This window comes from Pristis pectinata, chromosome 22 (genome assembly GCF_009764475.1).
Source record: "Pristis pectinata isolate sPriPec2 chromosome 22, sPriPec2.1.pri, whole genome shotgun sequence".
Taxonomy (NCBI): Eukaryota; Metazoa; Chordata; class Chondrichthyes; order Rhinopristiformes; family Pristidae; genus Pristis; species Pristis pectinata.
Window position 1 is genome coordinate 33695586 of NC_067426.1, and position 144179 is coordinate 33839764.

The window sequence follows — 144179 nt, forward strand, 5'->3', positions numbered from 1 at the left end:
GTCAGCCTGACACCAGCTGTGGGGGAATAATTGGAAGAAATTCTGACATTAGACAGCAAAAATCACCAGTTAGAGAGGCACAAGTTTTGTTACCAGATTTGTTAAGGGGAGGTTGTGCTTGTCTAACTTGATGGCCTTTTTTTAGGTGAGGTAACAAGGAGAATTGATGAGGGAAGAAACATTTGATGTAGTCTACACATGGACATTGTTTGGCAACTTATCAGGAAAGTGAAAGGCCAGGGAATCTAAAAGGAAGCAGCAACTGGGAGTGCACGTGGCTCAGTCGTACTCAGTAACGGTCAATGAAGTGAAGGTGACTGCAGTGTGGTGCTGGTCTCCAGGTCCCACCACTTACTGTGATATTTATTAATGATGGACTTGAATGTTGAAGGCTCATTTAAGATGCTTGTTGTTCCTACAAAGGTTGGCGTATGGTTGATAGGGAGGAATAAGTTCTTGTACATAGACACGAAAGTGGCAAACGGGATTTGTTCTGAAGACATGTGAGGTAATGTATTCAGGGAGGGTGAAAAGGGACAAGGAACACACAGTATGGTAATAAGAAACATGGAAAAAGAGAAGGATCTTGGAGAACGTGTCCGCACTTTCCTAAAGGCAGTAGGGCAGATAGTCAAGGTGGTTAAGAGGTCATAAGGGATATCCCCTCTTATATTCCATTGTTTTCAGCCTTGATGGTAAACCTATGATGAAGGTTCATATACCTTACATCAACTGCAATTCCCTCATTGACCCTCCCATTACCTCATCAAAGAGCTCTATTGTTAATTAGACATAATTTGCTTCTAACACGCCTATACTGAATTTCCTTGGTCAATCCAAGTTGTCCAAGTGACAGTAATTCTGTCGCTGATTGTTGTTTCTTGAATTTAAGCCACCACAAAGTTTAAACTAACTGCTCTGTACTTACTCCTGTGAAGAAAGGTGGAACATTGAGAATTCACTGATCCTCAGGCACCAGCCATGAACCTATTGGTATTTGGAAGATTATGGACACGGCCTCTGCAATTTCCCCTCACAGCAGCCAAGGGTGTATCCCACTGCACCACTTTAAGTACAACTAACATCTCAGGAACCTTCTCTTTATTAATCTTTAGGCCATCAGAATTTTAAACTTATTTTCCTTTGCTTAGACTCTGCTGGAATCAGCTTCCTCAGTGAAGACATGTATCCCACACATCCCCTCTCTCCATGAGTAGGTTTCCTATACAGACCCTGATGAGCCCAACTCTCCCCTCACTACTTGTTCATTGTTCACAAGCCAATAAAAGCCTCCTGGATTCTGCTGGCCCTTTCTCTTCTTCTCAATCCTCCTCCTAGTTTGCTTTGCCCTTCCTTTCTGACCTTTCTATGATCACTCTGAAATTCATTTTTGTCATCAATCTGATATCTACCATGTGCCCTTTCCTCCGGGTTTATTTTACTATCCAGAGGGCTCTGCCTTCAACCGCCCTTCCTAGACTGTACCTGCACCATCTCCACCTTAAAGGTCCACCAATCAGAGGGATCCCTTGATTGCAATCTCATTCCACTGCAGCTGACCTCCTCCAGTCGACAGTTGTTATCTTGGGGTGGTCCACACAGTTTCCTATATCTATTCTAAGCTATGATCACCTTTCCCCAAATGCACTACCCATTAATATTAGCTCCACTTGTCACGCGCCCCCCCCCCCCCCTCATTCCCTGAACCAAGCCCAACAATGCTGTCTTCCTCCCTGGGCTAGAAACAAACTAATCAAGAAAGTCTCTTGAGATCACTTCAAAAATGTATCCCCCTCTTGGCCCCTTATACCCAGCCTATATTCTTCCTTTCTTTCTTTTTCAATCTTTTTATTAATTTTCAAATTAATACAGATTAATACACATAACATCAGTGATTATACACGTGATACGAAGAAATCAGGAGGATAATCATGGCATATATAGTCATAAAGAATAAAATATATATTCTAGACATCACGGTCTCTTAGTAAGTGAATATAATACAAAAAAAATCAAAATGGGGAAGAAAAAGATTGACTGTATAAAACAGAAAGAACCCCCAAATCAAAAAAAATTATGTAATAAATCGAAACAAACTAAAAAAAGTTTCAAAAGAAAAAGAAACTGGACTGATATTTCTCGATGAACAAAGAGCATTATTCTGTCGGCAACTCCGCTCCTCTAAGTTCAAAGGTAATTGAAAAGGGATCTATATCATATGAAGATATTGAATGAATGGACTCCAAACTTCCTCAAATTTAAGCGAAGGATCAACAGTACCACTCCTAATTTTTTCCAAGTTTAAACATGATATAGTTTGAGAAAACCATTGAAAAGTAGTGGGAGGTATTGGATCCTTCCATTTCAGCAAAATGGATCATTTGGCCATTAATGTGAGAAAGACAATCATATAGAACATAGAACAATTACAGCACAATTCAGGCCCTTCGGCCCACAAAGCTGTGCCGAACATGTCCCTACCCTAGAAATTACTAGGCTTACCTCTATTTTACTGAGTTCCATGTACCTATCTAACAGTCTCTTGAAAGACCCTATCGTATCAGCAGCAGCGGATAAGTGGCCAGATTCCATCACTGGTAGCCCAAAAATTGCAGTGATAGGGTGAGGTTGTAAATCAATATTCAATATAGTTAAAATAATGTTAAAAATGTCTTTCCAATATTTTTCCAAAAGAGGGCAGGACCAAAACTTATGTGTCAGAGAAGCCACCTTTGACTTACATCTGTCACATATAGGATTTATATGGTGATAAAAACGAGCTAACTTATCTTTTGACATTATGGGTCCTGTGAACCACCTTAAACTGTATCAAAGAGTGTCTGGCGCACATTGAAGATGTATTAACTAACTGAAGAATTTTCTTCCATGTCTCTGTGGGTAAAAGTATCTGAAGTTCTCTTTCCCATTCATTCTTAATTTTATCAAGTGTCTCTGGACGTATTTTCATAATTAGATCATAAATTATTGCTATCAAGCCCTTCTGATAAGGATTAAAACCTAAAATTTTTTCTGTAATTTCTATTTTATATGGAGTCGGAAAAGAAGGCATAGTAACTTTTAAAAAATTTCTAATCTGTAAGTATCGAAGCCTATAGTCACGCTGTGGAATCCATCCTATCAGACATCTCCGTGCTACCATTGATACAAGGACTGTATAAAGTAGAGGTGAAGTCACAGTGACACTGCTGAGTGCAGCTCTGTGCTGGAGTTTCCAGCTCTTGTAATGAGGCCTCTGGCCCTGGATCCAGTGAGAGCCTGAACCAGGCCAGGTGGATGCAGCCCATGCCATCATGGTGCAGTGTGCATCAGGGCTGTTAGGCTCAGGTCTGCTAGAAGTCACCCTCTAAGGAATTTCTGTGGATGAGAGGTTAGAGGGGACCGTGAATGAAATGCAGATTGAGATCATCAAGGACATTGAGTCTGAGGAGAGTATGGGAATTTGAAGCAAGGAATATGAAGTGCTTGAAATGGAGGGAAAGCAGGAATCTGTTATTTACATTTTTCTCACTTCTCCTCTCTATCCTTTATCTGCTTTTTTTTCTCCTTCCTTTCTCCTCTATCCTGTCTTCCATGTTCTCCCCCACTCTGGGGTCTCCCTTGCCCTGATCCCTTCTCTTCAATTTCCGCCAGCTTACAGCCACAACCTCAGTCTATTTCTAGCTGAAATCTGTTCCTCGCTGCACTAATCCATGAGCATTTGCATTCCATACCCCTTTATGCACATGTTCTCAGTTCTAATTTATACCAGTCACTATCATAATATTCTCAACATACTAAACATCTGTCACTCAAGACCCTCATCTGTGGTTCCAAGATAACAAATTAGTGTAAATGATCAGCAAGAAATAGAAATTATCGTAATGGTTTACTGACAGTTTTATCTCCAAATGTAAATTGTTACAATCTGAGACAGCAGGCGGCCTGAGTTCTGTACACACACTTAAAACAGTTTTTGTATGATTGGGATTTGGGTTTTTTGCTACAAGTGGAATCTTTTACTGGCTTTTCTTCTAAATCTGTAACATCTTCAAACATTGAGGATGTTGGGAATGTTTTGGACATCTACGTCTCATCTTGTTGACACAATGCATCCATTTTAGGCTAATTGCTCATCTGTTAAGTTTCGCTGCATAAACAAAAGAAAACCATGAAACATTGTGGAAGAAGCCACAGTTCAGATTAGGCTCTCCCCAATTGTCGTATCCAAAGATGTCATCTCTTGGATTGGAAAAATGACCTCTTTTGGTATTTACTGTATCTGTCATGGGGATAAATTATGTTCAAATATAATATTCACTACTTCCCTTTAATTATTAACATTTCAGTGTTTAACTCAGGAAAATCCAGCCCAACAATTCAAATTGCAAGTTCAAACTCTTCCCTAATTTTAGTCCCTCTGATAAAAAGTCCCAGTGTATTGACAGGTTCCAGCTTATTGCTCTGCCCCAGTGCATTAATAAGTCCCAGTCCATTGAGAAGCCCTGGTGCATTAATAGATCACAATCTATGGATAGGTCCCAGTCTATTTGTAATGTGATGATAGAAGCCTGAGATGGACTCCTGACTGGTGTCAGAGGTTTTTAAGCTGCATTTAAATGTTTCTGATGAGAGAGATTTAAAATTGGCCAATATAATGGAAATAATTGAAAAATAGTTATTTGAAAAATGGAAAATAAATGACGTGCTTAACTGACAGAAATCAATTAAAAAGGAGCACGTTTTCTGCCCGGGACCCAGTGCCGACTCCTGCTCCTGATTCCACGTTGTAACAGGTAAGAGCAGAACTTGGTACCTCCTCCCACACCCCCAGCAAACCCTCTGCAGTCCCAGCAGCAGTTGGGCAGTCAGATATGGTCCAGAATTTCAGGCACGATCAGTTGGTAGAATTGTTCAGTGTAGGTAAGGGCACAGGCACTTTCTAGAGAAACCATTGACTCGCTATTCTCAACTTCTCTTTCCCGACACTACCCCTTCCCTCCCCAGTCCCACCTCCCGTCTCACCAGTCCAGTCTCATCGTCAGGAGAAATATCCGTGAATAGAACCTTCCACAATCTCAAAGCCCGCTGTTTCCCTATTCCCTACACCGTGGGTTAATTGCCCGCTGTTTGACGTCGGCCTAACTGAGGCAAGGGAATCCCAAACTGCCCCGTCAGTGGTCAGCAATATCATCTGATCCACACCTTAAGGGACAGTGTCTTTCAAGCTCCGACAATCCAGTGTAATTCCCGTTGGAGGAGGGAACACAATAAATATCCCCTTCCTCCGGGATGCCAGAGGTCAGATTGTAAGCATGAAGGAAAGGTCAAAATATTCACAGCCAGAGTGACCCACCCCACCCTCATCTGGTGCTCCACAACCATACATGCCAGTCCCAGGCCAATTCTAGTCCCTCCACACCAAGGTTTACCCAATGCTCATCTAACCAGTGAAACAAACCAACTGCTTGGGGCAGGGGGGTTGGGGGGGGGGGGGGGGGGGTGCAGAGTGATCAAAGTCCCATTGAAGGCAGGTGATTATAGTTTACTTATTGTAAAATGATAACGTACAACACCAGTACAAATCTGAGAGTCGGCGGGAGGTTTGATTTAGAGGCAGAGCAATAAGCGACAGCTCCAGGTCTCCTCTCAGGAGCGTCCTCCACCGTGTGTGGCTAATAGCCACGAATCAGCCTTGCTGGGTCGTGCGGTTACACAGAGTGCTCTGTGACTGCAGAACCAAAGGGTGATCGATCGCGCTCAAATCGACCAGTTTCAAATGGGCTCCTGCATTCCAGACTCCCTCTCCCATCGATACCTCCCCGCCCTGCCGAACTGTTCAACGACCCCAGTCCTTTGATGGGAGAGCCTGCAGGATTTGAGCTCAGGTACTGTATCATGGAGGGTCGTGGCTGTCACAATGACAGCACTACCCTTACCTGGTCGAAGACACACCACAACCAATTAAGGCTTGGCCCTGCCCCACCCATCAGTGCACGCCTGACCATTGGCCTTTGTGATCAATTAGTCCTTGCTGGCACCGGGCCATTGGCCTTTTTAAATTACTTGGGCTGGACCCCCCCCCCCAGCCCTCTAGCACTATAAAGAGTGCCACATGTGCTCGGCTCTCTCTCTTTTATCTCTGAGGGATGACCCTGCTTCGCTCCAGGCCGAGCACTGTGTAATGGCGCTGGAGAAATCGTTGGTGAGGTGTGGGAGCGTTCTAGTTAGTATCCCTGGTAGCACAGAGCCATGCCTGCACTGAGTCAAGGGGTGGCAGGTATCGTATTGTTTTTCCTTGACTGTCTGTATCTAGTTCGTTGTGTGTGTGTGTGTGTGTGTGTGTGTGTGTGTGTGTGTGTGTGTGTGTGTGTGTGTGTGTGTGTGTGTGTGTGTGTGTGTGTGCGCGTGCGTGCACGCGCGCGCGCGCGTTATTCCCAGTACCCTTTCTCTGCGTTTGCCTTTTGTAAATAAATCATTTATCTCTAAGACTGTGTTCAGAGCCCTTGTCCTCTGAGATCTCGAACTTGTTTCACAACAGGTATCTATTCGGACACAAGTGGCCGAGCACATTTGGTACAAGGAAGGTTTGGGCCCTGTTACTGGCAAAGGGGAAAATGCCCACCATCTCCACCCTGAACCCCCTCCCCCCCACCCCACCAACCCACTGGGGACAATTTGCAGCAGCTAATTAACCTACTGACCTGCCCGTCTTTGGGATGTGGCAGGAAACTGGAGGAAACAGGCAGTGAACACAGGAGCAGCGAGGTTATGCTCTACCTATATAAAACGTTGGCCAGACCTCAGCTGGAGCACCGTGCGCAGTTCTGGTCACCATAGGAAGGATGTGACAGCGCTGGAGAGGGTGCAGAGGAGACACACCAGGACGTTGCCTGGGACGGTGTGTTTCATTTATGAGGAGAGACAACACCCGATTTGTTTCCCTGGAGCAGAGGAGGTTAAGAGGAGACATGATTGAGATAAGTAAACTTATGAGGGGTATAGATAGGGTAGACTGCAGAGAACTTTGCCCCTTCTCCAAGGTAGATAAAACTAGAAAACATAGGTTTAGGGTTAAGGGGGAAGAGATTTAGAGAGGATCTGAAGGGAACCTTTTCACCCAGAGAGTGGTGAGTACCTGGAATACACGGCCTGAGAGAGTGGGGGAAGCAGAGTCACTGACAGCTTGCATGACCTCGGTAAAGAAGTACTGGGAGATGGGACTAATACGAATGGGTGCCCACTGGCTGGTGTCAACATGGCGGGCCGAATGGCCTCTTTCCATGCCGTATGGCTCAATGGTTCGATCCCCTGTGGGGAAACCCACCCAGTCACAGGAAGAACGTGCAGACTCCACACAGATAGTACCAGAGGTTGGGATGGAAGTCTGGTGGCTGGACCAGGGAGGCAGCAGCACTACCTGCTGTGCCATCCTAACATGTATCCTTGAAATATGTCTCCTTGTGTGATAAAAGGAATATTCCTTAATCCAGTCCTATTCAAACCCTGACAACTTCTGGTATATTGATGGCTGTACTGTTGCTGAGCTCTGTGCTCCTGTAGTTCCCAATAGTTTCACCACCTTTGCTGCGAATTTCCACCCACTTTCATGATGCATTCCTTTCCTTTCTTGGTTTCTTCATCCCTTCATTTTGATATTTCAAGTATTTATCTATCTGTCTCCACCTTAAATATATCCAATAATCCGGCCTCCACCACCCTCGGGGGCTGAGAATTCCAGAGATTCACTATTCTCTGAGAGAAGAAGTTTCTACACACCTCAGTTTTAAATGACCGGCCCCTTATTTTGTAGCTATGTCCCATTGTTTGTGACTCTCCCAATGGTGAAAATATTTCAACATCTACCCTGTCAAGCCCCCTTAGGATCTTATATGTTTGAATAAGGTGACCACTCATTCTTCTAAATTCCAAGCAATACAGACCCAAACCATCCAGCCTCCCTTGATAGGACAACTGTCTCATCCCAGGAATGGCTTATTTTCCCAGTCCATCTTTGGCAACTCCACCTTCATACCATTATAATAGCCCTTATTTAAGTTGAAGGCAGTGAGTTTGGTCCTGTGGTGTTCACCCTCAAACTGCATCTGGAATTCTGTCACATTGGAGTTACTACCTCCTAGGGATCTTTAACTACAAGATCTCTTATTAATCCTTCCTCATTACTCATGTGACCAAATCTAAAACAGCCTCTTCCCAGGTAGCTTCTGTTCTATGAAGCAATCCTTCTTCTACAATGTCCTTGCCAGTTTGATCAATTAGTAGATTAAAATCTCCCATGACAATTATTGTTCCCTTCTAACATACCCAAGATATTGCCCCATTTAACTCCACCCCATCAAGAGGCCACATTTTGGGGTCCCATAGACTTCTGCCACCAGTTTTATCCTTCCACTGCTATTCATGATTTCAACCCAAACCAATTCTACATCACTATCCACTGCCTCTATGTCAAGACTCAACACCGCTCTGATACCTTCCTTGATTAACAACAGGACCCTGCCTTCTTTCCCCTTTGACTTGTTCTTTTGGAACATCGCACAACCTGGAATATTGAGCACCCAGTCCTGATTACCTTGCAGCCATGCCTCCATAATACAGCAGGCACAGTAGAGTAGCAGTTAGGGTAACACTATTACAGTGCCAGCTGGTTCAATTCCGGCTGCTGTCTGTAAGGAGTTTGTACACTGTCCCCGTGTCTGCGTGGGTTTCCTCCGGGTGCTCCGGTTTCCTCCCACATTCCAAAGATGTACGGGTTAGGAAGTTGTGGGCATGCTATGTTGGCACCGGAAGCGTGGCGACACTTGCGGGCTGCCCCCAGAACACTCGATGCAAAAGATGTATTTCATTGTGTGCTTTGACGCACGTGACTAGTAAAGATATCTTATCATACTCACAAGTTGCTATCTGTGTTGTTAAGTATCTTATTCCTAATACTACGTGCATTCAAATAAAGACCATTAGGCTCTGATATGTTTGTTTTAGATTATATTATCTCTGGATTTGCTCTGTGCTGCATATTTGTGTTTGTATTTTCTGCCCCAGCCTGTCACACTTTGCTTGTGAATTCCCCCCTCACTATCCTCTGACAGCGCTCTCCCATTTTCTCTTGACTGATGAAACATCCCGTTCCTGGAGACCTTGCCCCCTCCGATTTTGTTTAAAGCCCTGTCTGCAACGCTGTTTACGCAATTCACCAGGACACTGGTCCCAGCATGATTCAGGTGAAGCCCATCCCAACGGATCAGCTCTCTCCTTCCCCAGATCCGGTGCCAGTGTCCCATGAATCGAATCCATTTCTCCCATACCAAGTTTTAAGCCACACGTTTCTCTCTCTAATCCTATTTACCCTTTGCCAGTTCTCATGTTTCGGGCAATAATCCAGAGATTATCACCCCTTTTCAATTTTGCCCTGAGTTCTTCATAATCCCTCATCAGAATCTCTTTCCTAGACCTATGTCATTAGTGCCCACATGAACCTTGCTAACTGGATCTCACTCCAAGTTCTACTCCAGCCCAAATGAGAAGTCCTGAACCCTAGCACAGTTCTTGTTGCAGAGAGCAGTGTCCGTTCCATACCCATGCTATCCCCTGTGAATACTATGTTTCTCTTTCTTCCCCCACACCTGTGCCACGGACTGTTTGTACAAGCTCCCTGTAGCCCCACCCTCATCCAAACAGGGAGCAAGAACATTGTACCTATTAGAAAAGGGCAAGGACTAAAGCTCCTTTGGAACTATCCTCTGGATCACTCTTCCTGCAACCAGTTGTCCTTGGGAAGATGGCCATGAGCCTCCATATTGAACGTCTGCAAATGCTTATGGTGAAAGTACTCCAAGAATCCTATTGAAGACCAAGTTCCAGGATTTAGGCTCAGATGATGAAGATGTGACCAATATACTTCCAGATAAGATAGTGTGTCACTGAGAGAGAACCTAGAGGCGACAGCTTTTCTATGCACCTGTAGTCCTTGCCCTTCTTGAGATATCTTTGGGAAGTGCCATAGAGAGAACAAAACGGCCATAGAGACCGAAGGGCACAAAGGGTGAGTGTCTGCTGAGAGAGGGTGGGGAAGGTTTGTTAATTGCCACCGATCTGTCTGGAGGTGTGAATACAGTAAAACTGTGACAATCCAGTTTGGAAATCCCATGCTCAGTTTAAACGCACTGCAACCCTGTTTCCAGCACTCCCTTATTCACACTGGACCGTGGTTCTCATGCTCCCTTTAAAACTCTTGAGTCCCCATTTCCTGCGTTCCCTTTAAACTCGCCCACTTTACTGGAACATTGATTATGCCTCTGTGTAACATATTAAACAAAAAGTGTATTAATAGCAGTAACATCCAATAGTCCCGGAAAATCTGCTAGTTTGGTATCACTGAAGTCCCGAGGATGCTGGATTATCAGGGTCTTACTGTGGAAGGAGAGGAACGGGAACAGAGAGAGAAAAGGCATGACTGGAACCGTCAGTTCTAGAACTGTAGTTGATGGAGATATAAAAGTGAATGCCAAAAATCCAGCAGGTCAGCACGTCTGTGGAGAGAGAACACAGTTATCATCAGAGGTTGAAATATCAGAACTGGCTGGCTCTGACAATCTAAACAAAGGAAACAAACGTAGGGATGAGGGGAGAGTGGCGGTGGTTGACTGGAAAACACATCGAAAAGCTATGATGGCGGATAGATAAAGGCCAGCATGTAGAGAAATGATGCACAATTTGCAGAAGAAATATATTCCTTCAAGGTACAAAAATCAACATGTGGGGGACAGGAGGAATTAAAGCCAGTATTAAATCCAAGGAAGAGGCTTATGAAGTTGTCAGGAATAGCAGTAGGCCTGAGGATTGGGAGCATTTTTGAACTCAGCAAAGAAAGACCAAGAAATTGTTAAAAGATAGAATGAGACACGACTGCCAGGAAACAAACCATAAATCCTTAAGTTTCCATTGATATGTAAAAGGGGAAAAAACTAGCAAGGACAAATATTGGTTCCTGATAGAGGCAGGAGAAATTACCATGGGGAATAAGGAAACAGCAGAGAAATTAAATAGATACTTTGTGTTCATCTTTATGTAAAAGGCAAACACCTCCCAGAAATATCAATGAACTAAGTATCTAGTGGGAACGAGGAAGAGAAAGAATTAAGTACCTAAATATATTTTAAAATTGGACAAGACCAAAAGCCAATAAATCCCAAGGATCCGATGATCAACATCTACGTTTTGAAAGAAGCAATTGGGAAGGAACAAAACAAACACCGATTATCAACTTCCAAAATTCTACAGATCCTGGGGTTGTCCCTGCACGTCACAGGGTAGCAAGTGTGGCCTCACTAGGAGAGGAGGAAGAGAGAAACTACTGATATGTTAGCCTAACACCAGTAAGAGAGAAAATGCTGGACCCTATTAAGGAAGGATGTTATAACGAAACATCTTGAAAAGGGTACGAAGCAGTATGAAGAGACTGTGAAGCAGTAGAGTATGGAGTGAGTGTGTGCAGTGCAGTGCAGTGTGAAAGAGAGAGAGAGATCCCCAGTTTATTCACTCTTCCATACTTTGCCTTTCCTTCATTTGTTCTCCACCTCTCCCCACATTCTCTGTCCCCTGCCTATAGACACCGGCAGCACTCAACCCGAATACTGTCCCTGGCTCCCATTCCCCCAACATTCTCGCCTTTGCACCTGCACCACTCACCGACTCCCATTACAGACTCTCACTCCCAGCCCATTCTCTCCCTGGACACACAGGGTGTTCCACACCCATGGTGGTCCAGGCAGTGTTCATCACTCAACCTGTACGACCAAAACAGATTATCTGGCTATTGAGGTGTTTCAGTTTTAGCACATTGCTAAGCATAAACTAGCTGCCACATGGTGTCATACAACATGGAGAAAGGCTCTTCGGTCCACTGAATCCACGCCAGCCATCGGGCCCCATTTACACCAATTTCCTTCCATCCTCACATTCCCATTAACTCCCAACCATTCACCCACACGCTCGGGCAATTACAAGTGACCAAGTAATCTACCAATCCACATGCGTTTGGGATGTCGGAGGAAATCAGAGCACCCGGGGGAAATCCATGTACTCATAGGGAGAACATGCAAACTCCACATATACAGCACTGGATGGCAGGATTGAAATCGGGTCACTGGAGCTGGAAGCGATGGCATTACAACAGAGATCGTGACTAGGGTACATAAATACCACTTTTTCTTTTCATTCACCTCTCTGCTTTTGGACAGTAAAGCATTACCCACTCTTTGGGATCGGGAACTGGTGAATCTCCTGATGACTACAAGTGTAGAAGTGTACTTACGAGAGAAGTTGGGGAGGGCCAAAAAAGGACACGAGAGGGATCTGCAGGCAAGGCGAGGCAAGCTCTCAAGAAATTCTGCGGGTATATTAAAAGGGTAGCCAAGGAGAGAATAGGTCCCTTAAAGATCAGCATGGCCAAGTAGTTGGATCCAAATAAAATGGGAGAGCTTTTTAATGAATATTTCTCTTCAGTTTTTACTGTAGAGAAAACGATGGAAGCTAAGGAAATGGGGGAAATGAGTGGTGATGTCTTGGACCACATACGAATTAGCAGGGAGGAGGTATTGGAGGCCTTAAAGTGGATAAATTCCAGGGCCGTGACCTGGTGCATTCACAGACCTTGTGGGAAGCTAGAGAAGAAATTGTGGAGGGCCCTTGCAGAGATTTTTGCTTCATATCTGGCCACAGGACTGGACAGTGGTTAATGTGGTACCATTGTTTAAAAAGTGTGGCAAAAACAAGCCAGGAAACTACAGGCCAGTGGGTATGACCATCAGTGGTGGGTAAATTGCTGGAGGGGATTCTGAGGGACAGGATCTGATTAGGACAGTCACTATGGCTTTGTGCATGGGAAGTCATGCCTGACAAATCTCCTGGAGTTTTTCCAAGGATGTAACCAAGAGGGTAGATGAGGGTAGGGCAGTGGATGTTGTCTATATGGACTTTAGCAAGGCCTTTGACAAGGTCCCTCATGGCAGGCTAGTTTGGAGATTAGATCGCATGGGCTCCCGGGAATATAGCGGATTGGATACATAATTGGCTCAGTGGTAGGAAGCCGAGGGTGAAAGTGGTGTCACAAGTAGATAGGGTGGTGAAGGCGACATTAGCACGCTGGCCTTCCTCAGTCAGGGCATTGAGGAGTTGGGAAGATATGTTGCAGTTATACAAGATGTTGGTGAGGCCACACTTGGAGTATTGTGTACAGTTTTGGTCTCCCTGTTTATAGGAAAGAATGCAGAAGAGATTTACCAGGATGTTGCCTGGACTTGGGGGCCTGAGTTACAAGGAGAGGTTGTGTAGACTAGGACTTCATTCCTGGAACGTAGTAGATTGAGGGGTGACCTGATCGAGGTATGCAAGACCATGAGGGGCATAGACAGGGGTGAAAGCACTGTCTTTTTCCCCAGGAAGGAGGTGCTAAGACAAGAGGGCATAGGTTTAAGATCAAAAGCGAGGGATTTAACAGGGACATCGGGCAGCTTCTTCACACAAAGGGTGGTGCGTATTCGGAATGAGCTGCCAGAAATAGTGGTTGAGGCGGGCACATTAGCAGCATTTAAAAGCCAGTTGGTTAAGTACATGCATAGCACAGGTTTAGAGGGCTATGGGCCAAACGCAGGCAGATGGAACTAGCTCGCTGGGTAACACAGTCGGCATGGACGAGTTGGACTGGAGGACCTATTTCCACGCTGTATGACTTCATGACTCTGCATGTTCTTGAAGATCAAGGAATACCTGAAAATTCCAAACAATAAATCTTAATGGACTTTTTTGCATATTAATACCTGAACACATTTCTTCCCTAAAATGTCACATATTGTTGTAAAGACCTTATCAACACTACTGTGGCTGCTCTGTTGACTCCACAACTGTTTGATGACCAATGCAAGACTAGTACCAGGCTGACATTTTATCTTTAAACACACAGACAGGTGCAGAGACAAATTCATCCTTAGTACCCATGTGAATTGTACAATTGCTCATATTAACATCTCTGCCCTCTGTCCCATCAACAGTCTTGAAAAAAGTCAGAATTAGGAGAAAGAATATTGTTTGAAATTCAGGATTGTGATTTTTTTTAAGCCACTATTTGAATCAATGGCCTGAAGCACATTGAATATCAAGCCCCAATTATCTGGTAACAAAAATAGAGCTAGCTGGCCTCTGACATTTGCTGGACACACGGTGGCACCAGTTCCCAGACTAAGTACATAGGGTTTTTTTTTTAAGTACATAGGGTTAGCCAGGATCTTACCCCAGAGCATTATCCAGAAACTGAGTCAATGCAGAACTGACAGCTTACATGTATCTGGCACGTAGGAAAACATCACAGACTCCTGTTACTTAATTTGCATTTCTAATCCAGACAAATCTGCACTCACAGGTCTTCTGTTTGATTGTCCCTGTTACGAACCAGCAACAAAAGAAACACTCCGAGTCATGTTATAAGTGTTAAAAACTACTTTATTAATAACTACTTATGATAATATGAAAAATAAAAGTAAAAATGTTAGAATGTTAGAAGTAAAAACATTAAACCTTGAACATTAACCCCAAAACTAAACTCGTTGTGTGTGTGTGTGTGTGTGTGTGTGTGTGTGTGTGTGTGTGTGTGTGTGTGTGTGTGTGTGTGTGTGTGGCAAAGTCCCAAACTCCAAGTCCAGGAATGATTCTTAAAGTTCAGTTCAGCAAGCCATAAGGTGAAACATGAACAAAGGCTTCTTCAACAACCACCGTTGTCTGAAGATAAAGCGTAGATGTAGAGAGAACATAGAGAGTAATTACGAAATCCAAATGTTCCACGATGGAACCCAAACAACACCTCAGTGTTTACTCGGTAGTGACTTCCTCACCCTGAAAAGCATCCGAGTCGTGGTTGTCCACACTAATACCTGGTTTCCTCTACAGGTCAGCAACAAAGTGACCTCCACCGGATTACTCCCAATTTCCATACGTGGATTGTAGTGACAGACACAGTTATTGTGTCTCATCCATCGATAGAGAAAACTAGAAGGCTGGTGTCTCTCTCTCTCTCTCTCTCTCCCCCGACTGACTTCTTCAACAACGTCATTATGTCCTTTAACTTCTGTTGACATAAGTACGCCACACACACCACTATGCTCTATCTTAAAGGAACATTCACTTAGTCCATAACAGTCCCTCAATCCAGCTCTATAATTGTTCTGCTCATTCACTGAAGCAGTTCCCTGCTACTGCACACAGAATCAGGGAAAGTATACTTACCAGGAAAGCTTAGAGACAGGTGCTTTTGAAATAGGAATACATGGAGGTTTCGCAAAACCTTTATCATTTTTGTTAAGCCAGCAGTTAAAGTGGGGAATAAGCACCAAGAACACAATGGACTCCATTAAATGATACTGAAATAAACTGGCAATGAGCGTTGAGGACAAGACCAGCGGAAATTATGCTGATTGAAAAGGTGAGAGAGTGAGTTCAATTCCACAGCCAGTTCTTCCAGGTAATACAGCAGTTGACACTATAGAAATTGTAGGATGGGAACTTGCGTTTGTGCCAATACAAATGTGGGATACTCTAGATGTGCAAAGGATTGCACAAGTTACCTTTTTTGCATGTCTCAGTCCTTCAGTGACATTGGCCAATGCCAAAGGTTTACCTCATTTACCTATATATTTTATGGTCACTGAGCCATCGTACCTACATTGGAACAGACACGTGCTTAAACAAATTAATCTGCATTTATGCAGCACCTATAACCTCAGGGCATCTCAAAAATTTTACAACTAAATATACTCTTTGGAAGTCTAATTGCTATTATGCTGGAACATGCAGCAGCTATAAGGCACACAGGAAAGTTCCTCACACAAGTAATTAAATCTTTTTAAGGCATGAAAGATGGTTATGGAGAGACCACAGAGGAGTTTTAATTTGGTCCAGATAAAGTCCCTTGGAGATACAAAGAATGAAAAAGCCTCCTGAGCAGCAAATTTTTGATCCTCGCTTCATCGACATTCAAATAAAGCTTGATACAAGTGTTGTAACAAAAGAGTTTTATTTCTAAAGATATATAAAGTAAAAGTGGGCTAATATCAAGACTCTGGATATCAGAAAATTCTTAAGACAATTTCAAACAACAAATGCACTCAGTGTATTACACACGCGTTTGAGAAGTACGAGACATTGTAGCACAAGGCCAGCGTACAATATTTTCAACCTGGAAATGACAATCAACCATTCCAGGGAAAGAGGGAATTCAGCCCGGAAGGAGCAGCTGCAATGTCTGCAACTTTCAATTAACGCAAAAAACTCTTTTAAAGGACGGATATGGAAGCTCACTAGAGACGGTGACTTGTGCGGACATCTTGTCATCTCAGTAGTGGCTGCAGATTTGATAAGATCAGCAGCTGGATGTGGGGTATGTTAAATGAGAATAATTCCAAGAGGAGCCAGAGAAGGGGGAGGGGCTAAGAATGCAAAAAGGGAGCTCTGTAGTGCCAATCTCAGCCTTGGAAATGCTAAGATCCCTGACTGTTCTATGATGCTTCACAAGTGGGCCATGTACAGTCCTACCCTAATACTGCAGTTTCAAGTGTGCATCATCATGAGCTCAGCCTAACTCTGTTCACAATCCCTGCATCTTCATTGACCCAATGAAATAATTTTTACCCAAGCAACACTTAACATTACAAAAAACTAACCACAGTTCCCTCCAGAGCACCCAAGGTGAGAGTTTCACAAAGGAAGAATCATTTTTAGGGAGGTCACAACTTTCTGAAATAAATGCAGGTATCATGGATGCTGGTTAAGGGTACACCTGGTTCCACCTCAAGCACTGCCAGGATATTCTTAGGATAAAGTTGTTCTAGTTTTGTTCCAGTATTAGTATTACCAATTCCCATATCAGTAACAATCAGAATTCTTCTCAGTTCTGCGCCATTGACCTCTGCAAGGAATGGACTGTCAACACTAAGCTCAGATCATTCCATCTCAGCACACTGTCTAAAAATAAACCCAACACCAGTGGAGGAAGAGCACACTAATACAGAAATTAGCTGGCTTGTTCTATTCCTCAGATACCATATCAATTACCAGCTTTATGCCCTTACAGCAAAGATTAGCAGGAGAGTTGGTGGACATGTCCAAAATCCCAAGGGGATTTGGCAAGGAGAAGTGTCTCCATGACCGGGCAGGTGAGTAATTAGAGACGAAAAGATAAAAACTCGTCTGCAAGAGGAAATAATTTTAAACATCATAATCTGGGAGGTACTACCCAAAAGGGTGGTGGAAACATTCAGTAACTTTGCAACCAGAAAAAGGAGCAATGCTTTGAAAAGGGAATATAGGGATACGGCAAATGGATAAGAAAATTGGACTGAAAATCAGACCAGTCATGATCTAATTAAATGAGCAGGTTTGAGGGGTCAAGCAGCCTGCTCCTAATTTGTATGCTCATATGTAATTGTATTGAAGTTACAGCATGGAAGGAGACTCTTCAGTCTGTTGGATCAGTAGAAGCACTATGCAAGAGCAATCCAGTTAATCCCACTTCCCAGCCTTCTCTTCAAAGCTTCCTCCTTTTCAATACTTATTCAGCTTCCTAATTGGATAATTTTCCCCAAATAGCCAGCATCAGCCAGGTGAACTGAATAGCTTCCTTCTGCACTATTCTATGGAGCAAGCACAGGCCATCCTCGGGTAACAAATGGGTTCTGTTTCTACAGACGTCCAGAATTCGATTTTGTCCTCGTCGGAAAATACAGAAAAATCCCTCAATGTGGTAATTACAGCTCCACAGTATTGCAAAGAATGGCATCAAAAGCACACAAGATTGATAAGAAAGAATAATTACTAAAAGTGAAGAAAGAGTGAGGGAACTAGTTCTGCCATTTGTAGGAACAAGTATTATGTACGTATGTCAGACCTTTGAATTTAATATTATGGGAGCTCATCTGTATGTAGGGGTGTCCATAAGTCAGGCATTTGTAACCAAGGGATGGCCTGCAGTACAACTAATGAGCTTTGGCCCCCACTGGACAGGATGAACAGAGAAGGCTTCCATTAAACAACGAGGCTAGCTTTGGCCTGGCAACCTCCACAGCAACCTTTAGCTGTTTACATGGGTTACTGAAAGCTTTCAATCTTTCAAATATATTTTCTCCCCCCCCCCCACCACCACCACCACCACCACACTATTTCAAAGCAGTGAACATATTGGTCTCCCAATAGTAAGTTACTAAACTAGGGGTTATGGGGATCAGGAAGGAAAAGAGTTGAGAACAAAGATTAGATTAGCCAAGATCCTTCCTGAATGATGGAGCAGGCTTGAGGCCAACCGATCTTCTCCTGCTCCTTTTTCTTATGTTGTCCAGCAAAGATAATAGGAACAGATTACTTCACAGTTAACATGAAATAATTAGATTTAATAATTACAGAAAATTGAACGGACTATGGATTCTGTAGGGACCACCCAACACCATCCAGTCTCCTTTGTAAGGGACTTGCTCATTATGTTTGGAAATACAGCAACACGATTGCAGAGTTAATCTTTATATCGGATGTTACTCTCTTCAGGCAGCAGAATTGAGAGGATCCATTTCATTTTGGAAATTGCAAAAAAAGTGAAGCAAACTGCATAAACAATGCAGAAACTGATGAAGCAATCCTGTCAGACCTGGTTCACATGCGGAAAACAGAGCAGCATTTACTCTGCACGTTGTCAAATGGCTAGAAATTAAATCAAAAGAGAGCTATGAAGTTGTATTAGAGTCAATAATAACTCCAAACACTGGGTCAAGATCCTAAAACAAGGGTTGTAATCCTGGAATTTAGAGGATTAAAGAGTGCTTTGATTAAAATTTTCAAAGTGTTAAGGAGATCTGATAGGATTGGTAGGGGAAAACTATATCTGCTGGGACATTTTTTTCCCTTGGAGTGAAGGAAAAAAATAAGAGGCAGGCAGGAAATATTTCTCTTCACAAAAGGGTGACGAGAGTCTGGAAATTGAACTCTCTTCTGCAAATGGCAACTTTTGCCAAGACTGAGGTTAAGTTTGAGATCGATAGGATTTTGTTAACCAAGGAGTGATGGGGGAGAAAGGACTGGTATATGGAGCAACAGATCAGCTGTGATCTCACTGTATGGCAGAAGACGCCCAAGGGACTTATGGCCTTCTTGTATTTCTAGGTTCTGACTGGAAGAGTATCTTCACCGCAATGACTGCAATTCAAGATGGTTGTCCATCATTTCTCTCAGGGTAATCAGGGCTGGGTGATGATTGCTTGCCCAGTCAGCATCATCCATATCCTGAGAATGGATATAATACTGTGCAGGGCAACAATTAACAAGCTATTTCAATGCTCAACAACATAGCTAACATGCAGCCTATGCCAAGTTCTGTTACATTCAAGTTACAGTGCTTCTTTACTACAGTATCTGTTTCTGGTCTGCAAAACAGAAAAGGAGACAGTGAGGCACTGTGGCACTGCAGAAAACATCCACAGACCTTAAAATTGGTGCCATAGATCTCCTGTGAAAATTGAAGAAACTAGATCTTTCCAGCTTAAAATGAAGGACCACAAGATAGTAAAGGCTACAACAAAAGGTAGAATTCCAAAGTACACTTTGCTAAACGTCCACAGTACATGGGTTCCAGTAAATAAAAGGCTACTGCAGTATTGCCACCAGGCAATTCTTTATGCCAAGATCAGCACAAGGGTTTTTGTGTAGAGTAACATGGGCAAAAGTCCTGGAATTATTGAAATGCAAATTAGAAGTTGCAGTGAGGGTACAGTGTGATATTTATTGCTGGTTGGATGAAAGGATCTCCCTCATCCATATTATGCTGCAGTATGCAGGAGAAATGTACTACATCTTGGAAAGCAGCTGGGAGTCACCTTTACATTGGAGTTCAGGGAAATTACTAGACTTACAGCATGCTGGCAAACTGGGAGCCTCAGCATTTGATCAGGGGTCCCTCGTGAATAGATCCACACGCGCGTCAGTTACAAAGCAGCACCTGATCAACCTATTCAGCTTTATGGTCCTAAGCAGTTCACTGGTCAGTTCTGTGGCTAGATCCCAGGATTGGTTATTTTAACACCAATTTCAAGTGAACATTTCAGTATTTCATAAAACAAAAGGTTTTATACACAAGAAAATTTAACCTCATTGTCTCCAACAGCTGAAACACTCAACTACAGTTATTGGGATGCATTCTGCAAGTAATATTTAACATTCCACTGAATTTATATTTACTGTGCCAAACCCGAGTGCCACAAGAGATATCCTCTTGCAGGAAATTGAATTTGACACTATAAATGCATCCTAATGATCCATTCTTGAAATGTTAATCAATATGCATGTAAAGATCTTTTGATTTATTAAGACTGATAGGGAATACTGGTTTATAAACTGGTGGCTTAGACTATCCCTTAAGTCAGCCAAGAAACACAGTTGGCTAGGTTGCTCCCATTTTTAAGCATTAGTTGCATTTCTTTATATAAAAAAAGCTGAGGCACAACACTGTACAACTGAACAAGAGAAACGCAATATGGTCAGTGATGGTACTGGATAATCAGCACAGACAAGAATTCTCCTTCCTATCCACTCTTGTATATTGGGCTTACAAAGCTCTACTCGGAAGGAGTTTATTGCATTTTATATATGTACAATTAATTTTACTTAACACAATGCAATGGTGAAAAAACTTAAAAAAATCAATTTCTATCCCAGTTATTAAGTGACTGTACTATTTATACAATGGCTTCTGTGGCAGTTGCTTTCAGCTCTCCATCACTTTGGACTATTCTGTGACCTGGGCAGTCTGTCCATCTGCCGTCTGATTAGTGGATTGGATGAACATGGGCTGGGCGATGTCTTGTCCGGCTGGCATGGTGACCTGCTGAATCTGGTACAGCTGCTGCAGTGAACAAGACAAGAGGTATACATTTATATTGCAGTCTCTCACAGATTGAGCAGCCACATTGTACAAAGGAAGAACGTCTATCTCCGAGACACTTAAGCATAGAGTATATAAACATATGACAAGAAAATGGTCCATGTGGCCCAAGCCAGATAACAACCTCCTCCCGCCGTTTTTTATTTCACCCTAATGCCACCATAATGAGAAAAATAAGCGATTGGGAATCAAAGCCAAAGGAATTTAGTTGCTGGCAGGAGTTGCAAAAAAAGCTAGTTTCTGGCTTTGGTTTATGAAAGATTATAGAAATAGAAGTAGGAAAAATCTCCTCATGCCTGGTCCACCTTTGAATAAGATCATGGATCATCTTTTGCCTCAGAGACACTTCCCCATATCCCTAAATTACCTTAATATCCAAAAACCTATCGATCTGTCTTAGTATACCCAGTGTCTGAACCTCCACAGCACTCTTGGATAGACAATTCCAAAGGTACACTACGCTCTGAGTAAACAAAAAAAAATCTTCTGTTCTGAACAGCAAACACCTCAGTGAACCCAGGTTCTAGAAACCCCAGCCAGGGGAAACATCAATTCAGCAGCTACCCTGTCAAGAACCATAAATTCCACATGCTTTAATAAGGTTATCTCTCATTCATCCAAAGCCAAGGGAGTTTCGGCACTGTCAGCTTTCTCTCCTTATAGGACACGTGCCCTCCTCCCACCCACTGCAGGAGTCAATCTGGTGAGCCTCACTGCACTCCCTCTATTGCGAGTATACCCTTCCTTGGGTCGGTTGACAAGACCTGTACACAACATTCCAGCTGCGGGTTCACCAGGACCTCACATAACTGGAGTAAGGTGTGTGCACTCTCATTCCCACACACCCAAGCCCAACGTACTGTTTGCTTTCCCAATTATTTGTTAACTTTCAGTGATGTGTCCAATATCAAAGTCCCTCCGAACACCAACATTTATCAATTATTTAGAAAGTACTTTGCTTTCCTATTTTTTTCCTACCAAAATGGATTACTTCACTTTCCACCCCCACCCACCACCCCCCCCCCCCCCCACCAAACATCATTTTCCATTTACTGTGATCTCAGTCACTCGCATTGCCTGTCCATATCCCCGAAGCCTCTGCATGCTCTTCACAACTCACAATGGTACCCAGCTTTGTATCATCAGGAAATGTGGATACAATACACTTGGTCCATCCAAATCATCGATATAGATTGCAAACAGCTGGGGCCTAGTACCGATTCCTGTGATATCCCACCAGTCACAGATCCCAACCTGTAGAGTACTACTCTGTTAACCAATGCACTTCAGTATAATACCCCGATCCCACGTGGTTCAATTTTGTTCAATGATCCCGTGTGAGGCATTTTCTCAAAGACTTACTCAGAAGTCTAAATAGGCCACATTAACTGGTCCTCCTTTATCTATTCTGCTAGTTACAATATCAAAACACTAAAATTGTCAACCCCGATTTCCCTTTCATAAATCCATTTTGACACTTTTAACATTATTAGGGTATCCTGTTATTATTAAGGAAGTGGCAACAGGGCACATAGGAAACAAAGGATAGAAATGTTGACTCTTCCAGCTTTTGGTGTTGATCATGATAGAACAAAGCTCAATGTTATCAGCACAGATGTGGAAGCCAACTTTCAGATGAAGTTAGAGGAAGGTCCCTCCAGCCTACACAAATGCCTCAATGGGAGAGGAGAGGTTAGAGTGTGGGTACACAAGGCAGGTTGTGGAGGAGAACATTTGCACTAATTTAAAGCCTTTGCATTTTCTGCTGTAATTCATTGTCCATTTCCATTCAGACAGTGCAAAGGCTGGTGAGTGTTACCAATAGCAGGAAGAGTGTGAAGAGAAGCCCTGAGCAAAAGCAGCTGAGAATGTGTACAGAATAACACATTCCTTAAAATAGGATGGGGCTAGACCATGGAAACATTTAATGGGATAGCAGAAATATTGATGATTCTCACTGGGGCACTGGAAAACTTGAACAGATGATGATATGGGAACCATGGGCAGGCGAGGACACAGATTGATGCTTCTCGTCATTCAGTACCCAGGTACACCAGACAAGGCCAGCATTTATTACCCATCTCTAATCTCCCTCCTGAAGGTGGTGGTGAGCTGCTTTCTTAAACCTCTGCCATTCTGGTGAAGACACTTCCACAATGCTGTAGGGAGCAAGTTCCAGGATTTGGACCCAACCACAATGAAGGGACAGGGATACATTTCCAAACCAGGTTTGAGTACGACTTGGAAAGGCACCTGCGGATGAAGGTGCTCTTGTGTGCCCTTGTCCTTCTTGGTGGCAGAGGCCACAGGCTTGGGAGGTGCTGTGCAAGTAGCCTAGATGAGGAACTCTACGAGTAATGCACTGATTTTGTGGACGTTACGGACTGCAGCCACTGTGTGCCAGTGCTGGAGAGAATGAACGTTTGGCGGTTGCTAGGCTGCCAATCAAACAGGCGGCTTTAAATTGGATGCAGTTGAGTTTCCTGTACTTCTCCAGGCAAAGAGAGAGTATGCAATTACACCATTGACATGCCTTCTAGATGGCAGAAAAGCATGGGGCCATCAGGAGGTGAGTCCTTCATTACAGGATACCCAGAGTCTAAAGTGTTCTTGTTGGCACAGCATCTGTGCATCTGGTCAATGGTGACCATTGGGATGTTGATGGAGGAGGACTCAGCAATAGTAATGCCACTGAATATCAAGGGTAGGTGATTTGGACCTCAATGAAGATTGTTCTTCCCTGGCACTTTTATGGAATGAATGTTACTTGCCACCTCAGTCCATGCCTTAATGCTATCTAGGTCTCGCTGTATGCAAGTATGGGTTGTTTCATTTGCGAGGGCAGTGGCAAATGAAATTAAACTATTCATGCAATTAGCAAACATTCTCATTTCTGACCCTTATGAGGGAAGGAAGGTCAGTGAAGCAGCAGCTTTTTTTTAAATGGGTTTTAAGACCACTGCCCTGAGTTCTCTCCAACAACCACAATCACCTTCCTCTGTGCAAGGTACAACAACAACCATTAGGTTTTCCTACTGATACCACTGACTTCAGTTTTTACAAAGGCTCTTTGATGCCACACAGTCAAACACCGCTTCGAGGTCAAGGGCAGTCACTCTCACCTTCGTTCTGGAATTTAGCTCTTTTGTCCACATTTGGACCAATGCTGTGACGAGGACTGGAGCCAAATGGTACTGGCAAAACCCAAACTGGTCATTGGTGAGCAGCTTATGGGCAAGTTAAAGCTGAGTGCTAAAAACAATGGAGTGAAGGCTCTCTGGCAGAAAGGAAAAAGAACTCTCAGAAAAATCCTGAGTGTTTCACACGACTGCATTAAAGGTTTCCCAGCACTGTCACCGTTTACAATGTCGGAAATGAGGAATCTATTTCACACAGGAAGGTTCCTCAAACAGTAATGAGATAGGAACCCAATAACATGTTAGTTGATGAACATGTTTTGGCAGTAATATTGCAGAGGAAGTCCACAATCCTTTGAATTAGTGACATGCAACCCTCTATATTTACCCAAGATAGCAGAGGTGGGGGGAGGCTTCCACTGAAGGACTGCTTCAGTGTTAGAATTCTCCTGTTTATTTTTCAGGATGTGGGCATCTCAACAAGTGTCTTCCCTAAATACACTGGAAGTCGCGAGGCACATTTTAGTCCTTGGAAGATTGGGTATGTGGGGAAGAAAGGACGCAGCACAAAAAAGCAACAGGGAGTTTTTGAGGGTTTATTGGATTAAAAAAATGTTCTTTGCATTTAAGTACAGCAAAGAAAAAAAAATCACATTTTAATCTGCAACTGCTGTACTTGTAAGGGGTTTGTAGTTAATAGTTAGTGAATTGCTGCCAGTTCTCACCCCACAGGAATGCAATTCCATGGAGGTCAAGTCATTTCTGTGTCAATTATTTACATCTATCCCCCACCACTGTTAAGCAGCTGCTGAATATTATCTTGAACAGCAGTTTGAAAGTTAGTGTTTCAAAGCTTAACATAAGCAAAGCAATCCAGATAATTGTGATACCTATGATGCATTTTTAATCAGGAAAACAAAGCGAGGATTTGAGGATTCAAATGTAATTAAGGTTCAGTGGGTAACATCATTCAATGTTGTTGCTTTGGGATATCCCAAGCTGATGACCAGTTCCCCATAATTTCAAGTTCTTATTTATCACTGGCAATACCAAAGATCAACACTGTGTGCTTAAAACTTATTTCCTTGAGTTTGCAAGAATGAGGCCCAGAATGAATGGTCTGGACTTTTCCTGAAAAATATTAGCTTCCTTGTGGAACTGGCAAAATTTCACTGCAGTGGTTCAAGGTGCCAGCTCAATACCACCTACATGGGCCGGCCCTGCTAGTATCGCCTACATCCCAAATAGTAAGAAATAAAAAGCACTCTTGCCTTGAGGCAGAAGCTGCTGGACAATAGTTCCATTCCAAAGACTCCACTATCAGTTCTACACTTCAGTCAGCACTGAGGGATTCCTATATATCCAAGGTGCAGTCTTTTGGAGAGGTGTTAAACTGAGGTCCCATCTGTTCTCTCCAGGCCAATATTTTAGAGAGTTATATTTGGGGTCCTGACTAATATTTTCCCTCCCAGTAAAATTCTTAAAATTTATTATCTGGTTATGGTCAATTTGCTGTTTGTGGATACTTGTCACTTGTACACGAGATGTCAAATTTCTTATGTTACAAGATATATAACTCTAAGGTTCTTTCTAAGTGTATCACACTTCGGACTTCACCAAGAATGTAAAAGACAATGTACAAGTGCAAGTCCTTTTTTTGTTGACCAAGATCACTTGGACTATGTATCAGCAAGCAGGGTGGAAAACAGAAACCTTTTCAGAATCACAGTGTGTCTGATGAAGTACCTTGTTTGCTGTTTGACAGAAAAAACTCAGGGTCAATGTGTTACATTACTTCCCTGAAACAGCCTGCAAAATGACTTTTCTTTGGCTGGCATAACAGCAACTCAGACATTATCCCGTCCAACACGAGAGAAGCCAGTGGGGGAAGATATCAGGTTGTAATGGAGACTACAGAAGCAGATTGCTTGTGTGGTTTTCAAATGCCGCAAGAATCCCACTGACTGACTGCACCCCCAAAAACATAAAATTAACTCAACTGACTTCATTTCACAAAATCACATCTAAAGAAAGATTGGGGACAAATGCAAGAGGGAAGCAGCTCACAACTTTAATTCTGTGGTGAGCGAGATGACTGCTGTATTAACCCACATTATGAACCACAAATCCTGCTTTACTCCTAGCACTGCAAATGGTAAATTCATTTGTGTATGACAATAATTACCGCACGGGTCTAATAGCTCTTATCTTGTCACATTTCAGGCAATGAGACTCACAAACTATTCTTACACATTAGGCAACTGCACACGAAGAAAGGCATTAGATTGTTAAAGCTCAAAAACAAGTCAAAGTCAATAATCTCTAGAACTTTTCAGATAATTTCTAACTCAAACTATTTCAGAGAAAATTGTACAAAGTAACTATAAATTTTGGACATAGAACACAGAACAGTACAGGCCCTTCAGCCCACGATGTTGTGCTGACCTACATGATCAATCTAACCCTTCCCTCCTACACAGCCATTACCCTCCATTTTCCTTACATCCATGTGCCTATCTAAAAGTCCTTTAAATGTTCCTATTGTATCAGCCTCTACCACTCCCCCAGCAGTGCATACCAGGCACCCACTACTCTGTGTAGAAAAACTACTTGTGACATCTCCCCTAAACTATCCTCCTCTGACCTTAAACTGATGTCCTCTGGTATTGGCCATTGCCGCCCTGGGGAAAAGGTGCTGGCTGTCCCTCTCAAAATCTTATACACCTTTATCAAGTCACCTCTCAACCTGTGTTGCTCCAAAGAGAACAGCCCTAGCTCACTCAACCTTTCCTCAGAAGTCATGCCCTCTAATCCAGGCAGCATCCTGGTAAATCTCCTCTGCACCCCTCTAAAGCTTCCACATCCTTTCTGTAATGAGGTGACCAGAACTGAACACATTATTCTAAGTGTGGTCTAACCAGAGTTTTATAGAGCTGCAACATTACCTCACGGCTCTTGAACTCAATCCCTCAACTAACGAAGGCCAGCACACCATACACCTTCTTAACCACCTTATCAACTTGCATGGCAACTTGAGGGATCTATGGACTTGGACTCCAAGATCCCTCTGTTCCTCCACCCTGCTAAGAGTCCTACCATTAACCTTATACTTCAGAACTTGAAGGCGGAGTATATCACTTCACACTTATCCGGGTTGAACGCCATCTGCCACTTCTCTGCCCAACCCTGCATCCTGTCTATATCCTGTTGTAACCTATGACAACCTTCTACACTATCCACAACATCTCCAACTTTCATGTCATTTGCAAACTTACTAACCCACCCCTCCACTTCCTCATCCAAGTCACTTATAAAAATCACAAGGAGCAGGTGTCCCAGAACAGATCCCTGCAGAACCCCACTGGTCACCGACCTCCAGGCAGAATACTCTCCATCTACTATCACCCTCTGCCTTTTGTGGGCAAGCTAATTCAGATCCACGTAACGAAGTCTCCATGGATCCCATGCCTCATGACTTTGTATGCAAAGGAAATGGGTCTGTGATAGGGATCTTTGAGTCCTCGTTGTCCACGGGGATGGTGCCGGAGGATTGGAGGGTGGCGAATGTTGTCCCCTTGTTCAAAAAAGGTAGTAGGGATAGTCCAGGGAATTACAGACCGGTGAGTCTCACGTCTGTGGTGGGTAAGCTGTTAGAAAGGATTCTAAGGGATAGGATCTACGAACACCTGGAGAATCACTGACTAATTAGGGACAGCCAGCATGGCTTTGTGAAGGGAAGATCTTGCCTCACAAGCCTGATAGAGTTCTTTGAGGAGGTGACAAGGAAGATTGATGAGGGTAGTGCGGTGGATGTAGTCTATATGGATTTTAGTAAGGCGTTTGATAAGGTTCCTCATGGTAGGCTTCTTCAGAAGGTCAGAGGTCAAGGGATCCAGGGAAACTTGGCTGTGTGGATTAGGAATTGGCTTGCCTGTAGAAGCAGAGGGTTGTGGTGGAAGGAGTGCCCTCGGATTGGAGGGCAGTGACTAGTGGTGTCCCACAGGGATCGGTTCTGGGACCTCTACTTTTTGTGATATTTATAGATGACTTAGATGAGGGGGTGGAGGCCTGGGTTAGTAATTTTGCGGACGACACTGAGATAGGCGGTGTTGTGGATAGTGTGGAGGGCTGTCGGAACTTACAAAGGGATATTGATAGGATGCAGAGCTGGGCTGACAAGTGGCAGATGGAGGTCAATCCGGAGAAGTGTGAGGTGGTACACTTTGGAAGGACAAACTCCAGGGCAGAGTACAAGGTAAATGGCAAGGTACTTGGCAGTGCAGAGGAGCAGAGGGATCTGGGGGTTCATATTCACAGTTCACTGAAAGTGGCCTCACAGGTGGATAGAGCAGTTAAGAAGGCCTATGGGATGTTAGCTTTCATAAGTCGTGGGATTGAGTTTAAGAGCCACAACGTGATGATGCAGCTTTACAAAACTCTAGTTAGACCATACTTAGAGTACTGTGTTCAGTTTTGGTCACCGCATTATAGGAAGGATGTGGAGGCGTTGGAGAGGGTGCAGAGGAGATTTACCAGGATGCTGCCTGGATTAGAGCGTATGGAATATGAGGAGAAGCTTAAAGTGCTAGGGTTTTATTCACTGGAAAGGAGGAGGATGAGAGGAGACATGATAGAGATATGTAAAATATTGAGAGGAATAGATAGAGTAGACAGCCAGCACCTCCTTCCCAGGGCACCAATGCTCAAGACGAGAGGGCATGGCTTTAAGGTTATGGGTGGGAGGTTCAGGGGAGATGTCAGGGGAAGGTTTTTCACCCAGAGAGTGGTTGGTGCATGGAATGCACTGCCTGGGGTGGTGGTGGAGGCAGATACATTGGACAGGTTCAAGAGTTTGTTGGATATGCATATGGACGGACGTGAGATAGAGGGATATGCGGGAGGAAAGGGTTAGATAGTGTGAGGGTGGTTTGATGGATGGCACAACATGGTGGGCCGAAGGGCCTGTTTTGTGCGGTATGGTTCTATGATACTTAAGAAAAATTCCACCACAAGTTGTGGGACTATAAATATGTCGGTAGATATACTAAAATGGTTGTCAGTTACACTTCTGATACAATGCATGGAAATAACGTTAAACTTGATCAGCAAGGATATCAGCGTACCTGTCCGTCAGTAAACTGGTTGTATTGTTGTTGCTGCTGCTGTTGCTGACCCTGTTGAACCTCTGCTTGACCAACCTAGAATACAGGGGAGAAGCATTTACCAAAGCAGAATACAAATGCAAAGCAACAGCAAGTCAACATTTCTGCTTACACTTCTGGTTATTCACCAGTTCTCTAGATTAAACATCATTCGGCTGCATAGCACTGAGGTGACCTAATTCCTCACTCAACAGCAGATCATATGCATAAACAGGTTATCTATCTAGTTCTAATTCCCCTGTGGGGAAACACCTAGAAATATACACCTACTCACTACAAGGCCAGGCATTCATCTTTGTAATCACCTCAGAGCGGAGCATTTCTGTCACATCTTCAGGGAAGGAATGTGTTTTTTTCTTTCTCCCCTTCATCTATGGATGGGATCAGTATAAAACACCAGTAGTCCTGTGACCAGGGAACTCAACAATTCACAGTTTGCAAACTTTTATTTTGACCTTCAACTCAAGCTTATTAACTTGAGCACTGGTTAAGGAAATCATTAATTGCAGGAAATTCTCAATTGCAGCAATTACCTTCCTGCAGGAGCTGGCAAATCAGAGAAAAACCAATTTAGATTATTGTGTTCAATGAAGCATCCATCAACATTTACTGATGCATATCCAATACAGGTAAATCCGTTACCTACAATCTGTTAAGAGCACCAGTAAGTTTCTATTAATTACCAAATGTTTTGTCTATAATCAAGTTTTTGCTTCCCAAATAATCAATAATATTGCAAGCATTTGTTGGATTAGGCAAGCTGTTTTATTACCCAAAATGCCAACTGATATATTACACAAAGTGTTAACTGTTTCTCTTTCCAGACTTGCTGACTGACCTGCTAAATGCTTCTAACATTTTCTGATTTTATTTTAGATTTCTAGCATCTGCAGTTTTTTTGCCAATTTTATCCTAAGATGCCAGTTCATCCTTTCTATTTAATCATCTGGACCACAGGATTACAGAGACAATATGGAACAAATGCATATCTTCAGTTATTTCAAAGACAATAAAAGCAGAAAATCCTGGAATCATTCAATAGGTTGCATCTGTAGAAAAAGAAATACAGCTAACGTTTCAGCTCAAGGACCCTACATCAGAATTGGAAAAGCGAGAAAACAAGGTAGTTTCAAGTAGCAGAGAAGGCAGGGAAAGGACGACTAGGACAAAGGGAGCATCTCTGCTTGGATGCAATTCTGTTTACAAAACCTGAAAGATTATCAGCCTGTAATGTTAACTCAGTTTCTCTCTCCACAGATTGCCTAATCTGCTGTGCATTTTCCGCACTCTCTTCGTGATTTTGGTTCTCTGCAACAGCTCTGACCTGCATTCACAGCTTGTCCCTTTGTTTCTCTCTAACTGCCCTCTATATCTATCAAACAGATGACTTTGTTAACAGCACATCTCCATGGCAACACTGCCCTCACCCTATCTGTGACATTGCCTTTGTCTTATCCATCACCCTCTCACTCTGGAACTGAATCAGAGCTAGAGAATTGGGAAAATTAGTTAGTTTCAAGGATCTTCAACACAAAGTGTTAACCGTTTCTCTTTCCAGACTTGCTGACTGACCTGCTGAATGCTTCTAACATTTTCTGATTTTATTTTAGATTTCTAGCATCTGCAGTATTTTTTGCCAATTTTACCCTAAGGTCCATCACTATATTGATCTACTAGATGAAGAAGAGCCACACAAACCAGCTTTCCATTCACTGTTGACAAAATTGGGCATATTTTCATCGAAAGCAGGCAGGGGAATCTTCGCAAGAACGTTCCTGTTTATCACTAATATGGGCTGTGTATTTGGTTTGGTTTAAGGTGAGAGGGAGGTTTAATATGGATTAGAGGGGAAAGTTCTTCACACAGAGTGGTTGATACCTGGAACACACTAACAGGAGGAGGCAGTGGAGGCAGATACAATCGCAACATCTACGAGGCATCTAGGCAGGCACATGAGTCGCCACGGCATACAAGGCTATAAACCCAATGAGGGCAAATAGGATTAGTATAGATAGGTATAACGGTCAGCATGGACATGGTGGGCTGAAGGGCCTGTTTCTGTGCTGTACCACTCTACTTACGCTGGGAAAGTAGTTACCAGGCTCGTGTGTCCACAAGAAACCAAATGTTAAAGGCTTGGCTTCACAGCCCCATGGACAGCAAACACTCACTCCAATGACCATACCTAGAACCTCACTGTTCAAGGTTCATGAATGGTGATCATGCCTTTAATCATATTACAGGCCATCCCCAGGTAACGAGTGGGTTCCACTTTCACAGACATCCACAAGTCAATTTTGTCCGTAAGTCAGAAAATACAAAAGTCACTTGATATGGCAACCATACCTCCACAATATCATAATGAATGGCATCAAAAGCACAGAAGACTGATAAGAACAATTACTAAAAGTAGAGAGAGGGGGGGAGAGGGGGGAGGGGGGGAGAGGGGGGAGGGGGGGGAGGGGGGGAGGGGGGGGGAGGGGGGGAGGGGGGGGAGGGAGGGGGGGAGGGGGGGAGGGGGGGGAGGGGGGGAGGGGGGGAGGGGGGGGAGAGGGGGGGAGGGGGGGGGAGGGGGGGGGGGGGAGGGGGGGAGGGGGGGAGGGGGGGAGGGGGGGGAGGGGGGGGAGAGGGGGGGAGGGGGGGAGGGGGAGAGGGGGAGAGGGGGAGAGGGGGAGAGGGGGAGAGAGAGAGAGAGAGAGAGAGGGGGGGGGGGACTTAGTTCTGTTGTTTGCATGTCGAACTTTTGAATTTAATAATATTATTTGTATGTAGCGGTGTCCATATATTGAGTGTTCTAACCCTGGGGATGGATTGTATACCATTTATTTCCAGAACTATAGGACAATAGTCACCTAGAATAGTCTGGCAAAAGAGTTGTTCCCAGTAATAACTGCACTAAGACTGACCTTTAGACCTGGGCCATCATTTTTTTTTTACCTTTGTCAGAAGTGAAACAAAATATTCTCTGTAACCTCAGGCCTTGGAACCAATCCCCACGACACATAAACAGGCTAGCAGCCATGAGTGAACACCAGAAAATATGCTGACACTTTCATTTACAAGTTGTTTCTTTTTAAAAATCATATCCAGCAAAAACTCAGGAATGATGTTAATAGAAGTGTTGCTGAGATCAGAAGTCTAAAGTCCAGTATATTCTCTGCAACACTGTGGAATGACGTTGTTTACAATCAGCTCCAATAAATTCAATTAAACAAACACAAACGGTTACCTACAACAGAACATCAAATGTTCAGTCTCCCAACCTAGGATGCGTTATGAGACACATGCCTACCTGCTGCGGATTGCCGGGGGTAAGGGTCTGGATTTGTCCCTGTACCACTTGTGCTCCAGATACAGGCTGGGCCAAACGAATGTACTGCAGCTGTCCAGCATTCAGCTGCACCTGAGAATCACAATGGGTGGAAACTCAATTCTGCTGTCAGCTTAACAGAACCCAAAAAAGTCAATACCTTTCAAAGTAAACATTTCAATGTCTTTTTACTAAATGCAAAAACTATCACCCACTCGTTTGAGCCTTTGACCTTAGGTTTACAGCAATCTGGTCTAAATTGCAAGCAGTCATTTTCTCAAAACAAGCAGTTTGGAATATTCTTTTGTTAATTTCCAGGATCATCATTGCAGGGTGTAATGAAATAGTAGTCAAACGTTAGTGGCAGCTATAATTTCTTTCCAGAGCCTGTCACCGGTTAGGCTACCATCCCTTAAAAATGTACATGTGTGTTCACATACCTTTCACTACTTAGGACAGAGGTTTGCTTGTAGTAACTTAAAGCGTGGAAAGGTATTTTGAGATGCATGATAGACTTCTTGTCTAAATGTTATATTTATGCTGGGATCCTACTCGTGGGCATTGATTTCTGTGGTCCTTGCTCACGTAAGCAAGCTTGGGGAACAATCTACTGAGCCACAGGAAAGATCTTTCTGTTTAATCCCGTGTGACAGATATTGATAAATGGACGTTTTGCAAAAGTAATTTGGTGAATGGTCAGCACTGGAAATCCAAGCTGATTCCATTTGCCGAGATCCAATTTTGGAATCCCTACCATTGGTTTTACAGAAAGAACAGAAGCATTTTCACCTCCGCCCCCCCCAAATCATAAAATGAGAAACTAGTAAATTGTGGTGTACCAAGGGATCTTGGTATTTAAAAGTGAGAAGGCACATGGTTACCTTTCCTCTAATACAAAGGGATTAGAGAACAAATGGTTGAAAAAAGTGGAAGAAGAAACAGGCAACCAGTAGTTTTAAATGGTGCAAGATTGAAAGGTGTTGGTTTTCAGATGCACATGAATCACTGGAAATTAAAATGTTAATATGCAGGTGAAGTAAGCAGTTTGAAAGGCAAATGGAATGTTATAGTTAATTGTAAGAGAATTCAGTACAAGGATTAACAGATATCCTACTGCAACTATAGAAGCTCAATAGTTTGCACCTCGAATGCTATGCAGGGGTCTATTCTCCCCACCCAGGGAAGGATATACTTTAATGGAGGGAGCATAATAAAGATCCACAAGATTTTTTTGCTGGGATGGGGTGCATTGCCCTCTGAGGGGTTAAGCAGATTGAGTTTATACTCAAGTTGAGAAGGAGGTGCTCTCATTGAAACATACAAAAATTCTTACAGGGCTTCAGAGTCCAGATAAAGGGTCTTGATCCAAAATGTTGACTGTCCATTTCCCTGCAGTGATACTGCCTGACCCATTGAGTTCCTCCAGCACTTTGTGGGTTGCCTTTTATACCAGAGTATAACCAGGGAGAGGATAGGACCACTTGAGGATAAAGTAGCCAATGTCATTCCATTGTTCAAGAGGGGGAAAATAGGAATAATCTAGGAAATTATAGGCTGGTGAGCCTCACATCAGTGGTAGGGAAGCTATTGGAGAGAATTCTTAGGGATAGGATTTACACACATTTAGAAAACCATGGCCTGATTAGGGACAGTCAGCATGGCTTTGTGCAGGGCAGGTCATGTCATGTCTTACAAAATTGATTTGAGTTTTTTTTGAGGTCGTGATGAAGGTGATTGATGAGGGTAGAGCAGTGGATGTTGTCTACATAGACTTCAATAAGACATCTGACAAGGTCCCTCATGGTAGGCTGATCCAAAAGATTAAAGATGTGTGGGATCTGCGATGACTTGGTAGTTTGGATTCAGAATTGGCTTGCCCATAGAAGACAGAGGGTAGTGGTGGAAGTGTGTAATTCTGGCTGGAGGTCACTGACCTGTGGTGTTCCACAGGGACAAATGCTGGCTCCTCTGTTGTTTGTGATATACTGTATATTTAAATTACATGGATGAAAACATAGATGGGTGGGATAACAAGTTTGCAGGTGACACAAAGATTGGTGAAGTTGTGGATAGTGAAGAAGGTTGTCAAAGGATACAGCAGAATATAGATCAGTTACAGATATGGGCAGAGAAGTAGCAGCTGGAGGTCAATCTGGACAAATGTGAGGTGTTGCACTTTGTGAGGCCAAATGCAAAAGGGAAAGTGTACAGTTAATGGCAGGATCCTTAACAGCATTGATGGACAGAGAGATCTCGGGGTTCAAGTTCATAGCTCCCTGAAGTGGCCAAGCAAGTAGATAGGGCGGTAAAGAAGGCATATGGCATGAGTCAGGAAGTCACGTTGCAGTTATATAAAACTTTGGTTGAAGTATTGTGTGCCATTCTGGTCGCCCCATTACAGCAAGGATGTGGAGGCTTTGGAAAAGGTGCAGAAGAGGTTTGCAAGAATGCTGCCTGGATTAGAGGGTATGAACTACAAGAAGTTGGACAAACTTGGGTTGTCCGATAGAAGTTTATAAAATTATGAGGCAGAGATATGGTCCAAAAAGACACTGTCTACCCTGAGACATAGGAGCAGAATTAGGCCATTCAGCCCACCAAGTCTGCCCACCATTGGATCATGGCTGATTTATTATTCCCTCTCAACCCCATTCTCCTGCCTTCTCCCAAGGATAGGAATGTCAAATACTAGAGGACACGCATTTAAGGTGAGAGGGGGGGCAGCTTAAAGGAGATGTGTGGGGCAGTTTTTATTTTAAAAGCACATAGAATGTTATGTGCCTGGCATCAGGTTCAGTGCAGACATTGTGGACTGAAGGACCTGCTCCTGTGCTGTACTGTTCAATGTTCAAGCCTTTGAATTGGTGGTCCAGGATTGTGGTTGCATAGTGGTCAAGTTACAGGACCAGCAGCCAATTTCCCTGTGCAGACTCCTTGTGATCTCCTCGCAACTTGCTTTTTCACTTATCTTTGTATCATTGTCAGCTACAGTAATTCATTTTCTTCAACTGAGTTATTGATTCAGTTTGTAAATAACTGAGGCCTTAGCACAGATCCCATAGCACCCCCAGAATGACAACTTGCCAACCTGTAAATGAAAGGTTTATTCTGAATGATTTCTGTTAGTTGGTCAATTGTCTACCCATGCGTATGTTGTATCCCTAACTCCGTGAGCTCTTACATGGCACCTTATTGAACACCTTTTGAAAATCCAAAGATATCTACAGATCCCCCTTTATCCACCTTGCTAGGTACCCTCAAAAGAACTTCAATAAGTTTGTCAAAGATTATTTCCATCCCATAAAGCCATTTTGACTTTGCTTTATTGTACTATAATTTTGTAGGTATCCTGCTAGTATTTTCCTAATAATGGAATCCAGTATTTTCCCAGTGATGCATGTTAGGCTGATAGAGCTGTAATGTATTTTGCTTTTTGTCTCCTCTTTTGAGAAGGAATTTCACATCTGAAGTTTTCCAAACTGCTGTGACCTTTATCTGGGGAACTTTGGAAAACCACAACTAATGTGCTTACATCTTCTGCAACCACTTCTGTTAAGACCCATGCATTCAGGTCATCAAGCCAGATCAGTCAGCCTATAGTGCTCTTCCATACATTGATAGCAATTGTTTTGAATTCCTCACTCCCTTTTGCCCCCAGATTTTCTCTTGTATTGACAGATAAAAGTAATTGTACAAAGTCTCTATCGTTTCCTTATTTCCCTTTATTAATTCCTCAGTATAATCAAAGGGATGAAGGTTTAGCTACCTTCCTTTTTATATACTTGCAGAAGCTCCTATTGTCTGTTTTTATATTTCTTGCCGTCTTGATCCCAATCAGTTATTTCCTTTGTTATCTTTTGACTCATCCTTTACCCAAGTTTTTCCACTGTCAAACTAAAATGGAATTCTATCATGTGATGATTACTCTTCCTCCAGGATCCGTTACTAAGAGATCACTAATCCATGCCATTTCATTACACGTAACCAGATTTTGAAATAGCCTGTTCTCTGGATAGTTTCTGAATAGTCCACCTTTGCAAATTTGATTTCTCCAATCTATGCCAGGATTAAAATTATGATTACTGCAGCACAATTCTTACAAGTCTTCTTACAAGTTTTCTTTTTTTTTACATTCTAGGCTACAGACTAGCTTCTGCCAGGGAGTCTACAGAGCAATCCAACTGGTTTTGCTTTCCCATGCTGTTGCTTAACTGATTCCTTTACTTTCAACTCAAGATCATTTCTCACAACTGTACTGACCCCTTCCTTTATTAATAAGCTGTGCCAGCTCCTTGATGTTTACTCTTCAGAAAGGTCACGTTCCTTGTTTTTTTTCCTCATCTCGTTGGTCTAATATTTTGTTCCACCTGTTGCTTAGTTGTTAGCAGACTCTCTAAGTCAAAAAGGTTGTGGGTTCAAATTTCACTTGAGACTGGAGCACAAAAATCTAGCCTGACACTCCATTGCAGCTAGGGAATGCCACACTGCCAGACGCGACAGACTAGACTGAAATCTGGTCACCTCCTTCATGACAATATAAAAGGTACTAAGAGGTTATTTCAAAGAATACCAGGGAACCATCCCTTGCATCCTAGCCAAAACTTTTCTCAGATTACCTGGTCACTGCTGTTAGAGGGAGTCTGCACTTCACAAATTGGCTACATCACAACAGTGTCTACACTCTTTTAGAAAGTATTTATCATTGTAAACATCCATTCCAATTATATTTCTACTTTTATGAAGTGTAAAACATAGCTCCCCATTTTTAGATTGTAATACCAAGCTTTTCAAAATTTTTGTGTCAGAATTTACACACCCAAAATATATATGGCAGATTTCCTTGAGAGATTCCAATTTGCTTCACTTCCATCTTTTATGTATTCCCAACAATATTTATTTTCAAGGAGATTCAGTGCCAATCACCTCAGAATGGCAGTAAAACGTGTGGGCACGCATGCACGCGGGGTGGGGGTGGGGGTGTAGAAGCACGTAAAGATAAAGCACAAAAATAAACCACTCTGTCTCATGTTCCATCTTCTCCAACAACCTGGGAAATGACTGAAAAGTACTTTCAGGCTCTGCTCGACTTGGGACTCTACCAATCCACAGCAGTAAGCAACATCCCATCCACCTTCTCCTGATGCATACAGCCAACTGCAAAACCTCCTGCCAGTTGTGCACATTTGGGGAAACAAATTATTTCCAAAAAGCACTTTATTTTTTTTTAAACTTTACAAGTGGTTCCAGAAAGCTGTGCTTACTGGTATCTGCTGGATCTCGCCCGTGTTGGTGATGATCTGCTGCATGACCTGCATGGTTTGCCCAGAGTTGGTCTGAGCCTGCTGTGTTTGGTTTTGTGCTGGAACAAGCTGCACCTGTTGCCCATCGCCAACCTGCATTGTCACCGGGGCACTCTGTAAACAAGACAAGCAAGAAGTTGCTTAAATTGTGCATGGTCTTGAGAAGTTTAAGTAGACTTTTAAAGGACAGCTCTTTTTCTTCACATTTATAATTAAAAGGATAGACAAACATCTTTTTGCCTAAAGCTTCTGTTGTACCCACACCAGGTGGATGAGTGCAGTTGCTGCTAGTGACACAAAATCACCTTCAAATATGTTCCAGATGTAGGTACAGTGAACCTAGTCCATTTCTCCATCCTAGACACCATTGTAACAACACACGCATCATTTACAACTCCAGCAGTGGTTCAGTTCCTGAAAACGGAAGGCAGAAGAGTGTAGATTTAAGCCCGTTACAGAGGCCTTTGCACAAAAATTAGGGCTGATATTCCAATGCAGTCCCCAAGGGAGTACAGTCTATTGGAGATGCTGTCTTTTGGATGAGATACCAAAGCAAAGCTCCACCTGGTCACAGGTGAATTCAAAAGCAAAAAATTGTCTATGCTGTAATGATTAATAGTTATTGCCCAATCAAAAACAAAATCACAAAAAAGCTTGTTTGTAGGGGGGGGGGTTGGTATAATGAACCACACATCAAAAGGTGGTAGAATCAGATACAATTATGATGGCCAAATGGCCAACTTCTACATCACATATTCTTGTTCTTAAACTGAAAATGCGGGAAATTTTCAAATCAGGCAGCATCTCTGGAGAGAGACGCTCATCAAAAGGTTTTAATGAAATATCATCAACCCAAAATATGAACTCCACTTCTCTCCCTGCAGGTGTTGCCTAACCTGTTGAGTATTTCCAGGATATTCTGTTTTTATTTCAGTTAGAAGCTTAACTCTAAGTCAAACATAGTGTAGGATTCTCATTTATTTGCTAGATTCTGTCATCCACTGGTCGTAAAATTCCTCCCTTTTGCTATAATACTGAAGTCAAATTGAATTTTATTGTTTTTACAAATTAGATTTAAAATTAGGTAATGCATTCTCAAAAGTGCTGATTCTTCAAAGACCACTTTTGACTGAACTGAATGTAAATGCCTGTGTGTGTGGTTTTGGTATTAGCTGAGTGCTTACTTTTGGTACTAATATGCTACTGCCTCCTCTCTAAACTCCTAATGTCCCAGCACCAATAAGGCTCCTGAAACCAGTGATATGCAGGTATGCAGCCCGTTCTGCTTGTCAGGGTGGTTATCGATTGGTGGCTGTCAATCTAACATAGCAGATGGCCAGAAACAAACATTTTTTGTTTTAGAAATATCACCCTCATTAACATGTCTGAGCCCAAATCTCAGGACAAAATTATGTACTATACCTGCACGATGCAACAGCAGCGATTTGCATGCATTTGCACATTTAGCATCTCAAAGTGCTTCACAGGAGCACTTTTAGATTAAATCTGATAGCACAAAACACTAGGACAGGTAATCTGAAGTTAACACAAGCTTTAAGAAGTGTGTTAAAGAAGAGAAACAGAGGTCTAGGAAAGGAGTGCTAAAGGTGCGGTTAGCACTATGCTATATGTTCACAAAGACAAGTAACTGCATAAACTGAAGTTATAAACACCGAGTACACGATCCAAGGTCAGATATTACCGTGATGGATGTTGCTGTAGTCTGCGACTGTGCGACCTGCACTTGCTGCAGTTGTTGGACAGTGGTTCCTTGTACAACCTGTAGATGCAACATTTCAAATCACTGAGCTGCAGAGGCCAAAAGACTTTTTAAAACAAATTGTTACTTATGAAATTACACATGCTGCAGCTCTGGTGGCACACTACCAGTAAATCTAAACAGTAACATACGGCATAATGTTCTATTCCATTAGAGCAAGGATCAGATAGTACTTGCTGTGATCTGCAAGCTCCTGAGCTCACTATAATGGGCTATGCGAGAATTAACATTTAGATATGGATATAACAGTGCAATGAAATGAGAACATGACAAGCTGTTCAAATATAAATTTGTATATCAATTATGAACCAAATTTTGAAAAGGCATATTGAAATGAAGATGTTATGCATTTTTATGCTCTCAAGTTCTGTAGCTAAAACTTTTGAAGTCCACAATGGCAGAGGAAGTCCCTGCAGTTCAAAGAGCTCAGTAGATTGAACTTGCTCTGTGGTGGTCTCCAAAGTATAACAAGCTTAGTTCCCCAAGCCTCTGAGAATCCAAGGTCACTGAATCTCGCTTGAGAGGAGGAACTTGCAATTAATATTCATAACAGTTGATGCTATGGGTTCAAACGAATCCTTGGAGAACTGATGAATTTGTTAATCAAACTCTTCCAGTTGTAATCAAAGTCTTATGCTGCTCTTTGGAGCCTTAATGCTTCCTACCTGGCCCTGCTGTGGTTGTCCAATGATGATCTGACTCGGCTGAATGGTTGAGCCACCAGACCCCTGTCCTTGTTGCTGCCCCTGTACTTGTACCGTCGTCGGCTGCTGGGCCAATGTGAAATAGTATTGCACTTGCTCAGAGCTTGGAACCGCCTGGCGCACTTCCTCCTGTCATACAAAAACCCAAGAAGTCCATTTATCAGAGGTTAGAACACTTTCTATTTTTGTTAGTAAAGATAGTGCCATCAAAATGAAAGGCATTTTATTCTACAATCAAATGTGAAATTAGCAGATTGACAATCACATAAACCTTAAGGTGGTGGTACGTTATGGCAGCTATATCCCAGTACTATACCAACTAGTTACAAAGTATTGCTCCCACCTGGGGAACATCCACTTCATACAGCATGCTCCCAACATGGTACACTGGAGCATCAGCAGTTGTAACCAGCCATTTCACATTCTCAAACAAAAACATCTGGATCTTGGCTTCATCAACTTGGATGGTAACTAACTGACATTAAGCTTTCAATTCTCTCCCAGACAGTACTGAAGCGCATACTTAAGAAAAGGTTCATCAGGAAAACCGCTAGTTCAAAAGATAGAATAACTGTCTAATATTGATTACAGTTCATTCACCTGCTTTCATGCTTGTGCATTTTGGTTTATTGTGATACTAGAAAGACATTCCAGGCACACAAGTGAGACATGATAGTGCATAATCCATTTTCTTGGAGTGTCATGCTGCCACCTCCACCCATACACAGACACACGCCTGTGTTATCCCTCACCTGGGCTTCTAATGTACACAGAAATCCTTGAGATCCACCAAGGGCTATTTTGGTGACCACTTTCTGGATCTAAATTACCAAGTAATTTAGTTTCCCCTTTATTAAAGACCCAGGGGATGAACCACACAGACCAGGAGGGATCTGGATTCAATCCTTGGTCTCTTAATGCCCAGCCTTTGTAGCATCTAGGCCTCCATAACTGGCTTCAATTAGGCTAAACGTTCAGATACTGACCGTTCCATCACGTACTTCCAACATGGATAAGTTTGCTCTCTTCCCCCTTAAGTCGGTGTTTCTGTAGGTACAAGATTAACAGAACCTCTACCAGATCTGGTGCAATCCACGTGCGCACTTTGATGGCTTGTTGCTGCTCAGTCTGTGTCAGAATGAGCAAACCATCCCTCTCCCAGCCCAGTCAGACCACAGCTGAGAGTGTAGGATGTTTACACACTAGACCACAGTGTTGGGTTGGTGATTCCTCTGCACCAATATTCAATCTTCAACGAGAGCGAGAAGAAAGGAGATTACAAACCAGGAAACAAAACAGTACATGCACGTCAGTGAAAGAAAAGGCCAACATTCTATGACCCCCTCATGAGAGCAGAGGAACTCCGACAGAAGATTCTTAACTTCAGTATTGATTGTTTCATCCCAACTTCAAATGCAATTACACCACTGCTTTGATTTCAATTTCTAGCATCTTTTGTTGGCCACCTTACAAAAACAGTTAACACCAACAGATGAAATTGAAAAGATACATTTTCTCCAATATTCAATTGCATTCGTCCTACTCAACCAACATTTACACCATTCAGTGCATAAACATTGCTCTAGGTAGCATCTCACCTCTGACCAAGGCTGAGAGATCAAAGGTTTGAACTTAAAAAATTAGAGTAACAGTATAGCACAGCATATAGGACTGCAGGATTGTCTGAAATGCTTACTTTAGTGCTCTCAAATAGATGAAAAGGATCCCATAACACTAGTTCAAAGAGGAGCAGAGGAATTATCAGTGCCCTGGTCATGTTTATCCTACAACTAACATCACTAAAACGTGTTGATTATTATCACACAGCTGTCATGGGAGACTGCTATATATAAACTGGGTGCCACATTTCATACATTGCCACACTGACGACAGAGCAAAGTGCTCCATTGGCTGTAAAGCACTTGCAGCATCCTGAAGTCACAAGTAGTGATATGGAAATTCAAGTCTGATTTTCTTTTACTCATTCATTCATTCCCCTGAAGGCTGCTTGCCCAAAAATAACTTCAAATGGACTAGCTCACATTTTCCTCTGTTACGAGCACTGTACGAGTGCCAGTATTCAACACACCTGAGCAGGCAATGTACACGCTGACCTATCAGCAGATGTTTGGTGGATACAGGCAAGACAAAAGAACTAGGAGGCTTTTGGCAGCAATGTCCCCATTTCTGCCTCAGCTGGAATCAGCTCTCAGTGCAGTGGTGGCATCAGCTGGGGGGTTACTATTGTTGAACAGCAACATGTCCTGGTGGCCCCACCGGGAAAAAACATTGAGAAAGTAGGCAGCACAAGGCACCCAGAATTCTGTTCAATGAACTGATGCACAAATTGACATCCTGCGTTTTTGATTTTGTACCTTAATGTCAAAATACAGAGAAATGCTGTCAATCTACAGTTACCATCTCTTTCAATATCCTTGTTTCCAGATAGGTCAGGTATAGAACTGTCGATTTTCACTTTCCATGCCAGCAAGTGAAAATTAGACAAAATCTCAATCCATCAAACACACTGTCACTCATTTCAAACCACTGTATGGGAGAGACACCAGGTTAAGAACAGACACATTGGAAATGTCATAATCAATATTGTGGGAGATGTATAGAGTTTAATCTCACCACAATAGCTTATAATTTGCCATAGAGTCCAACAGAGCTTGTTTTCTAAATGAAAAGTCATCTAGCAATGGGCCAACATTAAAAACACGGTGTAACAAACCTCCAGACTGCCAAGTTCAAGGAAGGCAAAAAGAGAAGATATTATGTACAAATAATGTTTAACTTCAGATTCAGGGGATATCTTATCCACATGCACAATGATGTTGAGAGGCCCCTGCCGTAAATATCTATAAGACTATTTAAAAAACCTGGCACGCAGCAAGCATAATTAATCAAATAAGGTTAAGATGCTGTGGAATAACAAAGATTTGATTTTAAAAGGACAAGACTGTTTTAACAGAAAGAAGGAAGGAAGGAAGATGGTAATATTGATTGAGATGACTAGAGCGCTAGAGAGAGAAAATTGTCTTTTGTGGTCATTTGAGTTAAGAATGAGTACAGCTGCCATTATACTTCTAGGAGCATTCTACATGCCACCATGTAGTGGAAATGATAAAAAGAGTACATTTGCAAGGAAATTTAAAAACTGATTTGATAATGGGGAACTTTAATCAAACTAGGATAAAGAGTGGAGAAGGAGGTACTTAAGATGCATGTTCAGGAGACCTTTTGTGACCTGCAAGTTGCCTGCCCAATAAGGAGGTTGGACTTGCTCCTGGTGAATAAGGCAAGCCACACGGTGCATGCATCAGTGATGAACATTTAAGGTGCAACTATAAGGTTTAGTTTAGGTGTGTGAAAGGATATGTAGCACTCCAAGATAAAAAGCCTGTTGGTAAATGCCAATTTCAATGGGATGAGAAGGTTGAGGCCTGGAAAAACTGGAATTAAAGTTTGGCAGGCAAAACTGTAATTGAACAAAGGGAGGGCTTTAAGGTGGAAATAATTCAAGTACAATGAAGATACATTCCCATGAGGGAAAAGTAAAGCACACTGGATGATCAAAAAGATGGTGAATTAGAGCAGAAGAAAGGGCACAAGACAGGAGTCAGATTGATAACACGTTTGAACCAGGCTGATTAAAGAACATTTCAAAGGGGATATTAAAAGAAAATGTTAAGGCAGGCAAGGAGAGCAGGAGAAGAGACTGGCAGCAAACATGAAAGGGAATCCAAAAATATTCTATAGGCACGTAAGCAGTTAAAGGATTATGAGAAAAGAGGTGGGGCCAAAATCAAATCCACTCATGAAGACAGAAAGCATGTCTCAGGCACTCTTCGCAGAAGGTGCTGCTGGAGTCTCAAAGGAATATGTACTTGACATTATAAGCAGATTAAAAATTGAGAGGTGGCAGTAAATAGGCCTGCCTAATTAAAGTAGATGAGTCACCTGGCCCAGATGGGATGCATCCTAGGTTGCCCAGACAAGTTAGGAAGGAAGTTTCAGCAACACTAGACATAATCTCCTAACAATCTACAGGTTCAGTTGTGGTAGCCAAGGACTGGAGAACTGCAAATGTTACAACCTTGTTCAAACCCAGTAACTCAGTTTGACCTTCATGATGGGGAAAGTAACAATAATCATGAACGAAGCTAGCCATCACTTGGATTGATTAAGGAAAGCTGCCATTGATTTGCTGAAGGCAAATTGTATCCAAGTCAACCTGACATTGTCCCTCTCCATTGCTTCAAAAACAATGAGGAAAATGCAGCTAATGTGATATTAAATGGACTTCCAAAACAAAAGGCATCTAACTGTATCACACAAGAGGCTTGTCAAGATTGAAGCCCATGGAGTCTGAGGGGCAGTAACAGCACAGATAGAAAAATTTCTTAAGTGAAAGGAAACTAGTAGTGAAAGGCAGTTCTTTCAGACTGGAGGGTTGTGGATCTTCCCAGGATTGGAACTACGGCCACAGCTCCATATTAATGCCTTGGACTAGATGTCTACAGGGAACAATATCCAAAACTGTTACAGGGCCCAAAACTGGGAGACATAGTAAAATGTGAGAAGGATAGAAATAGACTTCAAGGAAATATAGACAAGCTGGTGGAATGGGCAGAAACATGGTCCATGAAATGTAATGCAGAAAAGTTTTATGTATTGGTATAAAGAATGAGGAGAAACAATGTAAACTGAAGAGACCAACTCAGAGGGGTATGGCAACTTAAAGATCTGAGGTTACATATGATCAAAAACTAAAATGGGATTAATGTAAATGGGTGGCTAATGGTCAGCATGGACTTGGTGGGCCAAAGGGCCTGTTTCTATACTGCATCTCTTTACGACTCCATGAGATTATCAAAAGTGGCAGGTCGGCTCAAGGAAGTGACTAAAAGTACATACGGCATCTTGGGCTTTACAAACAGAAGCACAGTACAGCACTGGAGAATCTTGATTAACATTTACAAAACAATAATCCAATTGTGGCTGAAGCAATCCCTCCAATTCTATGCATGACACTAAGAATGACATTAAAACCTTAGAAAGGATGCAGAAGAGATACTGGTGATTGGACAGGAGATCTGGGTTTAATCCTGACCTCCAGCGCTGTCCAGGTGACATTTGCATTTTCCTTGTGACCACGTGGGTCTCTTCCAGGTGCTCTGGTTTTCTTCCACATCTCAAAGCCATGCGGTTAATTGGCCCTAAATTAACCATAGTTTGTTAGGCGAGTGATAGAAGGAGTTGATGGTAATGTGGGCAGTTTAAAATATGATCAGTGCAGGATTAGTGTAAGTAATTGCTTGATGGTCAGAAAAGCCCGTTTCCACATTCCATGACCAACTACGATAAGCCAAGTTTGTTCTCCTTGGAAAAAAGGGGAGGTGGATGGCAAACAAGATGTTTAACATCACTAAGGGTCTGGACAGTAGATAGAGTGAAACTGTTTCCATTGACAGAAGGGTCAGGAATCAGACAACATAAAACAAAAGAACCAAGCGACATGAGAAAATGGCAGCAGTTTTAAGGGAGCAACAAAATCTGCTGGAGGAACTCAGCGGGTTGAGCAGCATCTGTGGGGGGGGGGGGGGGGGGGGGGGGGGGGGGGGGGGGGGGGGGGGGAAGGAAGAGAATTGTTGACGATTCAGGTTGAAACCCTGTTGTCTCTTGTGCCAGCATTTTAAAGAGAGCTAGATGAGCATAAAGGAAAAATATTCTGGTGTTAGGGGGAGAAGGCAGGGACTAATTGGCTTGCTCTTGCATAAAGCTTATTTGGACTCAATAGTTTAATGTCTCTAAATGATTTAATGTTGTGATCTACTGAAATACTGCAACCCAAGTGTTTACGTATGTAGAATTTTACAGAAATGGCAGACGTAGCTTGTGCATCATCTTATACTAGCAAAGTTTTATTTCATAACTGCTACCATGTTTATGTCAAGCAAGATGCAAACAACTAGTAATATAGGTGATCCTTCTAAACCTGTGGTACTGTACTGGAGGGGTAATTCATTATACAGAAAATGGCAAAACACTTACAGCCATATTTCTATTTTTGGCAAATTTTCAGAGCTGATGTACCAGGGAGAACTACACCTGATGTGGTAGTGAGGTCTGGTGGCCGAAGTAGGTAGTCATTACTGGCACCCAATTCAATAAAAGGGTGCTGAACAACAAAACTCAGTTTTATTGTTGAAGATGTGTCCCACACTGAGGCTATCCACAAAGGAACCTTTCAAGAACAGTAAACTCCAACAATTAGTAGAACATTCACAGCAATTCAATGATAACAAGTGAATTTTGGAGCAAAACCTTGAACATACTTATGCCAAGAGTACACATAAATGTCTACCGTTAAATGGGCGTGCGCGCACACACACACACACAAAGCAAACAAAGAGACCCCTAGTAACCCATTTCACTGAGAATTTTAGTTGTACCTCAAAGGCGGCAGTACATGAAAATACTTTGATAAAAATCCAAGAAACTAGGGAGTTCCAACATAAAAAGTAGTTCTGCGTAAAACAGACACAGATTTCAAAATAAATGACGTAGAGTCAATTCATCTCCGAAATGACTGATGCAAGTGCCGAACAATGGAAAGGGCCCACGTGGAGAAGAGTACATGCTAAATTACAGATGAGCACTGGGAGTGAAGGAAGGCAGGAGTGAAGAAGCAGTGGAGGAGAAGGGAAAAGTGTTTTATTGAGCCTATACTAAGCTGAAGTATTTCATAAGTGGATCTTGGAAAACAGAAGTAAACCTACACTCTAAAAATCAGTTTTACTGTATGTCATAAAGCACAGGTCAGCCGACTCTTTAAACCAGGTAATTTCCGAGCAGCAATGATTCGCTGAAGCAATCAGCAGTCAACAGCTGCAAACATCTGACTGAAAGCCCTTTATTTGCTGCACAGCTTCCAGTCAAGGATGTTTACAACAGTATAAACTGCCAGTAACCAAATCCATCAAGACCACAAACACTAATAAACCAAGTAGTAAAACTAGAATCACTAAACTAGATTTGATCAGAACAACAATGCAGGAATCCTGATCTGATCAATCTGACAGCTCTACAGAATCACCAACTATTCCAAAGATGAGGCAACAAACACACAAACCACTTTCAAACCTCCAAAGTCCTTCAATGACCGAGAAGTTACAGTGCTTGACTGGGACAAAAACCCCACACCCTCCTCACAAGATATCTCCAGATTTGTGTGGCAAGCAGCTCCAGAACATTATGCAGTCAATCATTTCAGAAAGCAGGGGTGGCCAAATTGTAGCATGTAAACTGCACGTGGACTCCTATAGTTCAAGTGCAGCTCCCAGAGATTAATGGTAAACAAACCATTTCATGTTCTGTCATCACAGGTCCATCAGGGTGCAACAATGCCCAATGCACTTTGCCCTCCAACCTCAGTAGAATTGCCATATAATGTTCTGCATGAAATTTCACAAGGTTATGACATCAGATGGCATTCAGCCATTTTGATGAATAATCCTGATCAATGTGCTTGTGGTGATTTCCCTGGAGAATATTTCTAAAGAATTTAGGGTCTGTGATTTACAGGCTGTACTCATAGGATTTAAACGGTCAGTAGTCCTATATTTATTATGTGCATGATAATAGCACCATTGAGTTGTAGGAACTGCAGGTAAGAAGAAAACATTAAGCCACAATGGAGAGACGATTCTGCATTCACCGCTTAATACGGTGAACCGCTGTATCCTATCTGCAAAGCATCGCTCACTCGCTGCAACACAAGCAGCTTGAAACATCACCATGAAACAAATCACAATAATATTCTGGAGCAGAAGGGAAAAAAACAAGGGAATGACATTAAAAACATGCCCAAACAGCCAATAAACACTAATTTTCTGCAAGGAAGCTGGTGGAACAACAGAAGCCAGTTTGATTATTGCATGGAATATTGTAAATTACAGAGAATTTATTAAGAGATGCAATTTTATAGCTAAATGACAAAAGAACTTCAGCAACAAATAAAGCACATTGCAATTGTGTGGAATGTTAGAGTATCTACCAGATCAGTGCTAATGTCACAAGCTGGATGCAAAATGATTTATATTTTTTTTAAAACATTCAGGCTTGCTCTTGATGAGCCCACTAGAAGATAAACTACAACTATTTACCAGCTAGGTTTCCTCAAATGGTGAAAGAAGAAACAAACAAACTGCGGTTTGATATAAAGAAAGCAGTTAACAGAACAAAACAAAACACTGGAAAATGCCAGTGTGTCAGCACGGAAACTTTCCAGTGTTGCAGTGGGTGAAGTACCTGCAAAGACAGGATAAAAGTAGTCTTTATCTGACTCTTGAAACAATCCCAAATATCCAGAATTTCTTCCCGCTCACTGCATCATCCATCGTGAACATTTTGCAAGCAGAAGCTGAATATAAAAATAATGCTAATCAATTTCTTCTGTTCAAATAGGAAGAGACAAAAGAAATCAGAACCGGAACTGGAAGACAAATCAACATCTCATATTACTGCACTGTAAGGTGGTTATCTGCCAGCAATATCCCAAATGTGTTTGTGGAACTGTTGGAGCCTATCAGTGCTTTCCTAACAAAAATGGGACACTTCTCTCCACAACTTGATGAACAGTGGATGCAGGATCTGATGATTTTTACTACTATCAGACATCTGGAAACATTCAATTGGGTACTCCAAGGGAAAGATAAGATTATATCTCACTTTAAACAGTCTTTAGCTTTCAGAATTTGGAAATTCTGCAAATAGACCATATCAAAAAGCTTCACTTTTCCCATCTCAGAAGTAGGGTAAACGCATTACCAAAAGTCCATGGAGAAGATCACAAACTCAAGGAATTACAAGGAATGGTTGATGACTCAGTCCAGGTATGAAGACCTACAGGAAGGGAGATCTTGCATTACCTTTCCCGTAAACCCATTCATGATTTGTATGATCACAAATGCTGTACATTAATCAAAACCATAGACACAAAAACATCTACTATAGAGATAGAATCAATGGAGTTCTGGGAGAATCAGACTAAAGACGGTGCACGTCAGAGTCAACATTCAAATCCTGGAAGAGTGTGCCAGGAATGAACTCGAGGACCAGTTTGCTGCTGATTTTGATGTCTAACATATTGGTTTGAGGAAGTTGGTAAAATTAAAATGTCATGCAACTCTTGTAAAGTCAACCGAATTCCATTATGACAACACATCAACCAGATTTCCAAAGACTAACAAATAGGATGACACTAAATGGGCTTCCAGCAATAATTAGCCACGATGCAGAAAATATGATTGGTGTTTCTCTTTATTATCCAAAACATTACCAATAAAAATATCGATATAAAAGTTGTGCATCGAGTCCCTTGAATTTCTGAAAAATCACATGCAGCTCCATACACCAGTAGGTTTGGCTACCTCAGCCTGCAGAAATATAAAGCTACACAGAACAGTGATAATACAACATTAACATATGCAGCACCGTTCATTATGCCATTAAGAGTGACTTCTCAGACTGTGCATGATCCCAATAATCAAAGGCCTATTCTCTTTAACTATCCAAATATTACCACTCTAATAGTACGCAATCACGATTTAATTAAAAACTCATCTGTGTACAGGCTGAAGCAGTGCAAGTTCCAAGTGGTATTCATGCAAGCTCGTAAAAGTCACACAACATTAAGAAACTCTCTATTCAGTTTAATGCAACAAATCAGTCAAGCAATAAACAACAACAGTTACTCCCTTTCTGGATAACCATGGCAAGAATATGTGCGAGAAGGTAGTGAATTTCAAACAATTGATACTGCGATCAAAATTTCTTAGGGAAGTCCAGTGACTTGAAACAAGGATATTCAGAGACTTTTAGTGACAAGGTAACATAAACATCTAACTGAAAGCCGTACTTATCACATCAAGCTTTCAGTTAAAGATGTTTACATGACCTCTGCACTAGGCTGCAAGTGTATGTACCGAGGAGAAAATGGACAGCACAATTTTAAAATTAAACAGTTGATCCCATTAGAATCAAACATTTCCCATCCAGCCATTGGGTACATTGACATTTCTTCCGAACGCCCTTCTTAGACTACACCTACTGAAAGATAGGGCCAGAATCTGAAACACAGAAAGCCAGTCAGTACCTAACGTGAAAGTTCATTTACTGTCTGCCAGGAACACTGAAGGAATGATGCTTGGCCAAGAATTTATAGCCAGTGTTCCTCAGAGTGTGGATTTGCTTTGTTTGAAACACACTGTGCACAAGCATAACAAAAGCAAACACATTGTAGATTTTGTTTGGAACAGATCCTCTTATACTTATTAGGATCTTAAGAAAACTGCAAGTGACTGGCAAGATCTACATGAAACTGTTAAATTCCAATCACTTGTTAATCACCTTTATATTTGGGTAAAATACATGTGGTCCCTATTATTACCAGAAGTCAGTACCTTCAGGAAAACCTAAAAAATAATTATAACAATACTTCAGTGAACTTTTAATTCCCTATAAGCAATAGAATTCAGGATAAGTAGTATCTTGTTATTTTAAGATCAGCCAAACAGAGTAATCTATTTCTGTAACAAAAAAATTAACAAATGAAAAGGAACAAAATTTGAATAATTCCAAGTTTCCACTTTTTCTTTTATACTCACTATGAAAGAGAATGTCACATTTAACAAAAAAGTAAAAGATGTTTTAAAAGACTTGTTCACTTTTGGTTTTGTCACCAGAAGACACTTCTGCATTACCACAATTCTCTCTGATCTCAACAGTGACTGAAAGATGACCCCTCTCTGTGAGAGCATGACACTCAGGCACTACCGCCATAAAACATTACACCAGCACAAGTAGTACAGGGATAGGATATGCCACCAAGTACTAATATCCTTAAAGGGGTTACTTGATGCATAGCCATTACCACCAACCTTAAAGGAACAGGTATATATACTCAGACACTGCCGTACTTAGGGATAGAAGGGATATACAGCCAATACCAATAGACTTGGAGCTGGGTGGTCAATATGTCTGAGAATGAGTGCAGATTTGATTTATAATGACCTACAATATTCTTATTTTTTCCTACTTACTTGCCGCTTTGGGGGCTTGAGCTCATCTCGAGGAACGATGTCAATTAGAAAATCAAACTGATCGAACTTTGTGATGGCCATGGCGATATCATTCCTCTGTTAGAAGAGAAACATGAGAAGTACTTCTGAAACAGGCAGAGCCACAAAACAGAGTAATGCAAAGCCAATATGCTGGGAGTGATAAGAAGAGATTTCCCAACAAGCATCAGACCATTTACAGTGAATGAGTGAAGAGAAAGGGAGGGGAAAGGAGATGTAGGGTCAGATTTCTACAGGATTACCAGACAATACCTTCACTCCATATTTCACCCCACTTTCAGATCAAAGCAAAATTACTTACAGCTCCAGAAATAATGCCCAAATTGAGATAGGCCAATGGAGTGCAGTTTGAAAGGATTCTAAGGAATGTCCAGGAGCAGCACAATATGATAGGACCTTTTCAACAGATCGATCCTAAAAACTCTTATCAAGGTGGTAAAAGCCAGGCTGGCACCATTCTGTATAGCACATATCAAAAAGTGTTTTATTGTGATAAACTCAAAAATCAAAAACAAAATCAGGTAATAAATCAAACATGTTACCTAGGCCAAAAATTGTCCAAGCACTTGTCAATTAGACCATCTTATAAACTATTGTCACTTAAAGATATCATTCATCCAAAGAATGGGCAACTCCCCAAAACTTGGAATCCCTGGTCATCAGAATTAAAATTCCAAATATTAGAATCCTCTCTGCACCGCTCCCCTCCCTAATCATGGCAGTGGGTAAATCAGAAACTGGAGATTCTGTGCATAGCTATACTCTGACTCAAACTCATTAACTGCAGCTCAGGAGGTGCTGCAAGTCACAGCAACATCTTTGGGCAAATAGTGGAGTGAGAAAAGGAAAGCACAGCTCCCAACCTTTCCTATTTTGAGAGTCAGTACTGTAAAATGGACATATGTGCTTCAGATAATAACTCAGGTCCCATCATGATGCCACCCTGCTACTTTACAAGGAAAACACACACCTGTTAGACAATTACATGACTGAGGTACCACCACAGCAGCAGCACCTGACAGTCCCCCAAACCCATGGAATAATACCTTTCCTATGCCTCTAGCTACGTAACAGAAAATAATGGAAACTTTAAAGTTACGATTCCTTGCATCTTTTTTTCCCCCATTACTGTTTTCTCGGGTATTAGCACCCAAACAACTCATATCCAGCTTTCTGATATTACTGCATGTTCACTGTAATGAGGAGCAATTGACAGCAAGCTGGACACATGTTCCATGTCTCCTTCAGCAAAAAAAGTGCTTTCTGCAAAGCTGACCAAAGTTACCAGTAGCAATTCAGCTTTACAGCAAGCTCAAGTACAAGGGAGCTTTAAGCTCTCAACCAGACACTATGTTCCTTCCCAATAAAGCACATGTACACCAAACAGCTTGAACTTCTATATTGCTAAAAGCTATTAACTTCTTTCCAAGGGATATGCTGACACCAATACCCTTCAAGTTAAACAGCTGCACTGGTGTTGTTATTGCTTGAAACAAGCAATGTTGTTAAGCTTAACATCAATTCAATAATCTTAATAAAAATGTATAAACAGTATCTGAAATAAAATTCTGCTTTTAAGAATTCTGTCAAATCTTCCCTCTGCCTTTCACCCTATTCTGCCTGATTAGAAGTGCTGGACATGCACTTCCACATAAATGTATTCTCCTTCTTTGCCCTTCTTGGAGCATTGCGTGTAGTTCTGGTTGTCATGCTATAATGAAGGATGTGATTAAGCTAGAGGGTGTAGAAATGATTCACAGGAACTTTGCTGGATCTGGAGGGCTTGAGTTATAAATGAGAAATTGGATAGGCTGGGAGTATTTTCCCTGGGGCGAAGGAGGCTGAGGAGTGACCCGACAAGAGGTTTATAAAATCATGAAGGGCATAGGTAGGGCGGTCAGTCCTTTTTCCCCAGGTCAGAAGAGTCTAAATTTAGAGGGCATAGGTTTAAGGTGAGAGGGGAAAGATTTAAAGGGGATCTGAGGGGCAAGTTTTTCCCACAGAGGGTGGTGGTATAGGCAGGTACAATTATAACATTGAAAAGATATTTGGATAGGTACATGGATAGGCAAGACTTGGAAGGACAGCGGACAAGTGCAGGCAAATGGGATTAGCTTAGCTAGGTATGTTGATCGGCATTGACAAGTTGGGCTGACGGGCCAGTTTCAGTGCTGCATTACTCTATGAATCTAGTTGACATCTCTATCCTGTCCTGGAGAAAATCAATAGTGATTAGTTGCCTTGGGCAATCTTATCCAATGCTGGATTGTCACAATAAAAATAGAAAATGCTGGAAACACTCTTCAGGTCAGGATGCATCTGTGGGAAGAGAAATGGAGCTAACATTTCAGGTCTTAGAACGTTCTTCAGAACTGACTTTCACTTACTTGCTCGACTGTCACAATTTGATTTAACCCTAAACCCAGTCAAGCTTCCTATTCAACAAACCCAGTTTTCAGAGTACCTGCAGAGTCCTGCGTTTGTTATCTTCAGTATGTATCCATGCTCGTAAGGATAACTCGGTAATGAAAATCTGAGCTGCTTTTGCAAACAGCACTGGTGCCTCTGCACTGATCATCTACAAAAAAGAAGAAGAGCATGTAGCGATTACATCGTAACAGTTGCTCCTGTCATCTGCTCTCTAGAACAGACCAATCAAAGCACTTCACTGACTGCACAGTTATAATGAATAACAGTCATTGGTCTACAAAGCCCTCACATAGTCAAACTGCTTACTGCAGGTTTCACAACCAAACATGTGGTTGCACTAGAGAGAGTCCAGAGGAGAGTTATGAGGAAGATGCCAAGAATGGAAAATTGTAGCCATTAGTAAAGATTGGATAAGGTTAGGACTCTTTTGATTGATTGCCGATTTTGTGTTACTTACATACAATTTGAAACTGAACAACCTCAGTCTGGGTTTTGGTTGCAAATTTATAGAACAATCATTCAGAAAATTTCAAAATCCTTTTCTGTTATTCCTTCCACCAGGAATTGACAATTTGTGGACAATTATAGCATTGCATTTGTTTAATGCATTTGTTGAATGGACTTCAGGTGATTGCTTGAACAATGAGGTAAGACACCATTTACCTGCACACATATCTCTACTTCAACACTAGTGCAATATATAATTGGTGCACTGCGCCAGTATTGCTTGGTAGCTAATGAAAACAACAAAGGTATTAGAGCAAGCTTGCTATTACTCTTTGCTTTCTTCTACTGGGTCATTTTCAATCCAACTTACTGCCTTTCCTTGGATTGTGCAGGCTTTTAGTTATTAATCTTCCAGGCAAGACTTTATCAATCATCTTGCTAAGATTCATGTAGGATTACCTTAAACGCCATACTTTCATTGACCCTCCTTGTCATCACACACAACAAGATTCAATTAGACACATGCAACCTTCTCTCAATAGATCAGTCCTGCTGTACTTGATTAACCTGGGTTTCACCAAATAGGGATTTATGCTGCCCTCGATACCTTTTCCCCAATAATTTGCACGCTGACTGACTGGTTAGTGGTCACTCAGCCTATCCTTTCTTCTTCTTTAAGTTATGGTATCATACTGACCTTCTTCCAATCCACCAGCACCAAGGCTGTTACCAGACAGGAATGGAAATGATAATCAGAGCTATTGCTATTTCCTTCCTTGCTTTATTTGGGCCTGATGATATCTTTAAACTTATTAATTCCTTTCCCATCTCTCTATTTCTCCTTAACTAAGATACCTGTATTACCACAACAAATCTTGTGTGAAAACAGATACCAAGCATTCGTTTAGGACCATATCTTTATTTTCCATCTCCACACAGTCATACAGCATGGAAAACTGGTCCTTCGGCCCAACTCATCCATGCCAACCAAGTTGCGTAACTGAGCTGGCCCCATTTGCCTGCATTTGGCCCATATCATTCTAACCTTTCCTACATGCCAGTTACCTTTTTGGACTCTGAAGGCCCTTATTCTTTCTTTCATTACCCTCCATAAAATCTATTTTCCTCAATTTTATGTGTAGCTATATCATATAGATTTTATTTATTACTTATTTTCTACACTCTCATAGCTTTATTTTATCCTTGCACATCCAACGTTCCTCCAGTCTTTCCAAAGTATGACACTTGGTATCTGATAAAAGCTTTTTTTTCCCCCCAGAAAAAACAATTATTTAACCTGCACAACATATAGATTTAAGAGTCTCATCCTTATTAATACGAGCCTATTTAGTCCATAACTTTGCTACTTCTTCATGGAATAGTTCTCACTTCTCCAAAAGTGATTTACCTTGAAGTAGCCATTTCCATATCAGCTTAAAGTTGACATCATATCTAACAAAACACCACCCCTGGTTCATCTTTATCCTTTGCAACCAACCAAATGCAATTGAAGTATGATTACAATCACTAAAATGCTCTCCCACTGACACCAAGCATAGGGCGGGCAGGGGTGAGGGTGAAGAGAATGATGTCAATGTTATTGTTATGGTACAGTGCAAAATATTGTACAAGATAAAGTTTGAAATTCAGAACCTTTGAAAGTTGATAAATAACCTGGCCCAGATGAAATACATGTCTGACTGCTGAAAGAACCAATGGAAGAAATTGCATAGGCTCCAACTGCTATTTTTCAATCTTCCCCTGTTACAGGAATTGCAACAAAATGACTGGAAGACTGCTAACATTGCAGTATTATTTGAAAGGGGAGGGAGGAATAAAGCACCTTATTGCAGGGAGTTAGTTTAAACTCAGTGGCATGCACTTTATTGTAAACCATTCTGATGGAAGAGTACAAACCTTCATTTAGAAAGCCACACTTTCTAAAAACAAGGGAGTCGATGAGGGCAGCACCACATGGATTTTCAAGGTTTTGATCAGGTCCATCATTACATTTGGGTTAAAAACGTAGAAGCCCATGGGATCAAAGGAAGAATGGCAAATTGGATCCAAAACTGGCTCAGTGTCAAAAAGTAAGGAGAAAAGCCAGCAGATGTTTTGTTTTTAATTAGGTTATCATCAGTGTGGTTCCACTGAGCGCATCAAAATGTTCAGTCTCCCGAACAGCAGTCACGCATGCCCTATGTGCTTTTGAGATGGACTATATACAAGCAGGCAGCTCAAAGCATTGGAGAGGTACTACCAAAAATACCTCTTCAAAATCCTCTGAATTCATTGTAGGATAAGCAATGCACCTGCATCTTTACCACCCAGGCCTCCATCTCCAACATCAAGACCCTGGCTTCGATAGCCAGTCCATTTATATGCTGCTAACCTTCCCAGTTAAGCACCTCCCCCCTCATCTGGAGGAAAGTTTGTGGGCCCTACATTACGGTCTTCAGCCACCATCAACCTTGATGGTTTGCAAAACACCAGACAAGGCTCATTTAGTCCCTTACTTTCTGTGATGTACATTAATGGTCTAAACCTAAACATGGGAGACAAGAGAATGCCTTGTAGATGGTGGAAGGACTTTGGGATAGCAACTGGGTTACTTGTTGCAGAATACCAAAGCTCTGACCTGCTCTCAGCCATGGGCTGGTCCAGCTGAGTTTCTGAACAACATTGGCTTCCAGTACATTAATGCAAAAAGACTCGATGACAGTAATTCAAAGATGGATTAAGCTACAGTGCTAGAAAAGGACATTGCCTGGCACTTCAGTGGTGCAAACATTACTTGCCACATCAGCTCATGGACACTGCTTGCAAAGGATTTGTGAATGGAATTGAACATCATGCAATGGTCAATGAATATCCATACTTCTGACCCATTATGTTTGCACATATTTGCTCTTTCACCTCCACTGACATTTTAATATCATACGTTATAGTAGGTTATCCTCCAAGATAGAATCTTGTGGAACCAATATACTGCTGCAATAGATTAACAACTGGATAAACTCCTGTGAGCAGTAAATTATTTACAGAAGTTGATCTGCTCAGAGACAGGCTACTGGCTGGGTCACAAAGGAACTAGTGCTGGATCAATACTTTCAATGATCTATTTAAACAACTTGGATGGAGGTGTAAAGGAATTGTCTGAAAGTTGGAATGGAATTAAAATGTGTGCAGGGTGTTGGGAAAAAAGCTCTAGACAGAACTGAAGTCTGATAGAAAGGGAATAATGCCAACAAAGGGCATTTAATCCAGGAAAGCACAGTGTTAAACATGTGGACAAGAGAAACTCCAAGTATACCAATACTTAACAATAAATTGAAGTACTAGGATATTGTCATGACCAATACTGAGGAGCAGTAACCAACAGCAACACTGTGGTTGTCAGAATAACTGGACTTTTCAACATAAAAGTACATCATGTTATCCATGAATACTTTGGTATTCAAAATGTTTGTCTGGACATGTCCAGTTTTGGTTTCCTCACACGGTGGGCGAAAGAAGCTGCAAAAAGGGTTCAGAGTTTAGTCACAAGAAAGTAAGACTGTTACATGTTGCTTTACAATGTTAAGGAGCTATATAAATGCCTTTGATAAACAATTTTAACTACACAGCCAGGCATAAGAAATATCTAGACTTCAGGGAAGTTGAACTTTCTAATATACTTTAAGCAAAAAATTATTTCCCTAATGACAAAGAATCTCAGTTTTGGGGGGGACTGAAAATCATCTTTTGTCAGTAATATGACATGGCCATCTTTTATTGACATATACCTAATAACCTTGAAGTTAGTGGCTTGCAAGGCTTGTTCCAAGGATACAAGAGTTAAACCAGATATTGCTGTGGGTATGGAGTCACAAGGTGAATTTTGATAAAGAATATTAGTGAACCAGATTGGTTCTTATGATAATCAAGCAGTTTCAGAGTCACCTTCAATATACCAGGTGTTTTATTTAATTCCAAATAAAATTCAAGGAAAAAGGTACTATTATTTAACTACATTTAAATTCAGACATTTAAAAGCCCTGTCCCAGATAGTTAGATCGGACTTCTGAAATAGTTCGGTAATATAACTGCAGCCACACCATAAAGACATGTATGGGTATGGTTAAATTAGAGTTTTCCCACTCATTATTTTCTAAGTTTGTTTGAACACAAAGTTGTAAAGTTCACCAAATTACAACCTCCGTCTATGACTCCCAAGTATCCAAGTTCCCAGCTTCAATGGCGACCTTGTGTTTCAGAGCCTAAATGCATCATTGAATAATGTTCGCAGCATTGCATTCTCTCAGTCTCTCCACTATTGCAGGTCTGTCTGAAGAACAGTAGACCACAGTACGAGCTTTTAAAGCTGGATACTTTGGATGTCCGCGACACTAAAGAATCCACAAAAGGTATCTGGTTTCTTTCCACCTCAGATTTCTGTGCCTGCTGACTTAAATTAGCTTTGATGTGCCTTACTAATCAGGGTGTTTCTTGCTCCAGTTTTCTATTAATGTCTTTTTCACAGGTAAGCACCATACTCTGCTGTAAGAAAATAGGAGCCTGGCACAAATTTAAAATGGCACAAATGAAGAAATTAGAAATTACACATTTAAAATGGCACAAATGAAGAAATTAGAAATTTTTGTGACCCTATTACGATGTTTTAAGTGACAGACTTGTATTTCCCCCCAATTTTTGTTCAGCTTTTCCATCAGAGTTGATACCTTTTTGTATACCCACTGCTATAATAAAAAACCTGCTGTGCAGTTTAACTTAGAGATCTTCTGTTAATAAAACCATATTAAAATTAATTGGATTATTGGTTATTAATCAAAACGAACATTTTTGTGGGGATTTAAAAAGAATGAACAACAATCAGCTGCTGATTTCTTAATGAATGTTTAAGCACTTTGAGCTGCAAGGATACAAATGCTAGTCATACAAGATTTTGGTTTAGTTGCTTAGATACTACATAAAGGAAAAGAAAACAGAAATAGCCCAAGTGATAAAAATGCCTCTAAATATTTATATTCTTAAAAGGAAATATTGATGCTGAAAACCCTTTATAAATTAAACATGCATTAGCTATCTACGGCCCACACATACGTCCAGCTAAGGTGGCTCAATGCTTGATCATGAGTGAAAGCATTTTAACCATAGTGATAATAGTGGAACTACAACTGGATAATTGACATCTGTCATCAGTAGCTTTGCTGGGGTGGGGGCAGGTGTAAAAACCACAAGTTTCTACTCATAATAGTTCTGGCTCCAAATGCACAAGTGAAAAAGTACTCCAGTGTGACCTTCATTGATTGCCTATTACCACAACACAAACAAATCACAGTACCTTTACATCTTCGTCAAGCTTCATAATCTTCTTGATACGAGCCAAGGGAAGATCCTGCATCTTGAAATCATTCTGTTGGGTCAGATATGAAAAGAGGGCCAGAAAGAGTGGTTTAAAACACAATGTGAAAGCTTCTCAAACATGCAAATTGCACAAGTTTTCCAGAGAAATTACTGCCACTAATTCTAGATATATTCCACATAGGTGGCCAGTGTGCGGCCCTTGATGTTTCTAAATGATGAGCACTAACTACTGACCATTCCAAACTGATTCTTAATTACACAAGCTCCACTAAAATAAGACCACAAGCCTTATTTCTAGATTGTTTTCACATTTTGGGCTGAAATTGCGAAGCGCTATTCTGGGCTTGGATCAGAACCAACTGTGGAATATTTTAGTCCCATTTACAATCTGCCACCCATTAAAAGCTCTCCCACAATTCATTTTAAAATAATACCACATAACATACAGGGATTAATTTTATTATGAAAGGAAATCACACCACAACTCTTTAGAACTTAAAAGTAATTTTAAGGCTTAGCAAATTATTTAGAGACATTTCCGAGAGGGAATAGCATAAAACCAGCAAAAGAATGAAAGGTAAAATGAAAAAGGAGCAGAGATGAATAATTCTCAAATTGAAACAAAACTTTTTTTTTGTAATTAAAAAAAAACAGATCAGAAACTGGATAGAAATCAAACACAGTTTAAGCTGGAAACTCAGCTTAAAAAAATAACTCTTCACATGCAATTCTGTCTGTCAAACTGTTTGGCTCTCCTCTTTGTACAGCAAATAAAGCTAAACCTCATTTTTGAGGAAGGTGTGCACTAAATCAAGGTGGGAAAAGTACCAAGGCCAATGTAATTTATTCTTGAGCACTGGAGAAAATGACCACAGTAAATGTGCTCTCTGACAAACTGCATTTATATAGGGTCTTAATGGAGTAAAAGTGCCCTAAGGCACTGCACAAGAGAACTTGCAAATAAAATTTGACATTAAGCTACACAACGAGAAATTGCGGCAACATCTAGAAGGTCAAAAGCCAGAAATATCTCCACCTTATATCTGCAACACAATGTCATGCCATGACCTTAAACAGCAGGTGCACAAGCTCAGTCTCAGTTTATACTGGTGTTAAGCAAGGTAGCCCCCTAGCCTTAACAGTTGTTATCTCGGTCTTTCTGGTTGCAACAGGACACATTACCTCCAGCAAACTTCCCACTGGAATAGAGCAAACCTATGGAACAGTTCTTCAACCCATGTCTCCTCCGGTCAGAATCAAGGCCACCCTAACTTTGGTTAAACTGCTATATACAGATGCCACTTGCACATGGGCATGCTTGGAGACTGAACTCCAAGTCATTGTCAACCCATTCACTGAAGCATACGGAGGATGGACCTTAACACGTTCTCCACCCGTCTGCTGCTGCTGTACATGACAGCCCACCCAACAATAAAAGATCTATGCGAAGACCCTGCAATACATGACCACTTCCCTCACATCTCACCAAGGACATAAATTCATCACTTTCAGTTCACCCATACAGCCTTTGGCCATCGGAGGAAAAGAGCAATCAACGATAAGGAACTCAAGCCAGGACACAGACCATAGGCTACAGGCCAGCAGTGATCCCTGCCCCCTGCTGGTGTCCAAGACATGCAGTAGCAAAAGCAGGAACATCAAAACACTCGGAGGCATACCATCAATATCATCCTTGCAAAATCCTCCAAATCTATGAACGTAACAAGTGAACCAATGTCAGTGTCCACTCCCAGATCCACATCCCAGTATAAAAGCCTTAATTATATTCAGTCTGCTCCAATGGGCAGGTTTACCCAGGAGTTCTGAAACAGACACTGCAAGCTCGGTCATGGTAAGATAGAGAAAACAACACAAGAATATTTGTTCTCCAACCCTCCTCAAAACAATTGTAACATCCCCACCAGCACCAGGGAATCTTTGGCTCACGACCACTCCAAATGGAAAAGGAACATTTGGGCACCAAGAGTTGATTCATCGGAAGCACAGAGCAAAAAACAAATGCACCAACTAGCAAAATACCTAGACAGCTGATCAGTCATCTCCTGTCCATCTGTGACAGAGCTCAAGGATCCCACATTGACCTCATCAGCTTCCTCAAAACTCTCAGAACTGGAGTAGAAGCAAGTCATTCTTCTAAGACTATCTGAGCAAAACAGGAAAATGCATTGTAGTGTCCCAAGGCACTTCACAAGAACACTTCAAACAAAATTTGACAATAAGCCACATAAGGTACAGGGGCAAATAGCCAGAAGGTCAAAAGATACTTTTAAAAAAAATGAGAGGAAAGAGACAGGTTTAAGGAAGTAAATAGACAGATTAGAGCCAGCAATAGTGAGGTCTTCAAAATCAAGTCTGCATAAGAATCCATATACCTTGGTGAGGATTGTACAATGGGTCGTGGTTGGCAAAGAAAAAGGATATTGACAAAAATAGTAAGTATTTTTAAAATTAAAATGTTACTTCACTAAGAATCAAACAATGAACAAAGAAACGAAGAGTGAAAGGGATATATAGTGAGTTAGCAGAGTTTTATATGCTCTTAAGTTTATAGAGAATGGAAGGCAGAAGGCCCACCAGGAATGCATTGGTTTAAGTCAAAACTAATGTACCTGGGACACACTGATGGGTTTAGTGAAATTGGGTGACGTGGCAGGAGGAGGAAATAGCCTATCCTGGAAATATCATTTCTGTAAAACAACCAAGAGCTGGACAACTGCTGGATGGTTGGAGAAGTACACATAATGTATGTTTTATTTAACAAAGGATTAAATTTCAACTTTTCAATCATATACCAGCAGACACCAGAACATTCAATACAACTTCAGAAGAGATAACACATCTGACAAATGCAATCTATCTTTCTTTTCGTTTACAAAATAATTACTAAATCGAGAGATCTGACACACATTATCTGCTCGATATCAGATGCCATGGGAGTGACTGTGCAAAAATTAAGTCCCATTGTGTCACTGATGATATTACAAGATGGACTACTAATTAGCTGTGCATTGTAAGCAGATAGTAATTTTAAATGAGACTACTTCTCATTGGGGTCCAGTCATTAGTGGGTTTGTCACAAGGTTTGGTGTCCTTCTGCTGGTGTGAGTGATTAAAATGATGCTGATCTTAAATCTTGTTATGCAACAAGAATCTCAGAAGAGTTAAAGATTACAACTGGCATTAGTTAGATTGGCAAATGTCCTCCAATATTGATAACTGTACAATCATGAACATGGATGACAAGAATATTTAGGATTGGTCATGGATGGTTGCCCAAAAGGTTTTATGTTAAGTGGCCCCAGCCTTAATAAATTGCCAAACTGTTCCTGGAAAATCTAGGGCGTCACCACAGGAGGTCATACATAGCAAAGGAGAAAGTGGTTTTCTTCCAACTCCAAATGCTCATCAGGAAGGACGAAAAGAATGAAACCTAACCTATGTTCCTTAAACTTTGCTAATAAACCTAAGTCTTGAGTTTCACTGGAGACACACAGACCTTGAGAGGACCTGATACAGCTACTTCCCATTTTATTCTCCCCCCATTCCCATCAACTATACCCCAGATTCTGCCATTCACCTACACACTGGGGGCAATTTAGAGTGACCAATTAACTTACCAACCTGCACATTTTTAGGATGTGGCAGGAGACTGGAACACGCAGAAGTCCATGTAATACAAGGAGTACATACAAACTCCATCAAAGACGGCACCGGAGGTCAGGATCAAACACAGGTTGCTTTTGCTACGAGGCAACAGCTCCACTAGCTGAAGCACTATGCCACCCTTCTTTTAGGTGATGAGACTGTGTAGAGGAAGAGAAAGATTGCAAATAGGGACTAGTATCAAGCATGGACCTAATGCTTTTAGTATCATCCCAAACACATACCATAATCTACAACACACTCAAGAACTACATCACCAAGAGTGCTGCAACCTGCATTCTTGCCCACATTAACAGTGACTTAGGCAGAGTCCAGTTTTGCTGGTTTAGCACTAAATGGTCAGCTTGATCTTCTAATTTAAGAAATGTTGTTTCATACAAATATTTACTATACATTTTGCTTTTGGGGGGGAAAACAAAATTCCACAATCCAGATTTCAACCAGATGGATTTTCATGAACTTCCAGTGAACATTCACACAAAGCAAACAAGTAATGAGACATACCGGTGTTAAGCTGCGTATCTCTTCCATTACACGCGGCCAAAACGTCTGCAGCAAATGTTGGGCTTCGCTGTTGCCACCTCCCTGAGAGGCTGTACTGAACGAACCATCTGCAGTGGCAGACATTCCTAAGAAAGGAAAAGATTTCAATTTATATAGAGCCCATCAAGACTTCACGACATTCCTCAGCATCTTACAACCATTGAAATATTTATGAATATAGAAAGCTTGGAAACCAATTTGTGCAATGCAAGCTCCACAAACAGCAATTTTAAAAGAAGTGCTTGTTCTATTTTCCAGAGGTTTTAATTGTGATATAAATAATAAACAAACCCAGGAGAATGCCATTCCTCTTCTTTGAAATATTACTAAGGAATCTTTTATATTTGCCTGAGAAAGCAGACAGTCGTCCGTTTAGTGACTCAACTGAAAATATAGTGGCTACAGCTGTGTAGCACTGCCTCATTACTGTGCTGGAGCTGACTTAGAAGCAAACTGATAGGAAGTGCTTTGAGATATACTACTCAGTTCAAAAAGAGATATTAGAAATCTGTGCACAGAATAACAAGAGTTTCTTCAGAACTGTTACTGGTTATTTTGCTAAATAACTTCAGTAAGGGATCTGTAATTTCAATACCAGAAACCTTTTAACCCTGTACGTATTAGAAGTACACAAGAGCATCAGAAATAGATGCAATCGGCCTGCTCCATCGACAGGATCATGGCTGATTTTCTTGCCACTGTTCTGCACTAATCCTATATTTCACAATTCCCTTAATATCTAAAAGTTTTATCTTAAAATTATTCTTGCTTTTATAGTGATGCAAGTTGCTAATCAAAGCTTCTGAAAGTAAAACTACTGAAGCAATTTTGGAAAAGTATTTATTGCAGGGGCTTCTCAGGGGGATGTCCTTGGTGCACATTCAGCTGCTTTGTTAATGACCTTCCTTCTAAAAGGTCAAAAATGAGGATGCTTACTGATGATTGCATAATTTTCGATTATGTACACAACTCCTCAGCAAATGAAACAGCGCACAGCAAGTGACATTTGTGCCACACAAATGCTAGGCAATGACCATCACAAAAAGATAGTTTAGTTATTATGCCCTTGCCATTTAATAACATTACTGTAATGGAGTCCTTGGGGGCAGGGGGAGTGCAGCACCATTGACCAGAAACTCCAGCTACATAATTACAGCACTTACAAGTACAAATCAGAAGTTGAAACAAGTGATTCAATTCCCATCACTACAAAGCCTTTCCACCATTTAATGATACATGGGAACAGCACAACCTGCAGGTGCTTCTCAACTTCATACACTACGACTTGGAAGCACATAACCATGCATTCGAAGTCCTGAGAATCCCAACCCAATAACATCGTAATAGCACTTTAACCAGAAATACTTGCCGCAGTCAAGCAACAGCTCACCACCACCTTCCTATGCTAATCCTACCAGTAGTGATATCTCATAAATGAACGAATAATTAAAAAAAACACTTGCCATGAAGTTATCCTTGAGGAGTTTTATCAAAATGTTCCCTGTTCTCTGAAGGATCTTATTCTTGCCAGGATTTGTAAGACATGCTTTTCACTGTACCTCGGTACAAGTGACAACAATAAACCAATACCAATATGGTTTCTGTAGAAGCAATCAAAATCCTCCCAAAAACAAACCAAATTCAGCAGAAAAAGAAAAGTATTTTATTGCTGGAAAATCCAAGGACACGTGTGGAGAAAACTTTCGCATTCATTATATTTCACTGAAGTCTAAGACAATACTGAATATCAGAAGTAAATGAGAAAACAAAAAGGCTCAGATCCCATTTTCTCAGGTTCAAACCCACTGTGGAGGCAATGTTTCCAAATGGGGAAATACACAATTCAGAACTGTACACCTGAAATGCATGCAAAAATGAAGCAATAATTCTCAATACCTTCTGGGTAACAGTACAAATCCTTCAGCAGTCCAGCTTAGCATATCAGCAAAACTGAACCGAAAATTTACCTTTGAACTGGGAATTCTAATTAAACACCCACCTCTTAGAATTTTTAAATGTCTCTGGTTACTAATTTAATTGGCACTTTGAACTCTGAAAGTGTTGCATAAGCTCAGTTTACCCAACCATTCAGTACAGGGTAATGAATTATTTCCAAGAGCAATATCTTTATGGAAACAAGGACTTAAGTTTTTCCTGAAAATATTTATATTAACTCAGCTTGCTTACTCATGCAAACGATCACAACTCAATGAAGTTGAAAATGATTACAATCGCCTGACTTGCACTTGTTTTTAGTCAACTTCCAATCTGGATTTATGAATAATATTTCAAAATTCATAAAAAATGTGTTTCCCAGCTTTATACAATCCCGAGAAGCATGAGGCAGGCCTTGGTATTGCTACTAGAAGAATTGGCAAAACGCAGTTGAATCATTTGTGCTCGTAGAATGAGCCAAATCCATAATCCCAAAAAGTGATCAAATGACCTGCCACAATGTCTAGGCTCCTCGCACTTTAGTGAAGTTGGAAGATAGTGTCTGGAGCAAGTCTGACTGATTATACCTTAACAAGACTCAGCATGTGAGGAACATTTCTATTTTAAAATAAGATAACAAGATGAAACTGTGTTCTAATTTCTGGTTAATCTAATATGCCAAAACATCTCAACCTTTACAATGAGAAAATGGGAATCATATTCACATAACAAGAAAATAGCTATCTAATAATCGCCAATTAAAACTCTCTCAATGTCACAGGCTACAATCTAATTTGCAGAACAAGTAGGAACCGTATTGCAAGGCTAGTTGGACACCAGTATACCATACGTTTTGAAACAATTTTTTCTGGTACTTGCATGTTGAGGATCAAGGTTACTTTAAAATACAATGTTTAAATGAAAACAATAAATTAAAGTTACCAGGGTCTTCTTGTCGTACACATAGCAGTGTTTCCATTTGAGACGTGCAAATACTACTCACTATTCAGGTTCAATTGTGAAGGTTAGTTGGAAATATACTGCAACACTTGAGAGTACATGTGACTGATTTATCTCCTAATGCTGTGAATGCAAGACAGACTCCATCAAGCTTGGGCAATAGGATCTGGATCTTAAATTGTGTCACTGAAGTATTTCTCAGCCATCTCTCATCATGGTTCAAAGATTCTGCTAAGTGATTATTAAATGAAGGTTTAAAAACAAAACAACTTAACAGCTGCTTTTAATGAGGACAGTCCATATATTAACATTTGCTAACTAAAGCAGATGCAATATTATGCTCAAAGGAAGAAAAGAAATTAAGGGAGTGCAGTGTTATGGAAGCAGTTCCACATACAATAAAATGCTCCTGTGGGTGACCTTTGAGGTGAATATAGCAACTCCCTGGTCAAAGAAACACACAAATCTTGTTTGTGCTCACCCTTCTAGTCATAGAATACTCATTCCCCCACTTTTGGGACATTCAGCAATACTTATTATAGATATTCACGTAGGATAGGGTGGAGGCAAGTTGCCTTGCCTGCAACCAGAATAATAGTGGGAAATAAGTTAGATTCAACAGAGATTGCCATCAAAAGCAGCGTATTTGCATCACCAATGATGCTTAAGGCCAGGCAGTATACAGCAGAGCTATTCCGGAAACATAGCCTTAATGCTTCCTGAAGCATGTTCATGACTATTATATTAGTACCTCTAGAGATAATGCAAGAAACCATTCCTATAACGTGTGCAAAATTCTGAAATCTCAACAGCCACACAAAGTTTCTGCTATTGAGAAATTTGTGAAGAGACTTGAACCCTTGGCATTGGCTACATCCTCATATCTCGAATAAGTCTGACAGACATAGCTCACCTTTACGTGAAATGTTAAAAGCCAAATTTGAAAAGAGTTACTGTAAGATATCCTACCTACCCAGAATGCTTGTACCCAATGATAAAAGGGTACAAATATAACAGCTGCTTTTACAACCTGTACCCAAACGATACAGATAACAAATTGGACCACAGTATTAGAAGGTCGGTGTTCTACGTATGGTTGTTTCAGCTTGTGCTCTTAGAAATTTACCATCCTTACTAACAGTGATCAGCTTTGAGAGACAGCATATTCCACAATCATCAGGTTGTTGCATACATCCAAGTTTCCAGTTATCCAAAAGATTTGCTATACCCAGTGATGTGATGTTCACTCTCTGTCCGACAAGGCATTTATTCAATACTGTTTGCCTTGGCTGATAACATTCCAGGGCTACATATAATGGCTTTCAGTTACATATTGCTCAACTGTAACTGAGCATTTAAGTTTATACACACACATTAAAAATCTTATGCCGTACAATAAGCTAATCAATAGCCCTCAGTGGATCAAACACACAGCTGATATAATAGAAAGGTCAGGTTGGAAAGCTATGATGACACTTAAAATGGCAAGACACTTGGTATCTCTGAAAAAACTTCAGTGAATCAAATCTTTCCACCCTTGAAACATGTACTTGTAACTTCATCTTCTAAGATAGTTATATTCATTAGCAAGCTCCTATTTCATAAATACAACAATTTGAATCCAAATTTATTGCCAAGGATATAATATGTAAATAATGTTTTAAATATAGCATCCAGTTAATTACATCTATCAGACAAATACATAACAAAGTTCTATCTCGGACTTTAACCCCTACTGCACTGTGACAGCTGCATTTTCATATCAGCTGTTTTTGCACTTTTTCTAAAAGAACCCATTACAGTCCTCATTGCAACTCACTTTGTGCAGTCTTGAACTTGGGTGGAACTGAGGCCAGCTTATTTTGCTTAGTCCTTAGATCTTTGCTTAGTCCTGAAGTAAGCTGTCTTACAATAGTACCTTGGTCTCAAGAATCTGAAAGTGCTTCACGCATGAATTACTTTGAAGGTTTCAGGTCAATGACTTTGCATCAGAATCGTCTCATCATAAACTAAGAATTTCTCCTTCCGTATGTGTTGGCTGGCCCACTTTTAAAGCACATTCTTTAAATTTAGCAATTCACAGTATCCACACAATTTTGCTTTTGTACAACAGAGAACTTCCTGCTTTTTGTAAAGGGAACAGGATTTTTTTTAAATATTGGTCACATTAACTGGCCATGGAAGATGGCAGTCAGCCACCATTTTAAAGCACTCCAATCCTTCTGAAGGTACTCCCATTAGTGCTACTGGATTGAGAGATCCAGGGTTTCTTATATTAAATGATGATAAAGGACCTGTGCCCCCCATCTTTCTCAATTTGCAGAAGTCATGCGGTTGGGAGACAGGTGATGTTACAGACCGCAGCCCCCATGCAATGGTAGTGGAGAGAGTAAACATTTAGAATATCACGTAACACACCAATTAAGAGATTTCTTCTTGGGGGTTACTAGAGCTGCAATCATCCAGGTAAGGAGTATTCCTGACCGGGGCTTAAAGATCATGGAGATCGGTTGCTATGGATGCCCAGCCTCTGACAAAGCCACTGTTACTTCAGTGACTGCTCTAGCTTTCTCATTGGAGATGGTCACTGCCTGCCACTTGTCTCAATGCTGGTAGGTCATGCATGCAGGCAATCACTGCATTAAGTGAACGTCACTACTTCTGGCCTAATGATGGAACGCCATCGAAGAAGCTGCTAAAGATGGTAGGACCCAGGATAGTCCATCCAGAAACTCAAATAATGATGCCCTGGGGCTCAGATGATTGAACTCCAACATTCATAAATATCTTTGTTTGTGCAAGATTTAATTCCAACCAATGGAGATTTGCTCTCGGTTCCCATTGATACCATACTGGGTCAAATACTGCCTTGACATTCAGGGCAGTCACTCTTACCTTGCATCAGGAATGCAGCTCTTTTGTCCACGTTTGGACTAAGGTGATAATGAAGTCTTAAACCCATCATCTCCCCTGCTGGTTGAGAGACAGAAGTGCTATTCATCACAACCAAGCTGATACTTGGTTGTGATTGATTATTTTGCAGCATCGACATTCAGATTTCAATGTCAAATACTGAAACACTGATAAACCAATAGAAGTAAATATTCTCAGTACATTCCAAATATTTCAGTTACTCTCAGCAATAGCTGCTATTCTTACCCTTTACATTCTGAACAAATGGCAATTAAATCAGAACTCTTGCATTTAAATTACGGGTTCATATTATTGGAATGAGGAGAGTTAATGTCACATGACTGAAAACTGAAAGCACACTCCATTTTTACAGCATAATAAGTGTGTGTATTCACAATATTTAATGTTGTAACATTTAGCACCTCTTATGTACACAATACCAGGAAGAACTCCACACTGGTTAGTCTGTGACTCTGGAAATCATGCAAGGTAGTTATACTTCAATTCATGGAAAATAATTCCCCCCACCCCTCCAACCTTCAATAAAACAGCATGAATCTTTGCTTCCAAAACACCAATTAACTTACACTGACAAAAAGTGGTTTGATGTTTTGGAAGGAATGGGGCTATTTCAATTCCCCAGCAAGAACAGGTCCAATGCTTGACTCATAACATACAACAGTAACCTATATACATAAAATACAGAACACTCCATGAAGTAAAATTTATGATAACCCACTACAAATCTTAATAAATCTTTCCCTTCTCATCATTTACAAACCATAAGGCAAAATAATGCAAAATATGGGTATTGTTAATTACTATAATTTATGGAAAAAACATCAGTGGACACAACTACACTAACACTTTAAGCTTCACTTGTGTAAGTTTTCTGGACACCATCAACGTCTCCCTGAACGAGGTGGTTCTGTGTTCACCACATTATGGGAAGGCATTCCTTCAGAACTGCAGGCACCACTAACATGGCAACACACTTTTATTTCGCAAATGTTAATGTACATTTGGTAACATCCTTGCAAGGCAAACAATGCAAGTTCTGCGGTGGATTCAGCATTTTGCACTGTATACAACAAGGTCATTGGGTGTTACCTCTTCCCTGTGTTACAATAAAAGGAACACTAGCAGACAAATAAAAATTGGGGAAGACAAGCAGAATGCCCTCATCCATAGGCCTGAAGGTTTCTGAGAAAAGTTGAAGGATTAACATAAATGTTTGAACTGATTTGATACATTTGAGAATAGACCTAGAATATTAGCAGAGTTGATCCAAAATAATTGCTTATTGGGCTGAACTGTCCATTTCCTGGCCCCAAAAGATTTTATTTTCCGACTTGCAACACAAGTGGACGTCGAAAAGAAAATGGCTGCTACTCTACTCCCATCTAATAGCAGCAACACACGACCACAGATTACATGTTTCTAGATGGCAAAGAGTAACATCAAGGGCTGCCATTCTCAGCAGGTATACAGCATATAACCAATATACAGTTGTACAATCTTTATAGTGGAAGAACCACAGATTCTTGTTACAATATATTCTACAGAGGTACTCGCACATAAACAAGTTTATTACAAGTTTACCAAATGGGTCAAAGAGACATCTCTCGTAACATCTAACCTTGTAGAATGATTCATTTTGATAATGGGTGGATGAACAATTTAAATGAACTTTTTAAACCACTTTATATCCTACACCAACTCACTGCTGCAGCAAAATATGGCAAGAGAAACTATTCTGGCTCCACTCTCACCTTCTCGTGATGTTCATGAAGCAGATGGCATTGCATCATGACAGAAACAAACAAGAGGTAAACCTGTATTTGTTTGATGGTCACAATTTCTCATTGTGAAATGCTGTAAACATGTTCAAAAGTTATCACAATAAATTTACTATTCGCTGTGCCATTGATCCTGTTATTCTGCTAAATTGCAGCGTTTCAAAATTTCCAAGGGAAAATTAAATGCAAAATGGGAAACCCTTGTTGAAATAATTATAAACACTTAACAAGTGCAGTAGAATACTTTCATACCCTGAACCTGTTTCCATCCAATGGATTATCTCACCCTCTGAAAAGCTAACAAGACAACTGTATTTCAAGGTCACTTTCTTTCAGTTCAAGGCCCAGTTACACCAATATCAAGCACACTTCATCAAACCCCTCACTATAGGAACAAGGCCAATTGCTATTGTAACACTTTTCTGATAAGAATCCTAATGGACTTCTAGACAAATTGAAAAGCAAGTGTTTCTCCCCCCCACTGTCCGTTCCTTGTCCCCTTCGGTATTTCAGTACTTACTTTGAGAGGCACGGGCTGACTGAGCTATTCAAGCCAACATTCCAGTGACCTTCACTCACTATTCTCAAGCTAAACAAAAATACAGGACAGGGCACTTGGCTACGTTCCTTCTTTTTCAAGTCGTCCATTTAAATTTCAAGTTGTTTCTCTTCTAGGTAACTGCTACAAATGTATCCCAATAACAAAGTGAAGCCCAAGAACCTGCATCAAAAGTCACCACCAATAATGGTAAAAACATCACAAACCATTAAAGACCATGAGATTTTGTCATGCGAGAATAACAATTTCTGAACAGCCTGGTTCACAAATAAACAATTTCAAATGAAATTTACATAGGTAATTTTGGGATATTGTGGGGAAAAAAACTAATTTGCCACTGTAGTCTGAACACACTTTACAATCTCTCTAACCAACTGCAAGCCCAAAAGCCTCGTAAACTTCTTTCATAGCAATTTTATTTTGAAAACCCAACCAGATTCTTTTAGGCATGGGGAGGTAAAAGGATTCAAAAAGTAAGCCACAGTCAACTTGCATCCCCCACCAACAAACTACCGGACTTCGATACTGTTTAATGGATGTTTTTTTCTAACTACGGATAAATGTGATCAAAGTAGAATTCTTCCAAAGAGAACCTGGCAAAAACATTTGTACCCCTTCTCCTTTAATAATCAGTGTCAATGCACTAGTCATTTTGAAAGCTGTCTCAAAATCTTCGATTGCTTGCATCAGGTTTGTAAAGAAAAAAAGAACGCTGAAGGACACCGCAGAAATGTTTGCACGGAGTAATATACAAGTAGGATCTTTTTCTCTTAATCTCGGATTTTTGGGAGGGAAATCCGCCACCTTGCAAAACCTGCCATAATTTCCACTAACTCAATCGTGCATAAGAAAAACCTCAAACTTACCCTAACATCCAGGCTCTCGGTATGCTTTTCCCTCTCCTGCTCCGGAGGGACGGGGGTGGGAAAGGAGCAATGGAAGTCTCTCCTAGGCTCCGAAAAAGGAGGCCAACAATCAAAAGCGCCTCGAATTCAAAGAATCCCAAAGGAAGCTCCAGTACATTACAGATAGGACACATTGCAAAGTATAAACCTTGCTGTTCTGAACCCCGTAAACGAACGCAATCGCCATTTTTCTTTGTCTTTCACTTGACCCCTGTCTCAGTGATAAACTCTCTACAACAAACCTGCAGCCTTTCCCCCACTGGCAAGTGAAAGCTGAAACTCAGCCCAACCTGCTACCCGCTACAGGCCTACCTCCCACGCTCGCCAGCTTTCAATTGGCCCACAACGTCATCGTTCCCGGAGCACTCGCGCCCCGATTGGACCAGCGTTACATCAATCAGCTGGAGATTTGACACTTCCGGCTTCAGGATAGGTTGCCCTGCACACTAGGGGTCAGAGGAGTAGGAGAGGCCTGGGCACAGGACGCGCCGAACAGAAGCATTTATTGTGCAAAAAAAACATGAATGATTGTAACAAAGGTCGCAGAGCTTTGCAATGCCACCAATCCGTAAGCCTTGTACTTATTTGCCGATGGATTTACTCGCTTGCCCTTGGGAATATCTTTTGGCGCAGGCTTGGATCGCAGTGCCCACCCCGCCTTCTAACCTTGCTTTGTTTTTCTTCGATTTAATAGCAATGCGGCTCTTTTTATGCAAACTTTCCGCCGCTTTTCCTTTCACCAGACCTGTCCCGCCCCACCGGCACCCTATAGGTCGGAACTGTCTTGCGAACATTCCATTCGAACAGCGCTCGTGTCCGATTGGTCAAAAACAGTGTCAATCACAAACAATTGGCGTCATTCCGAAGAATCCTTTTCCATTGACAATTGCAGTCAGATTCCTTCTCAAATATTCAGCAAGACTCTTCAAGTTATCATTACACAAGGAACAATTTTGCTAATCTTATCGGCCACGCGTAGGTCCTACAATGTGACTTCAACATAAAAAGAAAATCTCGAGTATTGCCTAAATATAGTGTTCTGAATTACAACTTATTAATCTTAGTCAAAGTGAGCTATACTTTGCGGTTGACTTCCTGAAGGCACGTTTGAGCAACCATCAGGCACACCAGCATCAGAGCCAAACGGGGTAACTACAAGCACAACACCAGCACCTACAATGTACATTCCAAGATGCCTCATGTGATAATTTTCATACAAAAACCCATAAGATAGTGGGGTCATAATCAAAAGCTTGATCAAAGAAATTGATTTTAAGGCATGCTTTAAATGAGGTAACTGATAAGCAAGGAGAGATCTGGAGTAGGAATTTTCAGATACAATCACTATGTTTAAGACATATTTAGACAGGCACTTAAACAGGCAAGACATGGAAGCATTTGGTCCTTGTGTGGGCAAGTGGGATTAGTGTGGATGCCTTCTCAGATTCCTTCTCAAATGACAGTCAGCATGGATTTGGTGGGCCAAAGGGTCTGTTTCTGCACTGTACAACTCTTATAATCTAATTTTAAAATTTAGGGCCTTGGCAGCTAGTGGAGAGATTAAATTCAGAGATGATCAGAATCCCAAAGGGTGTAGATATCTCAGATGCTTATAGCAATGAAGGTAATTACAGAGATAAGGAAGGCCGTGGAGGGATTTGGAAACGGGGCTAAGTATTTAAAATAAATCAAGGCATTATAGTACAGGAAGTCAATGCCATTTAAGACAAGGACAGAATTTTGAACAAACTCTGGTTTTCAGAGAGTAGAATAAGGACAGGCCAGAAATATATTGGGACAGTTTATCCTAGAGGTAACAAAGGCAAGATTTCAGCGGCAGATTAGCAAAGGCAATGAAAGAGTTATGGTAATGTCATAGAGGGGTAACGGGTGACATTTTTCACTATAAGAATATGTGGTACTAAGTTCATCTCAAGCTCAAGTCCATCAGCTAAGTTGCAAATAGTCTGTGGACAGGGACAGGGAATGAGTTGGTGGTTTCGGAACAGAATTTGTGATGGAATCTGAAGATGATGGCCTAGCCTCCCCAATAGTTACTTGTAAGAGATTTCTGTTCATTTAACACTGAATACTAGAAAAGCAGGGCTCATGAGATACGGTGATGTACAGTAAAGTGTCATCAGATGATATTGTCAGAGAAGAGTTGAAAAATCAATCCCTGAGGGACAGCTGAGATATGAGTGGGAGACTAGGAGAAAAAAAAACATTGATAGTGAACTTTCATTACAATTGCATAAATAAAAATTAAACTAGGCAAGTACAACTGAACAGTAGAGGAGTGTTATGGGAAAGATTATGTGGTCAACCATTTCAAAGACTGCAAATTAAGGAAGATTAGGCTGCCAAAAACCAAACTGCTGCAGGAACTCAGCAGGTCAAGCAGCATCCGTGGAGGCAAAGGAATGGTTGACGTTTTGGGTTGAGACCCTGCATCACCCCGTCCTGATGCTGGGTTGCAACCAAACTGTCACCCATTCCTTTGCCTCCACGGATGCCGTTGACCCACTGAGTTCCTCCAGCAGCTTGTTTTTTAGCTCCAAATTCCAGCATCTGCAGTCTCTTGGGTCTCCCAGAAAAGTTAGTTTATGGTCATAATTACAAAGATGTCATTTCTAACTTTCGATCAGGTCAAAAAACCGATTGGAGGGATTCAAGCAAGGAGCTTCAAGTAAGATGGGCATAACATGCAGACTGCAACATGTTCAAGGTCTTGTGAAGGGGAATGCCGGGGTTGACTGTTGGCTTCTGCAGGAAGGTGACTAAAAGTATATTTAAGTGAGACGGGAACAGTATTTGGAGAGAGCGTGACTTTAGTAATATAATTAGCATGGGGCACAAGAAGGGAAGTTAAACAAAAACAGTGTTAAGGAACAGGAGGTGCTACTTATAAACAAAAGTCCAGAAGACAGTGAAGCAAGAAATCCAAGGAGTTTGGAGCCAGTACTGAAGGAATGATAGAGCTTTCACCCAATGGGCGAAGAGAGGAAAGGAAATGGCACAAGTAGCTGACCACATAATGTCATTCTTAGTAACAAGGAAGTTCAGGAGCTCCCTACATTTTTTTGGAAAAAGGGGGTTTAAGATGATGATGACTGTAGAGAAAAGCTTGGTGCTAATTTTAGAGTCACAAAGTTATACAGCATGGGAACTGGCCCTTCAACCAAACTCGTCCATGCCAACCAAGATGTCTATCCAAATCAGTCCAATTTGCCCACAGTTGGTCCATCTCTCTAAACATTTCCTATCCAAGTACCTGTCCAAATGTCTTTTAAATGTTGTTACTGTACCTGCCTCAACCACTCCCTCCATGTACGCACCACCGCGTTGGATTGTCCCTCAGGTCTCTTTTAAATATTACCCCTCTCACACACCTATGCCCACTGGCTTTTGATTCTCTTTCCCTGAAAAAAAAGACTGTGTGCATTCACCTTATCTATGCCCTGATACCTACCTAGCTCCCTTCTGACCACAACAACTGAATCGGCATCTACTATCATCCCTGGAAGTTGATTTCAGACAGTAACCATTTGCTGGGTAAAACAAAAAATCCACTTGTCACTCTTTTGTCAACTGCCTTGATTCTATGTCCCATTGTTTCTGACCCTCTACTAATGGGAACAGTTTCTTTCCATTCCATCATGATTTTAAATCTCTAATGCAGCTGCCTGTTCCAGTGAAAACAGCCCCAGTGTCTCCAATCTATTCACATCAGCAAAGTCCCTCATCCCCATAATCATTTTAGCGAATCTCAGAAGTGAACACAATGCTTAAGTTGTGAGCAAACCAGTGTTCTATCATGACTTCCTTGCTCTTGTATTCCATACCTCTATTTTTAAATTTCAGGATTCCCTTTACTTTTTAATAATTACGTATTCAACCTACCCTGCCACTTTGAACAAATTATTTGTACCTATCTCCAGGTCTCCCTGTCCTGTACCTCTTCTACAATTGTGCCCTCAAGTTTATATTGCCTCTCCCATTCTTCCTACCAAAAAATAACATCTCACATTTCTCAAGATTAAAATTTCATCTGCCACCAGCTTGTGTGTCTCCCCAAAATCTATTACTATCCTCCTCAAAAGTTCAATACACCTCCAGGTTTTTGTCATCTGCAGATCTGGAAGTTGTTCCCTTTACAACCAAGTCTAAACCATTTGCTTTAAGAAAAGCAGTGGTCCAGGTAATGACCTCTGTGTGAACTCCACTGTACACTTCCTCCACTTGGGAAGAAAAAGCTTTTCACTACCATGCCATCTGTTACTTTGCTAGTTTTTTCTCCATGTTGCTCCAGTCCCCTTTCATTCCATGGCATTCAATCTTTATTAGAAGCCAATTAAGTAATACATTATCAAGCTTCCTCAAGAAGTCCATAACTATCACATCAACCAAATATCCTTCATCAACACTGTTACTTCAAAAATCTTGATCATGATGTCTTTAACAAATACACATGGTCTCTTTAATCAAGCCACACTTGTCCAAGTGACTTCCAACTGTGCCTCTGGTTATGCTTCTGGAACTTTAGCCACCACCAAGTTAATGGTTTTACCCTATACCCATTCTTGACAGAGGGTGTAATGTTTGTAATTTTCCAGTCCTTGGACATCACCCATGAATTTATAGATGTTAAGAAGACTGAGGCCAGAGGATCCATTATTTCCTCCTGTACATCCCTCAACCACCTAGGATGGATCCCATCTGGATCAGATGATTTATCCATTAAGAGCAACTGGACTTTCTAGGCTGTTCTCTGTCAATTTTATTCCATCTTAACTTCATCTTCCTTTGCTTAAAGTACAGCAACATCTACATTAGTTGTCACCGAGGAAGAAAAGTATTCATTCAGAACCCCAGCCATGCCCTGTGCCTCCACGAGATTTCCTATTTGGTCTTTGGTCATCTCCACCCCTTCTTACAACCTTTTGTTTTCTGTTCACTTGCCTATAGAGTATTTTTGGATTCCATTTTATGTTTGCTACTAATCTGCTATCATGCTCAATCTTTGATCCTCTTGTTTCATTTTTTAATTCCCCAGTGAACGTTCTATCATTACCCTGGATTATGCTCCTTCCCCACCTGACTTTATTTTACAGTCATTTTGATCATCCAGACGGCTTTGGGTTGAATTTACCCACCTTTCTCCTTTACATCAATGTATCTAGGCTATAGCAAAAACATTTCCATCTTCAAGAGCCTCTAATTATTTGATTAATTCAACCATATGAAAAAAAACTCAAACATCTCAGAAGATCTATCCTGTGCCCAACAGATTGATGCAATCACGAACAACAAATTCCATGACATATGTCAGTGATAATAAACCTGATTCTGATTCAAAATACCTGTTCATTATCTATTGTTTCATTTATCCTGAAAGAAAGAACTTAACTTTTTTTTCACTTAAATCAGATGATTGTTTTTACTCCCAGGGCTCCAACTCCTGGGCCTCTGTTACCCCCCAGGGCTCCAACTCGCAGGGTCCCATTTTACTGACACACCATTATCCTGCTTTCAGTCTCCTTTCCAGAGACGGTCAGTTATATTCCAGAGACAGTCCAATCTACTGGGACCTTTTTAGAATGCAAGGAGCTTTAAAAGGTCACAAACATTAATCCACGGAAACCATTGATCTTTCAGCCCAAGGCTGCAGTTCATCAGGTCCAGGGAATCTGTCACCCTTTAATCCCATTAGTTTGCTTGGTACCTTTTCTCCAGTGTGTGAATGCTTTAAGATAATCTTTGGCTTCTGCATTCAGGTGTTCTACTATTATAAGGTTGCTTTTGGTTTCTCCTACTGTGAAAACAGATAAAATATTTATTCAAAGTCTCAGCCGTTTCCTTATTTCACATTATGGATCCCTAGTCTCACCCTCCAAGGGATACAAGCTTACCTTAGTTATTTTCTTCCTTTTTATATAATTGTGGAAGCAAACAGCATGTTGTGTGGCACCATTATCATATTCCATGGGACAGATTCAGAATATATGGTGCCACTTTAAACTGGTGCTCATGAATTAATGTTGGTCATCTGAAGTAAAGGAATTGTATTCCACAACAATCATGGCTGACTTTTCTCAATCTATCCTCATCAAAACCGTGATTAACCCAATTCCCAATTTCAATGTAGGAGCAAGTCCGGAACAAAAATAAGAGCTACCAACCTGTTGAACCCATGAACACAGGACAACCTGTTTCCTGTAGACAGAGTTAAGCAATTTCACAGCCAATAAATCAGATCAAAGCTTTGGAAGATTGTTGCATACATTTGTGCATAATGATGGATACTCCTGTACTCAATGGCAACCGGGCCCAACATACAGGTGAATGAGACAAGGTTGAAGGGGTTGTCACAGTCTTCAGCCAAAATGCCAAGTGAATAATTCAGCAAAGCCTCCTCGTTACTGGAAACGATCCACAGCAAATTGGATTCACACGATTTCAAGAAAAATCTGAGTGAGCTGTGGGTAGCAATGGCTGTGGGCCCTGACGAAATTCTAGTTGTAGACATGAAGACTTGTTTTCTAGAGCCACAATGCCCAGCTGTTCCAGTACAGCTTCAAAACTGGCAACTACCTAACGATGTGGAAATCTGCCAAGGAAATACCTAGGACTAAGAAAGACAATCCAATCAAGGGGATGAAATTATCAACAGTATTATCAAGCAGCATATTCATAGAATCCTGCATGTAAATTCATATTGGGTTTTGCCAGGACTATACAACTCCAGATCCCAATTCAACAAACATGGACAAGAAAGCTGAATTCCAGAGGGGAGGTGTAAGACTGCCCATGGCATCAAGGCAGCACTGGAGTAAGTTAAATATCAAGTAAAAGTGAGACTGGAAAGAGTCTCACATCTCTGTATCCTAGGCCCAACTTTTTTTTTTAAAAATAGCTTAATTGATAACTTTCTCCACTTCTTGCCATGGGGAGAGGAAAGTCTGTTGACTGTTGCAATGTTCAATTCCGTTTGCAATTCCTCTGATAACAAGCCGTTCTGAGAACAGGTGGGAGAACATCAAAAGGGTCAGATAGATGCTCTGGTAGAGAGCTGGAGCAACAGGCTGAATGGCCGCCTTCTGTGCTGATTCTATGATTCCTCTCTACTGATTACTTTAAATGTATGCCCTTACCACTCCCATGTTTAAACTGTCTCCTAGAGGCAATAGAAAGGACCTGGTCCAGGCCCCTCAATTTTATACATCCCTCAGTTCCAAACAAACCAAGCTTTTCTGATATTTCCTTATCAGCTAACACTTTCCAAAAGTGATAACTTTCTCGTAAATCTCCTTTGCACTCTCTCCATTGCATTTACATATTTCCTGTAATGTGGCGAGCAGAACTGTATATAGTATTCAAGCTAATATTGTAAACCATTTTAGCACAATCTCCCTGCTCTTATACTCTACACCTTAGCTAAAATGCTGTCCTGTACCCAAGAATCTGCAGAGATACATTCCAAGATCCTTTGACTCACACTCAATACCTACCCATTTATGATATATTCTCTTGCCTTATTGCTTCTTCACAAATGAACTACGTCACATATCTCGGATTTAAACTCCATTTACCATTTTTCTACATCTTCCTACAGTCCAAAACCTTCTCTCCTGATTACCAACTTCATGGGGAAATTTTTTTCATACATCATCTGAAAACGTGTTTTTCACGGCACCTACTTACAGGAACCCAAGTACCAAATCCTGTGGCACATCACAAGGTTCAATCATTCTGGATCTGATCATTCACACCAAGACCTGTCAGAGTGACAAGTTACAGAGCAACACCAACTCTAGGATCAGAAAGGATACAGTGGCAGGAGGAACCAAAAGGGAAACTAGACACTGGGCCAGAGATAGCTAGCTCAACAACAAATACCAATACCCAACCTGACAGGACACTAAAGACAGCCACAGACAGAGCAACACATGTCCACAAGGACAAGTAGAGGATAAGCAATACTATATCAGGCAACACAACAAGTAGAGCAAACCAAAACCAACAGAAGGGTCTGACTGGGCAACACCAGTATAGCAAAATCATTGCATGGATGAGGGCAGTTCCAATACCACTGAAGAATCTCAGCTCCATCCAGGACAAGGCAGCCCATTTGACTTGCACTCCACTATTCACACTGAATGTTCATTCTCTCAGTGGCTCAGTGACTGCTGTGTCCACCATCAACAAAATGCACTGCAGTTACCCACTCCAGCTGCTCTGACTGCACCTCTCAAACCTGCAATCTCAACCTCCAAAACACACTACAGCTTCAAGCTTACGAGACCACCATCACCTGCACGATTCCTCTCCAACTTGCACACCATCCATACTTCGAAGTACACCGCTGTTTGTTTATTGTTGTTGGATCTAAATCCCAGAACTCCCTTCCCATCTGCAGTGTTGGGGTACCTTCACCCAAAGAACTGCAGCAAATAAAGACAGCATAGCACCTTACTTTCACCTTCTCATCGGCAATCAGGGATGGACAACAAATGCTGGCCTTGCCGAATCTCAAAAAAATTAATGAAAAGTTAATTGTAGATTCTGGAATTCCATCAAGAAAGAACTTTCCTCCTCCAAGATAACTCTTAAAATCTGTCTTTTCAACAAAACCTTTGGTCATCTGCTCAATAATTTGATATTGCTCATCTTCCACTTTGTTGTGAAATGCCAGAGGTTATTTTTGTTACAGTGAAGCTATAAAGGGCAGCACAGTGGTGCAGCTTGTAGAGCCACTGCCTCACAGTGCCCAAGACCCAGGTTTAGTGCTAACCTCAGGTGCTACCTCTGGAGTTTGCATGTTCTCCCTGTGATTGTGAGGGTTTCCTTCAGTATCCCAAAGACATATGGGTTGGTAGGTTAATTGGCACTGTAAACTACCCCAAGTATGTCTGTGAATAGCAGAATCTTTCAGGAGTTGGTAAGAATATGGGGAGAATTTTGAAAATTGGATTAATGGTGGATTAGTGCAAATGGTCAGTGGAGACTTGTGCAGAAGGGCCCATTTCCATGCTGTATGTCTCTAATGTAACTGAAAGCTGTTGCAGTATTGGCTGGAAAACAGAAATCCCCTAATCTTTTACATCAACTTATGTAGTTGTGGGAGTTGTGAGATGCAGGGGCCCCGAGCTTAATGTGTTACTTGAAAGATATCATTAACAGTGCATCACTCCTCCCTCACTCAACAGTTTAAGTCACTGTGTTGAGAAATGACCACACAACATTCAAACTGGGAGGCAAGTGCGCTACCAACCAAGACATACCTATAGCCTTTTAGATGCCAAAGCATCACACACCAAGCAAGTTATGTTTTAAATGTGACCATTGTTATTTTGTAGGCAAACACAGGAATAAATTTGCATACTGTAAAGATCACAAGAACAGCAAAATAGAGGCACAAGAAACTGCAGATGGTGGTATCTGGAGGAACTCAGCCAGCTGAGCAGCATCTGATGCAAAGTTTTGACCTGAAACATCTACAATCCCTCTTCCCCCACAGATGCTACTTGATCTGCTGAGTTCCTCCAGCAGATTGTTTGATGCTGTCAGCAAAGATTAGGCACAGTCCTGGAATGGGGCTTGAACCAATAATTCTTCAGCAACACTGCATGCTATTAGCAACGTTGGAAAGTAGGTAGAGTCAAAAGTGCTGTGACCACTCAAGTTGGGTGCAGAAGAACAGAAACAGACATGGGTTATAATGAGGGCCAACTAAAGCACGCAAATGTTTAAAACAAAAATAGTAGGTCAGCGTGAAGAGTTGCAAAGATCCAGCCAATGTTCCTGGAGCCCAGAGAATCCACCCCGTACCCAGCCAGCCTCAGCTTCCCCAGGACAGAGCGTCCACCCCCGTCCCCATCTCCCCGGGGCAGAGCGTCCACCTCCGTCAACATCCCCCCGGGGCTGAGCGTCCACCTCCCCCCGTCATCCCCAGCCCCCCAGGGCAGAGCGTCCACCCCACCTCCCCGCACGCTCCCCCATCCCCAGCCCCCCAGGGCAGAGCGTCCACCCCCCCCCCCACCCACCAATCCATCCCCAGCTCCCCAGGGCAGAGCGTCCAAATCCACCCCCCGCCATCCCCAGCCCCCCAGGGCAGAGCGTCCACCCCACCACACCCCCCCCCGGGGCACAGCATCCACCCCACCCCACCACACCCCCCCCCCCCCGGGGCACAGCGTCCACCCCACCCCCCCACATCCCCAGCCCCTCGGGGCAGAGTATCCACCCCGCCCCCAACATCCCCAGCCCCCCGGGGCAGAGCATCCACACCCCCAGCCCCCAGGAGCAGAGCATCCATCTCCCCCCACTCCATCCTCAGCCCCCCCGCGGCAGAGCGTCCACCACCCCTCCCCAACATACCCAGCCCCCTGAGGCAGAGCATCCACACCCCCAGCCCCCTGGGGCACAGCGTCCACCCCACCCCCCCCACATCCCCAGCCCCTCGGGGCAGAGTATCCACCCCGCCCCCAACATCCCCAGACCCCGGGGCAGAGCATCCACATCCCCAGACCCCGGGGCAGAGCATCCACACCCCCAGCCCCCAGGGGCAGAGCATCCATCTCCCCCCACTCCATCCTCAGCCCCCCCGGGGCAGAGCGTCCACCACCCCTCCCCAACATACCCAGCCCCCTAGGGCAGAGCATCCACACCCCCAGCCCCCCGGGGCACAGCGTCCACCCCACCCCCCCACATCCCCAGCCCCTCGGGGCAGAGTATCCACCCCGCCCCCAACATCCCCAGCCCCCCGGGGCAGACCGTCCACCTCTCCCCAACCATCCCCATCCCCCCCGGGGCAGAGCGTCCACCACCCCTCCCCCACATCCCCAGCCCTCTGGGGCAGAGCATCCACACCCCCAGCCCCCCGGGCAGAGCGTCCACCTCCCCCCCCATCCCCAGCCCCCCGGGGCAGAGCGTTCACCCCACCCCCAGCCCCCCGAGGCACAGCGTCCACACCCCCCACCAACCCCAGCCCCCCGGGGCAGAGCGTCCACCCCACCCCATCCATCCCCAAGCCCCCCCGGGGCAGAGCGTCCACCCCCCCCCCTCATCCATCCCCAAGCCCCCCCGGGGCAGAGCGTCCACCCCCCCCCCTCATCCATCCCCAAGCCCCCCCGGGGCAGAGCGTCCACCCCCCCCCCCTCATCCATCCCCAAGCCCCCCCGGGGCAGAGCATCCACCCCCCCCTCATCCATCCCCTAGCCCCCCCGGGGCAGAGCGTCCACCCCCCCCCCTCATCCATCCCCAAGCCCCCCCGGGGCAGAGCGTCCACCCCCCCCCCTCATCCATCCCCAAGCCCCCCCGGGGCAGAGCGTCCACCCCCCCCCCCTCATCCATCCCCACGCCCCCCCGGGGCAGAGCGTCCACCCCCCCCCCCTCATCCATCCCCAAGCCCCCCCGGGGCAGAGCGTCCACCCCCCCCCTCATCCATCCCCAAGCCCCCCCGGGGCAGAGCGTCCACCCCCCCCCTCATCCATCCCCAAGCCCCCCCGGGGCAGAGCGTCCACCCCCCCCCCCTCATCCATCCCCAGCCCCCCGGGGCAGAGCGTCCACCCCCCCCCCTCATCCATCCCCAGCCCCCCGGGGCAGAGCGTCCACCCCCCCCCCCCCCCTCATCCATCCCCAAGCCCCCCCCCCTCATCCATCCCCAGCCCCCCGGGGCAGAGCGTCCACCCCCCCCCCTCATCCATCCCCAGCCCCCCGGGGCAGAGCGTTCTCTCCGGGACAGCGAACCCTCCAACTTTGCGTCAACACAATGCAAGCCGTTGGGAGCTGGCAGACGGGCTCAATACAACCCAACGTGCTGGTCGCGCCGTCCCCACCTCCAGAGCCCGCTGATTGGCCGGCGAATCAGTCAGCGCCGACTCTCCCACGGCCTGCGTCCGCTGATTGGCCGAGTTGCGCGCCCATCAAGGTCGGCGGGCAGGTTTGAGTGAGGCGCGCGGCTCCCGGCGTAGGCCGATGGCGCCAAGCGGGGCCGGGCGCCGGAGGGCCAGCGGCGGGGACCCTCAGCGCCCGGGGCCGCGGCCACTCACCGGGCCGCCGGGGGCAGCGCACGGAGGGCCCGGGCCCGCGAACCAATAGCGGCGGCGGCCCTCAGACCAATCACACCTCTGACCCGTGTCCACCAATGAGAGCGGCGGGAGGCGCAGGCTCAAGATGGCGCCGCAGCGGAGCGGACCCCCTCTCCCGGCGCGGCCCCCGCTCCAGCCCGGCGCCGCCGTACTCACCCGCTGGTCTGTGGCGCGCCGCCCGAACTCGCCTCCTCGCAGCCGGCAGCCGCCGCTCCTCGCCCGCTCACTCGCCTCCCCCCGCCGGGAAATCCCGATCCCAAACAAGATGGCTCCCGCGCCGCTGCAGGGAGGAGAGGCGACCGCGTCTCGCGAGAGCTCGTCGTCCTCTCGCGCTTCTTAAAGGCGCTTCCTACCATGTTAAAGGGATGTTTGGCCAAAGCTGGGCCTTGTATAGCGGGGGGGGGGGGGGAGAGGAGGAGGAGGAGGGAGGAGGAGGAGGAGGACGGGGGGAGGAGGAGGAGGAGGAGGACGGGGGGAGGAGGAGGAGGAGGACGGGGGAGGAGGAGGAGGACGGGGGGGGAGGAGGAGGAGGAGGACGGGGGGGGAGGAGGAGGAGGAGGAGGACGGGGGGGGGAGGAGGAGGAGGACGGGGGGGGAGGAGGAGGAGGACGGGGGGGGAGGAGGAGGAGGAGGAGGACGGGGGGGGGAGGAGGAGGAGGACGGGGGGGGGAGGAGGAGGAGGACGGGGGGGGGAGGAGGAGGAGGACGGGGGGGGAGGAGGAGGAGGACGGGGGGGGGAGGAGGAGGAGGACGGGGGGGGGGAGGAGGAGGAGGAGGAGGAGGACGGGGGGGGGAGGAGGAGGAGGAGGAGGACGGGGGGGGGAGGAGGAGGAGGAGGACGGGGGGGGGAGGAGGAGGAGGACGGGGGGGGGAGGAGGAGGAGGAGGACGGGGGGGGGAGGAGGAGGAGGACGGGGGGGGGAGGAGGAGGAGGAGGAGGAGGAGGACGGGGGGGGGAGGAGGAGGAGGAGGACGGGGGGGGGAGGAGGAGGAGGACGGGGGGGGGGAGGAGGAGGAGGACGGGGGGGGGAGGAGGAGGAGGACGGGGGGGGGAGGAGGAGGACGGGGGGGGAGGAGGAGGACGGGGGGGGGAGGAGGAGGAGGAGGACGGGGGGAGGAGGAGGAGGAGGACGGGGGGGGGAGGAGGAGGAGGAGGAGGACGGGGGGGGGAGGAGGAGGAGGACGGGGGGGGGAGGAGGAGGAGGACGGGGGGGGGAGGAGGAGGAGGACGGGGGGGGGAGGAGGAGGAGGACGGGGGGGGAGGAGGAGGAGGAGGAGGAGGAGGACGGGGGGGGAGGAGGAGGAGGAGGAGGACGGGGGGGGGAGGAGGAGGAGGACGGGGGGGGGAGGAGGAGGAGGAGGACGGGGGGGGAGGAGGAGGAGGAGGACGGGGGGGAGGAGGACGGGGGGGAGGAGGAGGACGGGGAGGAGGAGGACGGGGGGGAGGAGGAGGAGGAGGAGGAGGAGGACGGGGGGGGAGGAGGAGGAGGAGGACGGGGGGGAGGAGGAGGAGGAGGGGGGGAGGAGGAGGAGGAGGAGGAGGGGGGGAGGAGGAGGAGGAGGAGGAGGGGGGGAGGAGGAGGAGGAGGGGGGGGGAGGAGGAGGAGGAGGGGGGGGGAGGAGGAGGAGGAGGGGGGGGAGGAGGAGGAGGAGGGGGGGGAGGAGGAGGAGGAGGAGGAGGGGGGGGAGGAGGAGGAGGAGGGGGGGGGAGGAGGAGGAGGGGAGGAGGGAGGGGGAGGAGGGGAGGAGGAGGGGGGGGAGGAGGGGGAGGAGGAGGAGGAGGGGGGGGGGAGGAGGAGGAGGGGGGGGAGGAGGAGGAGGAGGGGGGGAGGGGAGGAGGAGGGGGGGAGGGGGAGGAGGAGGGGGGGAGGAGGGGAGGAGGAGGGGGGGGGAGGGGAGGAGGAGGGGGGGGGAGGGGAGGAGGGGGGAAGAGGAGGAGGGGGGGGGAGGGGGAGGAGGAGGGGGGGGGGAGGGGGAGGAGGAGGGGGGGGAGGAGGGGAGGAGGAGGGGGGGGAGGGGAGGGAGGACGGGGGGGGGAGGACGGGGAGGACGGGGAGGACGGGGGGGGGGAGGGGGAGGAGGGGGGGGGGAGGGGGAGGACGGGGGGGGGGAGGGGGAGGACGGGGAGGACGGGGGGGGAGGGGAGGACGGGGAGGACGGGGGGGGGGGAGGGGGAGGACGGGGGGGGAGGGGGAGGAGGGGGAGGACGGGGGGGGGAGGGGGAGGGGGGGGGAGGAGGGGGGGGGGAGGGGGGAGGAGGGGGGGGGGAGGGGGGGGGGGGGGGAGGGGGGGGAGGAGGGGGGGGGGAGGGGGAGGAGGGGGGGGAGGGGGAGGGGGGGGGAGGGGGGGGGAGGGGGAGGAGGAGGGGGGGGGAGGAGGAGGGGGGGGGAGGGGAGGAGGGGGAGGACGGGGGGGGAGGAGGGGGAGGAGGGGGAGGGGGAGGAGGGGGAGGACGGGGGGGGAGGAGGAGGAGGAGGGGGGAGGACGGGGGGGGGGGAGGAGGGAGGAGGAGGGGGGAGGACGGGGGGGGGGGGAGGAGGGGGGAGGACGGGGGGGGGGGAGGAGGAGGGGGAGGACGGGGGGGGGAGGAGGAGGGGGAGGACGGGGGGAGGAGGGGGAGGGACGGGGGGGGAGGAGGGGGAGGACGGGGGGGGAGGAGGGGGAGGACGGGGGGGAGGGGGAGGACGGGGGGGGGGAGGGGGAGGACGGGGGGGAGGGGGAGGACGGGGGGGGGGAGGGGGAGGAGGAGGAGGGGAGGGGGAGGAGGAGGGGAACGAGGGGGGAGGGGGAGGAGCAGGAGGGGGGAGGGGAACGAGGAGGAGGAGGGGAACGAGGGGGAGGAGGAGGGAGGGGAACGAGGGGGGGAGGGTGTGGAGGAGGAGGAGGGGAACGAGGGGAGGAGGAGGAGGGGAACGAGGGGGAGGAGGAGGAGGAGGGGAACGGGGGAGGAGGGAGGGGAACGGGGGGGAGGGGAACGGGGGGGAGGGGGGGAGGGGAACCGGGGGGGGAGGGGAAGGGGAACGGGGGAGGAGGGGGAGAGGGGGGAGGAGGGAAAGGGGAACGGGAATGGGGGGAAGGGGAACGAGGGGTAGGGAGAGGGGGAGGAGGGGGGAGAGGGAGGGAGAGGGGAGGGGGTGGGTAAGAGGGGAGGGAGAGGGAGGGGGTGGGAGGGGGGAGGGAGGAGGAGGGGGGAGGAGGGGGGGAGAGGGGGAGGGAGGGAGGATGGGAGGGGGGAGAGGGGAGGGAGGCAGGGGAGGGGGGGAGAGAGGGAGGAGGGGAGGGGGGGAGAGGGGAGGGAGGCAGGGGAGGGGGGGAGGAGGAGGGGGGGAGGGGGAGGGGAGGGAGGCGGGGGAAGGAGGGGGGGAGGGGAGGGAGGAGGGAGGGGGAGGAGGGAGGGAGGGGGGAGAGGGGGAATGGAGGGGGGGGAATGGAGGGGGGGGTAGGAGGGGGGGGAATGGAGGGTGGGGAGGAGGAGGGGGATGGTGTCTGTGCAAGTCCTGGCCTCTCAGGAGGGTGGCAATAGCATCAGGCCATTCAGACAAATGAGGAAGGTGGAAAAAATAACAGAAAATGCTTGAAGCACTTAGTGCTTTAGGCAGCATCTGTGTGGAGGGAAACATAAGTTCTGTCTCCCTCCTCACAGATGCTGTCCGACCTGCTGAGTATTTCCAGCTTTTTTTTTTGTTTCGGTTTCCAGTACCTACAGTTTACTTTCCCCCATTGAGGAAACTCCACTGTCTCAGGAAAACTGCCAACGTAATCATGGACCCCTCCCACCCTCGTCATTCTCTTTTCTCCCCTCTTCCGTCAGGCAGAAGATACGAAAGCATGAACCGCCGGGCTCAAGGACAGCTTCTATCCTGCTGTTATCAGATTCTTGAACGGACTTCTCATATGCTAAAAACATGAATCCTTGATCTCCCGATCACGGTAGTGCAGCGGTTAGCGTAACACTACTCAGCACCAGCAACCCGGGTTCAATTCCACCGCTGTCTGTAAGGAGTTTGTACGTTCTCCCCGTGTCTGCATGGGTTTCCTCCGGGTGCTCCGGTTTCCTCCCACATTCCAAAGACGTACAGGTTAGTAGGTTAACTTGGGTGTAATTGGGTGGTGCAGGCTCGTTGGGCTGGAAGGGCCTGTTACTGTGCTGTATAAATAAAGTTTTGACCTACCTCGTCATGGCCCTTGCACTTAATTTGTCTACCTGTACTGCACTCCAACCTGATGGCCTCAATATCGATTTCTCTAACTTCTGGTAACCCCACCCCTTCTTTTTCTCTCCACCCCCCCCCCCCCCCCCCCTTGTCTTCCCTTATTCCTGTGGCTCCCTTCCCCCATCTTGATGACCTGCTTCTCCCCTCTCCCCTCCCCCATCCTTTATTCCATGGTCCACTGCCCTCTCCTACCGGATTCCTTCTTCAGCCCTTTGCCTCTTCTACCTACCACCTCTCAGCTTATTACATTCCCCACCCCCACCCACCTACCTTGCCCGTCTCACCTGGACTCACCTATCCCCTGCCTACATGGGCTCCGCCCCCTCCCCCAACCACCTTATTCTGGCTTCTGCCCTCTTCCTTACCAGTCCTGACGAAGGGTCTTGGCTCAAAATGTTGACTCTTTATTTCCCCTCCATGGATGCTGCCTGACCTGCTGAGTTCCTCCAGCACTTTTTGTGTATTGCTCCAGATTTCAGCATGTGCAGAATTTCTTGTGTCTCCATCCTGCATTCTATTTCCTTTTCACTACCTCAATATAATTATGTATGGTATGATCTGTCTGGATGGCACGCAGACAAAAGCTTTTCACTGTATCTCAGTACATGTAACAATAACAAACCATTACCAGTTATGAAGAAGTGTTCTTGCCCCTCACTTTTTCATCACACTGATGCTGCCTGACCTGCTGAGTGCTTTCAGCATTTTCCCTTTTTGTTTTGTATTTCCAGCATTTGCAGTTTTTTTGTTCTTCTAGGCTATCTCTGAGTATGGCTGCATCAAACTCTGTAGATTTTTTACTCCATAAGCTTTCAAGAGGATCTGTGACCCAAATCCACATTCCAGGCCATCTATCTCCCTTACTTCTTTTCATTAACAAAAATCTACAAATCTCATCTTTAATATTAACAATTGTCTTTTCATCAATTGTTGTTTGAGGAAGGGCTTTCTAGACTTCTGCCACCGTTTGTAAGTGGAACTTTCTAAATTCATTATTGAAAGGCTGAGCTCTGAGTTATAACCTGCAATGTATTTGTTAGTTATGCTCTTGTGTTTTTGTATAAAGGATTTATTTGGTATATACACTCTAACTAACTCTTATAAGAAGGATTAAAAACTGAACGGGGGGGCAAATGGGGCATATATTCAAAGTAATTGACAGCAGGATTAGACAGGAGATGAGGAAACCATTTTTCACCCGGAGGGAGGTAGAGTCCAGAACCTACTGCCTGAATAGGTGATAGCAGAAATTCTCATCACTCAAACTTTTACACTGAATGATTGTTAAAATAAAGAAAATCATTCTGAAATTTAGGTAATCTATTATTGTTTAACATTGTAATCAAAACTGTGATTGTCATTGTCTTTAATCTTGCAATTAATCATAATTTTAAAAAATACTCAACATCTATATTAATAATAGATTAACTGCTCATTTCTACATCGCTTTTTGTGGGAACTTAGTGTGCACAAATTGGCTACTGTTTTACCCACATAACAGTAATCACACTTCAAAAGTACACCTTTGGCAGTAAAGTGCTTTGGGGTGTTCTGAAAGTGAAAGGTGTTATATAACACAAGTTTTTCTTTATAAGGACATGTTAGACCAGACAACCAAAAAAAGAGTCAAAGCTGGTAAATTTTAAGGAGATTATTCTGGAATGAAGAGAGATATAGATGGAACTTTAAAGAGAAAATTCCACAGCTTAAACCTTTGATGGCTGAATGTTCATGATTAATTCAGGGATGGTCAAAAAGCCAGAACTGAAGCAAAAAATTCTTGCCTAGAAATTCTAGTGTTGGATGCCAGTGACTATTGTTCATTGGCCTATTGTATAAAATTTAAGTTGTGCCCTAGACCCAATGGTTTGTTGGCAATTGTCTGAGTGTTGTATATTTCCATCAGCAAAAAATGACCCAACTGGTTCTTCTTTCCCAAAGATAGCTTCAGAAATTGCAGGCCAGGAGTCCAGCCAGGCTGAAAGGAGGGCATTGGTTTATCGATAGATCAACAGATTATTTAGGGGAAGATTATGGACAACAGAGGCAGGTGGATTGTCCATGCGACTGGCAGTGGGGATAGTTTTGCATTTCAGGAAGATGCAGATGGCCTGATTGGTTGGGCAGAAAAGTGGCAAGTGCAGCTTAATCCAGAGAAGTGTGAGTCAATGTATTTGGGAACTGTAACAAGGCAAAATAATGTATAATAAATGGGAGGATATTGAGTCACGTAAAGGAGTGGAGGAAGTTGCATTGTATACAGATCCTCAAAGGTAGCAGAGTAAGTCAATGAGGTGGTTAGAAAGGCATAAGGCATGCTTTCCTTTATGAACTGAGGCAAAGAATATGACAGCTGTAATAGAATAACATCCAGCTTAATTCTGCAGCTTGAAGACTTTACAGGAAAGATGATTCTGTACTGGAAATAGTGAAGAGGAGGTTTACCAGAAGGTTGCCAGGACTGGAAAGTTGTAGCGGTGTGGAGAGATTGGTTAAGCTAAGTTTGGTTTTTTTGGAACAGAGGCTGAAGGGAGTTTTAATTGAGGTGTGTAAACTCATGAGGGACCTTGACAGAGTAAATAGGAAGGAACTATTTTCCTTAGAAGAGTCAAAACCCAGGGGGTGTAGAATTAATTAATTGGTAGAAGGATTAGAGGAGAGATAGAGAGAAAATGTTAACACAGAGGATGTTACGGGTTTGGAACCCTTACCTGGAAGGGCGACAGAAGTCCTCATTGCATTTAAAGAGAATCTGGATACGACCAGCAGGGCTACAGACACTGTGCAGGAGAGGATAGCTAGACAGCTTGTTTTCAACCTGCTTGGACGTGATGGATCGAATGGCCTCTTCCTGTGAAATCAATTTTCTATGATTTTATAATTTCTTGGAGGGAGGTGGGTGGGAATTAAGGCAGCCTAATCTAACAATTCAAAGACCTGAGTTCAAATCCCACCACAGCAGCTGTAGAATTTTAATTCAGTTGATTAAATAATTGAAAATTAAAAGGTGGGAAGGAGGAGCTTGTCTCAGAAGTGGTGACCAGGAAACCATTGGATAGTTATACAAACCTGCCTGGTTCTGTAATCTTCTTCATGGAAGGAAATGTTCCATTCTTACCTGGTCTGGTGCTCATGGCTGATGGGACCCCAAACACACAGCAAGGTGGTTGATTGGTAACACCCTCTGATGTGGCCTGGAATTCAGTTGCACCATAACAGCCACACTAGACAGAGTTTCCAGCATTGATCTAGGTGCTGGATCTGGATATGGCAATACCCTTCCTATCCCAGTTGACCTTGCAAAGACGTGCTCAGAAACGTGCAGGGATTGATGCCTAGGTTAGGGGATCCGTTCCCACAGACTGGTCAGCCGACAGCCCAGCATATCACAGTCCCTGAACGTGTCCAGTCCCATTGGCAGGACAAAACCTATGGTGGAAGGGTGTGGTCCTGGAGATTCTCAACTTTGACTCCAGACCCCATAATGTCTCAAAGCATCTGGCCAAATATGGAGAAGAAAACCCTTCTTGGTTACCACTGAGTTGATGAATTAGACCTCCTCCATGAAAAATTAAGGGCACAGAATGTACTCTGGGTGGTGGACGTCAGTGTCCATCACCAGGTTGCACCAGCTCTACTGACAGATTCCTGAAGGACTTAATGGTCAGGCTGTGCCAGTGACAGGCATGGAGCCAACTAACAAATGGGGCCATGTGGGGTCCCTCCCAGTGCTCTGGTTTCCACCCACATCCCAAAGATGTGGGGGTTGGTTGGTTCATTGGCCAGTGAGTGGTAGTATCTGGAGGAGTTGATGGGAATGTGAAGAAAATGTTAGGGTAGAATTGGTGTAAAAATGGGTGTTTGATGGTTGCTGCGGATTTGTTGGGTCAGAGGGCCTGTCTCTGTGCTGTATTTCTATGATTGTAATCTCTCCATCTGAACAACATCTGCCCTCTTCAAGTAGACACTGACTGCTACACTGATGTTGAAAAGCTCTTCTCCATTCTCAGCACTCCGCAGTGTGGATCCATGGGCTTTGGGGCCTAGATGATTCTGACAGAATCAATGTGTTATGGAACTAAAAACAGAATGCTGGAAGAACACAGTAGGTCAAGTGGGATGTCATGTCTGACAAATCTCTTAGAGTTTTTCGAAGAGGTAACCAAGAGGATAGATGAGGGAAGGGCTAAGTTGTCTATACAGACGTTAGCAAGGCCTTTGACGAGGTCCCACATGGCAGGATGATCTGGAAGGTTGCATCAGGTGGGAACCAGGGAGAGAGAGCTGATTGGATTCATAATTGGCTCGATGGTAGGAAGCCAAGAGTGATGGTCGAAGGTTGGTTCTCAAGCTGGAGGCCTGTGACCAGTGCTGTGCCACAGCGGTCTGTGTTGGGACCTTTGTTGTTTGTTATTTATAAAAACAATTTGGATGTGAATGCACAAGGCCTGGTTAGTAAGTTTGCAGATGACACGAAAATAGATGGTATTGTAGACAGTGAAGAAGGTTATCAAAAATTACAGGGGCATTTTGATCAGCTGGGTAAGTGGGCCGAGGATTAGCAAATGGCTTTCAGTTAGGATAGGTGAGAAGTGTTGCACTTTGGTAAGTCAGACCAGGGTAGGACTTATACAGTGAATGGTCAGACCCTGGGAGGTGTTGTGGTACAGAGGGAACTAGGAGTACAAGTACATAGTTCACTGAAAGCTGCGTCACAGGTAGACAGGATGGTGAAGAAGGCATTTGACACGCTGGGCTTCATCAGTCAGGGCACTAAATATAGGAGTTGGGACGTTATGTTGCAGTTATACAAGGCGTTAGTGAGACCACACTTAGAGTATTGTGCACACTTTTGGCCTCTCTGCTATAGGAAAGACATCATTGAACTTAAAAGAGTGTAGAAGAGATTTACGACGATGCTGCCAGGACTGGAGAGACTGAGTTATAGGGAGAGATTGGCCAGGCTAGGGCTTTACTCCTTGGAATGTAGGAGATTGAGGGGTGACCTTATAGAGGTGTATAAAATCATGAGGGTCATAGATAGGATGAAAGCACATAGTCTTTTCTCCCAGAGGAGGAGAACTAAAAACTAGAAGGCATAGGTTTAAGGTGAGAGGTAAAAGATTTAAAAGGGATCTGAGGTGCAACCTCTTCATGCACAGGTTGGAGAGTACATGGAATGAGCTGCCAGAGGAGGTGGTTGAGGCAGGTACAGTAACAACATTTAAAAGACATTTGAATAAGTACATGGATAGGACGGGTTTGGAGGGATATGGGCCAAATAGGACTAGCTTGGTGAGCACCATGGTGGGCATGGACTGGTTGGGCCGAAAGGCCTGTTTCCGTGACTCTGACTCTATGACTCTAAGTGCGATGCATATGGATATGGCTTATTACTGGGCATTCTCATCAAACCTGTCTTCTCATAGGGAAATCAAAAGTGTCTTCACAAGTGCCGATTAGAGTGGGCTTCTGAGCAGCCTAGGCATTGTGGAAACTGAGGCTCCTGTTGTTTTGGTTGTCAGGTTGTCACTGAGGTGCTGTCTGAGATGAATTATCTTTGCAGGGTCCTTGCACCTTTGGCATTGATTTTCCTGCTGCCATGTTTCTCTAGGCCATTTGGTTTGGGACCAGGTTGACGGAAATAACAGCAGATCAGGCAGTCATCGGCCCAGAGTCACTGGCACCTGTCATGGTGGGAGCAATGTGGGCATCCTTGCAGTCTCTTGCCTGGCACAAGCCCTTCTACTGGGGCACAAGTCTGCAGATGGTGGACAAATACATTTCTGTTGCTGCAGTTGGTCCACGGCACCTCATGGCCAACATGCACACTAAACCGCAAAACAGGTCCCACAACCTATTAGATCAGATCAATGCTCTCCCACATCCTGCCATGTACAGCAGTGGGCATTCTAGTAGCTAATAGGAAGAGGAGGCTTAAAATCCTGAATGGTCCAACATGTGAGAGCTGTAGGCAAGACTGGTGAATTTACAGGCATCTTCAGGCAGGAGTGTGGAGTGACTGAACTATCTCGGCATCCTCTTGAATTACCCACCGTCACAAATGCCACTTCGGTTCACTCAGCCTGTTAAGTAACAATTAACATCTGCATCACACAAGCACCAGGTAATGACCATCTTTAGCAGAAGTGAGTACATCACCATACTGGCCCTATCCCAATCCGGTGGTAGAATAGTGTTTCTTGTTATATCCCATTGTAACTTAGCTTCATTGCTCCCCTGCACTTTGTTGCTCTGAGCACTGCAGGTGAAGAACTGCCTGATAGGGTGAATTACAGTGGGGAATGGAAAATTTCTTCATGGTCAGTAATGGATAGAATAGATACTTCCTCACTAAAACTTTACACTAGGTGCCTGGAATGCACTGTGAGGGGAGTTGGTGGAAGCAGATATAATAGAAACATTTAAGAGGCATTTAGAAAGACATATGTATAGACAGGGGATGGAGGGATATAGACTTAGAGTATTGTGTCCAGTTCTGGTCGCCTCATTATAGGAAGGATGTGGAAGCATTGGAGAGGGTGCAGAGGAGATTTACCAGGATGCTGCCTGGTTTGGAGAGTATGGATTATGAGGAGAGACTAAGGGAGCTAGGACTGTTCTCATTGGAGAGAAGGAGGATGAGGGGAGACATGATAGAGGTATACAAAATATTAAGAGGAATAGATAGAGCGGACAGCCAACGCCTCTTTCCCAGGGCACCAATGCTCAATACAAGAGGGAATGGCTTTAAAGTAATGGGTGGGAAGTTCAAGGGAGATATCAGAGGAAGATTTTTTTACCCAAAGAGTGGTTGGGGCGTGGAATGCGCTGCCTGGGGTGGTGGTGGAGGCAGGTACATTGGTCAAACTCATGAGGTTACTAGATAAGCATATGGAGGAATTTAAAATGAGGGATATGTGGGAGGAAGGGGTTAGATAGTCTTAGGTGAGGTTTAAAGGTCAGCACAACATTGTGGGCCGAAGGGCCTGTATTGTGCTGTACTGTTCTATGATTCTATGAGACCAGATGGGATTAGTTTAAATTGGCATCATAGTCGACATAGACGCTGTGGACCAAAGGGCCTGGTCTTGTGCTGTACTGTTCTAAGTTCGAAAACTACAAGTCAGTGGTTACCTGGAGACACAATAGATCCTGCAGATGCTAGAATCTGGAGCAACACACAGAAAATGCTGGAGGAACTCAGCAGGTCAGGCAGCGTCTATGGAGGGAAATAAACAGTCGACATTTCAAGTTGAGACCCTTCATCAGGACTCTGGTCAGTGGTTACCTAGTTGTTCCCGAAGAAGGCGTGTGCAGCCTATATAGGTGCACAGTGGGTCTGCACCACCTATCGAACTGTAGGGGCTGGAGGGCATTGTGCATCGATGAGAGAATGTTTTAATGATTCAGATTTACTGTTTGTGCATCTTTAATAGATATTTTTCTCTGTAAATTGAAATTTGACTGGTGATATCATATGTCAATCAAATGGCCATTCAAGAAGCAAGCCAATGTTAACAGCTCAGTGTAAGTGGGTAGCTGACCAGCTGTTAATTGTTGTGACTAGCTGTTAATTGGCTAGTTGTAACTGTAGCATTTCTAAAACTAATATATTTGAGGGCTATTTGCTGCACACGCAGAGTTGTGTGTGGACAGAACTGAGAGTATCTGCTTTACAGAGGACTTGGTGTGCAGAGTGACAATGGGAATTTGGTGAGAATGCAAATTCTGTGATGTAGAGGAGGAAGTTGATGGTAAGTTGGTTTATTGTCACGTGTGTCGAGGTACAGTGAAAAACTTTGTTTTGCATGCCATTCATACAGATCATTTACATACAAATCATACAAGACATACAAATCACACGGTGCAAAGCAATGAAAGAATGCAGAATAAATTTACAGTTACAGAGAAAGTGCAGTGCAGGCAGACAATAAGCTGCAAGGCCAGAATGAGATAGATTGTGAGGTCAAGAGTCCACCTTATCGTACCGTTCAATAGTCTTATAACAGCGGGATCGAAGCTGTCCTTGAGCCTGGTGGCTTTAAACCAATGGACAGCAGCCAAGTATATAAATAACCAGCACTTAGGTCTGAAAGGTTAAAATAAAGAATATAATTTAATAAAATAAAAATATCCACACATAATTTAATTATACATGAGTGAGAGGTGTTTAAGCCAAAAACACACACACATGCACATGTAGGTGGATGTGTATATGTGTATGTATGGAGAGAGAGAGAGAGATTGGAGGGTCAGTGTTGAATTTCTTACCAATACTATTGTATAGATAATATCACCAATTTAACCCATTTGAACTGACTGCATTCTTACCAGGATTACTAGGTAAGGAGAGTGAAGGACTGGCCTCTTCTCTTGTCGATATGTCCCCTTGTTTGAGACTCTCCCACTAGTGCAAACATCTCAACGTCAACCCTGTCGTCCACCTGGGATCTTATGTGTTTGAATAAGATCACACCTCATTCCTCTAAACTCCAAAGGATACAGATCTAATTTCTTCAGCCACATGTGATGGGACAATCCTCTCATCCAAGGATTCATCCCAGTGAATCTCTTGTGAACTGTCTCTGTTGCTGGAATATCCTTTCTTAAGTAGGGAGATCAAAACTGTGCACAGTATTGTGGCCTCACCAACAACGTGTGCAACTGCAACAAAACCTCCCGACTTTCAAACTCCAGCCCCCTTGCAATAAACGCCAAAATCAGAAAAAGCCAGAATCTGAAAAGACACACACACGAAGGGTGCGACTCGTTCGGACTCGGTGGGAAAGAAGAGTTCTTCTCCTGACTAATATGCTTGGAACATGACTCTGTGATAACCAACACCCTGCTTCATCAGAGAACAACTGCAAGGTCTCACAGCAACGCCTTCGACCCAAGTACTAACACCTGTTAAATTAAGTCACCATCCAAGTGAGGGGTCGCGATGGTATCGCTTCACTTGCACCCTGGGATGTACTGATGACTATCAGCGGGCCACTGCCCACCCTGGCCTAAATGTAGTCGGCAAGATTAACACTACAGGAGAATCAATGTTGAAGGTCACATGGATGCTACAAAGAGAATTCCTCTCAGACTGCACCTCACCGGCTATATGACGACCCCTTACCGATGGGAGCTACACAGTGTCCAGAGTGCCCTGAAGTCCAGCATAATTAGCACCCGTGAAGAGACTATTGGATAATGAGAACCGCCAGGAGATCCATTGACTACAAGTAAGGTATTCTTGGCCTGTAAAGATGGCCATGTTGCAAGGGAAAGAAACAGATCTACAGACACCTAAGTCTGATGCCCAACAGAAGTCCTGTGGCCTAAGAAAGTGATGGTGGATGGAAGGAGTCCAACAATCTGCTGACAACAGTGACATGCCTGGCTTCTTCCAACTATTGGCCAAATAGTCAAGGACACCCCTGCCTGCTGAGAGGCAAGAATGAAGGAGAATTTATCAGGGGTAGAGAGGCAGTCAGCTCCCACCAGAAGGATCACTTCAAAGATCTCCTCAGTTGAGAATCTGTCTTTAATGTGGGTGCCCTTAACTCTATCCCATAGAATTTAATCCACCACAACACCTAGCACTTCCCCGGTCTAATGAAGCTTTGGAAATGTTATCCCACAGCTGAAGAGTAACCAGGCAGACAAAGTCCCTGCTGAGATAATAAAACGTGGCAGAGAGGTATTCCTGGTGTGAACTCATAACCCTTTTGTGGGACGAGGACGGCATGGAGGAGGATCACAGAGACTCCATTATTGTGACCATGTTCCAAAAAGGAGTATCCAGTTACAGAGGGGTCTTCATGTTGTCTGCCACAGGGAGAGGCCTCACAGGACCCTCCTAAATTGCGTCCTCCAATTGGCCGAGCAGTTCCATGTCACTGTTGTCAGCAAGTTGTTGGACTCCTTCCATCCACCATCGCTTTCTTAGGCTGCAGGACTTTTGTTGGACATCGGACTTAGGTGTCTGTAGATCTGTTTCTTTCCCTTGCAATATGGCCACCTTTACAGCCCAAGAATACCTGACTTGTAGTCAATGGATCTCCTGGCGGTTCTCATTATCCAATAGTCTCTTCACGGGTGCTAATTATGCTGGACTTCAGGGCACTCTGGACACTGTGTAGCTCCCATTGGTTTAGGGTGGTCAAAAATCTGGTGAGGTGCAGTCTGGGAAGAGTTTTCTTTGCAACATCAATTCGGGCAGGCACGGTAGTGTAGTGGTTAGAGTAACACTATTACAGTGCCAGCAACCCGGGTTCAATTCCTGCCGCTGTCTGTAAGGAAGTTTGTACGTTCTCTCCATGACTATGTAGGTTTCCTCTGGGTGCTCTGGTTTCCTCCCACATTCCAAAGACATACGGGTTAGGAAGTTGTGGGTATGCTATGTTGGCGCCGGAAGCGTGGCGACACTTGTGGGCTGCCCCCAGAACACCCTCTGTAAAAGATGCATTTCACTGTGTATTAAGATGTACATGTGACTAATAAAGATATCTTATCCTCCCAGATTCCACCCAACAATAAGTACAATGGACATGATCTTCCTATGCAACATACACAGGCAATGTAAAGGGAGAAGATCAACCTTAGCACATGGTTTTTATCAATATTGGCTAGATGGATTATAGTGAATCCTTCTCAAGTATGGTTGTCCTCAGAAAATTGTTCCATTTGATATGTGTACACAATGTTTTGCAGGAGCGCCAGTGAATCCACCACAGATCGAACCTCAGACTTCACTCATACCCTCTTCTCAAACGTCCTCGCTGAAATGCCAGACCTAATCTGCAACCATCTTCCCACTGGAGTGGGGTTAATCTTCAGGACGAATAGAAACCATTCAACCTTCATTGTCCTCACTGTGGTACCAAGATCACGCCAACCACGGTCACTGGGCCACAGTGTGTGCAGAAACAGGGAAGAACCCTTTGGGCCTGCTCCACCATTTAACGTGATCAAAGCTGATCATCCACTTCAGTGCCCTGCTCCTGCTTTCTCTCCATATCCCTTGATGCCTTCAGCATTGTGTCTACCTCCTTCCCGAATACATTTAATGACCTGTCCTCCACTGCCTTGTGGTAGAGAATTCCACAGATTCACCACCTCCTGGCAGAAGATATTTCTCCCGATCTCAGTTCTAAATGGCATGTCCCATTTCCTGAGTCTGTGCCCCTGGTTCTGGACTTTCCAGCCATTGGGAACATTCCTCCTGCACCCAGACTGTTAGCATTTATAGGTTTCTATGATTTTCCTGTATTCCAGTGAATAAAGCCAAACTGACTCCATCTCACCTCAGATATCAGTCTTTACAGCCCAGGAATCAATCCAGCAAATCTATTTTTGCACTCCCTCCATGGTGAGAACATCTCTCCTCAGATGAGGAGATGAACATTGCACTCGAAGCTCCAGATGAGCTTTACCAAGGCCTAGTACGGCTGCAGCAAGATACCCTTGCTCCTCTACTCAAGAGCTTCTGCAATGAAAGCCAATGTTTGGCCTGCAAGCCTTCCCAAGTGCTTGCTGCACCTGAACGCTTGCTTTCAGCAACTTGTGAGCAAGGACACCTTCCCTTTACCCAGACCATCACTATTTAGATAATAATTGTCTCTGTTTTTAGAACGAAAGTGGATAACTTCACATTTGCGTATCTACATTAAGCTGCATTTGTCATGCATTTGTCCTCTCACCCAACTTGCCTAAATCACTTCGGGACCTCGTCACAGCTCACATTCACCCCAGGGTTGTTTCATCTGCAAATTTAGAGATGTTACATTTCGTTCCTAATCCAAATAATTGATATATATTGTGAATAGCTGGGGCCCAAACACTGAATCCTGTGGCATCCCATTAGTCACTGCTTGTCATTTGGAAAAAGAACTGTTTATTTCTACTCTCTGTTTCCTGTACAGGCCAGTATATTACCCCTAATCCCATGTGATTTAACTTCTGCACACTAACCTCTTTTGTGGGACCTTATCAAAAGCCATCTGGAAGTCCAAATATGCCACATGCTTGTCGATTTTACTAGCCACATCCTCAAAAAACTCCAGGAGATTTGTTAATCATGATTCCTCTTTCATAAATCTATGTTGACTGTCCAATCCCGATAATGCTTTCCAAGTGTCCTGTTACTGTATATTTTATGATAGATTCTAACAGTTTCCCCACTACTGACGTTGGGCTCACTGGTCTGTAATTCCTGTTTACTTTCTCCTTTTTTAATTAGTGAGATTACGTTTGCCACTTTCCAGTCTGTAGGAACATCTCAGGTCCAATAAACTTCCTGCAGGAGTTGAATTAATCTTCAGAACTAACAGGAAACTGTCCAAGTTTAAAGCGGATGAGTGGGGCAAGTTTTTTACACCGAGAGTAGCGGGTGTCTGGAGCGTGCTGCCAGGGGTGGTGGTGGAAGCAGATATGATTGTGCTATTCAAGAGGCTTTTAGATAGACACATGAATGTGCAGGGAATGGAGGGATATGGATCATATGCAGGCAGAAGGGATTAGTTTAATTTGGCATCATGTTTGGTGCAGACATGGTGGGCTGAAGGGCCTGTTCCTGTGCTGTACTGTTCTGTGTTCTATATACTGCACCTACCCTGCAGAACCAAGGTCACTCAGTCCTCATAAGTCATGCTGCAGTATACAGTCAATGCTCACACGTGCATGCAATTGGAAGCACATCTGCAAGCCATCATCAACTCACTGACTCAAATATACATGAGGAAGGACCTCCCACTCAACATCCGCGAGTGAGAGGTCCTCTACCAACCTGCCTCAGCCGTACCACACCAATGCCCCTCCGACAGTAGCAATTCACGGTGAGACCCTGGAAGACGGACCACTATCCATGTCTCGGGACCCACCTCTCAGCTAAAGCCAGGATTGATGATAAAATTCACCATTATATTCAATGTGGCAGCACAGCCTTCAGTTGATTAAGGAAAATCATGGTTTAAAGATCAATACATCAGACCTGGCACAAACCTCATGGTCTACACGGCAGAGTGATCCCTGCCCTTCTATACACTTCTGAGACCTGGGCTTTATATAGCAGCATCACTGGCAATGTAAACATACCACCAACACTTTCTCTGCAAAATGCCCCACATTCACTGGAAGGATGTGTGTGAACCAGTGTCAAAGTTGTCTCCCAGGCCAACATTCCCAGTACTGAGGGTCTGGTTGCACTCAGTGAGTTGGTTAAGTTGGCAAGTCACTTTGTTCAGAAGTCTAACACCAAACTCACGAAACAGACACTCTGTTCCAAGTTATAATGGGAAGAGATTAAAAAGTGGGCAGAGGAAAAGACTAAGATGTGCTCATAGTCTCCATGAAGAAAATCAGCATTGACACTGACTCCTGGGAATCTCTGGCCTGTGACTGTTCAAAGTGGAGAAGGAGCATGTGGGATGGTATTGAGAACCTTCTGCCCTTGCACTGGGAGTCTTGAAATATGTGGCAGACAGAGCAGACTACTTCACAAGCTACCCACCCACCCATCCTGGCAGCTACCTCCTGTTCCATTGGTGGAAGAGTCTGCAGTTTCCACATTGGCCTCATCAGTCACCTCAGAACCCACAGAGTGTGTGTGTGTGTGTACGTGTGTGTGTGTTTATGTATGTGTGTATATGTGTTCATGTGTGTGTGTCTGTGTGTGTGACTGTGTGTCTGCGTGTGAGAGAGATAAAATTTGTGTGTGAGGTTTGGGTGGGCATTTGAATGTGTATTTATGTGTATGTGTGTTTGTGTGTGTGTGTGCATTCACATGTGCATGTGTGTGTATAAGAGCAAGTATGAATATGTGTATGATGTGTGTATGAGTGAGTGTTTTTGTGTGCGTGGCAAGCCCCTGCCCTTGAGATGCAGCAAGAGCTGATTAAACACCCCCAGGCTTACCAACTCTCAAGAAGACTGAATGTCTACGAATGTCCAGACATACAAACATTCAAAACACTCAAAAACTATTAAAAACTGAATACAATAAAAAATGCTAACATTGATTAAAGCTCTAAAGTAGTTAAGCACTTAAAATACAAGGAAACAATTTAATACAGTTAAATACAACTAAATTAACTCAATTAAATTAAAAAGGAAAGGAAATCGCCTTATGCTTGCATAGATGACATGGGACACACCACACAGAAACATGCCATTCGGCCCAACAACTTCATGCCAGCTTTTCATAGAATCATTGAATCGAACAGCATGAAAACAGGCCATTCGGCCCAACTAGTCCACACTGACCAGAGGACACCTTTCTGTATTAATCCCATCACCCAGCACTTGGTCTATCACCCTCTGCACCTAAACTCCACTGGAGTTTCCTCCCACCCTTCCTCATCTAAACCTAGCTGCATAATTCTTTGTCATGTTCTCCTTCATATTACTGTCCACCCTCCCTCTAAATTATCTACACTATTCACTTCAACCACTCTGTGGTGGTGAGTTCCACATTCTCAGGGATCTCTGGGTAAAGACGTTCTGACTTCCCAAATGGGTATCTTGGTGACTGTCCTATACTGATGGCCTCTTCCTCACAGGTGAAAACATCCTCCCTACATCCACCCTGCTGTAGAGGCCACGTTATGTTTCCCCTCAACCTTGTTTCCTCAAGAACGAAGACACCCAGTCTGTTCATCCTTTCCTGCTCTGTACCCCCTCGTGTTCCCCGTTTCATCCTTGTGAATCCTCTCTGACCCTCTCCAGTGCCACTGTGTCCTTTTGAAAAAATGGAAACCAGAGCTGTAGGCAGCCTCCAACCACATTACCATCAAGGTTTGAATCAGATTTAACATAACCTCCCTACGTTCAATTCTGTCCCTTTTTAAATAAATTCCAGTGAATGGCTCTCTTTGGTCTTGTGGCCTTGCTGACCTGTGGGGCAACATCTGATGATCAGAGTATTTATGTTCTGAGATCCCTTGGGTCCTACTGCCTGGACTCGCACCTTCTAAATGACCACAACCTCTCTATTCTTCCTTCCAAAGGGTAGCACTGTCCCCCCACCCCCACCTTCCCCACCACCGCCACCGCCTCCACAGTTATCTGTGCTTAACATCATCTGTCATCTGTTAAGTATTTCCCATTCTGGAAGTTTATTAAGGTCCTCTTGTAATTTGGTTTGCCCTCCTCACTTTTGAATATCCCCCAACGTGGAATCACCTGTAAATTTATAAATGGTGTTTTTGATTCCGCAGTCTAAATCATAATTGTAAACTGTGAAACAAGAATGGTGCCTGCACTGATCCCTGTGCAACACTACTGCCTGCCTTCTTCCTCTGTGAGTAACTATCCTTTACTGAAACCAGCCAGCAATCAATTCCGCTTCTTGTTGCTCTGCTCCACATCGTCTGACCTTATTCATCAGTGTGTTATGGGGCACCCTCGTCAAGGGCCTTTTGAATATCTAGTTAGATTACATCTATTCTGTTAGCACTGTCTACTCTTTGCAACTCCTCAAAAAATTCAATTAATACACTTCCCTCCAGAGCATTCCTTACCAATTCAATGAATTTATTGGACCAGGGTCAGGGATTGGACCACTGGATGGACCACATGAATGGACCACTGGACCCAGGTCAGATTGTGGACCATTGGACCCTGGGTAGGTTTTGGACCACTGAATGGACCACATGAATGGACTACTGGACCTGGGTCAGAAATTGCTGGTGAAGATTTTCCATTGTGAGTGCTGGGAGATTTACAGAAGTTTGGTTTTCCATTTTGGACTCCAGGAGCAGTGCAATATTTGTGATTTCCATCCAGTATGTGTGAAACTGCTGGCTTTGAAGTGGAAGATCTGAACCATTGATAATAGATTATCCTTTTATCTTGCAAGGTTGCGTTGTGAAAAAACTTGCAGGCACTAATGAACATTTACAGTCCCAAAGACTGAGCAGACTGGAAAAGCAAGTGCTGTAAAATGATGGCTACTGGGCCTTGTGTAACCTCTGCAAAGCTGAGGGTATGACGCATGAAAAAGTGTTCAAGTAGCTGCATTCATTATTTCAGATGCATTCACCCTAATAGCACTAAATGGCCGGCTTGCGTGTACACACGTCTTCACACCCTCTTGTCCTGCCGCTCCTCCCCTGACTGTCATGCTCCGTATCTATACAGAGTCCCTGGAGAGTTCACCCACAGCCACATCAATACCACCCCACCCTGCATGAGGAGAGGAAGGAAAAAACGGGAGGGGGGGAAAAGGTTGAGGAGGTGGGTGAAGGCAAGCTAAGAAGAGGAGGGAGAATGGAGGAGGAGGAGGGATGGGACAGGAAGGAGGGGATAAGGAGGAGGAAGGGAGGAGGATGAGCAGGAGAGGAGGACAATGGAGGAGTGCAGGAGGAGCTGTAGAAGGGATGGAGGGGAGGGGAGTGAGGAGGAGAGGAGGAAAGGCAGGGGAGTAGAAGGGTTGGAGAGAGGTAGAGGGGTGTTGAGGAGGAGGAGGAGGAGGAGGAGAAAGAGATAGGAGAAGAGTAGGTGGATGAGGAGGAATAGGACAGCTTCAATGAAGCATGCAAGAGGAATGCCAGACAAGGTCTTGAAGGAAGAGACATTGTTCACCACTTTTGTGCTGATTAGTGGCAAGTAATATTAGCACCACAAAAGTGCCAAGAAAAGTACCAAGAAAGACAGTCCAACCATTTTCCTCTCGATAGTCAGTGGCACTACCATCACAGTGTCCCCCACCATCAACATCCTAGCGGTCATCATCAACCAGAAACTCAACTGGATCATCCACATATGAAAACCATAGGTGCAAAAGCAGGTCAGAGGCTGGATATTCTGTGGTGAGGGACTCCCCCACCATAACACCCCAAGGCCTTTCCACCATTTGGAAGACTTAAGTCAGAGTGTGATGGAGTAATTGCTTTTTTCTGGGATCAGGGGAGCTCCAATAACTCTCAAGAATGTCAGCATCGTCAAGGACAAAGCATCCCGTTTGACCAGCCCCATTCACCACCTCTGGCACACAGTGGTTGCAGTGTACACCATCTTCAAAATACACAGCAGTTTCTCGGCTTGGCTACTCTGACAGTGCCTCCACCGGCAAAAGGACTAGGGCATCAGCCACGTTGGAACGCCACCATCTCCAGGTTCCCCTCCAAGTCATACATCATCCTGAATTGGCACTATTGTTCATCATCACTGGGTCTAGCACAGTGGGAGTGGGGAATTGTAGGATTAATAAACTATAACTGTATTCATATCTTAAGACGGATGAGAATTATGCTGCTTGAAATACTGATCTAAAAAGTGTCCTTCAGGCCAGAACAGCCACACCACTGCTTTTCTGTGCAGGGTGCTGTGTGGTAATTGCTGTGTCTGGAACTTAATTGGATTCCCATTATGTTTGACTATAGGGATGATAGTCAAGTTTAACGGGAAACGGGAAGGCTGTCTCAAACAATGAAGGTGATACCTGCCTTTGTCTCACCTGATTGCAAAACGATTAGCTGAACCTGGCGCGTGAGGCTGCTCTTTGTCCACCTGCAGTAGCCCTTTGTCCGTTTCCTGCTCAACCAAGAACTCCAGAGCCTGACTCATTAAAGTGTGCGTGACAATGTTTGTATAAATTACAGTCTGCCCCCTCTGTATCTCGGAGAACCCCCCTGCAGACTCTACCTGAGAGTAATGAGACTTCTCCCTAGCGATATATTGCTAAATAAACGCGTTTGAATTAACCTGTGGCACTGTGTGATCTTCCAGAAGACAGAAGTGGGACTTCAAAATCGGGATAACAGGAGCACCTTCATCAGAAGGACTGCCACTGTTCAGGTTCACCTGTACGTTCTCAAGGGCAAGAAGGAATGGGCAATTAATGCTGGCCTTGCTGTAACGCCCAAAATGTATAAAGAAAAAACCTTTAGGCTTTAATCAATATTTGGGTGATATACCATCCATGTAAAGTCACAGCATCCGGTGAGTGTTCCCTTTTTACACCCATGTAATGCCTATCCAGAGGGACTTCCCTGAGGGAAGCACAGATATCCAGTTTTCACGTGGAAGGAAGTTTTTCATTGGCTGTACATCCTCTGGTTGTCCTTGCAGAACTAGTGATGAACGTTTGAGAAGCTGGATTCTGTGCACACACCGTCAAGCGATATTGCTGAAAACACCTGGATACAGTGTAATACTCGGCAGTGTTCAGTGCAGAGAGTGCACCGGGTAGCATGGTCCATCACCATAAGCAGATGCAAAGATAACTGCTGGAGGAACTCAATGGGTCGAGTAGCATTTGTGAGAGGAAAGGAATTGTTATCGTTTCAGGTCGAGACCCTGTATCAGGACCGAGAGTGGAGAGGGGAGATAGCCGGTATAGAGAGGAGAGGGGAGGGGTGAGGCTGGGGCTGATAGGTGATTGGTGGACTGAGGATAGGTGAGGGATGATGAGCAGATGGAGCCGGGTGGCAGAGTGCGAGGGGGGGAGCTGGGAGACAGAGGCGGCTGAACGATAGGTGGAAGTAGATAAGGAAAAGAAAAAAATGGAGCCAGGTGGACGAAGAGGAGGGTGAAAGTGGGAGCAGAGGCTGGAGGGTGATAGGCAGGAACACCAATGCTACCAGTGATGGAATCTGATAAATTAGGAAGGTGATAATGGGAACCATTAGGGGAGAGGTGTAGGGCAGGTGGGACCAGATGGGGGGAGGGGATAAACGTGAATGATGGGGGCTGGAGGGGGGGGTGGGATGGGAAAGGGAACAAAAATGGGAGGACCGGAGGTGGATCAGAAGGAGGGAGAGAGGGGAACGCAGGAGGTGAGGGCTACCTGAAATTGGAAAATTCATTGTTCATTCCATTGGGTTGTGGACTACCCAGGTGGAATATGAGGTGTTGTTCTTCTAGTTTGCATCGGGCCTCACCCCTGGCAGTGCAGACAGGTCAGTGTGGGAATGGGAAGGAGGGGTTTGAAGCGCCACGTACTTGGGATGGACATTGCGGCTACCTTCTCTCTCCACTCTCAGTCCTGATGCAGGGACACGTCGACAATTCCTTTCCCCCACAGATGCTGCTCGACCCCCTGAGTTCCTCCAGCAGATTGTTTTGTGATCCAGATTCCAGCATCTGCGGTCTCTCTTGTGTCACCGTAGACAGGTGGTTGGACCTGTGGCATAAGGCACAGACAGTAGTGAATTCAAGAATCGTGAGCTGAAGCAGGTCAGCAGTAGGTTTTGATTTGACCCAATGGCCACGTTAACAGGAATAACTTCGGTGATTCCAAACCAGGTTTGATATGGTGATAGTTTCATGCTCTTGTTGAATAATCAACATGGCATTAAGTAAGAGAAAAGCACTTTGATGCAGCTGAGAAATGGAGTCTTAATCAGATCCAGAGATTGATCTGTCCTTGTGCTGTGTCAGTGCTGGTTACTGATGTTGAAAGTCAAAGACCAAAGTCCACGTAGACCACATCCACTGTCCCACCCATGTCAATTGTTTACATCACCTCCTCAAAAACTCAATCAACTTTGTAAGACATGAACTCCTCTGCTCAAAGCCATGCTGACTATCCCTAATAAGTCTACGCTTTTCCAGATGCAAATAGAATTGGGAGTTGTGGGAGGGACAGGGAGACAGAGTGAGGGAAGGAGAGGCTGGGGCTGGGTGAGACAGGGAGGAGGAAGGAGAAAAATTGGGGGGGGGTGGAAGAAAGGAAAGTGAAAGGGATTGTAGGAGATTAGAGAAGGGGGAGGGCAGGAGGGTTAGATGAAGGAGTTTAGGATTGGGCAGAGGTGGAGGGTTAAGGAATCAGGGAGAGCTTGTGGAGGGGTTAGTGGATGGAAGGGGAGGATCGAGAGTGGGAGTGGAAGAGGTTGGGAGGGAGGGAAGGAGGGAGTGAAAGAAGGGGAGGGAAGGACTGGAGAAGGGGAGGAAGGTGAGGAAGGGGTGGAGAGAGAGGAAAAGAGAGGGAGTGAGTTTGGGAGGAAGAACAAGCTAAGGGGAAGAAAGTGCAATGTGGATTGGAGGGGATGGGATACAGGGAGCTGAGGGATGAAGGGGGCAAAGAGGGACTGGTGATGGGGAGGGGGAATGAGGTTGTGAGGGTGTGTGGGGGAGGGAGGGAATGGGAGAAGGGTTGAGGGGAGGGAGGGAGTTGGGAGGGAAGGGAGGAAGTATGGGGTTGCATGGGACATCCAATATTTAAACAGGAAATGCCTGGCCCAGCACCGTGTCATTATGAGATATCCACTTTCCTCTGCAAGCCATGGCACGTATCCAATGTGTAAGGATCAAGCCTGAGCCAATCTCACAGTAGTGGCTCCAGGACGTAAATCGCCGGATTAATCACCATACGCAACAGACCAGGATTAGCTGAAGTTTACTTCAGAGCATTCCTCCAGGGAGGCAGTTAGTGAAACTATCAGAAGCTCCTTTAGAGAGGCCAAACTTGCCTGCCATCAAAATGTCATGTGATACTGAGAGTGTGTGATGAGAGAAGGTCAAGGTCAATGTTGAGTTTATTGTCATATCCACCAGTACACGTGTGCAATAAAAAAGCTTGCTTGCAGCAGTGTCACAGGCACAGAGCATCAGATACACAACATCCACAAAAAAATAAATTAAACATAAATTATTCACAATTTTTACAAGGAAGAACACAATTAGAACACAGAACACTACAGCACAGTACAGGCCCTTCGGCCCACAATGTTGTGCTGACATTTTATCCTGCTCTGAGATCTATCAAACCCTTCCCTCCCACATAGCTACCCATTTCTCTATCATTCATGTGTCTATCTAAGAGTCTCTTGGATGTCCCTAATGTATCTGCCTCCACAACCTCTGCAGGCAGTGCGTTCCACACACCCACCACTCTCTGTGTAAAAAACATCTCCCTTGTACTTTCCTCCAATCACCTTAAAATTATGTCCCTTCGTGTTAGCCATTGTCGCCCTGGGAAAAAGTCTCTGCCTGTCGACTCGATCTGTGCCTCTTATCATCTTGTACATCTCTATCAAGTCACCTCTCATCCTCCTTCTCTCCAAAGAGAAAAGCCCAAGCTCACTCAACCTATCCTCATGACATGCTCTGCAATCCAGGTAACATCCTGGTAAATCTCCTCTGCACCCTCCCTAAAGCTTCCACATCCTTCCTATAATGAGGTGACCAGAACTGAACACAATACTCCAAGTGTGGTCTAACCAGATTTCTATAGAGCTGCAACATCATGTCGCGGATCTTGAACTCAGTACCCTGACTAATGAAGGCCAGCACTCCATATGCCTTCTTAACAACCCTATCGACCTGCGTGGCAACCTTGAGGGATCTATGGACGTGGACCCCAAGATCCCTCTGTTCCTCCACACTGCTAAGAGTCCTGCCATTAACCTTCTATTCTGCCTACGTATTCGATCTCCCAAAGTGTATCACTTCACTCTTATCCAGGTTGAACTCCATCTGCCACTTCTCAGCCCAGCTCTGCATCCTATCAATATCCTGTTGTAATCTACAGAAACCTTCCACACTATCTACTACACCACCAAACTTTGTATCATCAGCAAACTTACTAACCCACCCTTCCACCTCCTCATCCAAGTCATTTATAAAAATCACAAAGAGCAGGGGTCCCAGAACAGATCCCTGTGGAACACCACTGGTCACAGACTTCCAGGCAGAATACGCTCCATCTACCACCACCCTCTGTCTTCTATGGGCGAGCCAATTCTGAATCCACACAGCCAAGGTCCCTGGATCCCATGCCTTCTGACTTTCTGAATAAGCCTTCCATGAGGAACCTTATCAAACGCCTTACTAAAATCCATGTACACCACATCCACGGCTCTAGCTTTATCAATGTGCTTTGTCACATCCTCAAAGAATTCACTCAGGCTCGTGAGGCATGACCTGCCCCTTACAAAGCCACGCTGACTGTCCCTAATCAGCCAATGCTTCTCTAAATGCCCATAAATCCTGTCTCTAAGAATCTTCTCCAGTAATTTGCCCATCACTGAACTAAGACTCAGTGGTCTGTAATTCTCAGGGTTATCCCTACTCCCTTTCTTATACAAAGGAACAACATTTGCCACCCTCCAATCATCTCCATTAGAACAAAAGAAAAACAAAGTTCATTGTAGCGCTAAGTTGTCATAGTGGTCATAACGTTGTTATACTGAGATAGTGATTAGGGTTGTGCCGGTTGGTTCAAGAACCGAATGGTTGAAGGGAAGTAACTGTTCTTGAACCTGGTGGTGTGGGACTTCAGGCTTCTGTACCTCCTGCCCGATGGCAGCAGCGAGAAGATGGCATGGCCCGGATGGTGGGGGGATCTTTGATGATGGATGTTGCCTTCTTGAGGCAGCGCCTGCTGTAGATACTACCAATGGTGGGGAGGGATGTGCCTGTGATGTATTCGGCTGAGTTCGCTACTCTCTGCAGCATCTTATATTCTTGCGTATTCGAATTACTGTACCAGACCATGATGCAACCAGTCAGGACACTTTCAACAGAACGTCTGTAAAAGTTTGTTCCAGTGTTCGGTGATAAGCTGAACCTCCTCAACCTTCTAAGAAAGTAAAGATGCTGGTGTGCCTTCCTTGTTATTGCATCTATGTGCTGGGCCCAGGAGACTTGACATAAATCCTTCAGTGGGGAACTTGGAACAAAGCAGATTCCAACACATCTGTCATGCTGTTTGTCTGGACTGGTCAAGAGACTTGGTGCTGCCAGAGTCTCTGGTCATTTACCAGGAGGGAGGATTTGTAGACAGTGCCACCACTGCTGCTCAGTCTGAGAAAGACACCTGAAGTCTGCATGAGTCTCTGATGGGAGGCAGGAGTCAGCACTGTAACTGCCAAGTCTGGGAAAGTCTATCCCTTATTCTTCCCGCTGTGATCAGCACTGAGAGACCAATGTGTGTAGAATGTAGGTCATTGCCCGGTGTTGAATGTCTATTCAGTTTCTTGATGTCCAAGGAGAATTAACGAGCAGGTGTCTTCATTTTGTTGACAGTACACACAGCAGCAGCCATGTCGGTAGTGGCAGGAATAAATATTTAGGGAGATGGATGGGGCGCCAATCAAGCAGACAGCTTTGTCCTGGAGGGTGTCGAACTTCCTGAGAGTTGTTGGAGCTGGACTCACCCAGGTAAGAGCTCCTAATCTGTGCTTTGTAGATGGTGGAAAGGCCTTGGGGTATCAGGAGGTGAGTCACTCATCGCAGGATACCCGGCCTCTGAGCTACCGTCACACTGATGTGGTCCAGTTAAGTTTTTGGTCAATGGCAAGAACCAGGATATTGAGGGTGGAGGATTGGCAGTGGTCATGCCATCCATTTTCAAGGGGATGATCAGACACTCTGTCATGGGAGATGGTTGTTGCCTGGCACTTTATTTTAATTTATGGCATTATTGGTATTGGTTTATTATTGTCACTGGTACCGAGGTACAGTGAAAAATTTGTCTTGCATAACGATCATACAGGTCAATTCATTACACAGTGCAGTTACATTGAGTTAGTACAGAGTGCATTGAGGTAGTACAGGTAAAAACAATAACAGTACAGAGCAAAGTGTAATAGTAAGTGACATAGAATTTAAGATTAAAAGTGTAGAATGATTATAGTAAGGGTAATGAGTAGATCTGTAGAGAGCAGCTTGCAATGAATCGCCACGCTCCGGCGCCAAAGGCTGACATTTATTGTCCATACCTAATTGCCCTTAGGAAGATGATAGTGAGCCACCTTCTTGAACTGATGCAGACTTCTGTCGAAGGTCCTCCCACAGTGCTGTTGGGAAGGGAGTTCCAGGATTTAAAACAGTGATGAGGCAGGACCAGTCATTTCCAAGTCAGGATGGTGAGTGACTTGGAGGGGAACCTGCAGGGGGTGGTGTTCTCATGCCCTTGCTGCCCTTGTCCTTCTTGATTGTAGAAGGGATTTGATGTCAGCGTAGCCTGAGTGAGTAACTGCGGTGCACACTGCAGCTATGATAGACTGGAACCCATGTTCTTTTCTCCTTTTAGACACCTGGTGTTGAGTAGCAGCAATATGGCAGCACAAGGATGGTGATTAAGTGGACATTCCCTTGTTGGAGATGGTGCAAATGTGACTTGCCATTATCAAGGTCTTGCTGCACACACACTGAGGAGCAGTGAATGGAACTGAAGGCTGTGCTATCATTTGGGAACATCCCCACTTCTGACCTCATGATGGAAGAAAGATCATTCGTGAAGCAGCTGAAGAAGGCTGGGTCTAGGACACAGCCCTGGGGAACTCCTGCAGCGATGTCCTGGTGCTGGGATTGATAGCCATCTTCCTTTGCGTGAGGTCCGACTCCAACCATCTGAGTGTTTTCCCCAATGCCCATTGGCTTTAGTTTTACCGGGGCTCCTTGATGCCACACTCATTTGTGGACCAAGGCTGAGACGAGGAATGGAAACGAGTGGTCCTGGTGAAACCTAAGCTGAGCGTCGCTGAGCGGCTTATTGAAGAAGTGCCTCTTGCTAGCACTGCTATTGTCACCCTCGTCACCTTAGTGATGAGTGACAGCGGCCTGGGAAACAATTAGCCAGATTAGATTTGTTCCTGATGCACCCAGGCAATTTTCCACATCGTCAGGTAGTTACCAGTGCTGTGACTGTACTGGAACAGTTTGGCTGGAGGTACAGCCATTCTGGAGTTGGGGTGTTATCTGCTTCCCTTGGTTTAGGTGCACCCAGTGCTCCCAGCAGTTTCTTGATATTATGCGGAGTTTGATTAAAGGCTTCTTTAATGGTGGGGATCTCAGGAAGGAGCCAAGTTGGATCATCCACTTGGTATTGGTATTGGTTTATTATTGTCACTTGTAACGAGGTACAGTGAAAAACTTGTCTTGCATAATGATCATACTGGTCAATTCATTACACAGTGCAGTTACATTGAGTTAGTACAGAGTGCATTGAGGTAGTACACATGGGAACAATAACAGTACAGAATAAAGTGTCACAGCTACAGAGGAAGTGCTGTGCAATAAGGTGCAAGGTCACAACTTCTGTCTGAACATTGCTATGAATGCTACTGCTTTATCTTTGGAACTCATGTTCTTGGAATCTCCTCCCAACCTCTGTTTAATTGTCCATCACCATTCACCACTAGATGTTGGCCACACTGAAGAGCTTCGATCTGATCCATTGTTGTGGGTTCGGTCTGTTGGATCCTGTTTGATGCCAAGCACACTTACTGTCTGAGCTGCAGGTTCACCAGATTGGTGCCTCATATTTACGCCTGTGTGGTGCTGCTTCCAGCCTCCCTTCTGCACTCCTCAGTGAAGCAGGGATGATGCATCAGCTTGACAGTAATGGTAGAGTGAAGGACGTATTGGGCTGTGAGGTTACCAAGGGCGGTGGTGTACAGTTCTGCTGCTGCTGATGGTCCACAGCACCTCATTTGAGCCATCAGACCTGTTCTGAGTCTAACGTGTTCAACACAACACAATAGAGGGTGGCCTTGGTGTGAAGATGGGACTCTGACTCCCCAGTATTACCATGGACACATGCAGGAGATTGGTGAGGATGAGGTCAAGAAAAGTTTATCCTTCCTGTTGGTTCATTCAGTAGCTGCCACAGACCCAGTCCGATGGTTGTGACCTTCAGGACTTGGCCAGTTTAGTCAGTGGTGATGCCACTCGGTGAGGGACATCGAAGTCCCCCATCCAGCATCCATTGTGTGCTCCTGCTTCTTTCACTGTTTTTTGCAAACACTTAACACGGCAGAACTCTGATTCAGCAGCTGAGGGAGGACAGCCAATGGTAATCAGGAGGTTTCCTCACTTGTATTTGATGTGACACCATGATACGTCATGGGCCTGGGAGCCAACATTAAGGACCCTCGGTTCTAGGCCTTTCTATCTGTATACAACTGTGCTGCCATCACTGGTAGGTCTGTTCCTCAGTGAGTTAAGATGTACTCAAGTGATCGAGGAGCTGGCACATTGTCCGTAGTGAAGGATTCAGTGAGAGGCAGTAGGATGAGTCAGTGGGATTACTCTCACAACGTATTCCCCAGTGCCCAAAGTCCGTCAAGAGACTTCATGGGAGTTGCTGGGCTGGCAGTGACTTTATGCGTCCAGATGCAATGTCCAGGTCATTGTTGAGTGGTCTGTCCAGTGATATTCTTTTACTATGAACAGTTATGGTACAACATGGGACATTGAGTATAAAAGTCTGGAAGTTATGTTGCAGCTGTATAAAACTTTGGAGTATTGTGTTCAGTTCTGGTCGCCCCATTACAGGAAGAGTGTGGAGGCTATAGAGAGGGTGCAGAGGAGGTTCATCAGGATTCTGCCTGGATTAGACAGTATGAGCTATAAGGGGAGGTTGGACAAACGTGTATTATCTTCTCTGGAGCGCCGGAGGCTAAGGGGAGACCTGATAGAGGTTTATAAAATTATGAGAGGCATCGATAAGGTAGATAGTCAGAGTTTTTTCCCCAGGGTGGAAATGTCAAATACTAGAGGGCACAGGGTTTAAGGTGAGAGGGGGGAAGTTTAAGGGAGCTGTGGGGGGCAAGTTTTTTTACACAGAGAGTGGTGGGTGCCTGGAACATGCTGCCAGGGGAGGTGGGGAAGGCAGACATGACAGTGACAGTTAGACAGGCCCATGAACATGAAGGAACGGAGGGATAGCGATCATGTGCAGGCAGATAGAATTAGTTTCACTTGGCATCACGGTCAGCACAGACATTGTGGGCCGAAGGGCCTGTTCCTGTGCTGTACTATTCCATGTTCTTGTGGAATAGATATTTAAGCCAACCACAATGCAGCAGATCCGGAGTTGGACAACAACAGCAGACGGCCTCCTCTGAGGGGAGTCTTTGAACCAGTGGGGTTTTTACAACAGTCCAATGGATTAGTGGTTATCATTTCTAAGGCTAGTTGTGGAAGTTTTAAAAAGTCAGGTTAATAACTAAATGTAAATTGCCCAGTTGTTGGTGAGAAGTGAGCCCACATCCCTGCCTTGTTAGTTTGGCGTCCGGGTTACTGAAGTGCTAATTTAACCACTGGGCTCCCAACAAGCCTGGCGCTGCAGAGAGCTCTTTGGGTAGCTTCAACCAAGAGGCTCATCACCATTGTGTGACTCTTCAGTGCGGAGAAGCTTGTCATGGGGAGAAGATGATGGCTCACCGCTGCATCTGCCCTATTCCGTTGAACATAGAACATAGAACACTACAGCACAGTACAGGCCCTTCGGCCCACAATGTTGTGCCGACATTTTATCCAGGACTGCTTTCAGCACTAAATCACATTTCTAACCTTGAGGAATGAACTAAAACAGAAAACACTAAAAATAAATTGGCAAATTGGTTTGTTATTGTCATATGTACTGAGATACAGTGAAAAACGTTGTTTTGCATGCCATCCAGACAGATCATTTCATCACATCAGTGCATTAATGTAATTCAAAGGAACAGCAATAACTGAATGCAGAATAAAGTGTTACAGAGAAAGTGCAGGTCAGGCAGACAATAAGGTGCAGGGCTACAACGAGGTAGATTGTGAGGTCAAGAGTCCATCTTAGGGACCATTCCCCTAGTATGATAGAAGACACTGAGGAATTGTGGCCTAAATATAGCATTAATTAGAGTCATAGAGAAATATGGTTAATTAGTTATTGCCTGAAGTGGAGTGACTGTGGCCATGCAGACAGAACATGGCCTCCACTGACTGCACATAGAGTCACTGGGCTACACCACACAGAAACAGGCCCTTCGGCCCAACTGGTCCATGCTGACCAGGTGCCTCCCCAAGCCAGTCCCATTTGCCCGCGTTTGGCCCACATCCCTCGAAACCTTTCCTATCCGTGTACCCGTCCAAGTGTTGTTAATGTACCTGCCTCAACCTGATTTTGTTTCCTTCAATCCTACACCAGTGTGGTTATGTCTGTTCTGCTGTTTGTTTTGAGCACGTGTAAGTTATGAATAATTTGTGTTAATTTAAGTTTATGTTAACTTGTTTGTAATGTAGTGTGCTGCTGCAAGAGGCTAATTCCCATGGCGTTTAAACACTGTACATGTGTGCTGATGACCACGGTAAACTTGAACTCAACTACTTGGGGCGTCTGACAGGAGGAAGGAACTACAGAGAGAGGGGACACACTCTGTCAGGGCAGGGGTCGGTGAGGCGGCGGCCGGAGTTGGAAGCACCCTCTCCGGTTCCGAGGGGTGTGGATCAGTCCCGGGGGAAGCCACCGGACACTTCAAGGCGGCGGCTCCCATCCAACTCCGCTCTTCACTGAGTGGGACAACCGTAAGGAGCACAGCTCTGGGCACTCCTCTCACTGCCTCCCACACTGACAGCAAGGCGCGCAGGCAGCTCACTCACACAAACACACACCGGCACCGCAACCCCGGGCTGAGCAGGAACCGGAGCCGACGCCGAGGGAGAGAGCAGGGAGCAGGCAGAAGCGCAGGGCGCGCCCCGACTCCGCCGGGACCGGTCAGTCACCCTCTCCACACACACACACACACACACACACACACACACACACACACACACACACAGCCTGCAGCCACCGCACGGTTCCAGCGGGACTAAACCCACGCAGGCTCTGGGTGAGAAGTCAGCTGTGTGTGTTTTCCCTTGTGTGAGTCCGCTTTCCTTGAACGTGGATGATTAAAGACTGAATTGGGGAGGAAAATCGCCGCTTCTGCGCGTTTCCATGAGACAAGCGCCTTGCCCCTGACCCCAGAGACCTAGCTCATCGCTGCTGTAAAACATGAACTGCCCATCGCGTTATTTTGAACAAAATACAAGGGGGGGGGGGGGGGGGAACCACTTCCAATACGGGCCAGACATCTCACACACACACACACACACTGCTCATCGGTAGTCGGGAACCCCGGCAAATCTCTTGCCCTTTCCCTGCCCCTTCACAGTACCCACCCCCGCACCCCCAGCGCTGCTGTACAATGTTACCGACACCCCTTTGCACAGTCGGACACAACTGATTCATACATCCCCAGTGTAACTCCCCGGGCATTTCACGGCGACGTTTCTTTCCCGGTTGCTGGCAGCGCGGAGATTCTAACCACCGGGAGCAGCGCCTCAGTATCCGAGCCTTGTGATAGCATAAATGCATTAAAAGACACCTTGCAAAGCATTCAGCAGACGGATCTAATGACGTTACCAATCTTCGAGCTCAGTCTATTTTGAGTGTCATCTCAAGCTGATTTGAATTACCGAGTCAGATCCCAAGACCCCAGAAACTAAACGTGTAGAATGCGGAGGAACAAACCATCTGCCGGAGGATCTCAGCGGGTCGAGCAGCGTCTGTGGTGGGGAGAGAGGGATTGTCGAGTCTTCGGGTTGAAACCCTGGATGCAGAGATATCGCCTGGTGCCGGCCGTGGTCCGCAGCGCAGGCGTCTGGTGGCTGGGAGCTCACCCAGAGGATTGGTGTGTTTTCCAATGTTTGATGAGGCAGCTGTAGTTGTGTTGCAAGCCCCAAGGGTCGAGATGAGATTTCCACACGCTGGTGTGTTTACATCAGGTGCAGCGGTTAGCGTAACGCTATTACAGCGCCAGCGACCCGGGTTCAATTCTGCCTGTAAGGAGTTTGTAAGTTCTCCCTGTGTCTGCCTGGGTTTCCTCCGGGTGTTGTGGTTTCCTCCCACATTGCAAAAGCATATGGTTTAGGAAGTTGAGGGCATGCTATGTTGGCGCGGGAAGCGTGGCGACGCTTGCTGGCTGTCCCCAGAGCACTCTACGCAAAAGATGCATTTCACTGTGTTTGGATGTACATGTGACTAATAAAGATATCTTGTTGAGGCACCAAGGTCTGTGCTAATGTCTCTTGTCCACATTCATTGGAGTGAAGGGCTTTGACGGAGGAAGCAGTGGTGAGGGGCGGCGAGACCTTGGTGATGCTGGTGGTGGAGAGGGCGTTCCTCTGGGGGACCTGGAGGTGATCCCCTTGGTGGCCGGGGTGTGCGGTGATCCCCTGACATGGGTACTCTGGAGCTGGGAGATCCACTGGCTGATCCCTCCACTCTCCCTCCCTCCACCGCCAGCCTCCCCCTCGGACACCACCTCAGACTGCTCCCACACCCCCTCCCGGCCCCTCCGTCCTGGGATTCACCTCCACCCCCCTCCCCGTAGGTTCTGCAGCTGGTGGGCCAGGTCCCGGAAAGCACTGCACTCCTTCTGATAGAAGAATGTGCGCCATTCTCAACACACCACAGAGATCTCCGACAACCATAGAAAGCATCCTATCTGGATGCATCACGGCTTGGTACGGCAACTGCTCTGTCCAGGACTGCAAGAAACTGCAGAGAGTTGTGGACATGCCCAGCGCATCACAGACACCAGCCTCCCCTCCTTGGACTCTGTCTATACCTCTCGCTGCCTTGGTGAAGCAGCCAGCATAATCAAAGATCCCACCCACCCGGGTCATTCTCTCTTCTCTCCTCTTCCATCAGGTAGAAGATACAGGAGCCTGAGGGCACGTACCACCAGGCTTAAGGACAGCTTCTACCCCACTGTGATAAGACTATTGAACGGTTCCCTTATACCATGAGGTGGTACCTCACGATCTACCTTGATGTGACCTTGCACCTCATTGCACTGCACTTTCTCTGTAGCTGTGACACTTTACTCTGTACTGTTATTGTTTTTACCTGTACTACATCAATGCACCCTGTACTAACTCAATGTAACTGCACTGTGTAATGAATTGATCTATACAAACGGTATGCAAGACAGGTTTTTCACTGTACCTCGGTACAAGTGACAATAATAAACCAACACCAATACCAAACTGCCTTGTTCTCATTGTACTTTTGCTCTGCTGGAGATTTATTGCAGCAGGGAGCCGGGGGTGGGGGGGGGGTTGGGAGGGTGCAAGACCCGGACACCCTGGTCTCTGAGGATCCACATGTACAGGCCGTTCGACCCCTCAAAGGGGACAGGCTGGATTGGTGCAGAAGGAAGGAGGTGTGTGTGCGACGCTCCCAGGGATGGCAGTACAGACCACCACCTGGGCACAGGGTGGGAGCCTTGGCAGAGCCCCGGGTTACCCTTGGGTGTGCTCGGTGCCCCTGAAGTGCAGTGTGAAGCCCAGTACCTTTGAGAAGTGATGCACATCCCTCTGGTCTGAGCCCAGGGTCCCATTGTCCCTGCAGGAGATGAGGGCAATTGACATCTTTCAACAGCACTGCCAGGAAGGGTCCAGAGGCCAGGGGTTGACGGCGGCTGTGACCTTCCTCTCTGCAGGGGGTGTCAGTGGCTCTTCATGCAGGAAGCCACGCATCTCAGCCTGGTGTGGCAACTGCTCTGGACTGCGGAACCTGCAGAGAGCAGTAAACACTGCCCAGCCCGTCACAGGCCCGTCACCTCCTTCCGTCCAGTCCGTCTTCACAGGGCCTTGCTTCAGGGAGGCTGACAGGATCGTCAAGGATGCCCACCCCCCTGGCCATTCCCTTTTCTCTCTTCTGCCTTCTGGGAGAAGATACAGTAGTCACAGAGCACTACAGCACAGAAATAGGCCCTTCAGCCCATCTAGTCCATGCCGACCTGATCTTCTGCCTGGTCCCATATACCTGCACCCTGACCATATCCCTCCAAACCCCTCCCACCCATGTATCTACCCAAACTTCTCTTAAATGTTACAATTGAACCCGCATCTACCACTTCCACTGGCAGCTCGTTCCACACTGTCACCGCCTTCTGAGTGAAGAAATTTCCCCTCAGATTCACCTTAAATATTTCAGCTTTCACCCTAAACCTATGTCCTCTAGTTCTAGTCTCACCCAACCTGAAGGGAAAAAGCCTGCATGCATTCACCCTATCTATACCCCTCATAATTTTGTATACCTCCATAAGATCTCGCCTCATTCTCCTGCACGACAGGGAATAAAGTCCTAACCTATTCAACCTTTCCCTATAACTCAGGTCAAGTCCAAGCAACATCCTTGTAAATTTTCTCTGCACTTTTTCAAGCTTATTGATATCTTTCCTGTAGGTAGGTGACCAGAACTGTACACAATACTCTAAATTTGGCCTCACCAACGTCTTGTACAACTTCAACGTAGCATCCCAACTCCTGTACTCAGTGCCCTGATTTATGAAGGCCAATGTGCCAAAATCTCTCTTTACGACCCTATTTACCTGTGACGCCACTTTCAGGGAATTATGGATCTGTATTTTCAAGTCCCTTTGTTCTACCACATACCTCAGTGCCCTACCAATCACTGTGTAAGTCTTACCCTGGTTTGTCCTCCCAAAGTGCAACACCTCACACTTGTCTGCATTAAATTCCATCTGCCATTTTTCGGCCCATTTTCCCAGCTGGTCAAGATCACACTGCAAGCTTTGATAGCCTTCCTCACTGTCCACTGCGCCCCCAATCTTGGTGTCATCTGCAAATTTGCTGATCCAGTTTACCACATTATCATCTAAATCATGAATATAGATGATAAACACCAACGGACCCAGCACCGATCCCTGTGGCACACCACTAGTCACAGGCCTCCAGTCAGAGAGACAACCATCTACTACCACACTCTGGCTTCTCCAGCTAAACCAGTGTTGAATCCAATTGGTTACTTCATCCCGAATGCCAAGCGACTTAACCTTCTGGACCAGCCTCTCATGCGGGACTTTGACAAAGGCCTTGCTAAAGTCCATGTAGACAACGTCCACCGCCTTTCCTTCATCAACCTTCTTCGTAACCTCCTTGAAAAACTCTATGAGATTGGTTAGACATGACCTACCACACACAAAGCCATGTTGACTATCCCTAATCAGGCCCTGTCTATCCAAATGCTTACAGTATATATCCTGTACCTTGGAATACCTTCCAATAATTTACCCACGGCTGACATCAGGCTCACTGGCCTATAATTTCCCAACTTATTCTTAGAGCCTTTCTTGAACAACAGAACAACATTAGCTCTCCTCCAGTCCTCTGGCACCTCACCTGTGGCTAAGGACATTCTAAATATCTCTGCCAGGGCCCCTGCAATTTCTGCACTAGCCTCCCACAAGGTCAGAGGGGTCACCTTGTCAGGCCCTGGGGATTTATCCACCTTCATTCACCTCAAGACAGCCAGCACCTCCTTTTCTGTAATCTGGATACAGTCCATGACCTCACTACTCTTTTGTCTCAGTTCTATAGTCTTTGTGTCTGTCTCCAGAGTAAATACGGATGAAAAAAATTCATTTATGATCTCCCCCATCTCTTTCAGCTCCATGCATTAATGACCATGCTGATCTTCAAGAGGACCAATTTTGTCCCTTGCTACCTTTTGCTCTTAGCTATAGATACCCTTTGGATTCTCTTTCACCCTGTCTGGCAGAGCAACCTCATGTCCTCGTTTTGCCCTCCTGATTTCTCTCTTAAGTGTTCTCTTGCATTCCTTATACTCCTCAAGCGTCTCATTTGATCCTAACTGCCTATAACTGATATGTGCCTCCTTTTTCTTTACCAGGGCTTCAGTATCCCTCGATAACCAAGGCTCCCTAAACCTGTTGGCCTTTCCTTTTATTCCAACAGGAACATACAGATTCTGTACTCTCAATATTTCACTTTTGCAAACCTCCCACTCACCAAGCATCTCTTTGCTGGAAAACAGCCTATCCCAATCCACGCCTGCCAGATCCCTTCTGATTGGTCTTGTTCCAATTTAGAATCTCAACCCAAGGACCAGTCCGATCCTTCTCCGTAATTATCTTGAAACTAATGGAATTATGATCACTAGATCCAAAGTGTTCCCCTGCACCCATGTCTGTCACCTGCCCTGTCTCGTTCCCTAAGAGGAGATCCAGTACCATGCTCTCTCTAGTTGGGACCTCTACATATTGATTAAGGAAACGTCCCTGAACACATTTGAACAACTCTATCCCATCCAAACCCTTTACTGTTTAGGAATCCCAGTCAATAAGTGGAAAGTTAAAATCACCTGTCTGCTATCTCCCTACAGATTTGACCCTGTAGATCCTACTATTGGGAGGTCTATAATATAGTCCCATTAACGTGGTCGTCCCTTTCTTATTCCTCAGTTCCACCCATGCTGCCTCAGTAGACGAGCCCTCCAGTATGTCCTCTCTGAGCACTGCCGTGACATATTCCCTGATGAGTAATGCCACCCCTCCCCCTTTAATACCTCCCCCTCTATCATGACTAAAACATCAGAACCCCGGAACATTGAACTGCCAGTCCTGCCCCTCCTGCAACCAAGTCTCACTAATGGCTACAACATCATAATTCCATGTGCCGATCCATGCTGTAAGTTCACCTGCCTTCCCTACAATACTCCTTGCATTGAACCAGACACATCTCAGGACATTAGTCCCACCATGCTCATCAGCAGTCGATTTCCGTCTTTGCTTGTAGGCTTAACATCTACTTTCCCTGCAACCACTCCATTTGCTGGCCTGCCACTCTGGTAGCTATCCCCCTACAACTCTAGTTTAAACCTCCCCTGAGCTTGAAAGCCCAGACGGCCAGACTCTAGAACAGCTTCTTCCCCACTGCTATCGGGCTTCTGAACCAATCGCATTTAGAAGACATTTGGATAAGTACATGGATAGGAAAGGTTGAGAGGGATATGGGCCAAAGCCGGGCAAATGGGACCAGTTTAGCTGGGCACCTTGGTCCCCATGGGCCAAAGGGCCTGTTTCTGTGCTGCGTGACTCTATGACTCTGCGACACCCCCTTCCCAGTGTGGCTGCCACGTTCTCGAAACCTCCTCTGTTATTGTCACTTCAGCATTTCCTATTGCACTACCTCAGTTTGCACTACTCTGCACCACTCTGTTGTCTTTGCGCTCACTGCTGTATCTATTGTTGTTATATTATTTTCTTACCATGTATGCTCTTCACTCTGTAAGGACATGAGCAAGTATTTGATTGAAACCTGGTGTATATGACAATAAATGAATCTATCAATCTAGATGTCTTCTCCAATGAACATGAGCCTGCCTTACAGCGCTCCACCAGCAGACCTGCATATTAAGGGTTCTGCCTGAAAACTCTCTGGCAGGTGTCCCGTTTGCTCCAGGCCGCAGTGTTTCCCCCACGTTCATCTCAAGGCTGCGCAAGGGCAGGGAGCCCAGTTCCTGATCTGGGTGCTAGACGTCCGCAGGGTCTGTGACTGGCAGACGCGATGGACTGGAGTCTCCAGGTCGAGGTGTGTGAATTTGAGATTTTGGGCAGAGGTACAGAAGATGTAATGCCCCTTTCATCGGCTGCATCGCGGAGCAATGTTACAGGGCAATCACAGGCTGGTCCTCTGGGCTGTGACTGAGAGCTCAGCACATCACTGAAACCAGCCTCCCCTCCATGGACTCTGTCTACACTTCTCGCTGCCTCAGTGTGGACTCTTGACCTCACAATCTACCTCATTATGACCTTACACCTTATTGTCTGCCTGCACTGCACTTTCTCTGTAGCTGTTACACTTTATTCTGCATTCTGTTATTGTTTTACCTTGTACTACCTCAATGCACTGTGTAATGAATTGATCTGTACGAAGGGTATGCGAGGCAAGTTTTTCACCATGCCTCGGTACAAGTGACAATAATAAACCAATTTACCAATTTATCGGGTGGCAGAATGATGAGCATTTAAAGCAGAACAGAAAACGACATCAGCCAACCCCATGACAAACGCCATTAAAGCCATTGTCAGTGGGAGTGGTGAGCACAGTGGAAACTTCTGAGACCAATGTCTATCCGGTGCAATGTGAATCCTGCCAGGAAGCACTGCTTCTCGTCACTGGATCCCAATGTGCTGTGGACGTCAGGCTGAATGGATCCAGTCACGGGACCAGGAGACATCAGTTTAGATTTTACTGGAAGGGACTGGTTTCTGCAAACTGATCCCAGCATTTTTAAATTTCAGAAATAAACTTTATTCATTAAAAGATATATACAAGAAATACAATACAGTACATGGCTTTCTTCACATCATGTTCTCCAGTCTATCTATTCATAGTGTTGTCGGGTCTATAAATTTGTAGTGTCATCAAATTAATACATTCCGTGTACAAAGTACCAATGCCACTCATGTGGCCTCTTTGGACAATACATCTTCAAATGTTTGAGAGGCTGTTAACTGGACCCCACCTCTCAGTGTCCAGTGGTGGTAGGACCTTAGGCTGCAGTTCTTCCCTACAAAGTCTTTGCATTGCACCCAGCTTCAGTGCGTCCCTCTGCATGTACTCCTGCGGCGTGGAATGTGCCAGGCGGCAGCATTCCCCTACGGACATCTCATTATACTGGAAGACCAACAAGGCCAAAGAGCATCTTTCACCAAGTTGATGACCTTCTGGCAGCCCTTGACCTTTGACCGATATGTGTCCCTGGGAACAGCCTGTAGATCAGAGTGTTACGCAGCTGCTCGGGATGGACCCTTACACCCTCTTCCAGACCTTCTTTGCAAACACACAGTGCACAAAGAGGTGGGTGATGTCTCATCCCAAGGGCAGTGTGCATTGGAACTGAGACTTCAGCTATGCAGGTAGGATCTAACAGGGAGGCCCCTTCCCACTGCCAGCCAAGTGAGGTCTTGGTGATTGTTGGTATGTCCTGGTGATGAGGCATTCTGCCAAATGGCTTTGATAGTCTATTTGGGAAACCCTCCCACAGGACCCACCATGTCCTCTTCCCACAGGGCCTACAAGGCATTCCGTGCCTGATGGGCTTGTGGTCAAAGGTGGTTTTCTGCAGAAAACTTCCTACAAAGGACAGATGGGTGGCAAAATCCAACTGAATGGAACATTGCACGGCAATGAGGCCGGGCCCATCCTTCGCAACACCGGGGTCAGGTACAACCTCAGCACGTGGTGACACTTGGTGCCGAGCACTTTGGTTCAAGTTCAAGTCTACTGTCATGGGCAAATATACCCAGGGTGTAAATGCCATGAAAATCAGCTCTCTGCAGCAGCATGGCATGACAAATGTAAAACACATAAGCTTAAACAACAAAATAAACATAATGACGTTAGTGCAAGTTGAGAGAGAGAAAAAGGAGGTCCTGATCGACATACAGCTTGATGCAGTGACACATGAAGGCGGCCATCAGGATGAGGGCAACGCTGGGTACACTAACCCCCCATTCTCTGGGGACCTGTGCATCGTGATCCATTAGACGTGCTCCATCTTGGAATCCAGATAGAGGAGTGGGGTATGGTCCTCACCTGTGCCACATACAGCAGCACCGAGAGCACCTTGCACCTGATGACCAGGTCCTTGCCCGCCATCGAGAGGGAGCACCGCTCCCACAGTCCCAATTTTCGTTGGACCTTGCCAATCCATTCCAGCCAATTCTTGCCAAATGCCCCAGCTCCTCCAAACTAGATCCCAGCACTCATGACTTGGTGAATCAGTTGTAAATGAAGTGTCCTGAACCTTAAGTGGCTATTCCTAGTGACCCAGTTTCACTTGGGGACACTCCGTAGTAATATTGCATACCAGCTGACACCATCCATATGCATCCCAGGTTGGCACTGCTGGCTAGCTGGTACATTTTTGCTGCAATTGTGAAGTTTATGCTCAAAATCTCAAAGACCCACCCATGTGGTGCACAAAAATATTGCATTACATTAGCTGATAATCCTCATGATATAAAGGAGGCCATTTAGCACATCGAGTTGATAATACTTACTGTGACGAGTGGTGTTCTGAAGGGATCAGTACTGGGACCTCTGTGATATTTCTAAATGACTTGGATGAAAACTTGGATGGGTGGGTTATTAAGTTTGCAGATGACACAAAGATCAGTGGCGTTGCGGATAGTGCAGAAAGTTGCCAAAGGACACCGTGGGATACAGATCAGTTGCAGACTTGCACTTGGATTCAAGCCTGGGTTACTGGAGCTCTGTGGCAGCAGCACTACCTGCTGCATCACCTTGCCACCTCTCAAATCTACCCTGTTATTAGAATTAAGGACCAGGAGAGGAGTTGTTATATCACTGGGTACATCCTCTAGACAAAAAGAGCAGGAAGGAGATAGAGGAGCAGATTTTCAGGCAAATCACAGTGCAAGAATTAATTCTGTGGTTCTAACTATCCTTCTGCAGGGCCTTCACCTCATTTATTTGTGGCTGGTGTGCATCAGATTCCTGGTCAGCTGTGACTGCCTACACACCGTGGCAGCCCAACATCTCTGATCTCTGATGTAGAGTCTCAACCCGAAAAGCAAACATCCCTCTGCCTCCACAGATGCTGCCTGGCCTGCTGAATTCCCCCAGGGTTTCATTTTTGCTCCAGATTCCAACATCTGCAGTCTCTCTTGTACCTCTGATCTCTTTGCATCGCCATGAATGGTGGCTGAGCTAATGGTCTTGTAACGTGACTGATGCTGCTACAATGAGGTAAGGGCTGTGCCCTGGTCTGGACCTGCAGGAGGTGCAGAGACATTGGACAGCAAGGAGGAGCTGGAGGAGGTTGGTGAAGCTCAAGCAACAGCAGTGAACGTCACTGGCCAGGAAGCCCTTGTTATTGGGAGATTCAATCACACTCCATCAGCTCACCCATCTCACCTTCACACCCTGCCCTGTAAACCAGACAATGTTCTCCTTCCACAGCCCCCACTGATAATTGGCGTCTCCCCGTTGTACACAATTGAAAGGCTGCATGGCCCACTATGCACTAATCACGATGTGTCACATATGCAGTTATGGACTAAACCTCGACTCATTCCATCACCCGATCTTCTGCAAACCCTCTCCCTGGTTTTCTGTATTTGAACATGGAGAAGCAGAAGAGATTAAGTTTAATGAACGGAGTCACTATTAACTGAATGACCATGAGTGGGAGAAGTAGGTGGGGTTCCAAGATGAGGTTGTTCATAAAAATAAAGGGGCATGCATCCATAGAGAGGTGCAACACTTCACTTACATGTTTGACTGGGCTCCCACAGTACATTTGGCAGCCAACGTTACACTTAATATTTGGCAAGCAGTTTTGTTCAAGTCCTGTCCCTCGGAAACAAAATGGAGGCAGAAGATGCCAGCTCCATGGCCCTTGTTGGCGAGGAGGAGTGGAACGGCTTCCCTCATTCACCAGGAATGCGGGCCTCTCCTCTGATCACGCCCTTGCTGACCAAGGACACTTCACCCCCATTGTCCCCTGCCCAGCTCCAATGACCCTTCTCACTTTACTCCTGTTGCTCCCATCCAGCACTGGCCTGTCCCATCACTACCCTTCAGTCCCAGTTATCGGCCTCTCATCACCACACCTCCTGACCAGCCTGTACAGACAGCTTCTTTACCGTGGCAGCTTTGGAATGATAATACATTTTTATACCACCTACCTCCAAGATCAGGCGAGTCTTGGGTCTGTTCATCAGCTTGGACATTTTATCCATTCAAAATTATCATTCACCTCCAGTAACCGAGGAGTTCTCTCCTCTCCCATGTTTCCTTTCCCCAAAGCCAGCTTTGCACTGCTGGGGAGAGCTGACCTTTCTGTATGGTGCAGTCACATTGCAGGTTTAGCAAGTTTCCAGGTGACGTGAGATGTTTCAGTGTGAAACGTAAATTCCACTCGACTGTGAATAAGTTCACCATCGCTCTGTTTTCCCAGACTGTAGCTTCCATTTCAAGGATGCATCTCAAAGGGCAACTGGTTTATCTAACACTCAATCATTACGAGAATTAATCAAGTTAGCTGATAATTTCCAGTGACGGTTTATTGATTAAAAGTTGGTATGTTTACAAACACATTATCAACACAGCGTGGAGGTGAGATAACAGCATAAACTACCAGCCAAATTTTGAAACAATACTGACCAGTTGTTGATTGACAGAGTGGTCTTTTAATTATGAAGCATCAGAAAGAGCACAAGACTTGTATTTATATTGCAAAGAAGATTCAAAATGATAGTCAGGGTCTTGGCAATGTCCTCCCTTGCTTCTTCCAAGAATGCATTTGACCTGGGCCTGCCAGTTCAGCCACTTTCTGAGACACAGGGCCCTTTATTAGTACTTCACATTCTCCCTCAGTATGTGAAGACACATTTAGGACAATACACACATCTTCTGCATCTGTGGTTGGGCTACTGTTTTGGTCACCAATATGATCTTTTCTTTCTTGTGAAATTCCTTTTTACATCTTTATGAAAGATTTTTGGGTTCTCCTTGATTTTATTAATGTTTTCATACACCACCTTTGCCTTCCCAATTCCCCTTTTAATGCCACCCCTGTACCTCCTCACACCCTCAGCCTTTCAGTAAGGACCCTCACCACCCGGGACATGCCCTCTTCTCATTACTACCATCAGGGAGGAGGTACAGGAGCCTGAAGACCCACATTCAATGTTTTAGAAACAGCTTCTTCCCCTCCGCCATCAGATTTCTGAATGGTTCCTGAACCCATACACACTACCTCGTTACTCCTTTTTTTTTGCGCTATTTATTTATTTTGTAATTTATAGTAATTTTATGTCTTGCACTGTACTGCTGCTGCAAAATGACACATTTCACTTCATGTAAGTCAGTGATAGTAAATCTGATTCTGATTCTCACGTGAGTTGTCGGCTGTGGCCATCTGGATTTGGGAGTTGCTCCTCCCCTTTTATTGGGAGCATGTTTACCCTGTACCCTCCTTCAATGGCTCCCACTCCCCTGACTCAGATTCACCTTCAAGTAACTGTTTCCCATTTATTTTTCTAAGTCACATTTCAGCCAGTAAATATTAGCAGTGGGATTTAGAACTTTTATTCCAAGTCTATATTTTTTGTTTTCCATAGAGCACTGACCCCCTGCTCCCCGTCTGTTCTTCCGCAACCACCTTTTCTACATACCCAGGTTCTCTCCTATTTCCTATGCCCATCATCTATGGAAAGCTGTTAGTTATGCACCTCAGAAATTTGTCAATATATCTGGTCTTCTATCTCCCACTGGGGGGCCTATAGTATGCTCCTAGCAAGGTGACTGATCCCTTCAGTAAAACCCAGAGGAGCTCATCTGTTGATCTTTCTCGCACATCACCCTTCTCCTTGGATGTAGTTGTTTCCTTTACTGACCTTCCTTTGTTCATTCATGGGATGTGGCGCAGTTGGAAATGCCAGCATTTTTGGACCATCCCTACCTCTGCCCCTGAATGCAGTCAGTGGTTAGGAGTAGATCACCTTGGTGCGTCTGCGGTCACATACCTGCTGGGTAACACCTGCACATGTGCCCATATATTTTGAGCATTAATACTCATGTATGGTCTCCAGTCATCTCAGTCCCCCTTGCCAGTGGATCGAGACCTCTCTGTGCGAAGCCCGTGTGGGAGTTGGTGTCCAATGTTACCCCATGTTAAAGGAAACCACTCACAGGCAACTTCGCTCCACAATATGCAGTTCAGGACCTGGAATGTCAGGACCCAGCAGTGACAGACCTGAACCCCACTTCCTTACCCAAAGTCGGAGATAGGCATTGACGCACTGACTGAGACACGCTGGGCAGGAGAAGGACAAAGCAGTGGCTACACCCTCTTCAGGAGGGCAAACCGGAAGAGAATAACTGTCAGCTCTAGCATCAAGAATGACTCCAACTGGCGTCTCAGCAGCTCCCTCTTTGGAACTGGTGATCCTACAACCCTTGCACTCACTATAATATTGGAATCGGCTTGTTATTATTGTCACATGTACTGAGATACAGTGAAACACTTGTCTTGCACACCATTCATACAGATCAATTCATTACACAGTGCATTGAAGTAGAACGAGGTCAAACAATAGAATTAACAAAGAACCAACAGGCTAGTCATCAGTAAGTACATATCAAACCCAGACACTTCCTTGAAAAATTCCAAGTCCACGTCCTAAAGGGAGAAAGGCTGGTTCCCCTGGGCAACGTCAACACCAGGGTGGGAAGAGACACACCCCTCCAGCAAGGCACCATCGGCAAGGAGGGAGCAACTCCATTGGGGTCCTTCTCTTGACCGAGTGCTTGGAGCATGGCCATGTTCCACGAACGCTTCGTTTCATCAGAGGCACAAACTCAAAACACCATGCAATGTTCTAGTCCAAGAGCCGGACCCTGTTAGATTAAATTCATCATCCGAGTGAGGAACTGGAAACACACTCACATCCCCTGGGCTGTGTCAGGCAGTGATGAGTGCTGGGCTGATCTTTACCCCATCCGCTTTGTGATTTCCAACAGCCTGCCCCTGAAACACCGGTGCCAATGGAAACCTTGTTTCTTAACGTCACAGTTCTCAAAGACGTCACCAAGGCAGTGGTTGGCACACAGGCCGTCGACTCTCAGCCACAGAGAGTACTCAGCTCGCAGGATGTCCTGAAGTCTGCCATAATTAGCACCTGTGAAGAAACTCTCGGCTTTTCCAGGCTCGGTTTGATGACGATGACCAGGATATTGAGGAGCTGGCTCACCACAAACGTAGGTGTCCCTGGATCGCAAGTTCCTTATTCCTTGAGGAAGGAAGAGCTCCACAGGCACATGAAGGCTGAAATCCAACAGGAAGCCCATGAGCTAAAGGACATATGGTGGATGGTGGGAGCTCAGGAAGCCCAGCATCCTGCCAATATCCATGAGGTGTATGAGTTCTTCAGCACTATAAAAACCATCTACTGTCCAACCACCCAAGACCCCACACCATTCATCAACTGCAGCTCTGTCTTTGATGTGACTGCCCTTGGCTGCATCCCACAGCAACTAGTCCATACCAGCCTTGGTACCTCTGCTGGCCAAAGAGAATCCAAGAGCATTGTATTCCAAGTCAAATACAATAAGGCCTTGGCAGCAGGCAGAATCTTTACTGAGACACAAGAGGGACTGCAGATGCTGGAAAGCTGGAGCAACAGACAAAACGCTGGAGGAACTCAACGGGTCGGGCAGCGTCTATGGAGGGAAACGGCCAGTCGACGTTTCGGGTCAGGACCCTTCATCGGGAGCGGAAAGAAAGAGGGGAGAGAGCCGGTATAAAAGGTGGGGGGGAAGGGGTGATAGACAGGTGAGGGAGGGGGAGAGTGGGAATGATGCAAGGAGCTGGGAGGTGATGGGTGGAAGTGACAAAGGGCTGAAGGTGGAATCTGATAGGAGAGGACAGTGGACCATGGATTAAAGGGAGGGGGGTGGGGAGGGGAACTGATGGGAGGTGAGGAAGGGAAAAGGGACAGGATAATGGGGGTTGGTGGGATAAGGGAAAAAAAAGGGATAGAGGTATTGACTCTTAGCAGTGTGGAGGAACAGAAGGATCTTGGGGTCCACGTCCATAGATCCCTCAAGGTTGCCGCGCAGGTCGATAGGGCTGTTAAGAAGGCGTATGGTGTGTTGGCCTTCATTAGTCGGGGTATTGAGTTCAAGAACCATGAGGTGATGTTGCAGCTCTATAGAACTCTTGTCAGACCACACTTGGAGTATCGTGTTCAGTTCTGGTCGCCTCATTGTAGGAAGGATGTGGAAGCTTTAGAGAGGGTGCAGAGGAGATTTACCAGGATGCTGCCTGGATTGGAGAGCACGTCTTATGAGGATAGGTTGAGCGAGCTCGGGCTTTTCTCTTTGGAGAGAAGGAGGATGAGAGGTGATTTGGTAGAGGTGTACAAGACGATAAGAGGCATAGATCGAGTGGACAGTCAGAGACTTTTTCCCAGGGCAACAATGGCTAACACGAGGGGACATAACTTTAAGGTGATTGGAGGAAAGTATAAGGGGGATGTCAGGGGTAATTTTTTACCAGAGAATAGTGGGTGTGTGGAACGCACTGCCGGCAGAGGTTGTGGGGGCAGATACATTAGGGACATTTAAGAGACACATGAATGATAGAAAAATAGGGGGCTATGTGGGAGGGAAGGGTTAGATAGATCTTAGAGCAGGATAAAATGTCGGCACAACATTGTGGGCCAAAGGGCCTGTACTGTGCTGTATGTTCTATGTTCTCGGGGAGGGGTTATCAGAAGTTAGAGAAATCGAGACTACCAAGGACGAATATGAGGTGCTGTTCCTTCAATCTGCGTTTAGCCTCAACTTGGCAGTAGAGGAGGATGTGGACAGACATGTCGGTACTGAAATCCTGAAACTTGGCCATGCCGAGCTTCAGTCACAAATCCACAATCTCATTGTACATTTAGGAAGAGGAAGATATACCAGGGAAGCTGAGAGACACTGTAACAGTGACCATCTTCATCAAATGAAACAGTGGTAACCAGAGAGAAGTCTCCCCACAGTTTACCACGGAGAAAGCCATTGCCAGGGTCCTCCTCAACCACCTCCTCCCAGTGGGTGGGGCACTGCTCCCCATATTATGGACTGGATTCTATTCATGTGGAGGAACTGTGGACATGATCTTCACCATGCAACAACTCTAAGACAAATGTTGGGAGTAGGGGAGTTAATTGAAACATTTAAGTAAATCTGGAAATAGAAACAAAGCTCATCTTGGTAATGACAGTCATGAAACCACGAGTCGGTGGTAAAAGCTGAAAGCTCTTCCACTTAGGAGATCTGTCATGTTCACCCATCTCACTTATATGTGACTCTCTACTCAACAATGTGATTGATTGTTAGTTACGTCCTCGATTTAGTGGCAATCAGGGGTTACAATAAACCGTATCTGTGGCATTGTGCAGATCCAATGAATAAATAATTTTAAAAAAGTTGAATTCATGTCAATCATTTTCCTTTGAAACCACAGTGATCCTTAAGGGCTTCGAGGAATATGGGCCAAATGTAGACGGATGGGACTGGTTTGTTGAGCACCGTGGTCGGCATGCAGGAGTTGGGCCGAAGGGCCTGTTAACGTACTGTATCACTCTATGACTCTATTACAACTGCTTCTGTGCAAAAATACCACGTCCATGCACTATATTTAAATTAACTGGAAACATTGTTAAAATGAATGGAGAATACATCAGGGCATAGTTGATTAATCTAAAAATAACTGCCCACTTCCAGGATTCAAAGAATATTCATTTGCATGTGATATAATATTCACAAACACAAGATAATATTGATACATGTGATACAATATTCTCTCAAACATGTGCCATATATTCACTTGCATGAGTCTTATTGCATGAATGACACACACGAAACAATATTCACACAAGCACGGTGTAATGTTTATTCATGTTTTATAACATTTAGTCACACATGTGAAGTATTCTTTATTCACAAGTGTATGTTATTAAGATACAGGATATAATGGTCTAAGACACCTGGTATAATAATCATCTCATGTGTGATATCATCTTCACATAGCTGGTGATATTTGTCCCCAGGGGTGCCAATTTCTCCTCATGCTAGCTTCTCCAGAGCGCAGGGAGCCATTACTTCAGCCTTGAGATCACCACGTGGGAATCTCCAACCCTGGGGCATTTCTGCAACTGTGGAACAGAATGAGAAAGGAGGAGGAGGAAAGGGAAGGGGAAGGAGAAGAGGAGAAGGATGGGAAGGAACTGAAGGAGGAGGGAGGAGACAGTGATCGCTCCTCAGACAATAGCTGAGACTGAGAATCCAGTTCCCCGTTCCACCAGCTCCCAGCTCCCCTTTCCCTCTGTGGTGTTAATCTGTCTATTTGGCCACAATTACTGACAACAACAACAATGTTGAATCAACATCCCAAACTATTTTTGCACATCCTAGCAGGGCAAAAGCCATACAGCCATCAGTTCATGCATGTTCTTCACGTGTCTTTGCATGTCCTGGCATTCTCTCACGCTGCTAACCCAGCGGCTGCAGCACGGCCAGTCACCAGCCGCTCAGCTGGAGCGGAGGAGGCCTTGTCAGGTGACATGCAAGTCCTGCCTTTGGGTCACATCAGCTTACCAAGAGGAACAGCAGACTGGCAGCACTGCAGCACGGTCAGGTCAGGGAACACGTCAGAGGGTAATGCTTATCACTGTCAGTGGACAGTTAGCTGGAATGCCATAACCTGAAAACCCTTTTGAACAATGATATCCATTGCTATGATGACAGAGTCTGGGCTTCAACTGGGAAAGTAGGGAGGTGAATGGTATTTGGCCTTCAGTGCAAGAGTATTCGAGTATAAGAGGCACCTTATTGCAATTATGTAGGAGCCTACTGAGATTGCACCTGGAATATTGTGAATATTCTGGTCTCCCTATCCAGGGAAGGATATAAGGAAAGGGAGTTCAGTGGTTTCACCAGATTCACCAGGGTGGCACGGTAGTGTAGCAGTTAGCGCAACGCTATTACAGCGCCTGTGATCAGGGTTCAATTCCCGTCGCTGTCTGTAAGGAGCTTGTACGTTCTCCCCGCGTCTGCGTGGGTTTCCTCCGGATGCTCCGGTTTCCTCCCGCATTCCAAAGACGTACGGGTAGGTTAACACGGGTGTAATTGGGCGGCACGGACTCGTTGGGCCAGAAGAGCCTGTTACCGTGCTGTAAATAAAGTCTTAAAGTTTTTTTTTAACGTTTTATTGATTCCTGGGTTGGTGGAATTCTCATATAAAGAAAGATTATGCAGACTGCACCAGTAGGGTTTAGAAGAGTCAGAGGTGATTTCATTGAAATGCACAGAGTTCTTACAGGTCTCGACAGTGTGACTGCAGGGTTGATGATTCCCCTGGATGAGGTGTGTAGAATCAGGGGTCCCAATCTCAAAATAAGGGAGAGATAAGATAATAATCACAGAAGCATGGGGTAATATTTGCTCACGTAATGTAATATTCTGTAACACGTGAAATATTCTTCATTCATACATGGTATATTGTTCATGCACAGAGTATAAAGTTCCAAGGAACCTGGTATAGATTTAAGATTTCTTTTTTTATTGGTCACAGGTAAATTGAAACACACAGTGAAATGCATCTTTTGTGTAGAGTGTTCTGGGGGCAGCCCACAAGTGTTGTCACGCTTCCGGCGCCAACATAGCATGCCCACAACTTCCTAATCTGTTACTCTTTGGAATGTGGGAGGAAACCGGAGCACCCGGAGGAAACCCATGCAGACACGGGGAGAACGTACAAACTCCTTACAGACAGTGGCCGGAATTGAACCCGGGTCGTTGGCGCTGTAATAGTGTTATGCTAACCGCTACACTACTGAGCCCGCCACATAATAATCATCTCATACATGATATAATACTCCCTTCCACATATCTAGTGGTCTTTCGGCCCTAAGGGTGCCCTGAGGGTTGTGAATGTTTGAATTTCTCTTCCCAAGGGAGCTGGGGAGGTTGAGTCACTGAGTATATTCCAGGCAGAGGTCAATGGGTTTTCGATATGAAGCAAACCAAGGCATATGGGGTTTGTGTAGTGTAGTGGCACTGAGGTAAAAGATCAGCAATGAACTTATTGAATGGGGAGCAGAAACAATGGGCTGAGTGGTCTCTTCTGCCTCAATTTCTGATCTTCACTTGGCGTTGAGAGGCTTCTGCCGGAGCTGCAGTGGGAGCAGAGACGCCAGCCACGGGGGAGGTTGCATGGTGGTTGTGTTCACTCGGAGCTTGCCATGCCTCTGTGCTGGGAGAGGATGGTCTCTGGACCCAGTACAAAACCCTGTGTAAGGTTGGATCGGAACTTCCCCACGCTTCTTGACGGTTGACACAGGATTTCAGTGGGACCAGGCAGTGTAGCGAGCTGATGGTGAATACATCAGCCTGTCTCTGCAGGCTCCCCACTCACATTCTCGTTGGAGGCCTGCCACGGAACCTGTGGTGGCAGCCATCTCCTGGGAGCTGGCACCCTCCCTGTCCCGGTGGCAGGCCGTCCGTGCCTGGTGACTCACCCCGCAGGGCTCCCACCTCAAAGCTGACCTCCTCAGCACGTGAGGTGCCAGACCCTGGGCTGGTGGCTGCAAGAGTCAGATGGAGCGAGAGCCTCCTGAGCCACCGGTCTCCTGCTGAGACGTTGCTGTCGCCTGGTCGAAGGAGGAAAGAACGAGAGTTCCGGTGTACAGTGGCTGCAAGTATGCGCAGTCTACAAAATGCACTGCTCCTCCTCACCCAGGCTATTCTGAGAACACCTTCCAAACCCATGACAACCAGCAAGGACTAGACCAGCTGGCACCCGTGAACACCACCACATGCAGGTTCCCCATGAACTTGCCCATCAACCAGGCTCCGAAAAACATCGCCAGTCCCTCATCCTTGCCTGGCGTAACTCCCGGAATTCCCTCTTCACCAGAAGGACTGCAGCAGTTCAAGGCAGCAACTCACCACCACCCCCTCAAGAGCGATTAGGGATGGACAATAAATGCCAGGCTTGCCAGTGATACCCAAGTATTGAAAATAATAACACTTGGTAGGGTTGTGTTAATGGGAGGATTGAGGGTAGCTGGTAAATTATTCAAAGAGTAAATGGGAAGAGGTTGGAAACACAGGGCTGGTACATGCTGGGGTTCACAACACTGAGACTCAATGTGACGTAATCAAAAGGGATCCAGAGAGACCTTGACAGGATAGATATGGAGAGGATATTTCCTCTTGTCAGAGAATCCAGAGTCAGAAGTCACCATTTAAAAATGAGAGGTCGCCCACGTAAGACAAGCTTGAAGCAATATATTTCTCTCAGGGTGGGAAGTCAATGTAATTCTCTTCCTCAAAGGGTGGTGGAAGATGAGACTTTAAATAATTATAAGACAAAGGTCATCAAAAACCTATCTTAAATAGTTTTAAGACAAACGTAGATCAGTTCTTGATAAGCAACGAGGTTAAATGTTACTGGGGGTAGTGGAAATGCAGAGATGAAGTTACAGTCAGAGCAGCTGTTATCTCAAGGGGCGTGGGCCAACTCTGACCCTAATTTGTATGTTGATCACATGACTTCCCAGTTTGACCCCCTAGGTCTCTAGAATCCTATGCTGAAGCCCAGTGTGAGCTCGAGGACCTTCTGTCAGAGCACGCGCAACCTTGGGACTCAGTACTGAATTTAACCATTTCAGATAACCAGTTTTTCCTGTTTGAGTCAGAACTATCCAGAGCTGTTGGAAGGTCGTTCAGCTGTAACGTTAAACAGTGTCTCAGATCTCCTCATGTTTCCAGCAGCTGCTCCGTCCTGCCTTTCTCAGTTCCACTGTTACTTTGTTTTTATTCTCTCGATCTGTCCTCGTTCCATCTATTCACTGGATGGTACTGGAAACTCTTGAATCACTTGGACAACCTTGGTCTCCAACCTACCTCAGACATTCCCTTGCTTCTCTCCATCCCACACCCTCTCTGCGACTTCAAGCACGTGTTTCCTCACTTTTCCAGTGCTGATGAAAGCTCATTGGTCAGAGATTTAATTCTCTCCCCACAGATACTGCCTGACCTGCTGAGTATTTCCAGCAGGTTCTGTTTTTATATTAGTTATGAGCATCCCCCTGGTGCTAATCGACAGCTCTGAGGCACTGCATCCATGTCTGTCAGCCTTGGCATCTTGTACTCACCTCGGTTGCTCCCTCCTCCAGTTGCCTGTTCCCCACATGCCTGGATGTCATCCTGGGCGTGTGTGGGCAGAGGATCTCTCTTCACCTTGCCCACAGGACATTTCGATGCCTGGTGTTGCTTGTGATTTGTCGTGGCTTCCTGCACCTTCCAAAACCTGTGGAACAGACCCCATCACCAGTTGAGATAAAAAGCACCTCACCTTTAGTAAGTGCAGATTCTGATCACTGTTGACAACTCAGGCTGTGCACTGGCTGATGTAGTCCCCACTGCCCAACAGTACAGCACAGGAACAGGACCTTCGGCCCACAGTGTTGTGCTGAACTAATTAAGCTAATGATGCTTAATTAAACTCACCCCTTCTGCCTGCACATTGTTCATATCCCTCCATACTCTGCACCGTAGTGCAGTGGTTAGTGTAACACTATTACAGTGCCAGCGACCCGGGCTCAATTCTGGCTACTGTCTGTAAGGAGTTTTTACGTTCTCCCCGTGTCTGCATGGGTTTCCTCCGGGTGCTCCGGTTTCCTCCCACATTCCAAAGACGTACCGGTTAGGAAGTTTTGGGCGTGCTATGTTGGCGCTGGAAGCGTAGTGACACTTGCGGGCTGCCCCCAGAACACCCTATGCAAAAGATGCATTTCACTGTGTGTTTCAATGTATATGTGACTAATAAATCAAATCAAATCAAATCAAATATTCATGTACCTACCCAAGAGCCTCTTAAAAACCTCTATCGTATCTGCCTCCACCACCACCCCAGGCAGCACATTCCAGGCACCCACACATCTCCTTTGAACTTTCCCCCCCTCACCTTAAATGCATGCCCTCTGGTATTAGATATTTCGACCCTGAGAAAAAGATACCAGCTGTCTACTCTATCTGTGCCTCTGATAATTTTATAAACTTCTATCAGGTCTCGCTTCAGCCAGATATGTCTTCCTCAATCATTGGTTATTTTTTTTCCTGGGTTTAAATTCATTCACTCACAAAAGGTAATGGTTTCATAAATACAACACTAATTGGGACATGTTACGGTCACAGTCACCGGGTATGATGTTCCCACATACATAATATATAACATGAAGTTAAGATTATCCTCAGGAATTCAATCTTCACCCATATTTTATATAAACAACTACATTAAAGTGATGTGCAGAAATGCAAGTGTGCTTAGATGACTGGGTGGGTCTGTGCCTCTGGCTGAGTGCCAGCCCTGCACAGTGAAGCTATAGACGGTAATACGTCAGCATGTCCGGTATTGGTTCTGTCCACCGCTAGGTGGTGCCCAAAGGCTTCACATCAAGTCTTTGAATTCACACTGACTGTGGAGGGTTCTATCACCACTCTGGCTAACTGCAGAACTGCAAGCTATGGGAGAGTGCAGACAAAGCTTAGGGACCTGTTCTCACACCTTTAAAATTTCCTCACCTTTAAAAAGGGTCTCGTATACATACTGTGTACCTGAGGGGGGCTTGTAAACATGCAGTGTATTTGAATCAACTCGTATGCAAGCAGTAAAATTGAGGTGAGTTGTATTTATACAGTGAACCTGAGACAATACACACACACACACACACACACACACAGAAATGCATACACACACATACACACACATACACACCCACATACACACACACACCCACACATACACACACACACCCACACATACACCCACACCCACACACACACCCACACACACCCACACACACATACATGCATACACACATTTGTACACATACATGCATGCACACCCACGTGTACACATGTGTACACAAGCACACACATGTGCATCTCACACATACAAACCCACACACACACACACACTGCACATAGCATTTGCAACTAGATGAGCACAGTGTAGCTAGCAACCCATGAGTATGATGCAATGGTTAGCACAGAGACATGGCTCCACGGTGACCAGGACTGGGTGCTCAATATTCCGAGTTGTACGATGTTCCAAAAAGACCAGTCAAAAGGGAAAGGAGGTGGGGTGGTGTTGTGTTGTTATTGAAAGAAGGTGTCAGGGCAGTGCTGAGTCGTGATATAGAGGAGGTGGATAGTGACGTGAAATGGGTTTGGTTGAAATCAGGGATAGCAAGGGAAAGAAGAGACGGGTGGGGGTAGTCCGTAGACCCATAAAATGTGACCTCTTGATGGGACAGAGCACAAATGGAGAAATATCAAGAGCATGTTTGAAGGGAACTGCAGTTACCCTCAGAGATTAAGATAAGATCCTTATTAGTCACATGTACATCGAAACACACAGTGAAATGCATCTTTTGCGTAGTGATTTTGGGGGGCAGCCCGCAAGTGTCGCCACGCTTCCGGCGCCAACATAGCGTACCCACAACTTCCTAACCGTACGTCTTTGGAATGTGGGAGGAAACCGGAGCACTCGGAGGAAACCCACGCAGACACACGGGGAGAACATACAAACTCCTTACAGACAGCGGCCAGATTTGAACCCGGGTCTCTGGCGCTGTAAAACATTATGCTAACCACTATGCTACTATGCCTGCCATATTGAGTGGATAAATCAAACCGGCGAGGGTCATAGAGTCACAGAGCAATACAGCACGGATACAGGCCCTTCGGCCCAACCAGTCCATGCCGACCACGGTGCCCACCCAGTGAGTCTCAATTTCCTGCGTTCGGCCCATATCCGTCCAAGCCCCTCCCCTCCACGTACCTATCCAAGTGCTTCTTAAATGTTACTATTGTACCTGCCTCACCCACTTCCTCTGGCAGCTCGTTCCATATACAATGGAAGGGTATCGTAGAAGAAGAATTTATGGAATGTATCAGGAGTTGCTTCTTAGAGCAGTACATTGCAGAGCCTACTCAGGAACTATTATGGATTTGATCTTCTGTGATGAGGAATGATTTATAAGGGATCTTGTGGTTAATGCTCCCGCGTGAGTAGTGACTACAATATGATAGAATTCCAGATGAGACAATGAACACCTTAGGTTCATAACCAGTTTATTTAAATTAAGGCAATTATAATGGTGTGAGGGAGGAGTTGCCTAAGGTGGACTGGGTAAACAAACTCGGAGACAGGTCAGCAGATGAACAGTGGCAGATATTTAAAGAGCTGGTCTGTAATGCAGAGTGAGAATGTATCCCAATCAACAAGGGGAAATCCATGAGAAAAACACACATCCTGTGGTCAACAAAGGAGAGAAAGAATGATGTTAAATTGAGAAGTAGGGTGTACAAAGTGGTAAGGGCTTGTGATAGACCAGAGGACTGGGAAGTTTTTAGGATCCAGCAACAGAAGACTAAAAAGCTCATAAGAAAGTAGAAAATAAATGTTGAGAGAAAACCAGCACGTAGTATAAAAACAATGTAAAAGTTTCAATGGATACATACATGGGAAGAGGGTATCTGAGGTAAATGTGGAGACTCTAGAGAACAAGGCTGGTGAATTAACAACAGCAAACAAAGAAATGTCAGATATGTTGAATAACTTCTCTGCATCACAGTGGAAGAAATTGCTAATCTCCTTAAGATATCAGGTGGGCTGATTTCAAGTAACACAGTAGGACTTACAAAAGTCCCAATTACAAGGGATAAAGTATTGGAAAAACTCAGGGGGTAGAGGTGGCAAGTCGCCAGGACCCAACGGATTGCATGCAAAGTTTTTAAAGGAAGTGGCTGCAGAGAATGTGGACCCACTTATGGAAGATAAATCAAGTTTGGCAAAGTTGCTCAAGTTCTCTGAGCATGTAACAGTGAGGGTTGATGGAGGGGAACCTGTAGATGTGGTATATTTAGATTTCCAAAAGGCAAATGACAAGGTGCCACATAAGAGGCTGGTGCCTAGATTAAAAGCCCATGGTATTGGAGGAAGTGTGTTGGAATATATCGAAAACTGGCTGTCTCACAGAAAACAGAGAGTTGGAATAAATGGGTGCTATTCAGGCTGGAAGGATCTAACTTGTGGAGTACCGCAAATACCAGTTCTTGGCCCAAAATCGTTCACGATTTACATTAATGATCTGGAGGAAGGAACAGTATATAAGGTTTTTAAATTTGTTGATGAATCAAAAATGGATGGAAGGGCATGTTGTGATAAGGTTACTGTGATTCTGCGATGGGATATTGATAGAGTGAGTATTGGGCAAAAGACTGGAAAATAATGTGGTGAAGTGTGAAGTCATGTACTTAGATAAGAGAAATCCAAAGGTAAATAATCTAAATGGAGAGAGACTGAAAGTGAGCGAAATAAAGAAGGATCTAGGTGTTTTAGTGCATGAATCACAAAAAGCCAGCAGACAAGTCCAACAAGCAGTTAAGAAGGCGAACAGCATTTTGACCTTCATTGCAAAGAGGTTGGAGTTTAAGAAAAGGGAAGTTTTGTTGCAATTTTACAGGGTGTTGGTGAGGCTTCACCTGGAATACTCTGCAAGTTTTGGTCGCCTTACCTAAAAAGAGATATAGTAACATTGGACGCAGTCCATAGGGAGATCCACCAGGCAAATTCCTGGGAAGAGAGGGTTGCCCTACCAAGTGAGTATGAATAGAATGAGAATCAGAATCAGGTTTATTATCACTGAGTTATATGACGTGAAATCTGTTGTTTTGTGGCAGCAGTACTGTGCAGACATAAAATTACTGTAAATTACAAAAATAAATAAATAGTGCAATAAAAAAGGAATAACGAGGTAGTGTTCATGGGTTCATGGGCCATTCAGAAGTCTGATGATGGAGGGGAAGGACCTGTTTCTGAATTGTAGAATGTGGGTCTTCAGGCTCCTGTACCTCCTCCCTGATGTCGTAACGAGAAGAGGGCATGTCCTGGGTGGTGAGGGTCCTTAGTGATGGATGCTGCCTTCTTGAGGCACCGCCTCTTGAAGATGTCCTCGATGGTGGGGAGGATTATGCCTGTGATGGAGCTGGCTGAGTCTACAACCCTCTGCAGCCTCTTGCAATCCTGTGCATTGGAGCCTCCATACCAGGTGGTGATGCAACCAGTTAGAATGCTCTCCACCGTACATCTATAGCAATTTGTAAGAGCCGTTTTTTCGTTTTTTAGTTTGGGCCTGTATCCTTTGAGTTTAGAAGAATGAAGGGTGACCTTATTCAAACATATAAGAGCCAAGGAAGGCTTGACAGGGTAGATGTTGTGATGTTTTCACTAGGGAAGAGTCACGAACAAGGAGATGTAGGTACAAAATAAGGAACTGGTCATTTAAAACTGAGGTATGTAGAAATTTCTTCTCTCAGAGGGTAACAAATCTCTGGAATTCTTTGCCCCAGCGGATGGTGGAAACTGGATCATTCGGAAGTGTTTAAAGTGGAGGTGGATAAATATTAGATAGGTTGATGAACAGAGGGGTCTGGAGAAATGGCACAGGCGTCGAGGCCAGTATAGATCATCCATGATCATACTAAATGGTGGCTTACTCCTGCTCTTATTTCCCTGTGATCTTTTATTGACATCCAATGCCATTACCATCTGTGAGACCCCACCGTCAACATCCTCAGTTCACCAATGACCAGAAGCTCAACTGAATCAGTCAGATAAATGATAATTTAAA

At 44.9% G+C, this 144179-nt stretch overlaps 1 protein-coding gene across 3 annotated transcripts; it reads right to left on the reverse strand.

Moving 5' to 3' along the window:
• Positions 1-16064: 16064 nt before the first annotated feature.
• nfyc (nuclear transcription factor Y, gamma) lies at positions 16065-85550 on the reverse strand. 3 transcript variants are annotated; one of them, XM_052036205.1, is made up of 11 exons: positions 85317-85550; positions 63959-64083; positions 59748-59819; positions 53991-54104; positions 51488-51583; positions 40341-40508; positions 39598-39675; positions 37857-38009; positions 32578-32688; positions 29247-29321; positions 16065-20947 (listed from the first exon to the last, which is right to left on the reverse strand). In XM_052036205.1, exons 2-11 carry the CDS (start codon positions 64079-64081, stop codon positions 20831-20833), a joined length of 1107 nt encoding a protein of 368 aa, XP_051892165.1. In that variant the 5' UTR covers positions 64082-64083; positions 85317-85550; the 3' UTR covers positions 16065-20830. The 3 variants fall into 3 exon arrangements, with proteins under 3 accessions (XP_051892165.1, XP_051892167.1, XP_051892166.1); XM_052036207.1 differs by lacking the exon at positions 85317-85550 and adding an exon at positions 84909-85205; XM_052036206.1 differs by lacking the exon at positions 85317-85550 and adding an exon at positions 73030-73327.
• Positions 85551-144179: the final 58629 nt, after the last annotated feature.

Bases quoted from the DNA above. Each gene is read 5' to 3' on its own strand.
- nfyc (XM_052036205.1), bottom strand. From the start codon at position 64,081: ATGTCTGCCACTGCAGATGGTTCGTTCAGTACAGCCTCTCAGGGAGGT. The intron at 54,105-59,747 runs GTACTGTGATTT...TCTTTTTTGTAG, and splicing joins AGCTTGACGAAGATGTAAAG to ATGATCAGTGCAGAGGCACC. The intron at 39,676-40,340 runs GTAGGAAGCATT...TTGCATCTACAG, and splicing joins GACAACCACAGCAGGGCCAG to GTTGTACAAGGAACCACTGT.